General features: G+C 36.6%; 5 protein-coding genes across 9 annotated transcripts; 3 read left to right on the top strand and 2 right to left on the bottom strand.

Moving 5' to 3' along the window:
* Positions 1-57,837: 57,837 nt before the first annotated feature.
* Positions 57,838-93,046, bottom strand: adad1 (adenosine deaminase domain containing 1 (testis-specific)). 3 transcript variants are annotated; one of them, XM_026280291.1, is made up of 12 exons: positions 92,966-93,046; positions 92,293-92,444; positions 91,852-91,986; positions 91,599-91,766; positions 89,771-89,845; positions 89,478-89,603; positions 73,021-73,144; positions 72,325-72,495; positions 62,736-62,968; positions 62,430-62,664; positions 59,591-59,723; positions 57,838-58,278 (listed from the first exon to the last, which is right to left on the bottom strand). In XM_026280291.1, the coding sequence occupies exons 2-12, from the start codon at positions 92,435-92,437 to the stop codon at positions 58,165-58,167; spliced, it is 1,659 nt and encodes a 552-aa protein (XP_026136076.1). In that variant the 5' UTR covers positions 92,438-92,444; positions 92,966-93,046; the 3' UTR covers positions 57,838-58,164. The 3 variants fall into 3 exon arrangements, with proteins under 3 accessions (XP_026136076.1, XP_026136078.1, XP_026136077.1); XM_026280293.1 differs by having other exon boundaries at positions 91,599-91,763; XM_026280292.1 differs by lacking the exon at positions 92,966-93,046 and adding an exon at positions 92,855-92,950.
* A 3,991-nt stretch (positions 93,047-97,037) lies between these two features.
* On the top strand, positions 97,038-106,689 carry srp72 (signal recognition particle 72). The gene is made up of 18 exons (XM_026280290.1): positions 97,038-97,183; positions 97,679-97,799; positions 99,762-99,885; positions 99,987-100,130; positions 100,219-100,330; positions 101,052-101,083; positions 101,263-101,387; positions 102,303-102,360; positions 102,489-102,620; positions 102,702-102,830; positions 102,903-102,975; positions 103,059-103,123; positions 103,398-103,493; positions 103,574-103,755; positions 103,922-104,059; positions 104,813-104,850; positions 104,928-105,087; positions 105,971-106,689. Exons 1-18 carry the CDS (start codon positions 97,084-97,086, stop codon positions 106,137-106,139), a joined length of 1,998 nt encoding a protein of 665 aa, XP_026136075.1. The 5' UTR covers positions 97,038-97,083; the 3' UTR covers positions 106,140-106,689.
* Positions 106,690-109,333: 2,644 nt separating this feature from the next.
* Positions 109,334-113,155, top strand: arl9 (ADP-ribosylation factor-like 9). Its single transcript, XM_026280289.1, has 4 exons — positions 109,334-110,054; positions 110,630-110,798; positions 110,989-111,164; positions 112,466-113,155. Exons 1-4 carry the CDS (start codon positions 109,845-109,847, stop codon positions 112,640-112,642), a joined length of 732 nt encoding a protein of 243 aa, XP_026136074.1. The 5' UTR covers positions 109,334-109,844; the 3' UTR covers positions 112,643-113,155.
* Positions 113,156-113,187: 32 nt separating this feature from the next.
* Positions 113,188-121,457, top strand: spmap2l (sperm microtubule associated protein 2 like). Of its 3 annotated transcripts, none has more exons than XM_026280286.1 (8): positions 113,188-113,468; positions 113,569-113,599; positions 113,670-113,726; positions 113,932-114,060; positions 115,809-115,964; positions 116,794-116,935; positions 117,042-117,176; positions 120,349-121,457. In XM_026280286.1, the coding sequence occupies exons 1-8, from the start codon at positions 113,459-113,461 to the stop codon at positions 120,460-120,462; spliced, it is 774 nt and encodes a 257-aa protein (XP_026136071.1). In that variant the 5' UTR covers positions 113,188-113,458; the 3' UTR covers positions 120,463-121,457. The 3 variants fall into 3 exon arrangements, with proteins under 3 accessions (XP_026136071.1, XP_026136073.1, XP_026136072.1); XM_026280288.1 differs by having other exon boundaries at positions 117,042-117,204; XM_026280287.1 differs by having other exon boundaries at positions 115,842-115,964; positions 120,349-121,456.
* Positions 121,458-123,042: 1,585 nt separating this feature from the next.
* On the bottom strand, positions 123,043-129,291 carry hopx (HOP homeobox). Its single transcript, XM_026280285.1, has 2 exons — positions 128,906-129,291; positions 123,043-123,536 (listed from the first exon to the last, which is right to left on the bottom strand). Exons 1-2 carry the CDS (start codon positions 129,059-129,061, stop codon positions 123,459-123,461), a joined length of 234 nt encoding a protein of 77 aa, XP_026136070.1. The 5' UTR covers positions 129,062-129,291; the 3' UTR covers positions 123,043-123,458.
* Between the last annotated feature and the right edge of the window lie 11,239 nt (positions 129,292-140,530).

Below are 140,530 nucleotides of genomic sequence, written 5' to 3'. Positions count from 1 at the left end.
AAGTCAGTGGCCAAGTCAAAGTTCAGACTCTGTCATGACCTTAAACAGTCAATTTATGCTCAAAAACCCTCCAATGTGACTGAATTAAAACAATTCTGCAAAGAAGAGTGAGCTGAAATACCTCCACAGCAACATGGAAGACTCAACATTGCAAGTTATCGCAAAAGCATGACTGCAGTTGTTGCAGCAAAGTGTGGCACAAGCAGTTATTAGGCTTAGGAGGCTATTACTTTTTCACAGAGGCCCAGGCAGGTTTGGACAGCTTTTTTCCCTTAATAAATGAAATCATCATTTCAAAACTGCATTTTGTATTTACTCAGGTTATTTTTGTGTAATATTAAAATTCGTTTGATGATCTGAATCATTCAAGTGTGACAAAAATAAGCAAATAATAATAATAAAAACAGGAAGGGGGCAAAAACTTTTTCACAGCACGATAGATAGATAGATAGATAGATAGATAGATAGATAGATAGATAGACAGACTCAGTATTTAACTCTAAATGACATCAGTTACGTGTTAATAAAATATCATTAAAACACAATGTCAGTGAACTGATAGCACCTCAAACCACAGTCATCTGTTAAACGCTACTTTGTTAAATAAGTAAACTCACTAAACACTAATAGCATATCTCAGTTTTATGACTGTTTGTCACACGTCTAACAGCAGTGATTTTGAAATGTCATTTAAGTCAAATTTATTAGCTGCCTTCTTATTTTAGTCATATGTAAGAAAAAACTAAACAAGTTTCTACAGAAACATACATTGACATGTAACATGGGGATTTTCAGACAGCAATAGACAACTTGCATTCAAAACCAAATATTACACAAGAGTGGATTGTGATATTTGCATTTCAAGTCTAGGATGAAACAAAGGTCAAATCGAGAGTGAGTGTTAAACTGGGAAGCACCTCATTGCCATGCGTTGAATTTTTTTAACTTTCCCACAAATGCAGTAAAAAACTGACATTTTAAGAAGTCGTTAGAAAAAAGGTTTGTTAAAGTGATCATCCGCCCAATTAAATTCTGTCATAGTTTACTCCCCCTCAATTCATTCTAAACCTGTTTGCAATTATTTATTTCTTCTAAACGCAAAAGGAGTCTTGAAAAATACTGGTAACCAAACAGTTCCCATTGACTTCCATAGTATTTTTGTTCATGCAATGGAAGTAAACAGGAACCAAAACTGTTATATATAAATAAATCTACTTCTGTGTTCCAGAGAAGAAAGTCAGTCATACAGGTTTAAAATGACTTGAAGGTGAGTAAATGACCACAAGGTAACACTTTAGAATAAGGTTCCATTAGTTAATGTTAGTTAACTACTTTCGTTAACATGAACTATGCAAGAACAATCCTTATACAGCATTTATAAGTCTTAGTTCATGTTAATTTCAACATTTACTAATGCATTATTTAAATCAAAAGTTGTGCTTGTTAACATTAGTTAATGCACTGTGAATTACCATGAACTAACAATGAATAACTGTATTTTCATTAACTAACATTAACGAAGATGAATAAATACAGTAATAAATGTATTATTCATTGTTTGTTCGTGTTAATTAATACATTAACTAACATTAACTAATGGAACCTTATTCTAAAGTGTTACCGAGAATATATTTAGCTGAATTCATAAGGTGCAAATCGATCCGAAAATGTGAAATTAACCGTAAATGAACCCTAAAACCCATATAAGCCATGTGAGACAGATTTGCTGTAAAGTTTATGGTGTATATGTTGTTTGCATACATACTGGTGACCGTTCTCCCTCACAACAACAACATTTCATTATCATACTGTAGTAGCAGCCATGTCTATGATGCAAATTGTGCAGAACATGCAGTGTTTAATTTAAAGTCCCTAACCCTAAAAGCTAAGCAATGGTAAAAATTAAGCAAATACCTCCAATAATGCTATTTATTAAATAGTAAAATACAAATTCTGTAGGAGAGGGCGATCGGATGATTTTGCATCGTGATCTACCTTGTACCGTACTTTTCAAACAAACAAATGCAGCCATTTGTGTCTGTATGTAGCACAATATATCGACACATCTTTCAGTTGACAGGCCTTTTTAAAGTTATTAACATATTAGAGTTGTGTTGGGGGGCAATATAACGATGTGTCAGTTGGTACAGATTTTGGACTATCGCCTTTACTTCGCTTATGCATTCACGTCAGGTTGCTGTGGTCATGAAAAAATGCATTTTTAAGCATTTGCGGTTTAAAAACAAGTGATTTTAAGCCGTTGAAATGGATATATATGTGCACTCTTTCTGTGAAACTACTTCTGAGAATGGTCTAAGCCATTGGTCTCAAACTCAATTCCTGGAGGGCCACAGCTCTGCAGAGTTTAGCTACAACCAGCTCCAAATCACACCTGCATGGAAGTTTCTAGTAATCCTGAAGACCTTGATCAGCTGGACCAGGTGTGTTTGATTAGGGTTGAAGCAAAACTGTGCAGAGCTGTGGCCCTCCAGGAATTGAGTTTGAGACCAATGGTCTAAGCGGTAAGAGACATGGCTTTTTTTTCTGTGATATTGATGCTGATGTAAAGAATGATGAAATTTCTATGGTATCAAAAATGTTGATATCAAAAAAACCCTATTAAAAGAAAGAATTATTGTTATCGTGAAATAAATGTAGATTTTGGTTGTCCACCCGTGTATTAGAGTCATCTAGAAACACAGATGAATGAGAAAGCGGAGTGCATCATGGCTGATATTACAAGGGGTTGTTAAAAAACGTGAACGAGTACCAAATCTGGTAACGCCATACTGACAACTTCCTGTGCATGCGCTCCAAGACGCGCACAGAAAGTATATTTTGGGTTCGAATGCTTGTCTAAATGGTCAAATACAAAAATATGGCGAAAACGCTGCTCTGGTGAGTATTCACATAAACAGGCAGTTATTTCCTATGTGAAGGAAACAAGATGAGACAAAAGGATGTGCGTCGTATACGTTGGTCTTAAAGTGACAGCAGCCTGATAAACCTGCTGTTCTGCGTGTCATGATTATTACAAAATCAAAAAAAAGGGAAAAATCAGCTCTCAACAGAGTCATTTTGTATCTTTAATAAAAACAAAGAATATTTAATTAATACAGTGTTGTGTTGTACATTTGATTTGATTTCTGCTGTATTTCTTACCTGAATACTGTTAGATACCATACTTTAAAAAATAAAATAAAATAAAAATCACTATTTACTTTCTTTGTTTTTACTTATATTAGTTTCTAGTTTTAGATTTAATTTTAAGATTGTGGATCATGATCCTTCCTGAAAAAAATGTGGTGGTATTTTTGCTATTTTTCCCACTCCATTTTGTAGTTGTATATGCATTGTTATAATACATAAACCTTCACTGTATTTAGCAAGAACAGATGTCTATGGTGTGTCTGTTTAGACTGTAAATGTGTCTAAAGGCCTGTGAGAGCACAAACATTCGAGACCATCATACCACCAGTATGACTCAACCGCTGTGATAGAAAGGGATGATACGTTAATGAAATGACTGAACGCAAACCCGGATGACTAAGGCATCAGTAAAAGTGATTTTGCTCTTTTTATGTCTAAAAGTAAAAGCTGCAAAGACACACTGCACCATGCGACCCCTAATTCAGGCCGACGAATCTTCACAGCGACCAACTATAGTGAGATTTTCCAGAAGCCAAAAATAATTAAAAGTACATAAACAGGATTTTAGTCACAGATATTTTCCAGGCCCTCAAAGACGTTGGCGGATCTGCTTGCATCAGGGTGAAAGTTTGTTTACAAGTTTCAGACACTAAAAATTCTAAATGGAAAGTAGGAAATGGTAAAGCGATTTGCGTCAAGGTGTCAATTTCATCGCTGCCTCCGTATCCGAAGGTTGGATTGCGCGAGTGATGGGCGTTTGATAACAGGCCGGAATGTGTCCATCTGTAACCGTTTTAAGTTCCAAATAACCCACTTTTAACTCCTTATTGACAGATTAAATTGACAGATCTTCTCTTCAAAGTATATGAATCACAAACGAGAAAACGGCACCAGAAACTAGAACTATAATGGTGTCTCAAGAATGAATTTCTTCTCAAAATTTGTATGAATCATCTTAACTTTCAAACAAAACCTAGAAATCTATTCACACTCTGTACATTTCAAAAAAAGTACCAAATGTTTAAGAGACTGATACATGTTTTTTGTATAAGTTTTTGATGTACCTTGTTTAAATAAAGTACAAAACATGCAACTTTAAAAATGTATTACTAATTAATTTAAGTATTTAATTTGGGGAATTTGTACTTATTGGAGTACTACTCAAAACTAAATACATTACCTAGACAAAGAATCATATTTTGCACTTTACAATTTCACATGGACCTTCAACCTCACCTTTTATAAAAAAAAAAAAAAAGTGTAACCATGGTTAAATTGACGGTATTAAATGATTATACCATAGAGTCACTAAACAATCATATTTCTATGGTACATATGTCCAATTAACAGTTATCACCATTGTGTTTTTTTTGTAGTCATTCAATACCATGGTACGGCCACAGTACTTTGTTTATAACTACACTGACCCCATTTTTCCACCAAATTAACTGTTTAACTACCGAATAACCTTTAAAAACACAAGGCCAACTCTTCTCAGAAACCTCACAGCGCAGTGCAAGCGTACCCTGCATGATCTTATGCCCCGCTCGTATAGGAAAATTAGCTTTGAACTCACAAATAATACACCCACATATGGGCCTCTGGACAGAAAATTGTGTCTTGTTTCCTCTAAATCACTGCGTTTCCATAACAACGCTGTTTTCAGAAGCGGCGATCTGTTAACCCCTAAATGCCAGGGAAATGTCACCGTTTCAGATATGATGAATATAGTGTTAATTGAGTGTGAGACCCCTTTAGTTTTCAGTCAGACAGCAAACTGATCACACTGTAAAGAGCTCAGGCTCACGGCATCAACTGGTATGTAAACATGACTATTTTGTTGCTTTCTGCTCTTTGTTTTGGGATGTTGTTGGGTAGAAATAGCACAGATTGACTGCAAAAGGATGAGTCAGTCACTGAAATTGAGGTTTGAGCTGATCTGCTTCAGTTATACAGTAGCTAACTTTGAAAAGGCAGTTCATTCAGTGCCATGTAATTTATGTACTTTATATACAGTATGTGCTTGTGCATTTATATTTTGACTTCCTTAAAACTGTTTATTCAGTTCAGATGTTAACTTTAGTGAAAAGTGTGTGTGTTCTGAATACTGATGCACTGATGCTGTACCTGAGGTGTACAGCAAGGGCGTGACCTAGTCACTAAAGCATTTGAGACTCTGAAAGTGGAATAAACAGTACGCTATACCTGAGAGAAGGAACATCTACGTCACCTGTAGACACTAAACGCTTTTTTAAATCAACAGCAGCTTAGCTGGTCGGCCAGCTACATTATTGCATCATTGTTGATAACACTCTTGCTTATGAAAACAATATATTTCTATTAATTTGCATGATATCAAGCTAAAAAACTTTGTGATTTCTGAAAAGTATCAGTGTTTATGATTTAAGACATAAATATTCATGCTTATTAAATATTCACATTATTGTAACATAAAGTATTGCTTGTTCAAATCATAATTCATTTATTTAAATGAAATAATTAATTGGATTTAATTGCTTATATTCATATCCGAGCTTTTTTACTGCAATTTAGAAAAATAAATTTTCATTATTATACATTAATATATTTAATTAATTATATATATATATATATATATATATATATATATATATATATATATATATATATATATATATATATATATATACATAGTGAATAAGTTATTTTTTTAAGAACACATTTTTGTGTTTGTGATATTAAAGTAAGCAAGGAAATAAATAAAATATATTTAAATGTGTATTTATAAAAAAATAAATAGTGAATTGGTGTTTTTTAGGTAAACAGCATTCAAGTACACTGGGATGCCCTTTTGTGCGTATTATATTTCAGTAAGTAAATAAATAAATACATAAATAATATATATTCATTTTTTATTTAAATAGTGCATTTTTGGGGTAATAATTCGATTAAATGATGTACATTGCACTGAGATGCCATTTGTTCATGTGATAGTTCAGCAAGTAAACAAATAATATATATTTATTTTAACATAAATAGTGAATTTCTTTAAGTAATTATTCTAGCAAATTATGTAAGGTACACCATGATGCCCTTTTGTGCATGTGATATTTCAGTATAGTCAAGAGCAGTCGTGTTCTTTCTTCAAAAAGTCAAAACGCTGCTTTAAATATCATGACAACATATTTTTTACTTCAACATCATGGCACAAAAATGGTCAAAAAAAGAAGTAGGACACGAGCATCACACTCCATAGCAAAGCATAAACATACAGTGGCTCTATTCCCAGCGCACACACAGCCAGGTTGGCCGTCCCCCGCCCACATCGCCCTGTCTTCCTGTGCGCTTACCGTAATATCCGCAAAATCGACATGTCTCTCATTCTCAGTCTGAATAAGCCGGAAAACTGATTCACCTGTGTCCTCACACATGCCCCCAATATCAGCCGCTTTATTCCGCTGCTGCCTTCAGCTGGCTTCGGTCTGGATGCACTGAGGCACCAAAGGCTTGTTGTGTCTATTGCTCTACAGAGAGAGAAAGTGAAAAAGAGAAAAATTACAGTCAACTCTCAACCTACTCTCAAATGCAACTCTCGGCACACAGCGAGCTTCATGCTAATGTGTAAAAAAAAGGCCCTTGTACAGAACAGAAAATGCAATAATATGGTTCACGTGATGAACAAACTCTAAAGCAAGAAGCATATGGCCTATAATACTAACATAATAACCTGGAAACTGACTTAACACCCCTCAAATAACATCTAAACATTTTAAATCTCTACAGGTGATTTATGGTATTACAGAAAGTGTTAAGATGGTTATAAACATGATAAAGTTTAGTTAAAAAGTTAAAAATATCTTAAATTCATTTGTATTAGTTTGGATGCATTTTGGTCTCTATAGTCAGTCAGACTTTTCTTTTTTATGAAAAACATCTGCAATTGTATTACAAACAAGTGATCAAATATTTAAAATTAAGCATGTAGGGAACCAAATGACTTTTTGAGTTGCCTAATTGACAAAACTACTTGATGGAGCATTTTACTTTAGATAATATTAATTTCAGTTATCTACTGTAAGTTATGTTTTTCCAGTTATATTTAGTATAGTTGCATTTTTATACTTTCATACTGGTGATTTATGATTCTGTGCAATTATAAGTATTTTGTAACACTTTAGTTTAAGGACAAATTCTCACTATTAACTAGTTGCTTATTAGCATGCCTATTATTAATATATTGGCAGTTTATTAGAACTTATAGAGCACATATTCTGCATGACTGTATTCTACTGTGCTTCCCTAATCCTAAACTTAACATCTACCTTACTAACGATTAATAAGCAGCAAATTAGGAGTTTATTGAAGCACAAATCATAGCTAACGCTTTGTTATTAGCAAGAACTGGACTTTAAAATAAAGTGTGACCTAATATTTCAGGTTGTTTTATCCATTTATGCCTGTTTGAAAGTAAATAACATGTTAAATTGATTGTAGTTCCAACATGTCATTCCCTACAGCTGATTAACTTGGGTCTCATATACTAAACAATAACTTTATTTGTTTTTAGAATACTAATATTATTCATTGATTACAGTTCGTCTTTTCTTTTCTAATCACTGTTCTGATCATATGCCTTTAATGACACAGTGTGGTATGAATGATAAGTCAGCAAACAGACTGCTGTAGATCTCACAAACCTAAATGGTTCCCACTTTGCTTTGATTTGGACAATAATGGATTCTTCTCATTCCAGATTTTTGTGCATCCTTGGTTCCTTTCCTCATGTCTTACACTCTTAAAAAATGGTTCTTGAATGGTTCTTTGGAAGGGTGTATGGTTCCATGAAGAACCTTTCCATTGCACAAATGTACATAGTACCCATTTGTAAGAAAAAGTGGTGAGGACATTGAAGATCTTGATGAAGATGCTTATAACATATTGTGGAGTGGAATCTGGGCCGGGGCAGACAATAGATTCTTAGGCAATGTCCACACTAATACGGTTTTGTTTGAAAACTTTTTTTTTTTCTCTCCGTTTTGGCCTTCCGTCCACACTGATATGATGTTTTAAGTCAACGGACACTTAGCTTTTGGAAAACACTCTCCAAAGCAGATATATTTGAAAATGCCGTCTTTAATAAACAAATGGAGGCTTTTGAATACGATGATGCATTTTTAGTCATGTGATGCAATCATATGACCAATTCAGCCAAGATCATGAACGACATTGTACAGCAGTTGTTTTGGATGCTCTTTGTTTTGACAGCCTTGTTAAAAATGTATGTACAATTTGTACTTTATACTCCTGTGTTACTCGCAGCAACAACTCCACCTCACTGTCGGTCCATTTAAAAAACTCAATGCCTTTCCTCGACATTGGCGCAAAGTTTCAAAGAGCCGGAAAGTAATAAATGCCTATCGGAAATGACGCAGGTCGAAGCTTTACTCATGCGCACTAGGGCGATGTAAGTGTTTTCATACGTTTCAGTGTAGATTAGCAACTTTTGGAAAAGGTTTGAAAATGATAGTGTGGACGCGGAGCGTTTTTAGACGAAAACTCAGTTTTCAAATATATCCGGATTAGTGTAGACATAGCCTTTACAGTCCCCCCTCTGATGCTCTTGGCCCAAAAGAAGCATCACACTCACTCCCATTACACAGACTACACCTCCCTTCCAGTGGCGGTGAATCCTTGCCTAAGGTTGTCTCCTCTGGCCAAAAGAAGAATCTTACACGTCATTGGGTCATCACATCATGCTTCATCCAATTAGGGAACATTATCATAGGGACTTTTGGCATAGTGACATACAAAAAATGGGGGGTTAGGAGACAACAGACAACACAGTCTCTGTCTCTCTCTTTCTCTCTCTCTCTGTCTGTCTGTGCTTTTGTGTTTTCATTTTGTCACTTGCATTATGTCCATTCTCTCAGTGTGGCCATCCCTTATCCACATGTGTGCATTCAGTAGAGAATGTTCTGCATTCAATTATGCATATGTTTATCTCTTTCTGGTGTCATGTGCAGAGAGTCTGAATTTATGCATCTTTTATTTCTTGTTTTCCATCTCGTTGATAAGACTGTTGTCCACAAACTCTGAAAATGGTTTGATCTCTTAGTTTCTCTTTTCCATTGTCCATTCATTTTGTTGCAGTTTATGAAGTTCCATCAGGTCCATTCATGCCATTGTGGGTCTCAGGGTTTCTAGATCTTGTAGGTCTGGAAATCACTCGATTTCTGGTTCTGATGATCACTCTGTTCTTTAAGAAGCCCTTTCTTTTGTGGAAGTCCCTTTGGCTCCACTGGCACTGCTGGCGTTATTGAAGTCCTTTTCCTTCTTGGAAGTCCCCTGGCTCCACTGGTTTTCCTGTCCTTCTTGTCTATCAGATGACCATATCTTTCTCCAGGAGGGTACACATTTCAAACAAACATCTCAAAGCTTATACCTGAAATGAGATCAAAAAGAAGAGGTTGCCCCCCCCCTCCCCCCATTCCCACACAAAACTCTTTTCACATTCAAAACATCAAAGCTATAGAAATGTAATCAAAGAATGCAATTAAAGAATTTCTCAAAATTATATTAAAATATTAATGCCATGGAACACATTTCTCAGAAATTATAAAGAATCACCTCCGTTTTGATAGTCAATCTATTTTCCTAAAATATGATACTATCATAAAACAATTCCACCAAATCACATCACCATCTGCTTGTGACTGAGCTACAGTCGTGTTGTTCATGCAGTGCTGTGTATGGCAAGGTCTTACAACAGTTTCTAAACTGATTATTTTCTTAAACAAATCACAATGGTTCGTCCTTCTTTTGTTTGAAAAGTGACACTGTCATTCCTAACTTTCTTCAAACAGTGCCTTGTTATGTGTCCATCCTTTCCACATGCATGACAAACAAAGCTTTGATGAGGTCTCTTGTTGTCTTGACAATGTCTAGCAATGTGCCCAGCTTTTCCCCATGCATAACAGAGTAAAACCTTCTGAATTTATTCTCTAATTTATTTGGTCTCTGATGGAAACCATTAAATAATCTAGAACATTCTCTCCTGCCAAATGCAGCAACTGGATATCTAGATTCTGAAGCTTTCATTTGACTTCCTGCACTGAAATACTGTGTCATTTTGGAACATGGTGTATTTACATCTGCATGCATAGCAATGGCATCTACATATATGAACTACTTTGTGCAATTAATGTAGACTTAAACTTGAAGTTTTGTTTAGATGCATTTGGAAAACCACTGGAAAACCAACAGCTGAACATTTCCCACAACCTGGATGCAAATGCTAGAGGATGCTGCCCAATTTCGATTGTCACTTCAGTTATCTTTCTCAAGTTAACCAAATGAGTCCTAATATCTAATAATATCTCCTTGCACCTTTAATTTCTTATTGCACCTCGTAATGCTGTAAAACCTTCATAGTCTGGAAGAAGGAGGAGGGAACCGGCAAACATTCAAATAAAACTTTAACTACAAAATAATGGCACTGGCTATCCGTCGGCGGATGGCACGAGACTCTTTCGCCGCCTGGTGGACGGCGACGGCTCCTCCGGGTTCGGGCAGCCGGCAGGAGTCCCCCGTTCCCTGCTCCTCCCCATCATGGCGGATGGCAGCAGGCTCCAGCCTCCAGGCAAACGGTGGCGACTCCTCCGCTCCCTCACAGATGGCAGCTGTCCCTCAAACATCTCGCGGCCGGCAGCGAGCTCGTCCGTCCCCCCGGCAACTCACTCCATCCCACCACCTCGAGCGTCCACAGCGGAAGACTGCGATGGCACCGCGGATTCACCACAGCGGTGAGGGACCTTCGGCAGCCCGTCCCTTCCTTCCTCACAGGTTTCTTCACCAATTTAACGCTGTAAAAACCTTCATAGTCAGGGAAAGAAGGAGGCGGGAATCGGTAGACATTTAAATCAAACTTTGATTACATAAATAAACACAAAACAACCCCTCGCAGTTGACTTCCATGCACAAACAAAACCAAAACATAAAATAAAGCCCAGGCCTGGTCCTCTCTCGTCCTTCACTGTCGTAACTCATCTTTTATCCTTCTGGAGCTCCTCCGTGGGACTCGAGACCGGTGAGTGGTGCAGATGTCGCTCATTTCCAGTTACTCCACTGGCATCGACCCATTCCCACAGCTCTCGTCCCTGCCCAACTCGTCTTATTAAATAGTCTTCAGCAATTCAGTAGGCTTTATTCCTTCACTGAACATTATCTAGTTACTTTAAAATACCTGTTAATCTAATTATTCACAGCTTTGGAAGCAGATGAATAAAACAGCAACACTATGTCGGGCTTCTGAACTAAATTGTTCACTGCTTCAGACACACTCCATCAGGCCTTAAATGTCACTCCACTAAACTGTTAACAATGTAACACTGTCACAGCACGTTAGACAAAACCACACTGCTACAGGATTTAAACTTCTCAGAGTCACGGTGCATCAGACACACTACACTATTACATACAATGAAATAATTCTGTGATCACACTGTCGGGTCGATTCAGTTACTTTAGAATTTCATCAGAATTACCACAACAACTAACTCTGTTTCATTTACATTAGAAACTTACAACTCTGTTTCATTTACGTTAGAAACTTACAACTCTGTTTCAGTTACTTTAGAAACAATAGGTCTAATACAACTCTGCTACCACACTGCATCGGGCTGATTCAATTACTTTAAAATATTAACAGAATTATGACAGTTAATTTAGAAACAGCAATTCCAATACAACTCAGGTTCCACAGTGTGTCGGGATGATTAAGTTCCGTTAGAATCTTAAACAGAATTTGTACAGAATAGGCTTAAGAACTCTTCCTGTTAACTAAATTCTCTTCTGCACTTAATTTTATTTTCTAGATTTTTTTAACGAAGGGGTTCCCTGACAAAAAATAACAGATAAAAGGACCCACTTTTCATTAATGTACTTGCTTTTTTTGGAAATCCTTCGGTGGGTGGATCGCCAATGTAAGAAAAAGTGATGAGGACGTTGAAGATCTTGATGAATATGTTTATTGCAGCATAGCGGTGACAAAGTACATGTAGTACCTCGGGTTCAACGGAGCGTAAATGAAGTTGCTCCTGTCATTACAGCTGTGGTCTGTATGTTAACTAAGTTCTGACACCCCAAGTTCTGTCTGAGGTGTTCTCAGTGTCCCACAGCTGATCCCATTCTACAATTGGTCATCATTTGCTAAGGATGTGATCATCCCAAATGGTCTACAAACAACATAACTGTTGAATTTTGTTCTTCTCTATAATAATTAAACAATTTTGGGAAATGAGCATGATCAAACATATTGTAGAGTGGAATCTGAGTCGGATCAGACTATAGATTCTTACACCTTCAATACCTTGCAAATCAACATACAGTGTAAAGCTGTCATGCATGTTTCATCTATTATTTAACTGATTTTTAACTGTATGGTACACCTTATTTTGAGTGTAAAAAAAATTAGATGTATCTTAAATTTGAATTTAGACACATTTCTACAACATGTACATTTGAGCTTATGTAGCTATTTGTGTTCACATACCAATAATATGTGTATAAGCTTACATTTTAGGTCGAATAGAGTATTTATACAGTAAAATTGCATTAAATCCATTTGAAAAGTATTGTTGTAATGTACCTGTCAGATAAATTAAAATGTAGAAAAGGTGGGGTGAACATCCCAAGATATTTTACAATCTTGTAATATTTCTGTTTTTAAGACAGTCCTATTGTCTTTTTCATTTTTTATTTTTTTTAGTTATTACTAAATTAAACAAATTTACTGAAATTAGCTGAATATATAAAATGCCCCTAAGTGCCGTCTTGTGTTTAAGTTTGGTCATTTTACTATAATGGCAATGTACAGGTCCTTTCATGCCATAAATATATGAGCCTGATAAAAAAAAAATTCAGATGGCTTTTGCATATGAATTCTTCAAATATACATAACATTTAATATTTTGTGTGACTATGAGCATTTGATTGTGTGTTAAAATGCAGCAGGAATATTTAGAGTTTTTTATTTTTTTATTTTTAGAAACAAATCTTGCTTAAATTATGATCGTTCAGAAGTTATCAGCTTAATGGAATTCTCAGTTATGCGTCATTTAGACAAAAATGAGTCAACAGTTGTCAAGCAGTAAGAGTATAGAGCTATAGGATGAATGTGAATGTGATGAGAAATGTTTGTTTTCAGATTGGACCCTGTTTCTCTATTTATAATTTTTTGTGTTTCTGCTTTTACGTTTTCATCATTCTTTTCAAAGCAATGTATTATTGTAAAATACACAAATAAATGTAAAAAAAATGTTTTAATGAATATATCAATACATTTTAGTAAAACATCAGTGAAGCTAAAAAAAAGTATTTTATTTTGTATTTTTAGTTCTTTTTATGCTTTCATGTTTTCATAATTATTTTCAAAGCAAACTATGTACTGTTAAACAATGCACAAGTAAATAAAAAATAAATTTTAACAAATTATATATTTTAATAAATCATATAAGTGTAGTAAAACATTTATTTTGTTAAGTCAAGTCAAAATGTATTCCTATAGCACAAGTGGTTCCTAATCCTGGTCCTGGAGAACCCCCAACACAGCACATTTGACATGTCTCCCTATTCAAACACACCTGATTCAGCTCATTAGTGAAGACTCCAAGACCTCAAATGTGTGTGTCAGATAAGAGACACATTAAAAACGTGAAGTGTTAGGGGTTAGGACAAGGATTAGGAACCACTGCTATAGCACATTTAAAAGCAACATATTTGTGCCAGAGTGATGTACAATAAAACACAGTATATAAAAAGCATTAAAAGGTAAATAACTGGCTAGTGAAGAAGCAAATCTCTCATTTACAGGCAAACTAAAGTTTAAGAGCTGCAGCTGAAAAAGTCTGACCACCCATGGTTTTACAGCGACAACGTGGGACAGTTAAGAGAAACTGATTATTACTAGACACAATGCTATTTGAGGAGAGCAAGGAATCAGAAGGTCACTAATGTATATAGGTGCAAGACCAGATAAAGCCGACCACAATAAATGGAATGACAGTAGTCCCGGTGTGATGTTATTCAAGCATGGATTACAGTCTCCAAATCTTTATGAGGCAGTAACTGTTTCAGTTTAGCAATTGATCTCATATAGAAGCACTATACCACTTGTGCTAATTTGTTTCTCAAAGTTGAGTAACTAATCAAATATAACACCAATATTTTTTTTACATAAGGTTGAACAGTGGCAGTATGAGACCCTAAATGAAAAACAGATGAAGACCTAGAGTGGCTTAAAATTTGAATTTCGCTTTTGCTTTCATTTAATAGCAAAAAATATAAAAAAAAATTAAATGTCATAGAACACATCCAAAGACTCACAACAGTCAGTAATTGCTGGAAGATAGAACTGTGTATCATCAGTATAGCAGTAGTAGAGCTTATATTTCCTAAAAATGGCACCCAAGGGAAGCATTTAAAGTGAAAAGAGAAGAGAACCTAAAATGGACCCTTGGGGCACATCACATGTCAAAGGAGCTGATGAAGAAGAAAACTTTGCAATGCTCACTGAGAAGGTTCTGTCTTTGAGGTAAGAGGCCAACCATTGCAGAGTGATGCCCTGAATACCCACCACCCTTTCCAACCGATGTAGCAGAATACTAAGATCAATTGTATCGAATTCAGTGCTTAAATCCAACAAAACAAGAACTGCATATGAACCAGTATCGAGAACTTGCAAAAGGTCATTGCTAACCTTCAGCAATGCAATTTCCTGAAAAGTATCTAAAACATTGGACATACTGATATAAAAATTCAACTGACGATAAACAACTCTCTATCAAAATTTATATTAAAAAAATAGTTTTGATATAAAAGGCAACTTAGAAATAGTTCTGAAATGACTGAGGATATATAGATCAAGATGAGGTTTCGTGAGCAGCAGGTGAACCACAGTATGTTGAAAACTAGCTGGTACAACTCCATTTGCTAAAGAACTATTAATGATGGCTGTTACAGATGGACATAAGGTTACAAACACTTCCTTGAAAAGATGAGCTGAGATGACATCATACTCATAGTTGGAGGATTTAGCCTTAAAAACAATATCAGCTAGCTGTACAGAGGAAATTGGATGAAAATGAGTTTACAAATCTGCTGGTGAACAGCTCAATGGGGAATCATATGTTGATGGCTTAATAGAAGCCATGATATCTAATGCTTTATTATTATTCTTTTTTTTTATTATTATTCTCATAGGTTTCCCAAGGTTTATCAAGAGAAAGGGGCAGGTAAGAGATTTAGCACCAAATCAGTTGTCTTAAAAAGCATCTTCGGTTTGGAGAGGAATTTAGACTTAGCCTCTCTAACTTACATTTAAGCATACAATCTTACAATCTTACAAGTTTAAGCATAAAACTCATATGAGACTCTGAGTTTGTCTTCTTTCCATTTTTCCATAGTACAAAAATTAAACGAGCAAGCATCCATTCATTTCGCTGCCTTCTGCCTGGGATGGGCAGTATTTTATGTAGCCAACATGTATTCAAAATAAGTATTTGAAATAATAAATACTATTTTATTTTTGATAACCTCTGAATAAAACTCTAATGTAAATTGTATTTAAATGCATTTAAGTTTAGTGGGGGTTTTTTCCTTCACAATATAACATATTTTGTACCAGCCATCCTTTATCAGGCTCCTGATTTCCTGTTATAACTGCTGTTCAATCCTCTTAACCCAACTGTAATGTACACAAGCTGCAGCAGAAAAATGACTCAGACTAGCATTGGAGAGCCAATATTCTTTGTTTCTAGATAGAAATATGGAGTGTGGTTTGGGACCTGATTGGAAGAGGGTCAGTTCCAAAAGTGGGACATCTTTTAATAAGTTCTTGCTCTCCATATATATATATATATGTATGTTGAGACAGACTGGTCTTACAGCAAGGTGAATGTTCACCTGGTGCAACTGGCCCTTAGAAGAGCCTCATTCAATTCAGCTGCAGCACTAATGTTCAACCACAGGCCCAACATACTTCAGACTAAGTGCTTTTCATTCTTCATTTAGGAATAAAAATTAAATGAAAGCTGTAAAGAAAACAGCAGTTAAGAAAGCATTTAATCATAATGTGGTCATGTGGATATGTTTGCATGAGTTGTTGTGTATGTTAATTTTTTTATGAATACATTGTGAGGTTCACTTTTGAATAACAACTTCAGTTTCTATAATCCACTCTCTGGTGTTTATGTTTTTACTCATGGACATCTGATCTCGATAAATTGAACAGAAGAAATGAACCAGAGCACCAGACCTCAAATGTTCACACATTAGCAATAACTCAAATTAAATGTTTGATTAGTTAGGCTTACAGTATATATTTGTATCTTGCCTAAAATAATACTCTTTATCTGACTGATTTTATGATTAAAACTATTATTTGAAATGTAATCTTTTTGTGTTAAATTTAGCAGCAGGCTAAATGCCTTCGTGAATTTTTTGTACAAATGATTTATGATGTTTTCTTAAAAGCTGAATTTTCAGTTCAACGCTACTGGTAAACACTGCTGAAGGTTCCCAATAATCACATATGATCTCTGACACACACAACAGGAATAAGAAAAAGAATCATAAATATTAGTTTGGAATCGGAATTAAATGGAATCTGAACATGGAATCAAGTTGATAAAAACATTTCTGGAAGTAAGGTAAGTTGAGGATTTGATGGTTGATTCAACTTGCTCCAAAAACTAAAGTATAATAATTGCGTCAACTGTTCATTTCCATTAAATGACTGAGTTAGCTAGGATACTCCTCACCCTTCATCAAAACTGACCAGCAGTCAGCTAAGAGCTAATCTAACTATCAGTAATGATTTCACTAGCTAGTGTTGAGAAAAAAAACTATATTACAGTAATAATTGATATACATAAAATAATTAATATACATAAAATTATACATTATATATAATTTTACAAGCAATTTAACCAAGTGTAAAAGCACCCTTAAATTAGTCATAGCCACTATATATGCATATATGGTACTGTGTAGTGTATGTCAGTCATAAACATACAGTTCTTGTTCCTTAATTTATGTTCCTCAAAGACATTTAAACAAGAACTACATATTAACATGACATTCTTCCCTGATTTAGCAGCTTGTATCAGTCGAATCAGAACTGTTTGGTCGAGACTCGTTCAAGTGTGAGTCAATTTGTTTGTAACCAGCTGTTTTGTTTTGATTTTTCATTTTAATGCGACTGTAATCCACCTCAGTATCAGCATGTGTGAACCTCCTCCACAAAACAAACAAGATCTGCTTCTAGCCAGGAAGTTGGACAATCAGCTTAAAAGCCAAATTTCAGAAAAAGACCATAGACTAATGTAAAAGGAAGCTAGGTCTGACTAAAAGATTAGTTTCACCTGCAGGAATAAATGTGTTTTAGTGCAGTCTCTGATATTTAAATGATGTGGTTCACCGGCTTGTTTTAACAGAAAAACAGTGAGTAAGAATTCTGTTCAGAATTTTACTTAGTTTCATCTTATGATGGAAATATGACAACAGAAACTGACTCATAACTTGAAATATTCTGTCTATCTTAGCTGTAGGTTATCTTTGATCAACGTTAGGGTCTTTCCCCTCATTTAAGTAAAGATGCATGGTTTTTATGAAAATTCACACAGTTTTTGAGTTTTTGATATTCAGCTTTATGTGAGAATTCAAATAAAACATTGCAATGACTGCACGTCACATGTGTCAGATTTTGTGTTGCGGCCGTTTAAACTGTCAGAATATATAAAGGTACATTTTCCTTCAATGGAAATATTGAGTTTCCCTTTAAACGTAAACAATTTCTTGTTCTCAATTTCTTGCCTCAGACACTCATCGACTCAATTTCCACTGCATCTCTTTATTTTTGTATGCAAATATTGCATAAGAATCTGGGACTTTTGTGATGTTAGTCATCATAAATGGTTAAAGTAAAGAAAAAAAGTGAAAAATGGAAAATTGTTCATGTGTGTTTGATCTTGCAAAAACAAGAAAAAAAGATGAAAAAGGTCTATTGTATGTATGTAAAGTCTTAGTATGACTAACTAACATTTGACATGAAATACTTTAGGAGTTGTACTGCAGTCAGTCGTGATGCTCTAAAATTATTTTTAATAAAAAAGAAAATATGCATGCATCCTTCATGTTTAATATATTCTTAGCCACCCCTCCAACCACTTATATAGACAAACATAATTGAAAATATATCTATATGGAAAAACTGTCTGTCAATGTTTGTAAAACAGTTTCTAAAGGATTATATTTCCACACTTCTTGTAATATAATATCTAAATGTGGCATTTTTATTGTGTGAATCATTGCCAGTATTTTCTTGCGTTTTACACCATCAGCCACAGATATCACTGATCTGTATCATCTCTGCTCACATACAAACCAAAGTCAACATGAAACAAACAACATTCACAAGTCTTTCAATGGCATGTTTCCAAGTGAAGGTTTACAACGAAGAGAAAATAAATAAATGTATCATTCAGGAAACGATTGGATAGAGAAAGAACTTATGTGTATGTTAAAAGCAGCATTAATAAACATATAAATAGTACTGATTCAGATTTCATGTAGTTGTTCTTTTTCCAGGCCCGCACAGAATCTGCAGATTTCCACAGAATTGCAATGTCAGTCATTCATGAAATTCTACATATATTCTGACTTTTGAGTGTTTTTAAAGACATATTTCAGCTAATTCGGTTATGCTTGCAGCTGCCAAAAACATGTTGCACTCACTAAAATGTTTAACCCTACTGCATCATATTCAATACTCAAATAAAGCCTCTAAATGATCAACAACAACGTCCAAACTTTGCTGAAAGTTTGCTGTTGCACACATGCCTTATATGGACGTCGACCTTCAGCTTGAGCTTCACGTGTCTTTTGCTTTGAAATCTTCATTGATTTTTATAAAGTAAACATAAGAATAACTTTGATACTGTTTAGTAATATTTCAAGATAAACACTGCAGCTTGGCTTTACTTGATTATCCAGAAAAATCAGTGACTGTTTAATATGGCCATCAGGCTTTTGAGGAATGTGTGTTTGTTCATCTCTAAATAATTTTTGTAATACATTGAATTATAAGTTTTGATGATAATTTCAATACAGTAAATTTACAATCATAGTAAATACATATTATTGGGAAGTGACGACTGACATTTATATCATATTATAAGTACCTGGTATCTGTTATAAATATAACACGGATTTACATTACTTTTTGTCAATATTAATATCAGCTTCTGCACCAAACTGCATATTTTTGCTCAGTTTGAGCCTCTCTTAATACAATGTGGGATTTTTTTCATATTATATTATACTATATGAGCCATAAAAGCCTGCTGTATCAAATATGACTTGATAATCAAACTTTTTTTTAGATTTTCACTAAATGTAAAACAAATTATAATACAAAATAATAAATTCTGACTATTACTTCATTTGTCAGACTTAAATTCATTCAGAGATTCTGCATATTCCATCTGGCCCAATCACTGAAGCTCACACACTTTCTTTTTTTAGATGGATTTTCATCATCAGCCACAGAAAACACATTAATTGGAAGATGACATGTTGTCTTGATGTCATGATATCAGTTTCACCTCTAGACCCCCACCCAAACACCCACGCAGCCCACTTAAACCCATGCACTCATTGTGCTTTCCAGGTTGAGGGAAATCCATTCAGATCTAGACATGACTGGCAGAGGAAATTTTTGAATCATGAAATTTTCACCTAAGGCACAAACTGTCTTCCATGATCTCCGTAAAGGGAGGAATCCCCAGCGTGAACCTATCCTGTCCGGGGGTCACCAGGGCCTTCCCCCTATGGGTATGACAGCCGCCAACCTCTTCCCACCACTTCCTGTTCAGCATGGCCTAGGATTAGCTGGCAGTGGGGCTCGTTCACATGCCCGCTGTGATCTCATTTCCTGTTCTGTCGTGCTGAGCGATCGGGTCTTTCTAAGTGTGTCGTGACACTGTGGAATTAAAGCCACAAGCGGTGTTTTTTAGTATCGCTGAGATACTATTGTAGTTTCTATTAAAAGTTTTTATTTTTATGTTTTTGGTTTCCTTTTTACAGTTTAGTTGACTATTGTTTGTTGTGCGTTTTTCTGTCATTATTATTAATATATTAAATCAGTTTTTATTTGTATATTTTACATTGTCATTTAAATTTTAGTTTAAGTAATTAGTATTTTATTTGTCTATATAGTTCAATGGCATTTATCTCAGTTTTAGTTTTAGCCATTACGTTAAATTAAATCAAAATGGAAAAAAATGCTGTCTTGGCAACTAAAGAAATGTTTTTATATTTTATTCCAATGTATTTTTATGGTTTTAGTTTTAATAAACTATAATAACCCTGGCCACAAGCAGGTAACACACAGGTGCACTCTCTCTGTAAGCCATATATCTGATGTCATTTAATGCCCTGCAGGTTTAGGGTGCAAATATTTCAGTTCCAGGTCGATCTATTCTTATCTCAATAGAAGAAAAGTACATTAAACTTCCTGTTTTTGTCTATAATCAATATGGTTTGTGTGGGAAGCCACAAAGAAAAAAGCACCTTTTCATATCCACTTGCTTGATGATGCCGCACCTAAGTCACACACATGTTTCTGGTGCTGATTCAGAATGAGAAGAGGAACTGACAGCGTTTTGTAGTTTCCTGCCAAGTGTGCAGAAAGTCTGGGTCAGGTTCACATACACACACACACACACACACACACACAGAAACACACACACAGCATCCGTACACCCCCGCGCACGCGCCTCTCGATTACATCTTCGTCAACTGACTGTTGTGACGAGTGGCCAGTGGAAAAGAAAAACTAATTAGTCATTGTAGAAATTGAGTGTTCCAATCTCCACAAAGAAGCGATTTTCCAGCGTCCTCAAGGATTCTTATATAAGGTGATTGTCTACCTGTCGACAGTATGACGGACATCAATCCAAGTAGCTTTAGAGAAGTTAAAGAAGAAAACTTGCAGCTTAAACATGAAGGCGTCTGTGTGTTTTGTGTTTGCAGTGGTTTGTTGGATCGCAGCGCAGGCAGAGGAGTCGCCAATGATCCTCACGCTCAGTAAAGTTATGAATGAACTCAACAGGATCAACCATGGCATGGTAAGTTGGCTTCCAAAGATCTATGGATGGCTTTTTGTTTTATTTAATTTTTTTCACATTTTACGTAACATTGACCGATTTTTCAATCTGCTTTTTCTTCTGTTTTTTTAAAGGTAAAGGACAAAAGCACAAGTTTGAACTCACCCACCATCTACGATCTGAAGGTAAGAAGTGATTTTTATTCTCCGTTAAATTCAGCATTCACTGGATGCCATCGGCGGTCTAATACGACCACACAGTTAGGCTTGATTCATAGCGGTTTCTGCATGACTCAGTGATTCGGCCTGCCATAATATAAACACGTTTCTGTCATTATACAGCCCACCTTTCACAGAACAGGTTTCAGTTCAACACAATTGATTTTCAAACAAATGTGATTTGCAAAAAAACAAACGTGGGTTGATTCCATACAAATGACCTATGTTTCGCTGAATCCATCTATCAGTACAGAAATAACAATATTTAGTCATGCTTTTCTTGGCAAACACCCTCTCGTTTTGTAATTGCTCCCTTTTTTAGATTAAAAGTCATTTTGTGCAAGTAAGTCAGGAGAAAGTATGCTTCATTTAGGAGAAATATGATGAGTAATATGACAACAGCCGAAAGGGGATTGAGAGTAGAGCTGCTAAAACCGATTTGGCCTATTTCTCAGTTGCATACTTTTTCATATTATTATTACAAATATTGCATATTTGGGTAACGCATTAATGTGTCCTTGTCATACTTTACATGTGCATAACAATAAATGATGCATAATTGCATGCAAGTAACCCAAATCCTAACCATAGAGTAAGTACATGTAGTTAATTAATATAACACTGTACTTAAATGTGTAATAGCAATGTAACAAAGACACTTTAAAATAAAGTGTAAACCAATAATGGCTAAGTGACAGAAAAAGTGAGTTTCTGTACACTCTCGTCTCACATACGGAAAACGGTTTTTGTTTTTCTGTGTGGAAAGAAAGAGTTTCCTCAGTTTCTGTGAAAACTGCTTGAGCACAAGGGAAATTTAGAGTCAAGATGTATAGATTTCTGCATACAATAACAGACAGGAAGAGAAAGAGCTTGTGGCTGGGGAACCGAGAGCCTTTCATGCAGGGTTTGCACACTAAAAAAAAAAAAAACACAATCCAATGTGACTACAAACAAAACTCATATAGACAATTATGGCTATCAGGGAACATTCTCAGAATGTTCTGGCAAGGTTATGACCAAGCGTTCTTCCAGTGACGTCAACAGAATGTTCGTTGTGGATATTAAATGTTCATAGGATGTTAAAAAGCAAAATGTGTGCAAATTGCTAAAATGGAACATTAGTTAAAATTGTTTTTAAGAAACTGTCAATTTCAGTGGACATTCAGAATAAATGTTTTCTTAAATGTTCTCATAATTATATTTCAGTTTGCTGGGTTTCTGTTAACAGTCGGCTTTGTTTCTTTACACAGGACTGCTGTGTTGCACCTGCTCTGGAATGTTTTCGGTCCCAAGTGCTTAACCTAAAAGTAGACGAAGGCAAACTAAACCAGAGACTAAAGTTGTCACAGAAGATCATCTTCAATGAGCTCCGCAAATCATTCATTGTGAGTTGTGTGTTTATTTGGTTTATGGGCAGAGTGAACTGCATGTCAATGCATGCATGGTTTTAAATCTAAGAAATGAGAAATGCTAATTTATTTGTTCTTCATTTTTAACAGGTGAAAGGTGTGTCCAGTTGCAAACCTGAAGAGATACAGGTGAGAAACACAAACGCATAAAAAATAACTGCTGCAAATGTATTTGGTATAAACTGTAATAATGCTTTTGCATACAAATCTGACCTCGTGCAATGCTCTGTTTCAGACATCTCAGTGCAAATCATGTGACTCGTACAACAAGGTTGACAGCCAAACGTTCATGCAGAGTTTTCAAACTCTTCTGCAAAAGGTAAGTTCAATTCAATCCTTAATGTCTCTCTCACACACACACACACACACACACACATATCTATATATGTATGTATGTAAAGTTACATTTTGCAAAAAATATTTGAATATTTGCATCTTACGTGAGTTTATAAAGAATTACACTGAGTTATTAATTTGATTATTAATTTAACTGTTCATTGTAATGAAACAGATAAGAAGCCCTTTGTTAATGACCTACTTTTCTTTTTCTAGATCTATACCAGTCAAGTGTAGAGATGAAAGAATAAAGAGACTGTGTGTATAACACTACCTGACCAACCGACAGCAGAGAAGAGCTTCACACGCTACGCTGCTCCTGCTGTCCTATTTATTGATTATTTATTGAACGTTTTCTTGTTTGTTTTAAGTAGAGGATATGTTAAAGGAATGTCCATGTTTCTATGTACAGGGCAACAGCTTCTTTATGAAACAAGAGCTCCGTTATTAATTACATGTTTTTGTTTTGTTATACCGCCACCTTGTGGTAAGATTCCATCTTCACAACAGTCCTGTTCCTGGAAAGAGGGGTGGTTTCCCTGATGAAGATGAATCTTTATGCAACAACACAAGGGCTTTCGAGTAGATTTGTCACTTTATTAAGTATGCTAGGAATTTAATTATTAATCTTTGTCAGGAAAACCACTCATTCCAATGAAATGTTACCAATGTATCTTTAAAAAGCAGATACACTTATTATATGTCTCACAGTGAGATGCATGTTTTTGATGATATTTATTTGACATTAAAATATTTCTTTACATTTACTTCATGGCTGTGATGGTTATTTGAGGTGGACACTGTATTCTCTCTATTTCAAATCTGTTTAATGCTGAGAAGATGAGACAAAAACATCATGAATGGTGAAAGGGTTTTGTTGTCTATGTTAAAAAGGGGTCTTCGGATGCCCATTTTCCAAGTTGATATGAATCTTTACGATCTTAATGAAAAGCCTATAACATACTTTGGTTAATATTTCTCAATGGTAGTGTAAAACAATGCCCTTTTAACCATGTCAAAAACAGCTCTATTCACAGCATCCCGTTTCAGTGCATGTCCCTTTAAATGCTAATGAGCTCTTTTCACCTGCAGATGGAAGAGTCTGAATTACTTATTATTGGAGAAAGCATAATGGCTTACTTGGATCGTGTGTGCCTTAAAGGGTTGCATAACACACACAGTTTCACTCAATCTCATGTTAATCTTGAGTACCTGTAGAGTAGTATTGCATCACATATCTCCAAAAAGTCTTTAGTTTTATTATATTTATAAAAGAAAGATACAGCTGTACTGATACTCTCTGGAAAAAAACGAGCTCCTGGAGGCGTGCAGTGGGCGGAGCTAAAGAGTGACGAGCACTTGAGCCAAATGCCAAAAAACTGACATTTGATGCCGTTTCACGTGCAGTTCTCTGAATCCTTTATAGTTGGACCACTCCATCTTTCAATATCAAACGATGTACAAATTCAGCATCGAACTGGGCCTTGTTTAAAAAACGTTTGTCAATAAAACAAACTTGTGAAACTCTGTTGCCTCCCCATGAAAAACAAACTGTATCCACTGTTTACATAACGCTGGGTTCATTAGGAAGCTGAAAAAAGTTATCTTTCCCTTACAACCTAAAACTCACTTCTTTGGAGTGGAGACAATCTACCCGAGCAAGTCTTCCCGAGCAAGTCTTCCCGAGCAAACTGCCGGAAGAGTGCGCGTATAGCAGAGCACTGAGAGCAAAACAGACTTCACTGATCAGAGCGAGAGCATCGCGAAATGTCACAAAAGAAGTGTGTTTTTGGTTGCCAGGGCAAGACAACCCTGCACAGATTACCAAAAGAGAAACAGCATTAAGGGACCAGTGGATGGAGTTTATTTTTACAGAGCATCAACGGAGTTGTGCAAGTGTTTGTTCCCTGCATTTCGAAGATGCTTGTTTTACAAACAAGGTCCAGTTTGACGCCGGGTTTGCACATCGTTTATTTCTTAAGGATAATGCAGTCCCAACGAAAAAGTGTCACCATCGTGTGTTGGAACCGCAGGCGGTGAGTAAAACTGCTTCAAATATCTCTGTGTTGTTAACTTAACTATCGGCGCATAAGCAGATCAAGTAAACAACATGAGCTGTTGTCATTAAACTGCACTTTCCACATGTACAGCTTAAAAAAAAAAAAAAAAGACGACAAAGTGGAACTTAGTCATTTTCCAAAACCGCTAAGCAAATATATACAGTTTCAGTACATACCACATAGAGACGTTGTTGCTGATGCTGCTCTTGTTAAATTTCAGCCTCTGGATCTGTGTCACAGCCATAGACAGTAAAAGAAATGGACACAGCGACCCCATTGGAACTCAATTGAGACAAATGAAGCCCAGTTTTAGCGTTTTTTAGCACTTCCGTTTCTGACGAGCAGACTCAAACGAAGCTTGACGACGTCAGCAACCTGTCTGCCAGATGTAAATCTTCTAAGTGGCTGTGCGTGCAAACTGCCATCGTTAATCTTGCAGAGACGGCGAGCTTGAGCGGGGAGTTCTTTGTCGTGAGTGAGCAGGAGTAAGTATTCTGATTAATTATTTTGTATAGTATTTTAAAATGTAACGCCAGTACGCCATATTAAGTTAATTTCCTGCGAGCTTCTCCTCCTGTCAGTACGGTAATGCGACAGAGAGTCGAGTGGTTCTGACGCAATCGTTAGCCTATTTTTTACAAAAACTGTTTATACGGGGCCATAATGTAACATAGAAGGTAATGGAGCCCTTTATACATTGTTGTGTATCTTTAGAAATAAATAATGGACAAACGGAGTCTTTAAACACCTCAGATGTAAAGTTATTCGCTGTCAAAGTGACGCCAAAATGAATGGGAGTCAATGGGAATGCTAACGCAAGTGGAGTTCTGCTAAAAGATGGCAGCCCCCACCCGACTTCAACTTCCGGTCGAGTTCCTTGCCCCTTGGTCACAGCTTCCAGACGCTCTCAACGCAAAAGCCTACTGGCGCTGGTGATTCTTTAGCTCCGCCCACACGTCACGCCTCCAGCCACTCGTGTTTTTCCGGGAAAAATCGGTACAGACTGTCTTTCTCTTATGAATATAATAAAACTAAAGACTTTTTGGAGTTATGAAGGATGCAGTACTACTCTATAGGTACTCAAGATCAACAGGATATTGAGTGAAAACGAGCATTTCACCCCCCCTTTAAGTAACGACGTTATTTTTTTAGTAACAAGGTAATCTTACTAATTACTTTTCCCGTCGTTACAATGCCGTTAATGTTAGTGAATGTTAAATGCGGTGCGTTACTATGCATTGATTTAATAAACTATGCAATCTGAACGCACCCCTGGCTCACACAGCGAGTGAGGAGGTGGGTTAATGACGAGATAAGCGATTATGATTGGCTAAGGCAGAGTCATGTGTTTCATGGTAGCCAATCAGAGCCAGTGTTTTTACACACATACCGGCACACGCGGCTGCGCCAGCGGCGCCAAACACACACACACACACACACACACGCAACAGCTACACAGAGATTCACAGCAGCAGCAGAAATGGCGAGTCAGGAGCAATCCGATGAAAAGTTGGCATTTTCAAGGTGGAGATATAAGCACTACTTCAAATTCATAGTGGTCAAAGGCAAGAACGTGCATGTAATGTGTACATGTAATGTGTGGCACGCATCTACAAAGCTAGTGGCCCAAAACACTTCTTACAAAGATAATACTTGAAGTGCAGGATAAAACTCTTGCTGTCTGTTGACGTGCAATAAATATCGAAAGTTATGTACGAACACCTGTCTGTTCTACTCATTTCAACTAACTTGTGAAAACTGCAAAAAAAAGTAGTATACATATAGTAATTCAGTTACTAACTCAGTTACTTTTTGGAACAAGTAAGTTAGTGAGTAACTATAACTAATTACTTTTTTAAAGTAAAGTTCCCAACAGTGGGAATGAATGAGAAGTACCTTAAGCTGAATCCCAGCAGTTGCAAAAAATCAGTGACTTATATAAATAACTCTTTTTTTTTTTCATGCTAAATTCTTAAAATAGTTAAATCCAAAAGTATTATTTAGTGTAAAACATGTTCTAGCAGATAGGCTGCCGATTCATTAAAAGGGGTCAAATGACGTTGCTAAAAATAACATTATTTGGTGTATTTGGTGTAATACAATGCGTTTATGCGGTTTAAGATTAAAAACACCCATTATTTTCCACATAATGTACATTATTGTTGCTCCTCTATGCCCCACTTTTCTGAAACGTGTGGACTTTTACAAAGCTCATCGGTCTGAAAATCGAGGCGTGCTCTGATTGGCCAGCTATCCAGTGCACTGCCAACACACATTTCAGTTCGATGACACCTTTAAAGCTAAACCTGATCAGTTCCATTAAAGAGTTTTTTACAGACATAGAGTTATTATTATGGTTATTATTACATTCAAATTATTTATTTTATTTTAGGAAATACAAACTTTTAAACAAAGCTTTGTTGGTGATGGGTGTATCAAGAAAATACAAGATTTTATATACTGAGAAAACATTAATTCACTCATTCATTCATTAATTCAGTCGCTCTTTCAAACTTTTTTCTTTTTCTTTCTTTAACTGGATAATCTTTTTATTTAGATAATATTATCTGGAAAATAAAATGACAAATAAACATTTCTGCACTTATAATTAGTAATCATTATATTGCTGTAGTTGAACAATTATTAATATTTAAGAATTGAGACATTGCCCATTGATAAGCATTTCTAATACATTTAAAATACATTATTGCATACATTTAAAAAAAAAAAAAAAGTTTTTCAGGGTAAAAAAAATTTAAATGCAAACATTTCTGTACTCTTAGAAAAGTTCACTTATAATTATTATAATAATGTTTATTTAATTATTCTTTAACAATCATTTATATTTTAGGCTTGGATCATTTCCTAATAAGCACATCTAATAAAAAAAAAAATATATATATATATATATATATATATATATATATATATATTGCAAGCATTCAAGGATGATAGCAGTTGACAAAAATACATACATGCATAACCAGCCTGCATCCCAGTGTGCATACTATCCATCCTAAATTCTATGTGATATTAGTAATTGTCAATACTATGTATTCAGGGCAGATAGGGTGGATAGTATGCACATTGGGATGCAGGGCCAGTCAGGAAAAATGAAACGTGTACGTAGTTTAGATGAACAAAGGGCGCCCTCTACTGGAAAAAAAATGTCTCAGGCAACCCAGTAATTAGTTGTCTATGGTCTTACTGACTTTGCGTTCTAGCATAATGATTTACTTTTCCCCCATATAATGATATGTCTGTTACAGTCTGAAAAGTAATCTGTTATTTTAGTGAACTGCACATGGACTTTTCACTCTCGTGAAGTCAATTGATATCAATTTATACTCTGATTAAATCTCCATGTCAATAAATTCGTAGTTCTGGGGGTTTTAGCTTGTTTACTGTACACCTTGGCACATAGCAGCTTTTAGACATTGCTCTGTTTTTCTTTATTTATTTATTTTTGTTATAAGTCAGAAATAACAAGAAGGCAGCTCCCCACAATAGAAAGTAACTGGAGAGCGTTTTGGGTGAAATATCCCTTTAATGTCAAGGAGCACATGGCAGGCGTTAGAAGATGCTGCCATCTGGTGGTCATTAAGACCTCCTTTATTTAATGTCTCAAGATAGACATCAAGACATCAAGATAGGCAGACTGCGATAAAAGTTAAATTGTTGAACTGTATCATTTCTAAACATCTATGCACTTATAAACTACAGAACAGCCCATTGAGAAAATAACTAAAGCTTGATCACAGGAGCTGTTAAAACAGAGGAAAGAAATTTCACTTTTCTAAACCATTACTTCTGGAAACTGTCCAAATGTACAGCGATGTTAATCAGATCTTCAAAAAGTTCTTAAGACCCTTTTCAAACGTCAAAGAATCTGCTAAATACCCTACTTATTTTAATTTACTTATTTTCAGCATAAGTGCAGGAAAGACATTTGTAAATTGAATGTGTTGGGCTTCCGGTGTTACATGCTTCCAGCTATTTTTAGCTGTACAAAACAGCTTTTTTGCTGCTTGATATTTTAAGTGATGTTTATTACTGTATTTTCTTAATGACACTAGTTTGTAGCACAACAGGTTTCACCGTTTACTGCACTTTGTAGTTTGTTTTGGGATTTCCCTACAGCGGCTAATGAATGGGAAGTCATTCACATTCACAGAAAATGGTATATGGATTAAATGTGTCCTGTTAATGGTCCCTTTTGGCATCCCTTCTTAATATTTAGACTTACCTAGACTTAGAGTTTGCACAATTCTTCAGTCAACAATCAGTCCTCATCCCTCTTTAAAAGATGCCACCTATGTCCTGCTATTTGCAAATATGGATCAAGAGACCAAAGCTTTGGAAGGACAGTATGAGAGCATGGCAGAGGGCTAGAGAAAGAGGAGATGGCATTCATGGTGCAGGAGCCATATTACTGTAAAAAGAGAAAATACAGTTCAAATTTCAAATGAAATCAGGCAACAGTTATTGAGTGTGTAATCAATCATAGCTTGTCTTTCAGAGAAGCTGCGCAAAGGGTCCAACCCATTCTCAGTCAGAGCACAGTGGCATTTTACAGAATGCAAACAGGTAAGTCACAATGTTACTGTATACCACTGTGTATTTTAGCTTTACTGTATTGCCCTGTTGGCAGAACAAACTGTGTCTACAGTAATGCAGATGTTTCATGAATTCCTTTTATGTGTTTGTCATAATGTCAATTTTGACATTTTGTTCAGATTTGTTAATGTATTGCAATTACGTGCAACTGGAATAATTTGTTCTATGAATGTCCTTCTTTTTCTTAGAGAATAATGTGCTTGAAGCCGAAGGGGCACATCACAAATTAATTTATGTGGATGAAGCCAGCTTCAACCTGTGTGAAGTGAGGAGACACGGGAGGAACGTTTATTGGGCAGAGTGCCAGTCAGATGGGCGCCAATATCAGCATGTGTCCTGCCATCTCCAATAATGGTGTCCTTTGCCACATACAAACTGTCAGTTCAAAACAGAATGGCTCATCACATTTCTTAATGCACTAAATGAAAGACTGGTTCCACCCAAAGAGAGAGGTCTGTTGATGGATTTGCAATGCAGAGGTCTTCCCATTGCATTGCAACACTGCAAGGGAAAACATCCTATGTGAAGTTCTGAGTATTTCAACTCTTAGCTGTATTTTTCTGTCCATTGTATAATGATTGGTTGAAAAATATTTGACCATTAGGTGGAGTGTCTGGTGGAAATAATTGCTTTTGTTGCATATATTTATGTTTTCAGAGTGTTAAAGCATTTTGCACACAAAATGTGTCATTTGTGTTGACAGCCGTTGTGTTGACAGTTGTGAAAATTTGATTCCTGAGTGGAAAAAAAGTGTTTAGGGGGTGTTCTAAAGCCATTTCATGCATGTTGAGTTTTTTCAGCATATTTGCTGTTGTACAGTTGTTGTTAAAGCAATAAGGCTAGTTAATCAAGGAAAGTTTTATATATATTTTTTTTAAATCACTAAAAGAAGCATATGCAATATCAAAAACCACAAGTATGTTTTATTTTATTTTTCCTCTTTTATTTGAGTGATCTCTGAAGTCCAGTGCAGGTCGATATACAGGTGCTGGTCATATAATTAGAATGTCATCAAAAAGTTGATTTATTTCACTAATTCCATTCAAAAGGTGAAACTTTTTTTTTTTTTTGATGATTATAGCTGACAACAAAGGATCCCAAGAATCCCAAATTCAGTCTCTCAGAAAATTAGAAGATTGTGAAAAGGTTCAATATTGAAGACACCTGGTGCCACACTCTAATCAGCTAATTAACTCAAAACACCTGCAAAGCCTTTAAATGTTCTCTCAGTCTAGTTCTGTAGGCTACACAATCATGGGGAAGACTGCTGACTTGACTGTTGTCCAAAAGACGACCACTGACACCTTGCACAAGGAGGGCAAGACACAAAAGGTCATTGCAAAAGAGGCTGGCTGTTTACAGAGCTCTGTCCAAGCACATTAATAGAGAGGTGAAGGGAAGGAAAAGATGTGGTAGAAAAAAAGTGTACAAGCAATAGGGATAACCACACCCTGGAGTGGATTGTGAAACAAAACCCATTCAAAATTGTGGGGGAGATTCACAAAGAGTGGACTGCAGCTGGAGTCAGTGCTTCATGAACCACTATCCACAGACGTATGCAATAGATGGGTTTCAGCTGTCGCATTCCTGATGTCAAGCCACTCTTGAACAACAGACAACATCAGAAGTGTCTCGCTTCAAAAAGTACTGGACTGCTGCTGAGTGGTCCACAGTTAATGTTCTCTGATGAAAGTCAATGTTGCATTTCCTTTGGATATCAGGGTCCCAGAGTCTGGAGGAAGAGAGGAGAGGCACACAATCCACGTTGCTTGAGGTCCAGTGTAAAGTTTCCACAGTCAGTGATGGTTTGGGGTGCCATGTCATCTGCTGGTGTTGGTCCACTATGTTTTCTGAGGTCCAAGGTCAATGCAGCCATATACTAGGAAGTTTTAGAGAACTTCATGCTTCCTGCTGCTGACCAGCTTTATGGAGATGCAGATTTCATTTTCCAGCAGGACTAGGCTCCTGCACACAGTGCCAAAGCTACCAGTACCTGGTTTAAGGACTATGGTATCCCTGTTCTTATTTGGCCAGCAAACTCGCCTGAGAAAATCTATGGGCTTTTGGGAAGAGGAAGATGCGATACGCCAGACCAAACAATGCAGAACAATGGTCACAAGAACTAACATGTATATTTTAAGACACAGCTGTGTCCCAATTAATGCATTTAAAGACTTATATATTATAAATAATCATATAAGTAATTATTACAAACAATTTTGGTGTCTTTGGAAAGAAGACCCTTTGGGCTTTACTGTTACACTGAAGTGCCTTGAATTTTTTTTACCACACATAATATTTTTTATTTCATATACAAATACATTAAATCAGTCTTGGAGCAATCCAGAAAGTAATGGGTTGAAAGTCACATGTCTCATGAGTTTCTATTTCAAATATAAAGAAGATTACCATGAAAATTTCTGCAACAATTTTTCTGAGACTATGTCTAGTCCCCAACACATACCCCTCTCCCTCCATGTACTGTAATAATAAGCTGAAGTATTTGCCTGTACATGTCTGGGCAGCACCTGAACAAGTTCTGAACATGTTTGTTTGAGAATGTAAAGGACATTGTTTTGTTTTTTTATGTGACCCTGACCCTGATTCTCTCATATCTGTGCTCTGGTTCTGACTCATCTGCCACTGGGCTGACTTTGATCTGGTTATGCTGTTTTTTGTTGTTTACCTTCTGTGTGTTGTGAATATATTGCAGAATAATTTTTTTTTTAATTCGCTGCACCATTGGGGGAATTGGTGATCCTCTGCCCATCTTGACTTCTGAGAGAGACTGTCACTCTGAGAGGATCTTTTTATACCCAATCATGTTGCCAATTGACCTAATAAGTTGCAAATTGGTCCTCCAGCTGTTCCTTATATGTACATTTAACTTCTCCGGCCTCTTATTGCTCCCTGTCCCAACTTTTTTGGAATATGTAGCTCTCATGAAATCCAAAATGAGCCAATTTTTGGCATGACATTTCAAAATGTCTCACTTTCAACATTTGATATGTTATCTATATTCTGTTGTGAATAAAATATACGTTTATGAGATTTGTTAATTATTACATTCCTTTTCTACTCACAATTTGTACAGTGTCCCAACTGTTTTGGAATCGGCATTGTATTTCACAGAGAGGTAAAATAGTAAAATAAAAATAAAAATAAAAATATAAAAAAATATTTTTTTACATATGTGACCCTGGACCACAGAAGCAGTCATAAGGGTAAATTTGTCAAAACTGAGATGTATACATCATCTGAGAGCTGAATAAATAAGCTTTCTATTGATGTATTGTTAGGATCAGACAATATTTGGCCGAGATTGAACTATTTGAACATCTGGAATCTGAGGATTCAAAAAAATCAAAATACTGAGAAAATCTCCTTTCAAGTTTTACAAATAAAGTCCTTAGCAAAACATATTTTTAATCAAAGAGTTAAGTTTTAATACATTTATTGTAGGAAATTTACAAAATATCTTCATGGATCATCTTTACTTAATATCCTAATGCTTTTTGGCATAGAAGAAAAATCTATAATTTTGAGCCATACAATGTATTTCTGGCTATTGCTACAAATATACCCCAGTGACTTAAGCTCCAGGGTCACATATTGAGTTCAAGCTCAAAGCAGGACAAAAATGTAGTCAATACTAAGAGATTTCTAATTGTACATGATAACACTGTATGAAGAAATAGAATATCTTTTTCTCAGAAATATAATATTGCAGCAGGGTTCATCACAGCCTTATGCATATGTGCCTGAGCAGCTACCAACCCTTTCGGCACCCCATGTTAACCACACACCATCACCAACAATGCATGGATGAGACCAAGTTCATCGAGATTGTGAATGATTGGAAGAAAGTGGTCTGATCTGACAAATCAAGATTCCTAGTGCATGACATCGACAGCAGAGTAAAGATACACTGATTACCATAGAACCATGACACCTGGGTGTACTGTGTGGACACCGGCTGGTTATGCTGTGGACGATGTTTTCTTGGGACACTTTAAGCATCGTTCCTGACAGCTGTTGAACTTTGTTTTGGAACAAGTGCACCCATTCATAGCAACTATGTTCCTTGCCAGTGATGGCCATTACCTACAGGATAACACTGCCAGAATCATCAAGGAAAGGTTTGTGGAACATGATGGTAAAAGTAATAAAAGTTTGTATAAAGAAAAGAAGAGTTGCTGCTGTGCTTTTCTGGACTGTTTATGGTGTTTTTTTTTTTGTTTTTTTTTTGTGATTTTGGCGTTTGACCCTAAACTGGTAATGTAAGTGCTGGTAATATAATATCATAAAAATTTATCCAGTATGTTGTAGAAAGTAAATCATGAGAAAGCTACATATTTAAGTGACATTGAAACTAGTGAGAATGCATTAAACAGCACAAACAGTATAGTAAAGCAAACATCATGCATGCTTGAGCAAAGATGATAAAAAAAGTCCCCTCTGACTTTTGCTTACAATATAAGAGTTTTTTCCCCATTACCAGCTTTGCTAGCACCTGGAGATCAGGATTTTTTTTTTTTTTTTGCAATTTGCAATTTGCTATTGGCATTTAAAAAAAAAAAACTACAAATCAGTGAAAGAAGAGACACTTGTTTAATTGCACACTCATAAAATGTGGTTAGCCTCACCACTAAGTGTTAAAAGTATGACAGCTGCAAACAGCTTCTCTCAGCAGGTGTTAAAAAATGTGTTTTGTTGATTTAAACAACAGCCGTGTGTGATTTCCAACTGGGGGATTTCATATTTTCAGATGGCCACAAAAAAACCTTCTGCAATATATTCACAACACACAGAAGGTAAACAACCAACAAAAATCATAACCAGATCACAGTCTGTCCAGTGGCAGATGAGTCAGTACCAGAGCACAGGTATGAGAGAATCAGGGTCAGGGTCACATCAAACAAGAAAAAAAAAGTCCTCTACGTTCACAAACAAACATGTTCAGAGCTTGTCCAGGTGCTGCCTAGACATGTACAGGCAAATACTTCAGCTGCTGAAAGGTGAAATCAAAACTATGAAGGTTTTGCAATGACCTGATTAAAATGACATCAGCAGGTCCTTCCTGTTGCACAAGGACGCATGCTGGGTCACTGTTCATTAGAAATCTATAGAGAAGAATGACTCATTGTGACCATCTATCTGGTCACTTTTCCACTACAGGTGTGATTATTACATTAAACTGTAAAGGCCACATCAGGCTGATTTTACAACAATACGCCCACCATTAACTAACAACCAACTAACCAGTGATATCTCTCTTTGTCTATCTATCTACCTTTCTATCCATCAGTTCATCTATTTTCATGAGCTCCAGATGTCAATATTACACTTTATCAGTGGAGACAGCAAAACTGAGATGCCATCTGTACATTTGACTATCCAATTCCAATATTCTCATTCTTAAGGCCTTTTCACACTGAACATAAAATTTGGTATGAATGTTCGATGATGCTTTTGAATAGAATCAATAAATCCCTATGGGGCTGATAATGGGGATTAGGATGATACATTTTGTGTATATGTTTTTTACGCAGCTCATGGTATTTTTAACACAATAAGGGATGTTTATGACAAATGATAAGCAGGTGTAGCGTTCATTCATTTATAAAACATAAAAAGAGTGCATGTCTGCCTATTATAGAATCCAAATCAACTATAGATCACAATATTGTGAATTACTATGAATTAGCAGAAAGTGAAATCGTTTCATGCTCGATGTGAAAGCACCGTTCGTTGGCAAGTCGCCTCATTTTTTGGCATCGTGCTCAATGTGAAACAGCCTTTATACATTCAACAGTTAATAATTACTACCCAATTAGGGATCTTCTTCATCTGTTTTTAATAATAAAATTAATCATTTTTAATCCAGTCAATTAGTCTCACTCTCTCTCTATATATATATATAACATTTATTCATTGTAAACAATTGCACCATTAAGTGTTTGGTGAATGCTTTCTCCACCATGTACCACTTAGTATACTTTTGCTCAAATGAGATGCAGTATAATGTGCATGGCCTTCAAAGTATATCTATCTATCTATCTATCTATCTATCTATCTATGATCAAATCAGAGCTCCTTATCATTATTCATGTTCCAATCATCATTATGATTCAACACCCTTGTGAAACTAAGTGAAACTGATTTTTCCTCTTGCTCTGATCGTGCCATTTTTCCATAGTTCAGGTAGTTTGCACTGACGCAAGTGCGTGGGCTTTTGAGGAGAACTTTCATATAAATGAGTATTATCACTATTGCAGCCCACAGTGGTTATCATGATCATGCCTGACCCTTTAGGACCGAGCCCCTCACAAGCGGCGTTATTGTCTAAACCACTTCAGGATGTTATATCACATGGGAACTTCCTGCCAACCTAGTTATGACTAAAAAAAAAAAGAAACTGCCTTGCAACATGGTGACTATAATTATATGCACAATACATCAATTGACATTAATGAGCTATGCCTTCACTATATTTTGTCATTACAAAATGTAAAAACAAAACAAAAATAACATTCTTCATAATGTTCATATAAAGTGTTTATTAAATTACATTGATTGAAATGAAAATGGAGCTGAGAGAAGTACAGTACATTCAATGGACTATACTGTTGTTTAACAACACACCCATTGTTCAGCTGAGGAAATGTCTTTCCATAGACTTTAAGTAGATAAAACCTCCATAAAGCAGTTTTGACAAATTTAAATATGCCGTGATTCCTGTTTTTCCACCTGCAAAAATCAAGCAGTTCTTCTGGAATTGGATAGACGTTTCCACATGTTTCCAGACAGGAGATTGAAGGAGAATGTGCTGGTGAGTCACTCCATAAATCAGTGACAACAAAGGGTTCACATCAACTTTACAGCAACATTATACCCAAAACATTATGTTTTAAAGGGTTCATGTGATGCGATTTAAATGTTTCCTTTCTCTTTGGAGTGTTACAAGCTCTTGGTCCATAAAGAAGATCTGTAAAGTTGCAAACACTAAAGGCCCATTCACACCAAGCACAATAACTATAATGATTAAGATCTAGTTCTACAAATCATTCTCAGTATTAAAGAATAGCAGAGTCCACACTACAATTATAACGATAAAGGCACAGAGAAATGATTTTTTAACAGCTGATGAACGATACAAACACTGACAGCCAATCCATCCTGCTGGAGAATTTAAAGCGGCAGACACACGTACGCTTAGAATATACAGACGATATCGTTCCAGCCCAGGGTCATCACATGTGGTTACCCAGTTTCATTGTGAAGCGAAACTCTTTTGGCCTTCCAAAAGAGGACATGACTAAAAAATCAGTAGTTAAGTTGTAATCACAACAGTGTTACCAAACAGTTCAGCCCAAATATTCAGATGTTTTATGGAGGATGAGGACTGTTTCCTGAAAGAGAAGACTACAGTGCCAGCTGTTCTGACTCACAGTCTGTAAGTACGTTTACATATTTAAAGGGGGGGGGGGGTGAAATGCTATTTCATGCATAATGAGTTTTTTACACTGTTGAAGAGTTGGATTCCCATGCTAAACATGGACAAAGTTTCAAAAATTAAGTTGTACGTTTGAAGGAGTATTTTTCTTTCGGTTTGTCACAAGTTTTGGAAAGTTTTTTTCGAGTATGGGTCTGTGTGACGTTAGATGGAGCGGAAGTTCCTTTCACTGAGCACTGAGAGCAGAGACATTCACTGATCAGAGCTAGAGTGAAATGTCGCAAAAGAAGTGTGTTTTTGGTCGCCAGGGCAAGACAACCCTGCACAGATTAAAAAAAAAAAAAAAAAAACAGCATTAAGGGACCAGTGGATGGAGTTTATTTTTACAGAGCATCAACGGAGTTGTGCAAGTGTTTTTGTTTGTTCCCTGCATTTCGAAGATGCTTGTTTTACAAACAAGGCCCAGTTTGACGCCGGATTTGCACATCGTTTATTTCTTAAAGGGGGGGTGAAATGCTCGTTTTCACTCAATATTCTGTTAATCTTGAGTACCTATAGAGTAGTACTGCATCCTTCATAACTCCGAAAAGTCTTTATTTTTATTATATTTATAAGAGAAAGATAGTCTGTACCGATTTTTCCCGGAAAAACACGAGCGCCTAGAGGCGGAGCTAAAGAATCACGAGCGCGAGTAGGCTTTTGAGTTGAGAGCATGTGGAAGCTGTGACACAGATCCAGAGGCTGAAATTTAACAAGAGCAGCATCAGCAAAGGCGGTATGTATTGAAACTGTATATATTTGATTAGCAGTTTTGGAAAATGACTAAGTTCCACTTTATGTCGTCTTTTTTTTTTTGTTAAGCTGTACATGTGGAAACAGTTTGATGACAACATCGCATGTTGTTTACTTGATGTGCTTACGCGCTGATAGCTAAGTTAACACAGAGATATTTGAAGCAGTTTTACTCACCGCATGTGGTTCCAACACACAATCGTGACCCTTTTCCGTTGGGACTGCATTATCCTTAAGAAATAAACTATGTGCAATCCGAAATGCAGGGAACAAACAAAAACACTTGCACAACTCCGTTGATGCTCTGTAAAAATAAACTCCATCCACTGGTCCCTTAATGCTGTTTCTCTTTTGGTAATCTGTGCAGGGTTGTCTTGCCCTGGCAACCAAAAACACACTTCTTTTGTGACTTTTCGCGACGCTCTCGCTCTGATCAGGCTGTGCTCAGCCTCTCAGTGCTCTGCTATACGGGTGCGCGCGCTCTTCACTTAGGACCCATATAAGGAAATTCCGCTACATCTAACGTCACACAGAGCCATACTCGAAAAAACTTTCTGAAACTTGTGACAAGGTTTTTTTGGAACAAAAATACTCCTTCAAACGTACAACTTAATTTTTGAAACTTTGTCCATGTTTAGCATGGGAATCCAACTCTTTAACAGTGTAAAAAACTCAGTATGCATGAAATAGCATTTCACCCCCCCCTTTAAGGATGATGCAGTCCCAACGAAAAACGGTCACGATCGTGTGTTGGAACCGCAGGCGGTGAGTAAAACTGCTTCAAATATCTCTGTATTGTTAACTTAGCTATCGGCGCGTAAGCACATCAAGTAAACAACATGCGATGTTGTCATCAAACTGCACTTTCCACATGTACACTTAAAAAAAAAAAAAAGACGACATAAAGTGGAACTTAGTCATTTTCCAAAACCGCTAAGCAAATATATACAGTTTCAATACATACTACTTAGAGACGTCCTGTTGTAGTCGTTGCTGCCGCTGCTCTTGTTAAATTTCAGCCTCTGGATCTGATTGTGGATCATAAATATACGCTGAATCTGACTGTAAGCCATGGTTTGTTTTGGATGATGGTTTCTCCCTCACGGTAATGTCACAGCTTCCAAACGCTCTCAACGCAAAAGCCTACTGGCGCTCGTGATTCTTTAGCTCCGCCCACACGTCACGTCCCCAGCCGCTCGTGTTTTTCCGGGAAAAAAACAGTACAGACTATCTTTCTCTTATAAATATAATAAAACTAAAGACTTTTTGGAGTTATGAAGGATGCAGTACTACTCTATAGGTACTCAAGATTAACAGGATATTGAGTGAAAACAAGCATTTCACCCCTATAAACACGACCGGCTGGAGGCGTGACGTGTGGGCGGAGCTAAAGAATCACGAGTGCCAGTAGCTGTGACATTACCGTGAGGAAAAAAAACCATCATCCAAAACAAACCATGGCTAACAGACATATTCAGCCGTTTATTTATGATCCAAAATCAGATCCCGAGGCTGAAACTGAACGAGAGCAGCAGCAGCAATAACGACTCGCTCCGAGCGGGGCTCGAACCCGGGTCTCCGGCATGGGAGGCGGACGCACTAACAAAGAGGCAGAGATATTTTAAGCAGTTTTACTCACCACCTGCGGTTCCAACACACGATCGTGACCCTTTTTCATTGGGATGGCATCATCCTTAAGAAATAAACGATACGCAAATCTGTCGTCAAACTGGGCCTTGTTTGTAAAACAAGCATCTTCGAAATGCAGGGAACAAACAAAAACACTTGCACAACTCCGTTGATGCTCTGTAAAAATAAACTCCATCCACTGGTCCCTTAATGCTGTTTTTTTTTTGGTAATCTGTGCAGGGTTGTCTTGCCCTGGCAACCAAAAACACACTTCTTTTGTGACATTTCGCGACGCTCTCGCTCTGATCAGTGAATGTCTGTTGTGCTCTCAGTGCTCTATACGGGAGCGCGCGCTCTTCCGGCAGAAGTGCCTTAAGACCCATATAAGGAAATTCCGCTCCATCTAACGTCACACAGAGCCATACTCGAAAAAAACTTTACGAAACTTGTGACAAACCGGAAGAAAAATACTCCTTCAAACGTACAACTTAATTTTTGAAACTTTGTCCATGTTTAGCATGGGAATCCAACTCTTTAACCTGTTAACTGTCACTCACATTTTGTAACATGATTTTGATGTGCCATTTACATGGTAATGCTATGTCTGATTTTAAAATGGGTTTTAAAGGATGAATTTTGAGATCTTATGTTTTCAAGTGATATATAACTTCTGATGATTTCTAAAATGTGATAGAGAAAAAGGCAACGAGGAAGTCTTATTTTAAACAAAGGTCAAAGCTCCTTTTGTAATGTAGATTTCTGAGGGTGCACTCTTTTCATAAATTGATCTATTACTTTTCCTACATAATTTTTAACAAAAAATATTGGTATAATATAACGATATATAGTTTGTCAAGATTAGATTAAATTTGATTGTAATATAGTATAGTCAACGTAGGCGTCCCGTATACGGGACGGGGTGACATTTAACAGGTTAACAGTGTAAAAAACTCAGTATGCATGAAATAGCATTTCATCCCCCCTTTAACCTTAAACCACATAAACACATTTCATTACACCAAATACACAAAATAATGTTCTTTTTAGAAACATCTTATGGAACCTTTAAATTAGAGTGTAACCAAACTACACTAAGTATATATTTTATTAATTTTTTACATTTATTTTTATGCCAAACCACAAATTTATAGAAGAAATGATTAACTATCCATTTAACATGACATGAAGTGGGCAAGGTGCATTTAAAATGCGGTTTTTTTTTTTTTGTCATTTTAGGGAAAAAGTCAGTGGGATTCTGACGTAACAGAGTCATGATTGTTCAAGATAAACTCAGTCTCTACTCACACACATAAAGAGGGAACCCTGAGGTGCTGAAAGAAGCTTTTCCATGACAACATCGCCTTTAGAAGTGATGAACAAGCCAGTCCAAAGCACACACAAAGGGCTTTTCCCTGACGGCTTCCCTTCTCTCACACTTTCACTACAACACCCACACTCTCTAACCACCAAGGGACAGTCATTGTGTGTAGTGAAGCTTCCACTGAGCAACCCTTACTTTGTTTTAAAGAAAACCAATCGATATTTAAATCTCATTTAAAAAAAACCTGACCAATATTTAATTCTACATCAGAACATTAATTTATTGCCACTTTCAATCATATTAAGACACAAATAGCACACACACAACACTTCATTTTTAATTAAAAAAAAATAAAATTATTATATATATATATATATATATATATATATATATATATATATATATATATTATATTATATTATATATATATATATATATATATATACATACACACACACACACAATGAATACAGTAGTATTGTATATTGCAATTATATTTATTGTTTATACAATAAACAATGTAATGTCTATTTATGCTTATATTAGCCTACTGTATCATATTTCATGATAATTATAATCATATTTAAAGAAAACCAATCGATATTTAAATCTCATTTAAAAAAAACCTGACCAATATTTAATTCTACATCAGAACATTAATTTATTGCCACTTACAATATAATGTCTATTTATGCTTATATTAGCCTACTGTATCATATTTCAAGGACCTATAAATTATCAATATAATCAAAAAAACTATTCACAAGTTTCATGCCTTCAATCCTCTTAATAATAGTTCATACTTTAACGAGTAGTCTTTTGGCTATAATCTTTAATGACTTTTTTTAAGTAAATGTAAGATTAACTTTTAATAATAAAAAAGTTATTTTTTGTAATAATTCAAGATCATTTACTGGAGTGAAGCAGCTTGTTTTTTTTGTTTTTTAATTATCAATATATTATCAATATATATTTTTTTAATGTTAAAAATTAAGTTTGCATATCTGAATTTTTGTTGAGCATCTTATTTGATAGTTACCTATACATATACACACACCAGAAATATATCTGTGTTTTGTTGACCTAAAACTAAATTCAGTGATTAATGACTAAATTATTGAATTTTAATTTAAGAGTATACAGAATTGATTTTCTAAAACACTGCCCAAGTCTATAGATCACAGAATCTATATTGGTGAAACAAACTTGATTTATACCCTTAACCACATTCCCTGAGATACAAACATTTACAGTCATCAGTCAAGTTCATAAAATTGTAACATTTAAACATTTAAATCTGTGAAATACATTAACTGAAATCTGTGAAATGCATTAACTGAAATATGTGAAATACATTAACTTTTGAGTGTTTCCCCACTACAGGTGGCCATGAGGTTTTTAAATACTGCCTGTAAGAATGTATCCAGTCACCGGATCTAAACATTCATAACACCCTTTCAACTTGAAACCAAGAAATGAGATTTACACTTTCACTGCGTCTCCCCACAGCGTCTCAAATCAGTGTATCCCCCCTGATACAAACACCTTTTCAGGGTTTCCTTTAGAACAAACAGAACAGAGCTGACCCATCTTTAGATCTCTTATTAAAACAAAACTAACCTGTAAGGCATGAAGGCACATACAGATCTTTAAAAAAAAAAATTCTAATTTATTATTGAAGTAAATGATAAGAAGTGCATTTTGTGTTGATTTTGATGTTTCGTTTGGATAATTTTCCTTATAGAAGATCCAGCCACGACCCATTTTAAGATTTCTAACAGAGGGAGTCAGGTTTCTATTTTTTTATCTGTTGATATTTGATAGAATCAGTGACGATGATGTCGCAGACGTCCATGTTTAGAAAAATAGGCCCGAGACATTAAAGATGGAGCAGTTTAGAGGACATGCGGTACTTTTGATCTCTGTTTCCACCAAAAACATCCTAAATGTTTGCTGCCAAAATGCTCTGTTTAGTTTCATCTGACCACAGAAGCCGGTCTCATTTCAAATTCCAGTCGTGTCTGACAACTGAATATGCTGGAGTTTGTTTTTGGATAAGGGTGGATGATCTTTCTTGAAACCCCTCCTGAATAACGCAAATCTCAGCAATCCTCCAGCTGTGATCCTTGGAGAGTCCTGGGCCACTCAAACTCTCCTCCTTATGTGCATTAGGATAATATACTGTATGAAATGGGGATTTTCCATGCTTTAGCTGTTTTCTTACGGCCACTTATTCATTGTGATGGATGATTAAGAGATGGATGTTTATTTATAATCCTATGGAGCAGGACATCATGGCTGGACAATGTTCTGTTCATAATCACCCTGGTGTGCTAAAAAAAATGGAAATATGAATGGAAATAAACTTTAGAAATATTTACCTCATTAGAATTTCTAGGGGTGCCAGTAATTGTGGCCAACATGCATATGAGAAAACCTTTATCTTTTTCATTACGTGAGTCTACCCGAACAATTAATATGTTTTACTTCAATGAAAGGTTAGAATATTGGGATTTTTTTAAATGAATGATCAAACACAAAAAACAATGCAGATTTCTTTTCACAGCAACCACCCAGTTAAATTAAAATGTTTTCGAATGTAGCTTAACACTTTATATATATTTTAAGGCCACTTAAAAGCTTCAGTGTTAACCTTAAAAACTAATTTGCATGAATAACGATCTCGATCGACTGCTACCTAGCATGGAAAAATGATCAAACCGAATCAATCCCCAATGATTCATGCTAGGCAAAGGGGAAACCTACCCTCGTCTTACCAAGATTACATGAACATGAGGCTATTATAAAGCTTCCTAATCACATACAAAAGTGATTTTCAGGAAAATAATCAAATATACAACAAAATGTTATCTGACTTTTTGACCAAAAACTAAAATAATTTAGGTTGTGTGCGCAATGTGCGTAAATATCAGGATCTTCAAACTATGTAAATGGGGAAATCCAGTTTGTGTGCAAAATGTAGGCTGTTAGTAATAATGTTACAAGTACATTTTCCACGGCAGTTTTTTAAGGTAGTAGTTTGCTGCACCATACCACAGGCTATTACTAAATGGTGAAAAATGACACAATGACCTAATACTGTATATCAAGTGTAATTTCACTCTCTCTCGCTCTCTCTCTCTCTCGCTCTCAAAAAACAAAATAAAACCATATCACTTTTTGGACAACAATTAAGGTAATTCCGCAATATACTTAGAAATACTTTTAAGTATTAAGTTTAACACCACCGTTTCAATACGGAAATCATACAGAACTATACCATGACGTACCATCGCATGCTGTGGTCTCAACCCTTTTTTAAAAGGGTTTGCACTGTGCTGATTTGTTATGCAATAGAAAAGGAAATTATGTCACCATATCTCCTGTGGGAGACTTAATAAAGTAATCCATTAACTACATCTTTTTTCTCTAAATGTGTAAGTGTAGACATTAATAGGAAGGAACAGTCTGGAGATAATATCTGCAATCTTGACTCATGTACTTTTCAGATTAAATACATTTATCTTGATGTATAGTTTTCTGATAACCAGTGCTTTTACCTCTAGAGTTGTAAAAACATGTTTTCTGTAAAAAAAAAAATAATAATAATAAAATAAAAATTTAAAAACCTTATCAGGTTTGGATTGCATACTCACTTTTCAACAATGTGTTGTCCAACTGAGGAAGATTTTCTTGAGTAGTGATGTTTTTTTGCCTCAATTACTGAACACTGACTTGAATTGAAAATTTTCACAATGTTTTGTCAAAGTATTCTGTGATGCGATGCATGTATTTGACAAGAGGTCATACTACAGCACACCATTTCATCTGAAGCACCTTCAGGTTTGGGTTTCAATGTATTTACTCTGCTTCTTTGCCTAGAAAACCCTCAGAAACTATTACAAGAAATGGCAACACATTCAATTAAACATTACGTTTTGAAGAAGAAAGACTTAAATGGTATTTTCTCGTAAAACAATCTCTGAAAGATTTCTAGCATAGAAGCAGCTGAATTATCCATTTATATAATAACAAAGTTTGTTTCTTTAACAAATTACAAAAATTAACCACATTTTTAAATATTTATACATTTGTAAAATCTTTCTATACCATTAAAACAAGAATTTATATATTCTTGCACAGCTTTCATGTCACAGAACAGAACAACGTACAAAAAATAAACAAGCTTCCCAAAATATTCCACCAGTCTTTAGTCACACAAACTGCCCCAAAGTCACAACAATGTTTTTTACCATCCACAAAAAAAGCGTGTCTGATGTAAAGCCAGGATCCACTACACCTTGTTTAAAAAAAAAAAGACGACAAATCTGTCACCATAAACTGAAGATTTCAGCAGAGAGGATGACTTGCAATCTTTTGTCCAGCCTTACTTATTTAAATCAGAATATGTTGTGTCAGGAGCACCACACTCATTCGTCATGGTACTCTCATGAACGCGCACTGAAGTCTGACACAGAAGGGAAGAAATTGTTAAATAAAGTTGTTATTTTAGTTTTCTTGGTGCACAAAAAGTATTCTCGTAGCTTCATAAAATTACTGTTGAGCAAATGATTACACTGAACCACTTTTCACGTGGACTATTTTAATGATGTCCTTACTACCTTTCTGGGCCTTGAACATGATAGTTGTGTTGCTGTCTATGCAGGGTCAGAAAGTTTTCGGATTTCATCAAAAATATCTTCATTTGGTGTTCTGAAGATGAATGAAAGTCTTATAGGTTTTGGACAACATGAGGGTGAGTAATTAATGATAGAATTTTCATTTTTGGTTAACTATCCCTTTAAGTTAGGATAACTAATCACAGCGAACATTTTTACAATGTTGGAACTTATGGTTCGTTCCATGAAGAACCTTGAACATCAATGGAATCTTTCCATTTCAAAAAGGTATAAATATAGTGGGAAGAAATATAGTGGAAACGGGTATTTTCTTAAAAAACAAAAACAAAAAAAAAAGTTATTTTTTTAAGTGTTTACTGAAAAGTTCTTTAGAGAACCAAAAATGGTTCTTCTATGACACTGATGTACCCACTTTTGGAACCTTGTGAGACCCTTTTTTGAAATGGAAAGTTCTTTATGGAACTAGCAGTGCCAATGAAGAACCTTTATTTGGAAGAATGGTATACGCATTACTTTCAGCAACCCAAAAACAACAGACATATCTCCATCAATATGATGCTTTAAAGCGCCCACTGCTGTCAGAAAAATGACACACCATCATTTTCACACATGGAGTAAAATTATATCTATAAATACAAGTTATACAAGTTCTATATACAAGTTCTTTATAAAATAAACTAAGATTGCTTTAGTATTTCAATCTTTTTTTACATTTTCATTCATTATGTTTGTTGAAGTTCCTCTGTAATTATTTATAAGCACATTCTGAGTAAAAATTGTTTCAAATTTAAATCCAACACCAATTTCTTTCTGGCTTATAAAGTAGTAGTTTCTGAGGGATTTATATATAAATAAAAAAAGATGAAATCTTTTGAAACCAACACAAGCAATGACCCCGGTGGTGCCTATGATGTAATGTCAAACACATGTATTGCATCAGAAGTGACAGAATGGTAAAAAAAAAATTATTTTTATACAAAATTATGTACTATTTATTGGTGACTACGTTCCCACATTGAGTACATCAGATCAGCGTGAAACCTCAATGCACACACACACACACAAAGTCAGGGTGGAAGGACAGGGGGGTGGGGGCTAGATGAGGGAGAAGGGCAAAAAGAAAATCCCAACAGTCATCAAAAGGAAAAAAAAAAACTCCAGCAGTTGATTGCATTAGCTAATATCTGAAGTCCTCTGCCCACCCATTCATTTTTCCAAGTGCACCCAATAAATAGACAAGACGAGTTGGTGATAAGTCACTCACACAACTTTGAACTCAGGATAACCATCCAACAGGTGAAAGGACATCATGTTTGCTCTACACTGGATTTGTGCTTTGACACTGGCCATCTGCCTGAATGCCCAGCCTGTGAAAAGGGATGCTGACGAACTATTGGACATGATTTCAACTTTCAAAACATTTTTTCAAGACGATGATTGTGTGAGTATTAGGCCTATTTGCTTTAAAACAAGCGATATTACCCATCACAAGCTGTTTTAAAGTCATAAACTAACTTTATATGCATTTGTTTCCTTTTTTTAAAGGCAAAAAACATACGCTTACACTCCCCTTCTGACATCAAAAAGGTAAGTTTACTTTTTGAGCTTTGAGCACTTAACATCACTTTGTTTGCTAAAGAGAGACAGTAGATCACTCACACAGGAAGGAGGTTACTACGAGAAAGCCAAACCTCAAGCCAGCAGAGACAGCTCTCACAATAATTCTCTCTCACACACAAACACACTCACAGCAGAAGGGACACAGAGATGCTGCTTTAAAACAGACTTAATACAATCCTGTCTCTGTTTCTTTAAAGGAATGCAATTCTTCAGCTTGGAACTGTGTTTTCAACGGACTATCGGACCTTCAATCTAAATGCAATATTAATGAAGAAAGCTACATATTTGAATCCTATGACAGTGTCTTAACTGGACTGAACAGCACAAAGCCTACTGTAAGTAAAATTTTCTAACCTTACCTATTTCCTGTGTTTCATCTGATTGGCCTTAAGTGGCGATATAGAAGTTAATAATGAGATTAATTAGTGCTGAAAACTCTTAAAAAATAAAAGTTGACATCAATGATTCCATAAATAATTCCACAAAAACATTCATTATATATATATATATTAAAAAGGTTCTTAAATTGTTTCTAATAAATGTTCTTCATAATGAGAAAAAATGTTTGTTTGTTTAGTTTTTTTTTATAGTAATACTGCCATATAAAATGTGCCTAATTTTTTGTTTATATTTAGAGTTTGACATGTTTTTCCTTCTCTTTGCTGTCACTAGACTCCATCCCAGCCCATCCCAGACTGCAGATGTGAGAACTACAATAAAACTGATGTTGGACAGTTTCTATACAACCTGGAGGTTCTGGTGCAACGACTCGGCTCCGAGTAGAGACCACTGACCGACCCCCGATCATGTGAATCTGCTCGAGCACGGCAGGATGCTATTCTTGACAATATTCAGGAAACTAAAAAGCATACTGGTGAAATGTAACTAACATGTTTGTTTTTTTTAGTGTTTTTTTATTGTATTTATTTATGTGATGTTAAGTCATATCTTACTGGTTTACATCATTAATTTCATGTTTTAACATTGCACTGGTAGGAATGTACTATTGATATAGTTGCATCTGTAAATTCTATGAAGACCAACATGTTGCCAGTTCTCAAAGTTTTATTTAATTTTTTTAAAGAAAGAAATGCACTATTTTCAGAAGCTTTGCTGCTTATTTATTTATAAAAAGTATTTATTTGTTATTTATATGAATATCTGACATTTGAAGATAAATAAATGTGAATTGATTTCTTCTAAAAGTTTGAGATTTATTCATTGACGCATTCGTTTTGTGGGTTTAAAATGAAATAAGTGTACTTTCAAGGGGCCACAGGTGATGAACTGCATCTCTGCTACAGCTTTGGATGGAAATGCAACTGCTAACTTTGATCCTGACCTATATTTAAACCGTGGGACAGCGAACAGCGGAATTTTTAAGTTTCACTTTTTTGTGTGTTTGATATCTTCCATCGCTAAGGTGGACATGATATTGGGAAAGTCCCTAATCATATGCTTTTATGACAAGCAATGGGAAACAGGCCTGGAAAATAGATCCACCCATTTTTGACTCCTACATTTAATAGGTCAGCATGCATCACTCTTACCCACTTAAACCACACTGGGATGCTTAGCATTACAGTGAATTAGGGCTATTAGTTAAGGCACGTTCCTTCATGCAAATTTAGATCGTTTAATGTCATTGCGGTCATGCACATAAAAAAAAAAATTCCCTTAGAGACCAAATTTATGCCATTACTCACTCTCACCCCTGACAGCAGCATCTGTCCAGAGTAACATTAACTCTCCACATATACTGTATTTGCATTTCCTGAAACAGCGTCACCTGTGATGCAGCAAAAGGACAGCGTAAATGTAAGTTTAGGCTTTTAGCCATCAGTTTGTGTCTTTTTTTCTGTCAGCAGTGCACTGTACGGCTATAAATGAATTAATATATGCAAGTAAGACAAGACCAATCACAATTCAGAATGCAAATCAATTGGAACAATTTAGTTAACATTTAGTAAATACAGTGCCTTGTGAAAATAGTCATACCCCTTCATTTTTTTCACATTTTGTTATGTTGCTGCCTTATGTTAAACTACTTTTAATTACTAATTCCCCCACATCATTCTACACTCCATACACCATAATGGCAAAGCAAAAAAAAAAAAAAGGTTTTTAACATATTAGCAATAAAAGACTTAAATGATTCCTAAATGAAAACTTATCTGCATGGTACAGTTGAAATTTACATCTTCTAGATGTTACTGCACTTTGAGTGAATTTAACCTAAGGCAAATTCAATTGAATGGGTATGATTTGGAAAGACACATGTCTTAACAATACAGCTAATAATGCATATCAGAGCAAAAACCAAGCCCTGAGTTTCATATAACTGCCTGTAGAGCTCAGAAACAGGTTTGTGTCAAGCCACACATCTGGAGAAGAGTTCAAAAGCATTCTGCTTCACTGAAGGTTCACAGAAGCATTTAGAATTGGTTGACCTACATGCTCAAATGTGGAGATAATAGGAATCTACACAAGGACAATCATAGCAACACTCCACTGACCTGGGCTTCATGCCAGTGGGGCAAGATTTAATCATCTCTTCAGTGAAGACACATGAAAACACACTAAGAATTTGCCAAAAACAAACAAACAAAAACAAAAAAACCTAAAGGACCCCCAGAATGTGAAACAAGATTAACCGGTCTGGTGAACCTCAATTCTAAGCATCATGTTTGAAGGAAACCAGCTCCACTCATCACCTGCAGAGTACCATGCCAAAAGTAAAATGTGCTGGTAGCAACCTCATGCTGTGGGGCTGTTTTTCAGCGGCAGGGACTTAGCAATGGTAGGAGAAAAGCTTAAAGCACCAAAATATAGAGATAATGAAAAATTTAATTCCTTAATAAAACCCAGTCAAGAGCATTCAGAAGCTCAGCCTGGGGAAGGTTCAACTTCCAACAGGACAGTGACCTAACAACACAGCAAGAGTGGCTTACAGACAATTCTGTGAATGTCCTTGCATGGCCCAGCCACAGTCAGATTTTTATCCAAAAGCAACTTACAAATGAGGACCATAGAAGCAATCAAAATCAACAAAAGAGCAATGATATGCAAGTTCTATAACAAGTCTCAGTTAGCTTTTTAAATAATACAAAAAAAAACCACAACAAAAAAACAGATAGAATACAAAAAAATTAGAAAGCTAGTTTTTTTTTTTAGAAAACAAGCAGCAAATGAATAGAGTGCAAGTCTAAAGGGACAAGTGTTTTTTTTCGAAAGTAGAATTAGAATAGAGTGCTAGAGTTCAAATAAACATGGAACTCAGTTATATTTTATATGAAGACAATTCTGTTAATGTCAATGGGAGATTTTCAATCTTTATTTCTTTTAAGGTTTAAATAAAACAAAAAAATAAATGTATATATAAATAGTCAATGTGAGAACTTTATATTTATAAAGTAAAAATTTCTTACATCATTTACACAAAAAATGAATGAATAAGTAAAATGAACGAATGAATGAATGATCAATGGGAGAACAAACAAATAAATAACTATATTTCTTATAAAGTTTAAACAAAACGAATGAATGAATGAATGAATGAATGCTCAGTGAGATGTTCTAATATTTATCAAGTTTACATGGATCATAGATAGGTAAGGCTTAAAGTAAGATTGAAATTATCTCCAAAGATTGCATCGAGTTAGGCCTGGTCCCATATGGTGCATACAATCTAAATGATTGTCCTTTGATATCACTTTATATCTGTAAGTCTAGGAATATCATATATTATTCATAAAAAACAAGGCATTATTTAAATCTGCAGTACAAACGGTGCAGCACGTTTCAAAATGCAATTTTTAAGGTAAGTATTGAAATCCCTAACCCTGAGTATACTGTATGAGCAATAGTAGTAGCGATACTTGACATGACAAACACCACTAACATGACTGCTTTCCTTCCTAAAAGGTGTGAAGGGAAATGATTAAGCTGCACTTTGCAGCATTAAGGAACTGTTTCACCTCTATAAGGTGGCTGCGTAGGTCTCAGTCACCCCAAAAACCAAATGCACAACACATTGAGCACTAAACCACAGGGCAACTCGGTTCAATTATCTGCAGGTTTAAAAGTTGACTCAAGACTAACGCCCACCTTCCTCAATGGGAAATGGGATGAGGGGTGTGTGGGATAACAGGACAGGCCGCCAGCACAGCAAATAAGACAGGAAGGGAAAATAAATAAATAATTGGCCCACGTGCAAAAGATTATGTGGTTGAGCCCCTTAAACCATAAACTGATACTATCTGAGCTCCAACCAGCTGCATAAATGCTAACTAGCTGCTCAAATTACTGTCAGAGCTTGACATTAAGAACTTACATGTCGCATCCTTTAATAAAATGTTGATCTATATGACGATATTTCTCTGTGGAAAACACATGGATGAATTTAGAAAAATGCAGATCCACGGTATGTCTGGCTCCACAAATGTCAAAAAGCAACATAAAAATAATCCATATGTCTGTGAGTCATACATTCCAATAGACTGAGTTAACAAGCTTTCCGTCATTTGAGAGCAAGAAAGGGAATCTTCAAATCTGTATATCTACATGCAACCAAATAACCAGTTACTAATCAGATTGGCTCAACATGACTGAAAAGCCTTCATGCAAACACAATCGATACAAATTACATTTCGATTGGTTTGAAAAGTATGGTGCCCATAAGGTTATATGTTCGGTTCACTTAGTTTTAACTTGTGGGAATGTAAATGTCGTGGCCATGAGATAATTTTGTCGAGGTAACGACATCCTTGTGTTGAGGGAGCAACATTTTTATCGTGGCCATGAGTTCAATGCATCAACAAACCTGCTTTGTTTAGCTGCCATGTGTATTGTGTTCGAGCTCAGTCACGTTATTTTTTATCAACTATTTTTATCTTAAAAATCTATTTTATACACCATCATTTGTCGTTTCTATAACATGTGAACAAATCCTCTATTGTATTCTACAACAAAAGACAATCAGAGAGCCTTGTTATCACTAGTTTTATTTTGATTTCCTAGGTCCACTATGTAGCTTATAGCCCATTAGCATTGCCAGCGTGGACGTAGCAAACTCCGCTTGCATTGCTAATACTCTATTCATACACATTACCATTGCTTTACTTATTGTTACTTGCTTTAATTGGAGGCCGTGGAGAAGCAGATTCGCGACCTGGACATGCGCCGGGACACCACGGACCCTGGGTGCATCCACAACAGAGGACGCGAGCCAGGCCCCAGGCGACGACTTCTCCCCCTCCGGTCTTCAAGATCTCTTTCCGGAACCGCTTTGTTCCCTTCCGTGAGCCGGGACGCGACGCTGTGTTCATCGGAGACTCCATCGTCCGACATGTCTGTGGTACGATAGCCAAAGGTAAAGTGCACACTCATTGTTTCCCTGGTGCTCGTGTTCTCAATGTTTCTCCACAGATACAGTACTTGCGATCCTGAAGGCCGATGAGAGGCCCAGAGCGGTCGTGCTTCACGCCGGGGTTAACGACACCACTTTGCGGCAGACGAGGACGCTGAAGAGGGACTTCGGGAGCCTGAATGAGATGGTGTGCAGCATGACAACCGCGGCTACGATCATTGTGACAGGACCACTCCCCACATATTGACGAGGACACGAAAGGTTCAGTAGACTTTTTGCTTTAATGAATGGTTGTTGTCATGGCGTAAAGAACAGAAACTGCTATTTGTTAATAATTGGACTCTTTTCTGGGAGCGTCCTAGGCTGTTTCGCGCTGATGCTGTTTCGCGCCTTCACCCCAGCAGAGTCGGAGTGGAGCTGCTCTCTGACAATATCTCCAGGACACTTCACTCCATATGACTAATAAACCAATTCTCAAATATCTATTATGATTACTTTTGTTCTACCCGCATAAATAATAGAAGTACTTTCGCTGTCCAATCTATTAAGACTGTTACTGTTCCCTGAATAGTGAGGTTAAAATATACATTTAATGTAGGACCTAGAAAAAAATCATGATTAAACCAGAAAATTTTAAATAAATGAACAAAAACTATTTTTAAAGTTTGGGATAATAAACAATTAGATCACTCACACCCAAAGCAGTTATTTTGATGTACTCTGTTTGACTGAAACCTGGCTAAAACCAAGTTATTATATTGGATCTAAATGAGTCTACTCCACCAAACTACTGCTATAAGCATGAGCCCCGTCAGACTGGTCATTGCGGAAGTGTTGCAACAATATATAGTGATATTTTCAATGTTACTCAGAAAACAGGATACAGGTTTAACTCATTCGAAATACTTCTGCTTGATGTTACACTGTCAGATATGCAAAAAATAACCTAATGTATCTCTTGCTCTGGCTACTGTATATAGAACAACAGGGCCTCTTACCAAATTCTTAAAAGAATTTGCAGATTTCCTCTCAGACCTTTTGGTTTCTCATCTGAGATTTTAATATTCATGTTGATAATAGAAATGATGCATTAGGACTTGCGTTTACTGACCTAATAAACTCTAAAAGTATTATTAAACTCTAAAAGTATTATTAAGCGGTTAAAGTATAAACTAAATGTATTATTATTACATTAACTTATTAGGGCTATATTTGTATATTTATTGTTATTGTTGTTATTGTTGTATATGCTTATTTCCCCTTTCAATTTGTGTATCGCTTTACCTAGTTAAAATTTTGTATAATTATGCCAGCATTTGCTAGCCTACCATATATTTGACTATGACTGTATTTATGCCCATGTGTGATGATAAATGAATGTGTTGTGTTTTCATTTACAAATGAAACTACGTGAATGATTAATTCCTCAATGAATTACTATAGTATTTATAATTATGGTCTATAAAGTAGCCAAAATAAAATGAAATGTATGTTAAATTTAAACTGCATTCCAGCTAAAATTACAGTCAGCAACATCAAAGCTTTATCTAGCATTTAAAGTAGGGTATTATTTAAAAAAAGTTTTTTTAGAACATTAAGTAAAGAGAAGTAAAATTAATATAAACTAATATAAAAATACTGGGCTGTTACGTATGTAACATTTATTCAAGATTATGACTATCACACGTAACACAGCCAAGTAGCCAAGGCCTATGGTTAATATAATAATTTAATAATGTAATAATTTCAGCAAAAAATAATAATTTCTTAATTAAAAATAAAATATTAATGTATCCATCTCTGATAATCTCAGGTTGCTATGGTCACACGTTTGTTTACGTATTAATTGCCCGGCCACAAGAAAATATGTCGTTCCCTGAATATAAACATATACAATACAACATATTATCACATTCGCAGGAGGTATTATGTTGAGGCAACCACAAAACTAAGTGAACCGGACATGTCACCTTACAGGCACCATAGTAAAGGATAGTATAGGACTGAAAAAAACAAAACAAAACAAAAAAAAAATATGCATGAATACTTGAATACGAGTCTTTTCTCAGTGAGAGTCAACCTTCCACACGTCTGTTTACATACATTCACTTTTAACATACATCTAACAAGTTGGTTGGTGGAAGAGACCGAATATTTCATCCAGCTACTTAAAAGCTCTTCTGCCATCATTTCATCATGAAAAACAACTTTCAGAATTCGAAACCAGACTGGATTCATTCAGAACCACCGGAAATTAAACACAGCTGTAACCATATCTTGAACAATACGAAACCAAAATTTCCATTGAAAAATGAAATTTCAGGGGAAAAGTCAAATATTTTGCAAAAGGGCCGGTAGTCTAACATTTCTACCACAAAATGGTTATATTTTAAATATTAGGCTTTGACACTTCCATCGTCCCTCAATCTATTTTAACTAACTTATTATAAAATTATAAAATAAAATGACAATTTATAAAATTTGAGCACTCTTCCTTCCACAACTATCCTGCCTACTTTGATTTGATTGGCTAACTCAATCATTTTGACTCTGACGAGCACTGTTAGGCCGCTAGACCGAATATTTTTGTCATCCTAACTACAAACAGTAAAACTCAAATATTTGAGGGGACTTTTGGCCATTTCCAATTATTTGGGGGAACTTCCAGTAACAACAACAACAACAAAAAATATTCTTATGAAGATGTCCAGTTATAAACAGGCAATCTTAAAGTAGCCTACTCCGTTATATTTTAATCAACATTTAATTATATTATAGTTGATGTTTGTGAAAGCTTTGTGTTCTTGTGCCTCCAGCAGCCATCAGGACTTCATTGACCAGGATCCAAAGTGCATAGTTTCGAATCTGAACACATTGTTCCATGTCTAACAACTGTGCAACTGCCATTAGGTTTGGTTTCTCCCATTCTCTCTCTCTCTCTCTCTCTCTCTCTCTCTCTCTCTCTCTCTCTCTCTTTTTCAAATAATCAGTTTCCTCTTTCTTATACCCAACCTCCCTGTGCAATGTGCACTGTACCCTTGACCTTTGACTCCATACCAAACTGGAATTATTTTACATTGGTTTCACTATTTTAATCGCAATTTTTACTGCAATATATGACTGTGCCAGAAATGAATACATTCCTATGGAAATAAATGACACACAACATGAATTGACACGTAAACTGAACACAAACCAAGTTCAAGTCTTAACAGCACAGACATCCTCCATGTTTACATCAAAACTGGCATGCATTTTTAACAGTCTCTGCAGCAAGACAACATGCAAACATGCACAACGGACCTGCACATTTGTTCCAAAGACAGAGAAAAAAAAGTATACCTTCAGTTTAACGAATATACAAAGAGCATTAATCCAAAACATCTGAATACAGGAATTTTTCATCAGAAGACTTTAGATTCTGCATACTGTACAAAGTACAAACCTTCTCCATTCTTCAAAATGCTGTCTTGTCATTAAGATGTGCAGCATAACCCAATTAATTGAAAACATGGTCCTCAAATGAGACCCACTAACATAAACACATATTCAAAGCGACTGGATGCAGTTACACTTTTGACAGGAAGCCCCTGAGGTTTCCTGTGTTTAGTGTGAACAGGGCACTTGATTATCTGATGTGTACCTCCAAACGCCCAGCAACAAACACACTGTGAAGTGGTTTAAGGCACTTAAAGTGACACATAAAGAGCTAAAAAGCAGCAAACAAAAGCACCAGAATTATTCTTGCAGTGTTACTTTTGTATCATTGATATATTAGGCTATAATAGTTTTGATTAATATTTTAAATTGGATTCTATTTTTTTTTTTTTAATGTGTAATTCAATGTTAATTATTATTATTTATATAATTTTATATTTAGTTTTAGTAATTTTCTGTTAGATTTAACCACATTTCTACGAGACTGATTTAACCACTGTTAGTTGTTCTAGTTCGTTTTCCTGCCGTTTATGAAAAGTATCTATCCCGTTTCCTCATTATGTCATCAGTACTTGACGGGCAAGATTCATAACAGCCATTTTGGATAGTGATGGGTCGTTCGCGAATGAGCCGACTCTAAGAGCCGGCTCTTGTAGGTGAACGACGGGAGCTGGCTCGCATATCTGAAGAGCCGACTCTATTTAAAAAAAATATATATAGCCTATAGAAATTAAATCATTATGTAATAATGAAATAATGGATGCACTTTATTGTATTTAAAATAATCGACTAATTCAAAGAACAAAAAATATATATTTAGACTGTCTGATCAGCCTCACATTCTGTTCCTGTCAATCATACACAAGGTTTCAACCAATTATACGGCATGAGGGAGGGGCCAAGCCATCACACACAGTCTCAAACTCAGAGGAGAGGAGAGGAAAAACAAAAAAAAAGCAGGAAAATGAGTCGGAAGCACAGCCGCATTTGGAATCGTTGTAATGATCATAAGCCCCTCGAAAGTAAGGCAGCTTGCATTTCTGAATGCAAATCTCTCATAAAATAAAAATATGAACAGCATTGTGTGTGTGTGTGTGTTCATGCTAGTTATACAATACATAACTAGTGAGATAGTTCATGCTGACTATATAACATGCCAAAAAAGAGGGACCAGTTTAATACTTTGTTATTTATTTTTCTTTAATATGGGTTCTATTATGTTGTTCAGATTCAGATTATTTGTTTTGTAATGTTGTTTCTATACATTCAAAAGTTTTAATTTAAATGCAAATGTTTAATAGTATTCTTTTTTCATAACAAATCAATGCATTTTTAAAGAAATTGTGAGTATGATTTAATTGAATAATTTAATTAGAATAGTTTTCACACCAATCATAGTAAAAACATTATTGTTTTTTAAAGAGCCGTTTGTGAGCCAAAAGAGCCGGCTCTTTTCAGTGAGCCGAGTCAAATGATCCGTCTCACAAAAAAGAGCCGACATGCCCATCATTAATTTTGGACAAAGTCAACAAAATACAATGAAATCGTTTATAATCAAGAAAAAAAAAAATCACGGAAAAGTTTATTCATTCATAATATGACTCATTCAGTATCAGAGTTCAGACAGTAAAGAAAACGAATGACCAAAAGAAACTCTTTTATTTTAATTTGCCTTGGAAACAAAACAGAACACACCCTTTTGTTTTTAATTTGACAATATGGTCTGTCTTGAACTGGTTTTATTTTATATCTTTGCACTTGTGTAAAGAAACTACAAATCTGGTTTTCTTTCCCCAGTCCACAAACATATGTACATCTGTTGTCTGTAAGTGCCTCACTTTTTGCCATTGAGAAACAACACAACTGAACAAAACAAACATGCAAACCAAAATGTAATTCAGCATGCAATTTCAACAGAAAAAACTAAACATGTCATTGGAGTGGCTCATGGTATCCATAGGTGGTTCTCACATGGAGAAATGGTCACTGATCGGCGGTTTCTCCACCCACTGGCCATAGCCCTTCCTCCCCAGGTAGGACTTCAGAACACTCTTTGCTTCCTGGTATGGCTTTGCCATCATCTTGGCGTTCAATAAAAAATGAGATGGTCAATATTAAATGTCCAATCCAAATATGAACTGAAAAACTAGCAGCAGCTGCAGCAGAAATTAAGGCTACGTCCACACGAAGCCAGAGCTTTCCCTATCCAATCTTTTTCCCCCCTCATCTCAAGAAATATCTGCGTCCACACAAAGCTAACACAAAATGTAGTAGTATACATGCCAGACCAGTCGCTGTAATTCTGCCAAAAGAGATACACTAAAAATGGAGAAGACTTGGACTATGAGCATAAACCTTGCGTGCTGTAAACAAACGAACATGGAACAATACATTGATTAATCTGTGTTAATGTTAGTTAATAAAAATACAATCGTTTAGATTTTGTTCATGTTTTGGTTCGTGAGGTAGCGGTGTCTGATTAGGGGCGAGACATGGGCTGTAGATGTCATAATTTCAGAAAATATACAGACTGGATGTCTACACGAAAAAGCAAGGGCGGTGTTTTCAGATTTATCCACTCTTGGAACCGGTTAAAAAAAAATATCACTGTCCCAAAATGCTGGCTCCGTGTGGATGAAATGCCTATACAATACAAAATGTATGCGTATAGAGCGAAACGCATCTCCGTGTGACGGGGGCCTAAGATTTCTTCTTTTACAACTGACAAAATTTTGAACTTTTTTTTTTAATAATTGTGAACCATTGTTTCCATGGTGTTCCTAGGGTGTTCTAGGTTCTAATATTGTTATAAAGATATTTTGAGTTGGCTAGCATGTTGTCAGCTTTATCATAACGTAGGAATCCATGACTGATCAAAATACAACTGGAACTGTGTTATGGCTTAGTGTGATTATCAAATCGCAAAGACTGTAATTGAATTAAATAAATACACGTGTTTCATGTTTCTGAGTGAAGTGTGGCACTGTGTTCATTTACACACAAGTAGTATAACGACAAAATAAAATCTTGATAGTTTAACGTTTGACAATGGGATTGACAGACATAAATAATAGTACTGTAAATTTTACCGTTATGCTGTACAATAAAAAAAATTGATAATAAAATATTAAAATACTAATATACTAATGTTTTCATATGCAAAAGAATATTTCCATGTCAAATTCTGCTTTATTTATCCTGATATTTTTTCTCACTTTTGACGCAGGATAAAATCCATGCTATTAAGGATCAAATGAAATTGTACATGCTTTTTATAAATTAGCTCCCTGAAAATGATTGACACATCTTAAATTGCGATTTTTTTGCGAGCAAAAACACATTGCCCCAAATCATGTAGCCCTTCCTGAATGCAAATAAGGCCAAATGCCTTACCTTGGCCTCCCTGTAGGTCACAGCGGTGAGCAGCTCCTCTCTCTGGGCCTCTTTAGCTACCAAATTAAACCGACTCAACATCGCTGCTTTGCAAAGTCGGCTAGCCAAGGCTGGACTGCTCTTAAATGGAGAACTGAAACAAACACACAAAAATTAGGCTGAAGACATGCCAAGCTTATTAATAAGACATGGCTATCCAACTTATCCTGAAGAAAATTATATAAACACAACCCTTTTGTTTTTGCCCCCATTTTTCATGAGCTGAACTCAAAGATCTAATACTTTTTCTATGTACACAAAAGGCCTATTTCCCTCAAATATTGTTCACAAATCTGTCTAAATTCGTATTAGTGAGCACTTCTCCTTTGCCGAGGTAATCCATTCACCTCACAGGTGTGGCATTTCAAGATGGTTCCGAAAACCTGTCAGTATCTAGTGTGATCACTATTTGCCTCATGCAGTGCAACACATCTCCTTCACAAAGAGTTGATCAGGTTGTTAATTGTGGCCTGTCTAAGGCACACCTGTGCAATAATCATGTTGTCTAATCAGCATCTTAATATGCCACATCTGTGAGGTGGATGGATTATCTCGGCAAATGAGAAGTGCTCACTAACACAGATTTAGACAGATTTGTTAAGGGGGGGGGTGAAATGCTATTTCATGCATACTGAGTTTTTTACACTGTTAAAGGGGGGGTGAAATGCTATTTCATGCATACGGAGTTTTTTACACTGTTAAAGAGTTGGATTCCCATGCTAAACATGGACAAAGTTTAAAAAATTAAGTTGTACGTTTGAAGGAGTATTTCTGTTCCAAAAATACTCCTTCCGTTTTGGCCCAAGTTTCGGAAAGTTTTTTTCGAGTATGGCTCTGTGTGACGTTAGATGGAGCGGAATTTCCTTATATGGGTCCTAAGGGCACTTGTCCCTGAAGAGCGCGCGCTCCCGTATAGCAGAGCAGAGCAGAGACATTCACTGATCAGAGCGAGAGACCGAAATGTCACAAAAGAAGTGTGTTTTTGGTTGCCAGGGCAAGAAAACCCTGCACAGATTACCAAAAAAAAAAAAAAACAGCATTAAGGGACCAGTGGATGGAGTTTATTTTTAGAGAGCATCAACGGAGTTGTGCAAGTGTTTTTGTTTGTTCCCTGCATTTCGAAGATGCTTGTTTTACAAACAAGGCCCAGTTTGACGCCGGATTTGCACATCGTTTATTTCTTAAGGATGATGCAGTCCCAACGAAAAAGTGTCACGATCTTGTGTTGGAACCGCAGGCGGTGAGTAAAACTGCTTCAAATATCTGTGTTGTTAACTTAACTATCGGCGCGTAAGCACATCAAAAACATGCGATATTGGCATCAAACTGCACTTTCCACATGTACACCTTCAAAGAAAAAAAAAATATTTTCCAAAACCGCTAAGCAAATATATACAGTTTCATTACATACCATATAGAGACGTTCTGTTGTAGTCGTTGCTGCTGCTGCTCTTGTTCAATTTCAGCCTCGGGATCTGATTCTCGATAAATATACGCTGAATCTGACTGTTAGCCATGGTTTATTTTGGATGATGTTTTTTTCCTCACGGTAATGTCACAGCTTCCAGGCGCTCTCAACTTCAAAAGCCTACTCGCGCTCATGATTCTTTAGCTCCGCCCACACATCACGCCTCCAGCCACTCGTGTTTTTCCAAAAAAAAAAAAAAAATGGTACAAACTATCTTTCTCTTATAAATATAATAAAACTAAAGACTTTTTGGAGATATGAAGGATGCAGTACTACTCTATAGGTACTCAATATTAACAGGAGATTGAGTAAAAATGAGCATTTCACCCAACCCCCCCCCCCCCTAACAATATTTGAGAGAAATAGGCCTTTTGTGTACATAGAAATAATCTTCGGTCTTTGAGTTCAGCTCATGAAAAAAAGGGGCAAAAACAAAAGTGTTGCATTTATAATTTTGTTCAGTGTAGTTTTTGTAACTTGAATGGGCAAAGCTTCCAGTGTCATTCACTTTTCATTCAGTTATTTAATCTATAAAAAAAAACAGCTTGTTATTCTGCTTGATATTGTAACTGGTTTTGTAATCATAATATTTTTAAGAATTAGTTCACCTAAAAATAAGATTTTCTGAAATTGTACCTTCAGACCATCCAAGTTTTAGTTGGTTTCTTCACCAAAACAGATTTGGAAAAATTTGAGCATGACATCATTTGCTCACCAATGCTCCTCTGCAGTGAATGAATGCCGTCAGAATAAGTCCAAACAGCTGATAAACACATCACAATCCAAAAACTATACACACCCCTTGACAATGAATGTTCTTTGAAGATAAAAGCAGCATGTTTAAGAAATTAATCCATCATTAAGACATTTTTACTTCAAAGCACCGTTTCCAGCTAAAATACGAGTCACAGAACAAGTCATCTTGTCTGAATCAGGAGAGAAATATGCACAGATCAAGCATCATTTTTTGTTTAAAATCAAGTTTAAAATTAAAGCACTCACTTTGATGGATTTCTTTCTTAAAAACATGCAGCTTTTCACTTCATAAGATGTTAATTGATAGACTGGAGTCTTGTGGATTATTGTGATGTTTTTATCAGCTGTTTGGACTCTCATTTTGATGGCACCCATTCACAGTCTTAAATCTACCCAAATCTGTTCCAATGTAGAAACAAACCACATTTTTGATGGCCTGATGATAAGTACATTTCCAGCAAATTTCCATTTCAGGTATTTACCTACAGACGCTAATGAATCAGATGTCTTGCACACTAACATAAAATAGCTTTTTTCCTTGTTGCATAATGAAGTCAATAAACATATAACACTCACTCTTCAGTAGACTTCCCATCTAGAGCATTGACTACCTCCACCAAAAGGTCTCCATGGCTCCAGTTAAGGCTGAGGGATTTCTGGGAAGGGTGCGCATCCGGAGGCACAGCTGAGGACACCAAGCTGATGTGTGGCCGGTAGACACAGTAGTACAAAGGAAGCGCTGAGGTGATGCCATCCACACGCTGGTTCACTGCCATCTCCATACCGCGAGTATCGCTGCAGCTCCCATCGCCTGAGCAAAACAAGTACAAAATGCATTAACAGCAACTAAACTGATCATCACTGGGCTTTACTCCAACTCACCAATGAAGATGCTGCTCACATAGACCGGCTCAATGAAGTGGCTCAGTAGCGCCCCCTGGAAGCCTAACACCTGCCACTGCATGATCTTATCTGTGGCCGACATACTGACCACATGTGAGCCCATCTGCTCATACGAGCTGGAGAACTTGGAAAAAACCTTCCCTTCCACCACCGCATGAAGGCCGATCTGATAATTCACCTCCCACGCAGAGATGGACAGAGGATTGAGGCGGCTAGAGAACAAAGATGACAACTGTCATTTATCTTCAGAAAATCAGATTTGTAATTCAAGAAACCTTATTTTGTCTTTTGCTTGAAAAGTATGTTCATGCCATACTTCTTCAATATAAAGGCCACAATGCATGCATGCACAAAGGCATATAAATAAAAGCACAATCATTTATGTCAGACTTTAACCATATAAAGCCTACTATATCATATTTGATACAGTAAATGGCTCTAAATGATCAATATGATCAAAACTTCTGTCTTCTGAATGATGATTTGTTCTCTTTTAGCAAGTACATGGCATTTAGCATAATGGTACAAACATCCATCTTCAGCTGCTAGTTAATGTGTTTCTCGGCTGTGAAATGTTTACAGGTTTTTCTTCAATAAATGTAATAACTTTTATATTGTTAGTAATATTTCAAGACTGAAGCAGCTTAGCTTTACTTGATTATCCATATGTTATTATTATGATTTTTAAATCATGATAATCAGGTTTCTGAGGAACATTTATTTGTTTCAAACGATTCAGTTCGATTTGGTGAACTGGTTCAAAAGAACTGGTTAAATCTAATGATTCATTCGCTAACCGGATATCACTACACTGCAGTGAACGCACATGCTGAATATTTTTATTAGTTTTGGACCAAAATGTATTTTCAATGCTTCAACAAATTCTAACTGACCCTCTGATGTCACATGGACTACTTTGAAGATGTTTTTATTACATTTCTGGATATGGACAGTATACCGTACATACATTTTCAATGGAGGGACTGAGAGCTCTCGGACTAAATCTAAAATATCTTAAACTGTGTTCCGAAGATAAACAGAGGTCTTACTAGTTTGGAACGACATGAGGTTGAGTCATTAATGACATCATTTTCATTTTTCGGTGAAAAAACACTTTAATATCGTGTTGTTACCTGAATGATCCACACTGTGTTTTTTTGTTTAGTGATTAGGGGTGTAACGGTTCACAAAATTCACGGTTCGGTTCGATACGATACACTGATGTCACGGTTCGGTTCGGTACGATTCGGTACGTTTTAGACACAGCAAAAATTAAAAACATCTCAACTTTTCAGAATCCCGCAAGCGCACCACGGGTCATTTGACAAGAACTAACCAATCAGCTTCATCCTTTCCCGTAACAACGTTGAAAGCTCAGCTAAGATGAAGGAACAGCTGATCATAGTTGTATATGGATTGCAATTTTGAAATAAATTTAGTAGCAGAGCTTGCCTACTGCAAGCGATTTTTAGAGCTGCAAATCCATTTATCCTTTGCTGAAATTTCCGCGTCTTCATGGAGAGAGCACGTCATGGTTGCTTAGCAAAGACAGACGCCTCATGAGCGCTTCTGCCCGAAAGGAGGAGAAAGACGCGCCTAGCGTTTTCCAAGCGTTTTTAGGCGCGATATGTGAACGGCCCCTAAGGCGCTCGCTCACTCAGCACGCGCTGAAGGCTTGTTGCAAAATGTCTAATGCATTTAACAGACCAGAAATAGAAGATCCTCCAATAACCAACAGGTTTGGTGTTTGGGTGCACTTCGGATTCCCTGTAAGCTATAGTGGTGATGATAGAATGAATGGTAAATAGTAAGGTCTCATATCCGCGGCTATAACGTAAGTGTAGCTTACCAATCGCTGCGGTGATGTCTTTTACCCTGTTTGAATCTGTTGGAAATGTCTGTATAAATGCTGCAGGGATAGTTTGTTGCGTGTATGTTTCTCCTTTTTTTCGTCTTTTCCCAGATACTAACACACTAAGGTGATGTCGGCGTAAATGAGTTGACATGTTTTAAGTATTCCCACTGGTGTTTTTTTTTTTTTTCCCGCTGGTGTACCCTATTGTCATGTAGCAGATGCGACCATTGTTTTTTTTATCCACCACTCTCTTGCCATCACCATTATAGCTTACAGGGAATCCAAAGTGCACCCAAACACCAGACCTGTTGGTTATTGGAGGATCTTCTATTTCTGGTCTGTTAAACGCATTGGCCACCGCGTACCGTGCATGAACTGCTCGCTCACTCAGCGCGTGAGCGAGCGCCTGACTGAGTAGCCTAACATAAACATATAAGTTGGTGTTTTTTTCTTCTTCGGGGGTGTCAGGGGTGTTGCCTGTTACGTCGTTTGGGTTATTGGGCTACGTTATTGAACGCATATCATTATACTCTCACTTTCTTTTCATTTTTTATATATATATATATATATATATATATATATATATATATAATTAATTAGTCCAATGAACGGCTCAATACGAATACGCGTATCGTTACACCCCTATTAGTGATAGCTGTTCATGAGTCTCTTGTTTGCCCTAAGAGCCAATGGTGAAAACTTCTGAACAGAACAGAGATGTATACATTTTTCTTATTTTGCATTTCATATGTTTTTATTTAGTACTGCCCTTCAGAGGCTACAGAAGTTAGATACATGTTTCTCAGAAGACAAAGGGCCAGTTTTACTAAACGGGGCAAACAAGCGCAAGAGCGCAGTTCCATAACAGCGCCAAAGGCCATGGAAATTCTGGAGATTCTGGAGATTTACTAACAACACGCAAATTAAATAACACAGACGTGACATCTCATATTTACATATTGACCACGTTTGTGTAGTCGTGAATAAACAAAACAAAAAAATAAACCACAGTTCATTTAAAAAAAAACGGAGGCCAGAAAATTATGATGTGAGGATTTAAGAGATTTGGTATTGCGTGACTCCTAGTTGAGGTTTCAAAGTTACTTTTAATTTCCTGATGCAAATTAAAAATAACATGGCTTGGCAAGCAATAAGTTCTGATAATGTGTTCTGGTATTCTCTTCGATACAGAGTTCTATATTTCTTTGCGGCCTGGTGAAAAACCAATTGGAAAAACTAACAGAATGCATAGTCGACATAAAATAACTGCTAAATTCTGAGGTGTTAATTACAGGACCTAAAAACCCTAGGTGTGCTATTTGATAGCAATCTTTCCTTACAAAGCCACATTTCTAGCATTTGTAAAACTTCATCTTTCTATCTCAAAAAAATATATAAATTATGACCTATGCTCTCAATGTCAAATGCAGAAATGTTAATCCATGTGTTCATGACGTCAAGGTTAGATTATTGTAATGCTTTATTGGGTGTTTGTTGTGCACGCTTAATAAACAAATTCCAGCTGGTCCAAAATGCAGCATCTCTTCTTACTATAACCAGGAAGTAAGACCATATTATCCCGGTCCTGTCAACACTGCACTGGCTCCCTATCAAACATCGTATAGATACCTAACATTTTTCGGGAGGCAGACACACAAATCTAGATGAAAGACCCATCTCTTTAACCTGGTTTACACATAACACACTAATACACTTCTAATATCCAAATTCGTTAAAGGATTTTTAGGATGCATTAATTAGGTCAACCAGAACCGGGAACACTTCCCAAAACACCCAATGTACTTGCTAAATCATTAGAAGAATGGCATCTACGCTAATATTAGTCTGTTTCTCTCTTATTCCGAAGTCACCGTAGCCTACAGATCCAGTCTGTATCCAGACCAGATGGTGGATCGGAACCAAGAAAGAACCTCTACAGCCCTGAAAAAGTGTTAATTTTTGCAGGCATTTTTTAATTTAGTCTTAGTCTTGAGACAAAAATTAAAAGTCTCACATTTTAGTCACTTGAGTCTTTTATAGTTTTAGTCGACGAAAAGTCATTGCATTTTTGTCAACTTTTAGTCATTACTTTTAGTCAATAGTTTAAGTCAATAGTTTTAGCAAAACTGTAGTTACCAAAATTTAGGTCAGCGGGGCCCCGGTGAAGGTTGTACCAGTGGGCCCTGTTTGAAATTGTTTAATTTGTATGTTCGTTTATTTTTATTTATTTGTTTACACAATGTTTAAGTTTTTTTCAAGTGTGTAGGTGTCAAGGTACAGAAACCAAATAATTAAATGTAAAATAGCCCTGGATAGTCTTCAATGTAAAAATGAAATATACAATCAAACCTACATTTATTCAGACACCTTCAACATTTCTCACATTATTACAGTTTTGCTATATATATAAAAAATTATATCTGGTGTCTGAATAATTTTTGGTTTGAATGTTAAAACTACAAAGTAATTCAGTCAAGAGAAGTGAGTGATTTATTTATTATAAGTGTTGGAAACAGTTCTGCTGTCTAATATATTTGATGAATAAAAGGTTAAAAAGAACTGCATTTATTCAAAAAAAAAAAAATTCTAATAATATATTTTCTTTACTATCACTTTATCAATTTAACACATTCTTGCTGAATAAAATTATTGATTTCATTTAAAAAAAAAAGAAATAAAAAAATTACTGACCCCAAATTACTGACCAGTAGTGTATATTGTTATTACAAATATACACTATGTAAAATGTGTATATTGTTATTATATGTGATAATGAATAAATCCTAAAAATTCAGCTTTGCATCATAGAAATAAATGATAATTTAAAGTATAATAAATTTAAAAACAATTATTTTAAATTGTAATAATATATCACAATATTAAATTTTTTTCTGTATTTTTGATCAAATAAATGCAGGCTTGATGAACAGAAGAAACTTCTTTCAAAAACATTTAAAACAGTAATGTTTCCAAACTTTTGGTCTGTACTGTATATTATATATATACACACTCACCTAAAGGATTATTAGGAACACCATACTAATACTGTGTTTGACCCCCTTTCACCTTTAGAACTGCCTTAATTCTACATGGCATTGATTCAACAAGGTGCTGAAAGCATTCTTTAGAAATTTTGGCCCATATTGATAGGATCGCATCTTGCAGTTGATGGAGATTTGTGGGATGCACATCCAGGGCATGAAGCCCCCGTTCCACCACATCCCAAAGATGCTCTATGGGGTTGAGATCTGGTGGCTGTGGGGGCCATTTTAGTACAGTGAACTCATTGTCATGTTCAAGAAACCAATTTGAAATGATTCGAACTTTGTGACATGGTGCATTATCTGACCTCAAGCAGCAACAAGGCATTTTCGCCAACACAGGACTACCGCATACTGGATGTTTTTCCCTTTTCACACCATTCTTCATAAACCCTAGAAATGGTTGTGCGTGAAAATCCCAGTAACTGAACAGATACTCAGACCGGGCCCCGTCTGGCACCAACAACCATGCCACGCTCAAAATTGCTTAAATCACCTTTCTTTACCATTCTGACATTCAGTTTGGAGTTCAGGAGATTGTCTTGACCAGGACCACACCCCTAAATGCATTGAAGCAACTGCCATGTGATTGGTTGATTAAATAATTGCATTAATGAGAAATTGAACAGGTGTTCCTAATAATCCTTTTGGTGAGTGTATTTATTCAAAGAAGCACAATTAGACAAATACAATAGACATACAAATTAAACAAATTTTTTAGATACAGTAGGTTTTACTTAACATGTATACATTTAACATATTTTTTGGGTAATATTAATGACAGATAGGGGTTTAATTTGGAATACTGTTCTTTTAAGATGGAAGGCATATATATATATATATATATATATATATATATATATATATATATATATATATATATATATATATATATATATATATATATATATATGTACTTTAACACTCACTATTCTAATTCTATTATTTAAAAATTTTGTATTCTATTTCCTTTTCATTTATTATGCAATTTTATGTGTGTGCGTGTCTGTGTGTGTGTGTACGTGTAAAGATCTCTAACACTAGCTTGCTCTATTCTTTTTTTTATTCTCTCCGTTTTCTTTTTATTTATTATATTATTTTAAATCCCATGCTACGTGTACTGTGTTAACCTAACTGAGACTTGTTATAGCACTTATATATCATTGCTCTTTTTGTTGTTTTTGATTGCTTCCACTGTCCTCATCTGTAAGTCGCTTTGGATAAAAGCGTCTGATACATTAATAAATATAAATGGTAAATGTATGAAATACAGACACACGTTCAGTTTTCACACACCTGTTCACGTTCACTTAATCAATAACCTAATATATTTACGTGAGATACTCTACACGATAAACATTTGGACTGTTGTGTGTGTATTTGAGCGCTGAGAACTGATGGCACACTGTATATGATAACTGAGGAAGTGGAGCGTGCGTGGGCGAGAGAGAACACTTATATCAGCGCGATTTCGCCTAACCCCCATACATTAACTTTAACCCCTTTCTAGGCACGTCCTTTTTTGTCATGGAGACAGAAATGACATACCCAAAATAAAAAGGTTTCTGCTCATGATTCTTTCTGACTAGATACATATTCAACATATGTTCACAAAGCTGACACTTTAAAGGTTAATGTTCAGGAATCAGAATCACTCAGACTGTTATGATAATAGAGATATATAAGCTCAAACATAAAAACAAAAATAAAAATATTAAAAACATATTTTTTAAATGTATTTAAAAATGTGTTAATGTAAGATATGAGTTTAGAAATAGAGTGTAGCTAAAGCCACAAGTCTTTCAAAACTTCATTAGAAATTTCATAATCTAATCTGTAAAACTGTGAATTTTATGAAATATTTTCTAAGGCCATGTCATGTGTGTTTTTTAGAGAAGGCAAATCAGACTGATTTATGGCCCTTGTCATCCCTGTAAGATCTCACATGTAAACTCTTCTGTGTATTTTGTATGTGTGTTGGCTTTGCAAAACTACCCGATTCGTTGCATTGTTCTCACCAAACGAGTCTTTCACACCTCTGCCAGGTATGACACATTATCCGCATTATTCTTTTATCATTATTCTTTTGTTTTTATTCCACCTTTATTAGCCTTGATTGTGGTTTTTCAGGCTTTACAAAGCAACAAAGCAGCGATCTCACTTCAGTCTCTCTTTGCATTTAGCCCTTATTTATCAAAAGTCTTACTATAAAAATACAACAAAACATTTTCTTATGAGCTTATGTGAATTATTGAGACAAAAATGCATTATGAAGAAGAAAAGCACCTGCTATTAGTAGCATCGGAGCTAACGTTAGCATCAAGCTACATCAGACAATTTATGAAATTATTAGTACACTTTTACTCAAAACTCACTTTAAACCCCGATCGAGTGTTTATAATAACTTCCTTTAGCGATCAGGGGTGGAATTTGGTCGTTTACTGTTGTAAAAATATGTTATTTGTAGCCTTTTTCATCGCTGCACAAGTTAGCATTTCCGATGTACATTTTCGATTTTTTTTATAAAAACGCCCCAGATCTCAAGAAATTCTCATACCAAGCTTTACTATCGTAATCGCGGGTTTATTATTTGGATATTTTGTGTGTACAGAGGTGTTTCAGTGTTGTTTTGGCCAGATAACTACCAGGAAGTGTACAGGAAGCATGTGACACGATCTGACGCTGTCCAGATATGACACTCTAAGATTGACGTTGGGAAGGCCCAATCAGAGTCTGAGTCACACACAGCACGAGCTGTGACCACTGCACGCACACACAGATCGCTGGGAGAGGCTGTTTATCATCAGATCGCGTAAAACCGTGGAAAATGAATAGAAATGACGATTCTGTCTGAAGAAATATGAAGTAAAGATTTATTATTTTGCACTCCTGACATAAATCACTAAATATCTGTCACTGCAACAATGTTTTATCAAAATATTGGTCAAATATCGAAGCTAGAGTCTTTAAACTTTCAATTGATGCACAGTTTGTCCAGATGAAGTAAGACAGTGATGTTTAATGTGCTGTGAAAGTGAAACAATAATAAACTGGGGCCGTCGGTGATGTTTGCACGTAAAGGGGTTAAAGGTCCCATTCTCCATGATCTCATCTTTTAAACTTTAGTTAGTGTGTAATGTTGTTGTTAGAGTATAAATAATATCTGTAAAATTCTTAAGCTCAAAGTTCAATGCCAAGCGAGATATTTTATTTAACAGAATTCGTCTACAAAAAACAACCTGTTTGGACTACATCCCTCTAATTCCTGCAGTAATTACGTCACTAAAACCATTTTTTGACTAACCTCTGCCCACAGGAATACACAAAAAAGGGGGCGTGGTCTTGTTGGAAGGGTTGTTTATGGACCACAACCGGTAAGTGTATTTTTAATTTAAGTTGGTGCGTTATAACAGTTTCTGTAACTTATTACACAAAGGGCAATGCTGTTTAGCTTTGTTAATTAGATGGTAGGGCAGTACAGAAAAATCTAAATTAAATGCGATTTTCATGCGCATCTCGTCAGTATAAACACTCCTGTGATTATAAGTACAACTCCAGCACGTGTGTTCAGATCAGGATTGCCAGGTTTTCAAAACAAATCCTGCCCACTTGTTTCTCAAAACTAGACCAATCGCGTTTCCATGAGGGTTACGTGCGCTCAGCTGGTGTCGAATCACAACACAGAAACCGCTGGCACAATCAGAACTCGTTACGTATTTCTGAAGGAGGGACTTCATAGAACAAGGAAGTCATCAGCCCGTTTTTATGACAGTGAAAACAGCGGTATACAGATTGAATTGTGTGAAAAATACTGTGTTTCTTTACGCGTGAAACATCAACACATGTTATATTGCACACTGTAAAAACAATCAAAGCTTCAAAAAAAGCACGAAAAATGGGACCTTTAAGTTAATCGACAACGAATTGTGACTCCTGGGAAAAACAGGACATCTGGTCACCTCATCCCTACCCCTTCGGGTGCTGAGGCCATTGTTTCAGATCACTAGTTCACGTTTTATAGGCCTATCCATTCACTGCAGCTGCTATACTGACCAGATGCAAACAGCCCTTATCCGATCACAATCCAATGACAGGGACGCACATTTTAAAAGACAATAGCCTATAGGATGCATTTTGAATGTCCGGTAGACCTCAAATAACATTATAGTCCAGTCTCATCTAGTTAAAGAAAATGCGGCATCAATTTTGTCACACTACATTATTTTTAGCTCGTCAACGTCTCATCTTAGTCACAGAAAAATTTTTCGTTAACGAATATTTTTCATCACCATCTTCGTTAACGAAATTTACAATGCCATGAAAGACAGCGGAGACCAGGACAACTAGAGCCCAAGATACAGGACCCCTGTAAAGACCTTGTCTAACAATAACTAACAATATGTAAACATCTTTGTGTGAAATCTCTTATTCAGGTCAGTACTAAATAAAAAATAACATGCATTTTGTATGATCCCTCTTACTTTTGGTAAAATAATTCTGAACCTCAACTAAATATCACCCTACTAACACATTATTAGAGATATAGAGTGAAAACTGATATTTATATAATTTTACGTAAGTATCCGCTACAGTGTTATAAAGATCTCATTGATGTACAATACAATCAGAATTGTCTCTTAATGTATCAGATATGTAACTTAAGTGTACGTACAGTTGAGACGGTATCTGCGCTGCTCCTTTGGGCAGTTGGCTCAGGTAGAGGTGTAACGTGAAGTGATTTTTGAGGCTGAGGAGTTTCGTGGTCTGGTCCTGTTGAAAGACTGACTTTTCCTCCAGAGCACTATTCTTACTGAAGAACAGCAACAGGTTCCTGTACAGAAACCTATGGCACATTTAAAACAAATTTAAATTCCACTGTGAATAAATATTGTGAAATATTATTGCAAATTTAAAATAATGGTTTTCTATGCGAATATATGTTAAAATGTAATTTATTCTTGTGATAAAAGCAGAATTGTCAGCATCATTATTCCAGTCTTCAGTATCATATGATCCTTCAAAAATCATTCTAATATGCTAGTTTGTTGCTCAGGAAACATGTCTTATGATTATGTTAAAATATTTATTTAGAAAACGTGATGCATTCTTTGATTCTTTGATTAATAGAAAGTTCAAATGAACTGCATTTATTTGAAATGGAAATCAAACGTTGGTCCTTCACCAGCCAGTCGAACACATCTACTTTCAAGAAATGTTTTTAGAACATGAGAAACACCAAATTCAGTCAAGTTTGTCCAAACCTTTGATGGCAGTTTTAACAAAGTACAAACCACAGTCCAAAATACTTTAAAAATAGATATTCATGGGAATTGTAGCTGGAACACTTGCAACTAAAAATCCCGCTTACCTCATTAATGATCTCCGCGCGGTTACTGCTGCATGTGAGTCATGCAGGATTCTTCCTGTGGGTGCAGGACTGGATTTGGTATTCGAACTGCCTGTGCCAAGAGCAACAACCTCACATCCAGCAGCTGCAGATGAAACAAAGGGCACTAGGGATTAGATCAAATGAGTGAACACTAGCTAATGGATAGTCCATCAGCAAGTTGTGCTTGTAAATTTTTGGCTGTTATACACTAAAGTTTAATAATTAGTTAAAGGTCTAGTTCACCCAAAAATGAAAATTTGTGGTTTATTTGCTTACCCAAAGGGCATCCAAGATGTAGGTGTTGTTTCTTCAGTAGAGCACAAACAGAGATTTTTAAAACAAAACTTTGCAGTCTGTCAGTCTTACAATGGAGGTGAATGGGAATCACGGCTAAAACATACAATAAACAAACAACAAAAAAACCTGTACAAACAAAACCATTGACACTCAAATTGACCACTGACACTCTATCTACAATCTCAATAAGGAGTGTCAATGGTCCACTTGAGAGAAAGTGGCATTAACGCACTTATAAGTCTGCGACTCGCCGTAAATCAAGAAAAAGAAGATGCATCATGTGCAGGCTTGTGTTGTGAGGAGGCGCTCATTCAGTTCGGACAGTTAAGGCATTGCAGTGCATGAGAGGTTACAAAAAAACCTATTTGAATACTGTTCAGTTTCTTGCAAAGACCTAGCATTTTGTGTCTTTACACATCATTGTATCGTCAAGAGCGGCAGGGTTTAATTTGCTTTTGTTTGTGTATTTTTTTTTTATTATTGTATGTTTTAGACATGATTTCCATTCACATCCATTATATGACTGACAGACTGCAATGGTTTGTTTCAAAAATCTGTTTGTGTTCTACTGAAGAAACAAAGTCACCTACATCTTGGATGCCCTGGGGGAAGGCAGATAAACATTTTTGGGTGACGTATCCCTTTATTGGTCACCAAGAGATTTAAAATACTCGGTATACTCACATCATATAAAATCATGGAATTTCTTGGTAACAAGAAAATATTTCAAATGCCAAAATTCCATTCTAACATAAGTATTATGAAGAGTGTAAAGTAAATGACAATGCTTGAAAAAAGTCAAATATTGTAATTGTTTTATCTATCACTAATGTTTCATTTACTGTTTTTGACAGCATTGTAAAATATATTTATTTTTTAAATAAATTGTGTCTTTATTCAAAATAAAGGTTTTCTATTTAAATTTCTATTTCAATTATAACTTATTTATTTCCTGTGGTGGTGGAATTATTTTGGTAAGAGTTATAAGCAACAACAGAATCTACATTATACTTGAAAAATATACATGTGCTGGTCATATAATTAGAATATCATCAAAAAGTTGATTTCACTAACTCCGTTCAAAAAGTGAAACTTTTATATTATATACATTCATTACACACATACTGATATATTTCAAATGTTTATTACTTTTAATTTCGATGATTATAACTGACAACTAAGGAAAATCCCAAATTCAGTATCTCAGAAAACTAGAATATTACTTAAGGCCAATACAAAGAAAGGATTTTTAGAAATCTCACCCAACTGAAAAGTATGAACATGAAATGTATAAACATGTACAGCACTCAATACTTAGTTGGGGCTCCTTTTGCCTGAATTACTGCAGCAATGCGGCGTGGCATGGAGTCGATCAGTCTGTGGCACTGCTCAGGTGTTATGAGAGCCCAGGTTGCTCTGATAGTGGCCTTCAGCTCTTCTGCATTGTTTGGTCTGGCATATCACATCTTCCTCTTCACAATACCCCATAGATTTTCTATGGGGTTATGGTCAGGCAAGTTTGCTGGCCAATTAAGTACAGGGATACCATGGTCCTTAAACCAGGTACTGGTAGCTTTGGCACTGTGTGCAGGTGCCAAGTCCTGTTGGAAAATCTGCATCTCCATAAAGCTGGTCAGCAGCAGGAAGCATGAAGTTCTCTAAAACTTCCTGGTATATGGCTGCATTGACCTTGGACCTCAGAAAACTCAGTGGACCAACAGCAGCAGATGACATGGCACCCCAAACCATCACTGACTGTGGAAACTCTACACTGGACCTCAAGCAACATGGATTGTGTGCCTCTCCTCTCTTCCTCCAGACTCTGGGACCCTGATTTCCAAAGGAAATGTTAAACTTACTTTCATCAGAGAACATAACTTTGGAGCACTCAGCAGCAGTCCAGTCCTTTTGTTCTTTAGCCCAGGCGAGATGCTTCTGATGCTGTCTGTTGTTCGAGAGTGGCTTGACATCAGGAATGTGACAGCTGAAACCTATGTCTTGCATACGTCTGTGCGTAGTGGTTCTTGAAGCACTGACTCCAGCTGCAGTCCACTCTTTGTGAATCTCCACCACATTATTTAATTGGTTTTGTTTCACAATCCTCTCCAGGGTGTGGTTATCCCTATCGCTTGTTTGAGGTCCTCTGTGTTAGATGTCTGTCCTGATTCTCATGTTCCTGCCCTTGCTTGTCTCTTGTTCAGTCGTCTCTGGATTGTTCTTCTCTCACACGGATTATCTTCACCTCTCACAGATCTACCACCACCGTCATCTCTACCAGCGCGCTCAACCCACCTACTCACCAGTTTGTGCTGCCATCGAGGTCCCTGCGTCACTCTCCAACCTTCATCCATCTCATCTCCTTACAATAAACTGTCAACTTGCATTTGCCTCCTGTCTTCCATACTAAACCGTTACAGAACGATCTGACCATTATGGAGGCAGCGAGTAGTCATCATTCCACCCTCGAGAGTTTCTCAGCGCCAGTGTTCGGAGGATGGACTCCCAGGAGAGGAGTCTTAACGACACTGGTCGCACGGTTCAAGCCTTGGTGACGCAGGTGTCCGAGCTCACTCAACGGTTCCAGCTACTACGAGCTCCAACTGCGCCGCCCACACCGCCTGTTCTCCCAGTACCATCGGAGACCCGCTCCCAGCCGGAACCATGTCTCCCGATCCCGGAGACGTACTCGGGTGAGCCCAACTCTGTAGAGCATTTCTAACCCGCTGTGACATGCACTTTTCCCTACAGCCCAGAACCTTTGCTAATGAAAGGGCCAAGGTGGCCTTTGTGCTGACTCTACTCTCTGGGAGGGCGGCATTATGGGAGACAGCGGTGTGGGAGAACCAGGATCCATGCTGCGCCTCATTTCAGGCACTCTACGCCGAGGTGAGACGGGTCTTTGATCGGGCCGTCGCAGTACGGGAGGCGGCCAGGAGGCTGGCGGAGTTACGCCAGCACGAGAGATCCGTCTCGGACTATTCAATCGAGTTCCGGACCCTGGCGGTGGAGTGTCATTGGAATGAGGAGGTGCAGTGGGACATGTTCCTGCATGGGCTGGCTGACCGCGTCCAGAAGGACTTCAATGGACTTCTTGAACTGGCCTTGTGGGTCGACGCACGTCTGACACGGATGGAGAGGAGGAGCTTACCCAGCACCACATCCAGGGGACCGTCAGACGTGTGATTCAGCGGCGGGGATGTGGCCAGCCCCTCCTACGATCACAAGCCCATGCAGGTAGGGCGAGCTCGGCTTTCCCGGGAGGAGAAGGAGAGGCAGAGGTCCCTTGGCCTGTGCTTCTACTGCGGGGGAGCCGGACATCAAGCTTACACCTGTCCGGTAAAAGGGCCAAGCCCGGTAGTACGTATGGGGCTACTATCGGGTGGGATCTCCGCCAAGAAGACCTCATCATCATCATCTACGCTCCTCCCGGTAAGACTGAGGTGGTCAGCACAGACCCACCACTGTCAAGCACTACTGGACTCAGGGGCAGAGGGTAATTTCATGGACAGCACACTGGCACACAAGCTCCACATTCCCCTCAGACCCCTTCCGCACCACAGCACGGTTTACGCCCTCAATGGACAGCAACTCCTTACCATCTCATACATCACTGAAGACATCACTCTCATCACATCTTGCAATCACTCTGAGACTATTTCCTTTCACATCCTTGACTCTCCCCTGGCACCCATTGTCCTTGGGCACCCATGGCTCTTCCTCCATAACCCCAAAATAGACTGGTCCTCAAATTCCATTCTGTCCTGGTGTAAAAAGTGTCATGAGTCTTGTTTAGTGTCTGCCTGTCCATCTGTGTCTATGTCTGTGTTACAGGAGGCAGTGGATTTGTCTAACGTGCACGCAGAGTACCTCCATCTGAAAGAAGTGTTCAGTAATTCTCGTGCTGCTTCTCTTCCTCCACATCGTCCCTACGACTGTGCCATAGATTTATTGTCAGGTAAGTCTCCGCCTAAAGGCAAATTATATTCACTTTCTGTTCCGGAAAAGGACGCTATGGAGAAATATATTTCTGATTCTCTAGCTTCCAAGTTCATCCGCCCTTCCTCTTCTCCTGCGGGGGCGGGGTTCTTTTTTGTGGGAAAGAAGGACGGATCACTGCAACCTTGTATTGATTACCGGGGACTGAACAACATCACGGTAAAGAATACTTATCCTTTGCCGTTGATGTCTTCGGCCTTCGAGAGGTTGCAGGGAGCGTCAATTTTCACAAAACTTACGCAATGCTTATTATTTGGTTCGGATCAGGGAGGGGATGAATGGAAACCGCTTTTAACACCCCCAGAGGGCACTTTGAATATTTGGTTATGCCCTTCGGGCTTTCTAACTCCCCAGCGGTCTTCCAGGCACTCGTCAACGACGTGCTGCGAGATATGATTGATCAGTTCATTTATGTCTACCTGGACGACATATTGATTTTTTCTTCTTCTCTCCTGGAACATGTGCAGCACGTTAAACGAGTGCTTCAGAGATTGCTAGAGAATGGGCTTTTTGTCAAGGCGGAGAAATGCACAGTCAATTCCATTTCTGGGGTATATCGTGTTGACTGAGGGAATACACATGGATCCCGAGAAAGTTAAGGCTGTGGTAGAGTGGCAAGTCCAGTTTCCTGTAAGGCCCTACAGAGGTTTCTGGGGTTTGCTAACTTCTACCGGCATTTTATTCACAACTTCAGCCAATTAGCCGCATCTCTGACCGCCTTGACCACCCCCAAGACTGCGTTCAGGTGGTCAAACACAGTTGAGCCTGTGTTTGCCAAACTGAAGAGCTGCTTCATTTCAGCCCCTATTTTGATTACCCCTGACCCTACACGTCAGTTTGTGGTGGAGGTCGATGCGTCGGAGGTGGGGGTAGGAGTGGTGTTATCACAATGTTCTCCCTTAGACGACAAGGTCCTTGTGCATATTTTTCATATCATTTATCTCCTGCCGAACGGAATTACGATATTGGTAACCGAGAATTGTTGGCAGTTAAGATGGCATTGGAGGAATGGCGACACTGGTTAGAAGGATCGGGGGTTCCTTTTATAGTATGGACTGATGACAAGAATTTAGAGTACATTAGCACCGCCAAAAGGTTGAACTCCAGGCAGGCTCGATGGGCACTTTTTTTCGGACGTTTTGACTTTACTATCTCGTACCGCCCGGGTTCCAAAAATATCAAACCCGATTCTTTGTCACGTATTTTTGACCATTCCGAACGCCCGTCCAATCCAGAGTGTATTCTTCCTGAGACATTAGTGGTCTCCACTCTCACATGGGAGATCGAATCGAAGGTCAGAACGGCCTTAGAAGGGGTAACGCCTCCGCCCGGGTGCCCACCAAACTGCTTATTTGTGCCGGAGGGATTAAGGTCTAACGTTATCCAGTGGGGACATTGCTCTAATGTAGCTTGCCATCCAGGGGTTAACCGCACTAGATTTTTTTTCAACTTGCATTTGCCTCCTGTCTTCCATACTAAACTGTTACACGAATATCATAAAAAATATTTTTGGATGACTCGTAACCGCGGGCAACCGCCGGCGACCGAAGGCACCCATTCATTTTGGATCAACCCGCACATCACTGACCCACATGCAGATTTCCCTTGTTCTGTTAACAAAACCAGATGCGCGGGCTCAGATCATAGACTGTATAAGGATCAGATATATGCTGCCTTACAATGTGTCTCCTCTCGCTCAACCTGTGTCCTGTGCACTCACAACTCTCTCTGTGCTCATGCGCAAGATATTAAATATTTTCGCACCTTTCTATTTATAACCTTTTCTGTTCTCATCTTTTTACAGCGTGCAGGGTGAACGTTCTGTTCCATTAACATGGACTCTTAAAAAAAAGGCTACGCATCACAGACAGAGTGTGTGAACCTGGAGTTAGGCATATGCCCAGTCTGCTCTGTTCTCGTGTTCCACTTGGGTGCGCTGCATCCTGATTGGTTCAGATAACATACTGCGGGAGGTCAGGGCCACGGAAAATGACGCAATAAAGCGATTTAGAAATCACGCACACTTAAAACTGTATTTTATTTTGATTAATCGCACTGCCCTATATACAAGGTTCAGTTTTTGAATGGAATTTGTGAAATAAATCTACTTTTTGATGATATTCTAATTATATGACCAACACCTGTATATTTTTTGCAAAGGCTTAAAGTGACTGTTTTCCTCAACACCAAAGCTTAATTTATTTGACAAAAAAAAAAATGTAAAAGAATATTGTTGTGAAATATTACAATTTAAAACACCTAATTTATATTTCTGTGGAGGCAATGCTGAATTTCAGCACAAAGTCCTTTTTATTTATTTTTTATTAAAGTACCAAAAAGAGCCCTGTTTAAAACTGAAAAATTATGGAAAGTGTTTTGCTAATACCTAACATTTGTTTTCTTCATCTTGCCACTTTTAAACAAACAAAAGCCATTCAGGGTAATCTAAACTCATTGGCAATGTCTCACAATTCACTTCCTTTTACTGTAAATGTTTTCAGAAACAAGCTTTCCAACCAGCCTAAGACCTCTCATTACCTTCCTTGGCTATTTAGCTTGTCTAAAATTACACAGCAGGATGCACACATCCTGTGGATGTTACCTATATCGCTAAGAATCCTCCAACTTCCAATATTTCCTGTGTTTCAGTTTATCTGGTTTAGCTTCATAATTGCATCAAGCTGAAGAAAAAAGAAAGGCTCAAAGGAAATCATATAATGACTTCCTATTGTGGCATATATCTATATTTGGTTCAACATTATTTAACGTCTCACTGTCTGTACAGTTTCGCTGTGGAAATTCCAACCTACTGTCATAACTAAGTGCTCCCATGATATTATATATACAAGAAAAAGTTAACATTTGTCTATTACATTGCATATGAGCAATAGAAGTCTCTAATAAAGTAAAAAAATATCCGCAATGCTCTGCAGGAAGTTTGATTTTCCAAAACGTATTTGGGCAAGCAATTGAGTATGAACAAGGCAAGATCATTCTTCACACACTTGCCCTTGTCATGCTACAGTCTGTCCCAATGACCTCCCCATGCCTGACATATTTTCATTCATTGTTGTCTGAATTCTCTACACATCCTGTCTAGCAGGGTTCTCACAGCTACTGATCAAAGGAAAATCCATGGCTTTTTCATTTGTTGATGATTTGTGAATAAGGATTACTATGATAAGCAAAGATTTGCATTCGGATGCCACATACTAATCCCTGGAATTAATTAAATTTAACATTAATACTTACGGCCCTACAGTATCATACACCCGGCGCAATGTGATGCAAGGCGCAGCGCAAGTGTGTTTGCTAGTTTCAGTCCAGCACCGTTCGCATTTTCCCGTCCAGCGCCACGTCGTTTAATTAGTAAATACATTTGCGGTAATTTTTGTGCCCAAAGAGTGCTGGTCTAAAAAAGAGGTGTGTTCAGGCGCATTGCTGGGGCAATGCTATTTTAAGGAGCTGAAAATAGACTGCACCATAGACCAGCTCAAACCTGGTCTAAAGTCTGGCGCAATGTTTTTTCTTTGTTAGTTAAAGAGCATGCATGCTGCTTATTAAACACAGGGACGCACAGCAGCACACAAACATGCCAAATATAAAAAATTAAAGGATTGCAATGCATAAGATTTGTTTTGTAGGCTATATATATATATATATATATATATATATATATATATATATATATATATATATATATATATATAAATATGCCTACATGTCATAATGGATAATCATCGCATGTATCAGAATTAGGCTATTTGCTCGCACACAAACAGCTCGGTTTCATCTCGGAGAAGCGTTCTGTCTTTGCGCTTGCCAAATTCCGCCGTGTAAATAGCAAAGCCGTCATGGCACGTGCACAACTGGCTCTTAAAGGGAATGGAAGTTGAGACTCTGATTGGTTTATTGCAAGTTACACCCAAAAAACACCCATTACTCATTAAAAGAATAGGGACAACCCGTTTAGACCATGCACCTGGGCTCACCAATCGTTTTTTCCATCATTAAAATAGCAAAAGTGGATATGGACACGCCCTGAGTGCACCTGCGCCGTTCACTAAAGTGCACTTTGCATTTAGATCATTAAAATAGGGCCCTTAGTTTCTGCAGGTTTTATGAAAGTAAAATTAAGACTTTTTAAGACAGAGCAAAAAAATAAATAAATAAACTGAATGGAATGCAATATGTTAATATGTTTACTTACTTAGCTGTATTAGCAACACTTCAGAGAAAGTTTCCATGACTTACATTTTTGTACAAAATGTAAACACCTAATGTTTCCAAACACTAGAATATGTAAATAACTTTCGCTGCACCTTCTGCTCACACTGCAAGTGATGCTCTTCCTCTGTATTTTTGTTCTTGTTTTCCAGTAGAAATATCTAAAGATTCTAAATCAAGGAACATTTACTTAAAAAGCAAAATGACAGATAGAGTAGTCTTGTTTTATGAGAAACTGATCAAAACGAAGTGATTTTATAATTAAAACAAGAACAAATATCTCCCAATTTACATAAAAATCGATTTAATTTAAAAGGCAAAACAAGCTGTTGTTTCCCAATGACAGATATTCGTTCTTATTTTAAGCACTAACATATTTAATTCTGTTTTATTTATCAGAAAACAAAACGTCATTCTAATTTTACATCTCAAGCCAATATATCTTTAAGGAAGTTTAGATATTTGTACAAGTCAAAATACTGAGAAAGACATAAGATGAATTATGTGTATGTCTATGAGTGTGTGTGTGTTTGTTTGTGTGTGTGTTTGTGTGTGTGTGTGTGTGTGTGTGTGTGTGTGTGTGTGTGTGTGAAGGATGGAACAAAACCATCCTGGAGCCATAACGGCAAAATTATATACAGATAATAGTCTTTTAAATAAACATTTAATTATAAAACAAATGTTTGTTTGTTTTTTGGCCAGATTAGCCTACATTTTCTTAATAGCATAAACACAGGCATCACTGTTTTCATCACTGCAACTTCCCGATCTGGAGAATGCACAAATGAAACCAGTGTGTCTGTCTTCCTGATGAAAAAATGCATTTTAAACACGTTCATATTTAAGAGAATGTAGTTTATGTATTAATATAAATAATAAAATGTATTTTTTATCACCCAACCCATGGATTATCCGCAGCAACCGCAGATATTACTGCCAACTACACATCACTTACATGTATAGGTGTAAAACATTTCAATATCATGGAAAAGTTCTTTATTTTTTGTAATTTAATTAAAAAAAGCAAACGTTCTTATATTCTAGATTCATTTGTTTTATTTATGATAGTTTATGACTTACAGCTTAGGAAAAATAAAAAATTCAGTATCTCAAAATAATGTGAATATTTTCTCAAAGATGAATCTAAAAAGGATTTACAAAACAAATTTTCAAGATCACCAAAGCAGGTTTAATAATGAACTCAATACTTGGTTGGGGCTCCTTTTGTATGAATTACTGCTTCAGTGTGGCGTAGCATGGAGGGATTCAGCTTGTGGCACTGCTGAGTCGTTATTGAAGCCCAGGTTGCTCTGATAGTGGCCTTCAGCTCATCTGCGTTGTTTGTCAGATGTTACTTAACTTCCTCTTCACAATACCCCATAGATTCTCTGTGAGGTTCAGGTCAGGTGAGTTGGCTGGCCAATCAAGCACAGTAATATCATGGTCAGCAGAGCACTTGGAAGTGGTTTTGGCACTGTGGGCAGGTCCTGCAAGTCCTGCTGGAAAAGTAAATTAGCATCTCCATAAAGTTTGTCAGCAGATGGAAGCATGAAGCCAGCATAAAGGACTAAAATCTCCTGGAATTTGGGTGCATTGACTTTGGACTTGATAAAACACGATGAACCAACACCAGTAGATGTCACAGCACCCAAATCATCACTGACTTCAGAAACTTCACACTGGACTTTGGATTCTGCGCCTCTCCAGTCTTCCTCCAGACCTTGATTTCTAAATGAAATGCTAAATTTACTTTCATCTGATAAGAGGACTGTGGACCAGTGAGCAACAGTTTCTGTTTCTGGTGAAATGCCTTTGACATTTTTTTCTGGTTCAGAAGTGGCTTGGTTCTAGGATTGTGACAGCTGTAGCTCTTTTCCTGAAGACGTCCGAGTGTGTTGACTCTTGATGCACTGACTCCGACTTCAGTCCACTCCTTGTGAAGCTCTCCAAAGTTCTTGAATCTGCTTTTCCTGACAATCTTTCCAAGGCTGTGGTCATCCCTGTTGCTTGTCCACCTTTTCCTACCACACTTTAACCTCAATCAACTTTCTATGAATATATTTTGATACAGCACTCTGTGAACAGCAGCCCTTTCAGCAATGAACTTCTGTGGCTTACCCTCCTTGTGCAGGGTGTTGATGATTGTCTTCTGGACAACTGTCAGTAGTCTTTCCCATAATTGTGATCACATATTCTAAACTAGCCCAAGAGGTACCTAGTATTTATACTCAAAATAAAATATTTCAATATTTTGAGAACCATCAGGAAAAAAAAAAAGTTTAAATATTTCAGTTTGTGTGCAGTGAATCTAGAATATAAGAAAGTTTTTTTTATTAATTTACAAATAAAGAACTTTTCCATGATATTTAAATTTTTTTAAATGCACCTGTATATGTGTATATATATATATATATATATATATATATATATATATATATATAAATAAATATATATATTTATTCTATTTTTAAACTGTCTTAAATTCCTTTTAAGTCAATTTTTAAATCATTTTCAAGTTCTTAAATTGCTTGTTTTATTTTTGTGATTATTTTTCTTCATGGCTTTTTTTTTTTTACTTTCTTTTTGAATTACCATTGAGTACGAAATGTGCTATATAAATAAACTTGCCTTGCCTTGAATGCTAATGCATGCTTTATAGTTTTAAATATTTAGTTATTTTTGTTATACTAAATTATGACCACTTTTTTAAAACAAAATTTTAATACCGTGATAATACTGTATACCGTGATAAAAGCATGATCAATTAAGAGATCTGGTTATTTTAAACTCTGTTTTTATGTCGATATACACATTTACATTAAATACTCCACTCAAGAACAGTTTGACCTAAAAATATCAAAATGTGAAACAAAGATACCTACATCTTGGATGCCCTTGAGGTAAACTAAAACATAACAAAATTTAATTTCAAAGTGAACTATCCCTTTAAGGGTGCTTTCACACCTTCCATATTTATTTCAGTTGAATCGTGAACCAGAGTTTGTGTCCCGCTTTGGTGCGGTTCGTTTGGGCAAGTGTGAAAGCACCAATCGCACTTGGGTGCGCACCAAAGGTGGACCAAACAAGCGTACCGAGACCTGCTTGAAGAGGTGGTCTCGCTACGCTTTCAAACGAACTCTGGAGAGGTTCGTTTGTGGTGAGAACGTGATCCGACCTCGAAGAGACCCAACTGCAAAAAGTACTGATCATTTTTGAACGCCCTTACATGCAAAATTTTTGTTGCACTTACGACAACCAGCGTTGTCTTCATCAACTCTAGTGAAGTATAACCACACTTTGGAACGTTTTACTGTCTCTGCCATCGTCACTCTTTGTATTAAGTGGGAGTTTTCGTACTGTAAGGGGCCGTTCACATATGGCGTCTAAAAACGTGTGGAAAACGCTAGGCACGCCACTTTCTGATTTTTTTCCCCAAAGCCTGTGGTGTGTGTGACTGACGGACAGCCTCCGCGGTGCGCATGAGAGATCTCGCAGATCTCACAGACAAACGTCTTAATATGATCACACATTAGAAATGTTTGGTGAGATAAAATGTGCACGATTACATTATTAAAATACATAGTACATGACCGAAAGCAGAACCGATAGCGTCAGATCTTACTGATACTACGATCTTTCATAATTTAGCCCTGGGGCCAGTTTAATACCGGGTTTCGGTACCCATCCCTAGTGAGGAGGTGCGGAGCCTCATAGAAATTTGGTCAGATGACCATGAGCATGTCAGAGTTAAGAAGAATTAATGCACGCCTCTGCTTGAAGTTACGGGCGATGCCCGCTCGCCATTTGCAGTGCATTAGAACGTTGTTTTCAAACCGCATCCACACTTCATTATATAAATGAATTGTTTACATATTGTGGTGTATACAAACAATATAATATATAATGGCCAGGGACAAAATCAGCCCGTGCAGTTATTTTGGAATTTTCCCGCACGTAAATTCTGACCAATCGAAAAGCAGTTTAGGAAATACGTCATGGCCAATGAGTGATGTGGATGTTGTCATGTGACTGCATTTTGGTTCGTTTCAACTGGTTCGGACCAAAGCAATCAGTGTGGTGTGAAAAGGAACCAAAAAAGCTGAAAAATGCTACAATGTATAATTGTTTGCCCTTGGTTCGGACCAAATTAACCGAACTACAGGTGTGAAAGCACCCTAAATCTTTTGCAGTTCATGCAGTTCTTTTCCACCTATTTTCCACATTTATGACCAAGTAAGCATTTTGCTGTTCAATGGTCATGTCTTAACTTTGCAATTTCTGTATTGCATTAGTTTTGAATATTTCTCAATTTAATCATATTTGACTTTTCAGTCTGAGATAAACCTCTTTTTTGCTCATTTTATCAGTAAAAGAAAACATGTTTAATAATTCTGCACACCTGAATATAAGGAGTTTTTCACTTCCAGCCTTCATGGGCAATTGTATATCACTTATAAATGATTAAATACAAAATTAAAAGTAGTAATTTTTCCAAAAGTGATTTGGAATGGGTTAAATGTACGTAGAAAAAAAAATATCAGAATATCAACGATATATATTAATAATAATGCAAGTGGTGTATGCACAATATTTTGCACCTTAAAGAGCCACACAGATGGGAAATCAAAAATTACCTGTATTACAGTGTATGATGTAGCTGTCCATCTGTGTAAACAATGTGCAAAGTAATTGAACCAAAAAGTACACGATTTATAAAGTTATTGGCTTCTAAAGTAAGGAGTCGACTCTGAATCGCTGAAACGAGTCGTTATAGATTTCAAATCTTTTGCCCATCTCTATGTACGTCACTAGGAACACTTTGCATAATAATCTCCGCCTACCGTCTTGGGAGAAACTGACCTCTGACCTGCCCCACCCCCCACTCAGATGCTCTGTTTGGTGTGATAGCATCATGTCGAGGAGACAGTGTGTTTTTAATTGTAGAGCAAGTTAGTTTTATTTTCACTGCCAAAGAATGAAGATCAGAAAAACCAATGGCTAAAATTCATTTTTACCACAATACTAGAGCAGTACAACAAATCCCTTTTGTTGTGTTCACAACATTTCACTGATGACTGCTTTTCTAATCTCGGTGAGTACGAGGCGGGATTTTCAAAGCGTTTGGCCATAAAAGAGGGTTAATTACCAGCTTTATTTAGACCAACGAGCATCTCCGAATCACAACGCGAAGTATGATTATGAAGTTATGTGTCTGTTTTCTCCCGAGCGTCTTATCAGTATGTGTGCTGTCTGCAGTCTTTATCGGCGCTGATCGTCATGTACAAACACGTCATTAAAATGAAGTGTAACTCCGTGAATACTCAACGAAGAGACATGAGAGAGATATCTAGAGAAAGCTTGACATGTCTACTTTAAAACTAAACAAATGCTGCCGGAAACAGATATTCTGTTCCACACAGAAGAAAAAGCAGCGAGACTGTTCAAGTTTTTTATTTTACTGTTTGCTTCGCGATGAGAATAAGACATAATTCACCCCAAACAGATGCTAACACATAGTTTACCGTGGAGGTGTGTGCGGAACAACCAATCAAACCTGACTATGTTAGTTGACCAATCAGAACACAGTATGCTACCGAAAGGTGGGGTTTAAGGAAACTGAATCTTTTGAACAGCTTCACGCGAACCGTTTGGGGATCTCTGAGAATTGAGGTAATTTTAAAATGATATTTTGACAAAATGACAATGTTTTTTAACCTTGGATGGATTTAAACCTAATGTACAGGACTTATAAACAGTGATAGGAAGCTTAGAATTTTCATCAGTTTCAATCAACCTTTGTTCACAAAGCTGACACTTTAAAGTTTACTGTTCAGGAATCAGAATCACTCAGACTGTTATGATAATAGAGATATATAAGCTCAAAAACAAAAATAAAAATATTAAAAGCATATGTTTTAAATGTATTTTAAAAAATGTTGATGTAGGAAATGAGTTTGAAAACACAGTGTAGCTAAGGCCACAAGTCTTCCAAGACTTCATAAAAAATTTCATAATCGAATCTGTAAAACTGTGAATTTTATGAAATATTTGAAATATGTTTTTAGAGAAGGCTAATCAGATTGATTTATGGCCCTTGTCATCCCTGTAAGATCTCACATGTAAACTCTCCTGTGTATTTTGTATGTGTGTTGGCTTTGTAAAACTCCCCATTCATGATTCTATTGTTCTCACCAAACGAGTCTTTCACACCTCCGCCAGGTATGACACATTATCCGCATTTTTCTTTTATCATTATTCTTTTGTTTTTATTCCACCTTTATTAACCTTTATTGTTGTTTTTCAGGCTTTACAAAGACACAAAGCAGCGATCTCACTTCAGACTCTCTTTGCATTTAGCCCTTATTTATCAAAAGTCTTACTATAAAATTAGAACAAAACATTTTCTTACGACCTTGACGTGAATTATTGAGACAAAAATGCATTATGAAGAAGAAAAGCACCTGCTATTAGTAGCATTGGAGCTAACGTTAGCATCAAGCTACATCAGACAATTTATGAAATTATTAGTATACTTTTACTCAAAACTCACTTTAAACCCCGATCGAGTGTTTATAATAACTTCCTTTAGCGATCAGGGGTGGAATTTGGTCATTTACTGTTGTAAAAATATGCTATTTGTAGCCTTTTTCATCGCTGCACAAGTTAGCATTTCCGATGTACATTTTTGATTTTTTTTATAAAAACGCCCCAGATCTCAAGAAAGTCTCATACCAAGCTTTACTATCGTAATCGCGGGTTTATTATTCGGATATTTCGTGTGTACAGAGGTGTTTCGGTGTTGTTTTGGCCAGATAACTACCAGGAAGTGTGCAGGAAGCATGTGACACGATGTTGCGGTGTCCAGATATGACACTCTAAGATTGACATTGGGAAGGCCCAATCGGAGTCTGAGTCACACACAGCACGAGCTGACAACATAGCAAACACATACACAGATCGCTGGGAGAGGCTGTTTATCATCTGATCGCGTAAATCCGTGGAAAATGAATAGAAATGAGGATTCTGTCTGAAGAAATATGAAGTAAACATCAGTAAATATATCCATATATCTCCGCAGATATGCATCTTTGGTCTATAAATCCTTATTGACGCTGTTCAGTGAGTCTATGTGAACACAAATAAACCGCGGCTGACGTGACTGAATATGAGTGAGTGGTTAATTTCTATTCAAAATGTGGCATAATACGGATGTATTATTTTGCACTCCTGACATAAATTACTAAATATCTGTCACTGCAACCATGTTTTATCAAAATATTGGTCCAATATCGAAGCTAGAGTCTTTAAACTTTCAATTGATGCACAGTTTGTCCAGATGAAGTAAGACAGTGATGTTTAATGTGCTGTGAAAGTGAAACAATAATAAACTGGGGCCGTCGGCGATGTTTGCACGTAAAGGGGTTAATATTTAAATTAAATTAAAATTAAAATCCAAAAGCGACTTACAGGGCATTCAGGCTATACATTTTTACATATCGTGTGTTCCCGGGGAATCGAACCCCCAACCTTGTGCTTGATACGGCAATGCTCTACCAAGTGATCTACAGGAACACTATTTAAATTTTTATATTTAAAACAAATAATAAAATCACTATGAATCAACATAAAGGTAGAACCACAAATAATACTACCATGTTGAATTAATAATTTTTAAAAGTACTTTTTTTCCATTATAGCAATAAGAATTTATTTGTTATACTGATTTTGGAGTAAACAGGAGCTTAAATATGTATTTGACCTATTTTTTGAGGTTCACCCGAAAGCTCTAACGTTGCAAATTCTGTGCAGGATAGATAATTAAGTGACAAAGAACACCTTAAATGTCACATGACATATGAATACTAATACCACAGTAAAAAAAAAATGTGGTCTGACATCCTGTACGTCTGACTTACGTGACAGCATGACAAATGCAGCTACTGTTCCGCCACAGCCAGAGAATTCTGGGTAACTGTCCATTAGCTTGGTGAACATCTCCCTCACCACAACAGGTACCTGATCCTTAATGGGATTCTTTCTTTCTGCATTAAACCAGCCAGAATGGAATTGTTAGTCACGTTCGCAAATATTTCCAAATCCGACATTATTATTTGCTCTGAAGTATATTATGGCTAAAACATTTGCGCTTTGAATATAGTTGTTCTTAATTGGGCTATTAAACACATCCAGACTTGAAAAACGAATTTACCAATTACAGCTCTTCCAGAATGGACTTCTGTTATTGTTGAGTCCTTCTCTCTTACTGGCAGAGGAGGAGGTCCTTCTGGAAAATAAAAAAATGTAAAAAGCAAAATACAAAAGTAAAGTGAATGTGAGTAAGACTTGCAGTTTTGTGGTCCAAAGCAATGCATGGGTATTGCTGAGATATTCTAAAAGGTTTTACTGTAGATGATTCCATTGGCACAAGTCCAATCAAGATCAAGCAGTGCAGGACTTGTGCACTCAAATGGTTTGCACTCTAAGTTTAACTAATAGGGTTAAAGGTTTGTTAAAATCAAAAAGTACAATTTAAAATGCAAGTAATAAAATGTTTGCTGGCTTTATGCAATTGCAATAGTACAAGACTAAAAAGATGCAATAAATAAGATTGCAGCACCACCTCAATGTGTGAATGTGTTGTTGTTGTTGTTTTTGCATTTTAAATAAATGCTGCACCCCGACCTCAAACAGGAAAAAGCTTCACCACAGTTTCACTGACTGTGGGTCTGTTTCGATGGGAGGGAGAACAGTGAGGATGCTCTCTTTCATCTGGGGAAACTTTCACATTTCATTTCGAAGTTTGCATATTTACGCTAAAAATGGAACGGCTGACTAACTGCTTGCATTGATTCTATGGAAAGAAAGCTTACAAAACAGACCAATAATGAACATACAATACAGTAGCAATCCAGGGTTAAACCACATCGCTGAAGTCAGGTGTTTCACCTTTTGTTTTATTAAAAACAATATAAATATCTCATCATTGGCAACTGATAATGGTCAAAATTATGTTCAGAATCAATTTAATATATATATATATATATATATATATAATATATAGATTTTTTATAAATAAGATATGATTTTATTTTTACATGTTTTTGTAAGAGGCCTCTTCTGCTGTTTAAGGCTTCATTTATTTGATAAAAAAATTCAGTGAAAACTGTGATATTATGAAATATTATTAAAAGTTAATACAACTGTTTTCTATTACAATATATTTACGATATATCTTACAATGTCATTTATTGCTGTAATCAAAGCTGAATTTTCAGCATCATTACTCCAGTCTTCTATGTCACATGATCTTTCAAAAATCATTCTAATATGCTTATTTGCTGCTCAAGAAACATTTCTGATTATCAATATTGATAATAATTCATGTTTTTGGGGAAACTGTGACACTTTTTTTTTAGGATAAACTGATGAATGAAAAGTTGAATTAAAACACCCTTTAAAATCTGATAACCATGTAAAAGCATTTACCTTTGCTAAATTTAATATAGGTTTTCTGAAAAATTAACTTCTTTTTTTTTTTATTGACTACAAAGTAGTATGCATATATAGTAAGTGACTAAAATAAGTGTGTGCGTGTTTATTATATATATTAAATTTATTAAATTTAAATGTATGCATTTAGCAGACGGTTTTATCCAAAGCGACTTACAGTGCATTCAGGCTATCAATTTTTACCTATCGTTTGTTCCCGGGGAATCACCCCCAAACATGTGCTTGATAAGGCAATGCTCTACCAATTGAGCTACAGGAACACACACACACACACACACACACACACACATATATATATATATATATATATACATATATACATATATACATAAATACACACACACACACATTCATTCATTCATTCAATCATTATTTTTTCATGAATAATATATTGTGCACTTCTGAATTTGAATGAAGCTTTTATCTGACTTGCACCATGCTCAAATTTAATCAGTTCTATCAGAATAATATGAATTTCAGTTTTCTATCTGGTAGTAAGAGGCCTACAATTATCATTAGATCATTACCAGAAACATCTGAAGGAATCCCATCATTTTCTAGACTTGAAATGAGCTCTTCAAGGGCCAGTTCAGCTGCTTTGGCCCTGGCTTCTTTCTTTGTGATGCCCATTCCCGTCTTATAATGGACTCCATCAATCACAGCACAGAATGCAAAGTAAAACCCCGTAACTCCTACTGCGCAGACACAAAGGAAACAAAACTTGAATGCATGAATGAACTGGACAATGCATTACTTAAAATCAGGAGGGATATCACTTACCAGTGGTAACAGTCTCTTTCATATCCAGTTGAAACTGCAGAACCTGAGAAAGCTGGTACAACGCAGACACTGGGTGCGTATCTCCTCGCTTATATCTGTCAATATGTTCACGGGGAAGGGTTTTCGGTTTGGAATCTGCAAGGAGACAAAATACAGTGGTGCTTGATTTGTTGTGCAGTTTTCCAAATAAAAACATGTCTTGGCCTAAATTACTATCATTTTCGTCTGAGGCCACCAATTCCGCTAACACTTCACTCTTACAGATTTTATGCAAGTAAAATAAGATGCAAATGTCATTTCATGTCAACTCCAAAACACATTCAGTGTGTAATTTTTTGTACTCAATGGCCTTCTTCGGAATTTTAGTCCTAAAAAGCAACTGTCAGTCTGTGGAAATTAAAAAAGTTAGACTAAAACAAAAATAAAGCCTTCACGCTTAACTGATTTTGGTGGAGGATGGTTGTCCAGGAAGACATTTGTTGTTGTTGATGTCACTTAAGTCTGAGAAAGGTGGACGGGATGAAATGTTTGTCCAGTGGTTGTGGGCCATGCTGGACCCTCTCGAGGATGAACCCCTCATCATCATCTAACAGCTTTAGAAACAGAAATATAACACAATTAAGTTAGATAGCAATTATTAGAAAGAAAAATAAACGTATACAGGCAGTGTTTACAGGAAAATTCACATCACATATCGTGTAAATGGTGTAATATACGGCTGTAATTCCTGATGGTTTTAAGAATGTATTGACGCCGCCGCGTTTTTAGAACGCTGATAATTAAACATAAAAGAAGAGCGCGTGACTCTCCAGTTCTAACGACGGTTAAATCGAATGTTTTAATTACCAAACTCGCATAAAAGGAATTTAGTCATATAAAGTTAAACACAGTAATGGCATGTGACAAGTTAGTGCGATTCTTCGTCTTCTAGAGTCTTCGATTAAGTCGCTAGTCATGCTAGCACAACTAATATAGCTGAACTATGCAATGAAAACAAACTTGCATTGATCCTCCTTTTGTATAACGGGTCACTAAAACGCTATATTTTAACATTTTATCTTCAAACAAGCTTAAGCACATGCTAATTCATATGCACACACGCCCAAGCACTTACCCTGAACTATTCACTAACAAGTCACAACACAACTGACTCTGGCGCGCGCGCGCACACACACACACACACACACACACACACACACACACACACACACACACACACACACACACACACACACACACACACACACTTGACAGTACTAGATAGATAGATAGATAGATAGATAGATAGATAGATAGATAGATAGATAGATAGATAGATAGATAGATAGATAGATAGATAGAGATTTAACGTTGAGATTAAATTTTATTTGCATTCTATTTTACTTGCACAATGTTATACAGTAAGTGAAATGTTAGAGGAACTGGTGACCTCAGTTGAAAATGAAATAAAAACTCATTTTAGAAGTCACATCAGTTAGAAAAATAGATTTATCTTTTTCACAAGTGAGATACTACTGGAAACTGCTGGAAGATGTTTCTTATACACAATAATTTTCTTGTAAAAGCTCAACCACAAAAATCTTTTTTTCCATTAGAGACACCCCAGTACCACGACCCGTGACTAAAAGTGAAAGCGATGGACTGTGAAGGTCACCAGGGAGTAGCATTAAAACCGGTTGAGCGTTTAGGGACTACAAAGGGGTTTTTAAACAGTTACTCATGAAAACAGAGTTTTCCAGAGATGTATATGACTCAATACTTTGTGTGTGTGTGTGTGTGTGTGCAACAGGAAAGCTATAGGCCTGTTTTTCATGCTCTAAAAATAGAAGACTTTCATTAACCCCAAAAAAAAAAAATTTGCTGTGTTGACATCAAACAAGGAGAAGACAAACTTTGCCTGAGCAACATACTTAGATTTACTTTTTCCTTACTTCAGAGGGTATTACAGTGTAATCGGTTGCCAAAACAAACTCAGATTTTTTTTTTTTTTTTTTTATTTATATTAGGCCATATCTGTTTTATTTATTTGACATTCCTCCAGTCAGTGACAGCTAAAAAAGCTCAAATCTGAAATGATGCTGATTTATTTAAATATTTTTTGGTTATTTCAAAATTCTTCTTTACTCATTTGTGTCATAGTTTTGATGTCTAATCTAGGTGTTATCTATTTTATCCTGTTTTTTATTATTATTTATTTATGCACATTGTTTCATTTTATGAAATTATGTTTTGTTTTTTTGAAAATGGGCAAGCAACAGATGTAGACACTTTTAGCCCATTGCAGAGTTCATTTTCAGTGTTTATTTTAATGCACAAATGAGCAGTGAATCCCAGTATTATTTCATTTTTATCAGCTCAGTGGAAACATCTGTGGTGGTGTTTTTTTTTTTTTTTTTTTTCTTGACGGTGGAGTCCTATGGTGAGCAAAAGAGAAAGACATCCTACTTCAGAGCCCACACACTAATATTGATGCCTGGAAATACCTCTATCAGAAAGTGACGCCACTGATATCATTCCTCTAACCTCTGTTTCCATACAGACAGAATCCTTAATCTGGTCTCAGGGTTTTTTTTATCCTTAATTATTTAGCTAATTTGCAGAGTCTAGATGCTCAGGGATTTGTGTGCAATGGCATACATGCAAAGTGCAGTGTAGGTGTTGGTTTGACACACTGGTTCATGGCTTACTCAGTGGTACAGAAGCAACTTTGTTGGATAGGTTGCAGATATTATCTTTAATCTAAATGTATAAATATTATGTAGGAGTACTTATTCCAGTTATTCAACCGTCACTGACGAGCTAGATGATGAGATGTTTCAGACATTTCATCTTTAATGGCCAACATTACAATTAGTGGAGATCAAACCAACAAGACTTTTTCTTTCATACCCAAGCCAGTTAAACATCGTTATGCTTTGAAGTTGAAACAGTTTCTTGGTATTTTCTTTTTTAACAAGTCGACATGAGCACTAACGCCGGAAGACAGAAAAACATGTCATGGTCAAGACTCTGGAAAAGGGCCCAGACTGAAGATTTACTGCTTTGACTGAATCATCTGAACACCTGTGTAATAAGCAGAACTGCCAGCAATGACTAACTGAAATCTAACCTTTGATTATATATATCAAGATGATCTGTTTTATTATGGGCTGAGTGTAGATTATAAACTAGAGAGCTGTGTAATGTAATGTATTGGACATTTATTTAAAAATGCATAAGCACAGTATTAATAAAATTAAGAATTTAGAAGTATTTGACATATACCTGTATGGCACACTATGTGTTTTAAATGATCCATTATCACTCCCATTAGAGAAAATAATGTCCTTCAGTAAAACAACTAATTTCAAGACTAGCTGTAATGAACGAAGTCAGAGGTCCATTTAAAGAAAAGTCTGTTGAGTTGGTGGCCATATTTGCAATGCCTTCAACTATTTTAAAAGGGAAATCTTAAAAACTGCTTGCCATATTCATGTTTAAATATTATATTTCAAATCGGCAACAAATTGGCTGACATCAACTGCCCCGTTCATTTTTCTCAAATAACTTTAAAAAGCTTAGGCTGTATTTTAGGCTTATATTTTCATGGCAACCACAGCTTATAACAAAGGGGGACGCAATTCCATTGCGTGTATTACTTTCTGACATTTTAGTATCGCGATTTCATCATCTTGCTTCACTGAAGTCTTTGATTAAGTCTAAATAAAGTGACAGTTGTGCTCTCATGACAAACTTCCAAGTGAAAATGTGAACTGATTTTAATTGCCCTCTTGTGGTGCAAATTGTTAAAACAAGAGGTATGCCAACAATTTCTATATATGAGCATTTTAGGGAGAACTGTTTTAAATGATATAAGAGAGAATATAAGGGGTTCAATGCAGTTATGAATAAGTTCATGGAGCACCCGAAGAAATCAATACATTAAATAAATCAATTGTCAGTATATCAAGAACTGGTGCCAAATGATGGCTTTCTAGAAAAGGCTTAATGGAAAACCAATGTAGAGCTGCAGCAGAAATGTAGATTTAACTGATATCTCTAAGCAGAGAGAGCTAAAATGTTTGGTGATTACATAATGACCTACTTAACCTGACCACAAAAATACAGCGTTAGAATCTGACAAGTCAGTTTCTCATATCAGGTCGCTGATCTTTTGCAGATATGATGAAAGATCACTAGAAATACATCTCTGTGTTTTAACCATAATCTTAAAGTAATTCAAGTCACATTCATTGGGGGAATCTATAGACTGCAAGTGGATTTTACATGCATTAAAGCATGCTTTTTAAAGTGCATTAGTTACTATAATGTAGTTTAATGTATTTATTGGATTTATCAGTTGTTTCTATTATATTTTAGCAGTTGTATGTGTTTCTTTTTTATTTAAATTTTTTTGGTTTCATTTTAGCATCCTCTCAGTGACATGGCCTTGACCTGTAATATACGCCTCTGCTTTAGTAAAAATATGCAAGTCTTTCTTCCTGGACCAGCATTAATTCCTAGTGTGCAAACAATATGAGGATGCTATGATTCACATCCCATGCTGAAACTTAAATGAGCCTCAGCTGTGCTCAATTTATTCTGTATCCGTTAAGACTTTATTTACGACTGAAACATATAAAAAGTAATTTTTTATGTCCTCAGATAGGGTTCCGTTCACATAGGCAAGAATAGAAGTTGTTTAACTTTTTCGGTGTTTATCAGGATGTGTGTAAAAAAAGAAGAAGAAAAAAAAGAAACACTCTACAGGCTGAAAAGGGGCCAATAAAATGATTCGAATCATTGAAAAGAAAAAAAAAACTACCTCTAAGTTTTTATTTACTAGGTAGTGTAGTGTAGTGTAGTGTGGGTGCCAGGTAGTGTAGTACTCATACTTCAACTTTTGTAATAGTTATAAAATTCGAATTATTACCTTTTCACTATAATTAAATTTATGTTCCATAGACTGTAGAAAAACAGGTATGTTCACATCCTTTTAAATCACATTTGGTAATTAAACTCAGCAAGGATAATGATGTGAAAAAAATAAAAAATAAATAAATAAATAAATAAATAAAAATAAAAAAGTCCAAAATAATGTTAAAGTTTAATGTATTATGGGACATTTCTTTCAAACTGAGCTTTTATCCTGTCCTGTGTTTACGCTTTAAATCGCGGACTTTTATTGTGTATTTGAAGTACTGTGGGACTTTTATTCTGCCCCGGTCCGTTGTTCCGCTCATATGGCTAAAGATGGCGAGCGCATCGGGCCCCGTTTCTGCTCTCTGGACCGAGATTAACCGCTGCGGACAGAACGGCGACTTTGTTAGAGCCCTGAAAGCTGTCAACAAAAGTAATATGAAAACATCTTAATCATATCTTTGTCCAGATTTCTCTTACTGTAGATAAAAACACTGTTTAGCTCCATGTCTCCCGTAGCGTGCGTCTAACCTGCCGTTAGCCAATGTCGGTTTTCTATATAAATGTAATATTTTATTGAGTCAACTGAGATGTTTATTTTAATAATACAACTATTGAGAAGCTCTTAAAGAGTGTGATGACAGTCTTCAAGACTTTCAGGTGTTTTGAAGGGTCTGTTCTTAGTGATTACGTGTCCTAAGGGGTTGGATTAAATGTAAACATGCTTTCAAATGCCTTCATCTTACATTTAACTTTAAAGATGTACAAGTACTAGTTTTTAAATATATACTTGATACTATCATTTTATTGTGTATGTATTGGTTTTTTTTTTTTTTTTGCAGTGATAATTGTATGTATATCAATGTAAAAATCGTTATTTGAGGTTTCACAATGATGTATCTATTTCTTTCTTTCTCCCTGTTTGCAGTTCTTCATGAAAATAAAGATGATGTGACTGCCCTGCGATGTAAAATCGTCTGTCTGATCCAGAATGGAGGTTTTAAAGAAGCCCTGAATGTCATGAACACTCACACTAAATCCCTGACCAGGTGAGATGGTCTAAAACACGTAGAGAGAAAAACAAGTCACTAGAAATAGCTTTCTACCCAGACACCTTTTAACATACTGTTATCTTCATTCTTTAGCTCTGTGTACAATAATCTTAATCACCTCACACACTAATCAGTGCTATCTGTATACATTTCTGAGGCCCCTTAATGATCGACATTATCTTTGCTGAAAAATTAAGCCAATTATAATGCCTTCTGTTATCAAATTGATCGTTTTTGTTTAAAAAAAAAGCCTTTTAAGCATGTGCTTCATGTGTCTTTTTGCTGTGAAATATTTACTGATTTGCATGAAGTGAATGTAAGAATAACTTTCATATTATTAGTAATATTTACTGTTACTGGAAGCAACTTGGGTTTACTTGATTGTCCGTAAATAATTTTTTTATTACATATGAACAAAAGGCTTTTGAGGAATGTTTATTTGTTCATCTCTCAATCTGTATGTTTTGATCATCAAACTAAGCATTTAAATATAATCTTACATATTGTTAGAGATGACTGATATTTATTTTGTTTTATGTATCTTGTATACAGTTGTAAAGATCGGATTTATTTACGTTACAGTCAGAATTTCATCTTATGTTTTGCCCATATAAACATCAGAATCTGTACCAAATTGCATATGTTGGCTCAAATTGGCACTCTGAATAAAATTATTTTATTATGAACTATCCTACATATTCTCACTGTATCAAGCTGTATGAGCATTAATATTTTAATGTATCATAAGATACACAACACAAAAACTTTTTTTGGATCAAGACAGTCGTTTGGACTTATCGGTAGTTGACCAGAAGAGACTTGGCTGACCAATATTTTATTAGTTGCATAAAAATACGAAAACAAAACATTCACAGGCTAAGGCATGCAGTTCGTGATGGACAGATCGTTAACTGCTGGTCTTTGGTAATACAATACATCAGGCAGGACAGCCAAATGTTTGCCTGTCATTCATCGAACTTAAATATGGCTTATCATCTAAAAATATGTAAATACTAGCAATTTTACATGGCTGCTCAATCTAATGTTAACGTAGGAAAGATGTTTGATATTGTGTCTGTGTGGAGTGTGGAAGCTGAACAGTAGCTCACTGCAGGACAGATGGAGGCACTCCTTGCTCTTAAAATAGAGTAATTTTTGCTCATACAGATAAGAGGAATACATCTTTCAAATCTGTAAAGACTTTAAACTTTGTTTGTGTGCACTCACAAATACTGTGCTTTTGTAAAATAATAAAAGCAACATAGTGCACTTTCTGCCATCTCTGTGAACTTGAGCGTGTAACGCTGTGTATGTCTTTGCCTTACAGACATTAAAAATATATTTATAGAGAGTGAAATATCTTTCAAATGAACCAGTTCAAATGGAAAAAACAAATATTCTCAGATTATGTAATCTGTATGAAACAAGGTGCATGCTCCTGAGATGAGTCAGTTTCGCCAACGTCATCACTGACAAACAGAAAACAAAGAATTGTTAAAATGTTAATGCAGTTTCATTAATGTTTTTCACTGACACATTCACAATCATTACTTCTGCCATGCGCTGTGGCAAACTTTCTGTGTACTTGTGCGTTTAGACTATGCAGGCAATTAAAGGCTCATTATAATGATTTAAATGCTTTATTAATAAGCTACTAATCGACCAGAAAAATCCTTAGTCGAGGGCAGCCCTAGTGTAAAGTTTTGTCTTAAGTTAAAAAAAGTTACATTAAAAACAATGTATTATTGCACATTACTTTATTCTAATGAACACAAAAGACATTTGGCTGGTTCATATGTGTTGAAATCAGGTTTGTTCAGTATACAGTGCAGTTTATATATACAGTAACATTTACATTAGCATGCTTCTAGGAGTTGCTGAATTTGGTGGAGGTTTCTGTCCTTTTCTGCATCCTTTTTCAATGTAATAAAAATTATTCATTGTATTTTGTGTCTTTAGTGACATGATCGGGTTCGAGAAGGCCTACTGTGAATACCGTCTGAACAGGGTGGACCACGCTTTGAAAACTATCCAGGGGATCCCAGAGCAGACAGACAAAATCAAGGAGCTCTACGGCCAAGTGGTGAGAGTCGTGTAGTTTGTGTCAGCATTTGCTGTTTATCAGTGTTCAAGAGGTTTGCTTTTCATGTCCGAATGCACAAGTCGATGCAGTTGTGTGTGTAGTTGTACAGACTGGAGCGGTATGACGAGTGTCTGGCCGTTTATAAAGACATGATCAGAAACACTCAGGACGATTATGAAGAGGAGAGGAAGACGAATCTGTCGGCTGTATTAGCGGCTCAGAGCACCTGGGAGAACACGTCTGCGGTGAGGAACGCACATCATCTGTGGAAATGTGTTGTTTTGCTTTAAGTGGTTGTGTCTTACCTTTCTTTCATCTTTGGTTTGTATTCAGGAGGATCTGGGTTTACCGGAGAGCTCATATGAGCTGTGCTACAACGCTGCCTGCTGCCTGATTGGTCAAGGGCAGCTCACCCAGGCCATGCAGAAACTGCAGAAGGCTGAAGGTCAGAGGTCATTCCTTTATTGTAGAGTTATACCAGAGATTGCAAACTATGGGTTTGTATCATTGGAGAAAGCTAATAGTCAACACAGATCATATGCATCATTACTCATATAAATACTTGATATGCATGCTCCAAAAATATATATTCAAATAGAAAACAGGCATTTCAAATAGTACCGGTAGTAATATTTCGCAATATTATAAAATAATTGTGGTTAAATATGCATTGGAAAAATGCCTTCTTGATGAAGTCCATCTCTCTATAACATCCAGAGATCAGAGGGGTCTTCTTACGAAGTGTGTTTTAAATTAACATGCTTCTCACATCCTGTGGGAGTGTGCTGAACTGCTGGGAAGTCATGTTGTGCAATCCAAACCAGGCAGATTATTTACTGTCAGAAAAACCTCAAATAGGCATTTTCAGTTTTAGGTTTGGCTCATAAAATCTGTGGGTGGTAAAGTGCTTCCTTGTTTTGTTTCTGTTTATGAATGAAAGTTAGCGTTAAATCTCTCCTGCAACTGTGTGTAATAACGAGGTTCTATCACACTAGTCACGGATCACTAATGCTGTGCCAGCTTTGATAAAATTAGCTCTGCGAGACACCTACACAGTTTCGCTTTGAGTCTCGGCAGCTTTTAAGAATAACGTGAGTTGGCTGAGAAAAACATGAATGAGTCAATCAGTTTGTGATTTATTTATTTGTTCTCTTTGTGTTTTCCAGAGTTGTGTAGGAAGTCTTTGGCTGAGGATTCTGTGAGTAATTAATCTATATTTGTGATCTGATGTGCTTGCAACACTTACATGCTTTCATTATTGGGTTTTGCTAACTTAAGCATTACATGCACCACCTTAATAGGGATTTCAATCAATACCTCAAATAATGCGGAGCTATTATTTGATTGATTTGTTGCCATACATTGTGAATCATTTAGGATGTGACGGAGGAGGATGTTGAAGCTGAACTGGCCATCATTCACTCTCAGATGGCTTATGTGATGCAGCTACAGGGCAGAACCGAAGACGCCCTTCAACTCTACAATCAAGTCATTAAACTCAAGTGTGTGTTACAGACTGCACATTTAAAATACTCAACAGGGGTCCTAATGGAAATGTACTCTAAATTTGGAGAAATGTAGCATTACATCACTTGCTCATCAATGGATCTTCTGCAGTGAATGGGTGCCGTCAGAACGAGAGCCCAAACAGCTGATAAAAACATCATGATAATCCACATGACTTCAGTCCATCAATTAATTTAGACGTTTGTGAGAAACAAATCCATCATTAAGGGGTTTTTCACTTCAGACCATTACCTCCAACTAAAAGAGATTTCTATCCATATTATTGCTTTCCGCAGAAAAAAAGTCAGGAGTGGATTATGTACAGATCAAGAAACGTTTTTTGCCATTCTTTGGACTTATAATAATAAGTTTGAAGTTAGATGCTTCTTAATGATGGATTTGTTTCTTTGAAACACACAGCTTTTCTCTTCACAAGACATAAACTGATAAACTGGAGTTATGTGATTTTATCGTGGTGTTTTTATCAGCTGTTTGGACTCTCATTCTGACGGCACCCATCCACTGCAGAGGACCCATTAATGAGCAAGTGATGAAATTTCTAAAAAATGTGTTGCTAGGAAGAAACCAAGTCATCTACATCTTGAATGATCTTGAAACATTTTTGAGTAAACCATTTATTTAATAATCCAGCAAATAAATGCATGCTCATGTGATTAAAATGGGAAAAAAGTGCAGAAAATATTTATATAAAAATGTATTTAGTCTGTCTTTTAAGTAGTATCTTGTAATTCTAGTTTTTATTTATATCACTATCATTTAATTCTATTCTAATCATTTATTTATCTTGCTGCTTTGAATCACATTGGATTTAAGAACATTTCTTCTGATTGATATGTTAAGGTTGCCAGATTAGACTCACAGTGAGTTTGTGTGTTTGTCTTTGCGTCCAGGCCGACTGATGTTGGTCTGCTGGCTGTGACTGCCAATAACATCATCACCATTAACAAGGTAAATAATATAAAGCAAAACTCTCTCATATCCTTCTTCGCATGCCTGAAGGGCAGATCTTGTCAGCTGAATGTTAATTGAGACCCTCAGCTTGTTTGTAAGCGCTGTTTTTATCTGTGCTCTTCCAGGACCAAAACGTGTTTGACTCTAAGAAGAAGGTGAAACTGACCAGTGCTGAAGGGGTTGAGCACAAACTGGCCAAAAAACAGCTGCAGGCCATTGAGATCAACAAAGCCCTGTTGGCTATGTACACTAACCAGGTTTGTTTCGAACAGTATATGCTTTCTCCATGATTGTTTCTGATGGATGTGACCTCTGACTTCTCGACTGTTGCCCCTTAGGCCGATCAGTGCAATAAGATGTTGGCAAGCTTGCAGACCCAGAATCCAGGGCACCCAAGACCGGTTCTGATCAAGGTGGCTCAGCTATGCCGAGAAAAACAGCATAACAAAGCCATAGAGCTCTTACAGGTACTTTGTCCTACTGACTCTTTCATTTCTGCTATCTGTGGTTTTCTGTAATCGTTTCCGTCTCCCCTACAGCGGTTCTCGGATCAACACCCTGAAAGCGCTTCTGGAATCAAACTCACCATGGCACAGCTGTATGTGACGCAAGGTACGGATACAAACCAAACACACAGAGAGCACACTGAACCTACAAGGATATTTGAAATCTAATCGATGTGTACAATCTAACAGGTCATGTGACCAAAGCCTGTGACATCCTGAAGTCCATAGACGAGATGAAGTATAAACCAGGAATGGTGAGATTTAATTTCCTTGTGCTTATTTTTGAAGGGACTTACGAAGGCTGTAAGTGAATTAAGATTTAAAAAAAGTTATAATATTTTTAGTTAATATAAACTATGTAGTGAAGTCAAAATATGAGTGTTTAAGGAAATCATTAAATGCATTCTTTGCTATATTTATTTGTGAATATTATTATAATTATTATTTATTTTAATTTTTATGTTATTGATGTTTTGGCAGTCCTTTGGCTCTATATATTTTTAAATGTTATCCTGTGTTTTTGAGTAGCTTTCTGCCCTGGTCACGATGTACACGCATGAAGAGGACATTGACAGTGCGATTGACGTCTTCACTCAAGCGATCCAGTACTATCAGTCAGAGCAGGTAAACCAGAGCCGTGGAGCTTCAGCCACACTTTATTAGCTCAGAACTGCAGAATTATATTTTAATCTACCTGCTCTCAGCCGGGGTCTGCGATCCACCTCTCTCTGGTGCGGGAGGCTGCCAACTACAAGCTGAAACACGGCCGGAAGAAAGAGGCCACCAGTGATCTGGAGCAGCTGTGGAAACAAAACACGAATGACGTCCACACGCTGGCCCAGCTCATCTCTGCATACTCACTCGTGGATCAAGACAAGGCCAAAGCGTATCCTCAAACATGCCGGTTTTGTACAGTAACACCACTCAGATCTCAGCAGGAAGGTTTCCTTCTACTTGACTGTACATTTACTTTGCTTTTCAGAAGGACTCAAATGCTGTATGTTATTGCACTATATATTCTCGTGTTTTCCTGAGTGCTTGGTTTTATTCAGTCTGAGTAAGCATCTGCCTTCCCCGGACACCATGTCCTTCAATGTGGACGTTGATGAACTGGAGAACTCGCACGGAGCCACGTATATCAGGAAGAAAGCTGCTAAAGTCGTGGGCGAAAGCCAGCCTAAAGAACAGGGGTAACGCACACCTTCATTTTGAAACTAATTTACATTTGAGACAGAATCCAGTCCATCTGAACACATCAGTGCAGTAAACCTGGTGCTGTTTGTGTCCATAATAATCACAAATATGCAAGCAGGGATTTCCAAACAAGGGTTGCATTTTGGGAAAACAATGGGTGTTCGATTAAGTTTACAGAATTTCCAACAAGTCTAGATAGAAGTTATAAGCGTTTAACCAGTATTCTTGAATAAAAAAAGGATCTGAACATTTGAAAGTGAAGAATTTAAAACATACATTTTTGTATTTTAACCTGCAGTGTAAAAAAATATATTTATAATTAGACTTATAATTATTAATATTTATTTTATTTTAACAGGACAGTTGTAATTAGTATATTTCTATATTAATTTGTAAAATTAGTTAAAATCTAAAAAACTTGAAAGATTAAATAGATAAAAAATAAAATAAACACACACACACACACACACACATATATATATATATATATATATATATATATATATAATAATTCTAATGAAAAAAGCAAAATAAAACACTATTGTTTGTACACTTTAATAATTAAATGAATTGAATTATTAAAATATTACATTCAAATCTCAAGGGGGCTTTAAGTTAATATATTATGTCTAAGGGGATTGGCTCACAAAAATGTCTGGTCTACATGAAAGCACTTGATATTTCTAGCCGGTATTTACAGTTCTTTTGCTCTCTTGTTCATTTAACACATTGATCTTTTTTTATTTCAGTCCAGGGGATGTTAAAAAGAAGAAGAAAAAGAAGAAAGGTATGTCTGCTGCTGTTCTTCTAGTATTTCATTAGCACTGGCAAAGAATACAAAGTTGTTCATATTTTTGTACTCAGGTAAACTGCCCAAGAACTACGACCCCAAATCGACCCCTGACCCGGAGCGCTGGCTGCCGATGCGAGAGCGGTCGTACTACCGTGGCAAGAAGAAGGGCAAGAAGAAGGAGCAGGTCGGCCGCGGCACACAGGGAGCGACATCTGGAGCATGTGCCGAGCTGTAAGTGTGCATACTGCTTTTAATGCAGCTTATACTACTGCATGCCAGGGTTGTTTTAGGAGCATCTTTTTGTTTTCATTAATTTAAAAAAAAAAAAACTTTTAATTCAATTTCAGTAGAAGTTTTAGTCATTTTGTTGTTTTAAATTGAGGTTTTACTTTACATCTGTAAAGTTATCAGCAATTTTTGTTTTATTTTCATACATTAGTAACTCAACTACATTTAAATGAGATGTTGATTTAGCCACTAGGTGAAATAAGGGTCATTTTACATTTAAGTACTGAATATTAATAATCATTATCATGTATTTACTAGTTTAGGCTAAGTTGGATGTAATTATGCATAAATTACTGTTATTAATAAAGAAAGAACATGTAAGGTGTAACAAGAACATTGCAAAATACTCTTTATCTCAAGTAACACAAATGATGAACTGTGACCCTGCTGAATGCACACAGCACCAATGCAATACAACACATCAGTACAGTAAGTTTGCTGATGTTTGTGACTATAATAATCACAAATAACAATCAAGGTTTTCCAAACAAGGGTTGCATTTTGCACATTGTGCATTTGATTAACTTTACTTAAAGATTTGCACAATTTCCAACATGACTGGATAGACGTTAACAGCGTTTCACCAGTATTTTTGCACAAACAAGGCCTTGAAACTTTTAAAGTGAAGAATTTAAGACAAATATTAGTATTTTAACCTGCAATGTAAATTTTTAAAATATATATATATATATATATATATATATATATATATATATATATATATATATATATATATAGCCTATATATATAAATAGCCCTATATTATTTTTTTTTTACAAATGAACTGGAAGCAACATTAGAAATACGTTTGGTGTGTGTTTTTCAGTGACGCCAGTAAAGTAGCCAGCAGTCCGCCCACCTCCCCTCGTCCCGGCTCAGGAACAGGCACCGCCACGAGCACCGCGCTTCCCCCGCGACAACAGAAACCTGCTGCGGCCGGAGCCACTCGCAAGAAGGCTCCGCAGAAGAAGAAAGGAGGGAAGGGAGGATGGTAGATAGAGAGAGGGAGGCGAAACGATTTTATCTAATATTTGGTTTGCTTTGTTTTGAAACTCTGAGAAACATTTGTAATAATAAAGATGCCACCTGCTCCAGTGTCCTGGAGGATGAAATGCAAACGTTTTAGTCATTCAATTCTGAAGGATGAGGAAAAGGAATGTGATTTTTGTGGTGTCGTTTGGATGAATTGGGAATCCGTTGTCAGTGCATTTTTATTTTTTTACCATCCAATCCACATGCATTACTATCTATGTTAAAGAGTCTGTGGCATTTCTCCTTTGCTCTTTTTTTTTTTTTTTTTATATTAGCTTTTTTTGCCCCCACCCCCCATATGTTCTGGACCTGGATGATTTCTCTGTCTTTTGTCACTGCTTGGTTCATGAATGCTTAATAAAGCAAGTGGCTGTTCATGCAAAGCTGAGATATTTATTTTTTAAATCCAGTGCTCAAACTCTGATTATAATTTTGAACAAACTCTCCTCAGAAACAGATCTCCAGTGTTATGTCTTAATAAAGAGATTCCTGGAAAAAGCAATGAACTCTGAATGTAAATGTGTGCATGTTTATTTAGATAAAGCCTAATTTTCATTTTTAAACCATTTCACTAAACGTAATATAATGCAATTGTAAAACAGTAGATTTATTACTTGCAGAAACCACAGTTAGTTCTACTTGCTTTATCTGTCTTTGTAATTTTAAATACTGGTGGATTTTTTTTTTTTTTTTAAGATTTGGAAAATTTTTGTGAAAATAAATGCACTGTAAAGCTCAAATCTTGATGGGATTTTTTTTATTTTAGATGTCATGTCAGAAAAGTCAGAAAGACCTTTATTACCAAGTATGATCACACGCACAAGGAATCTAACTTAAGACTGGAGCTCCCAGTGCAGAAGAAAGTACAGACAAAGTGCAACATACATAACGCAGTAGAAATGGAATATAACACTAATAAGGAAATCTAATAAAAATAAATAAATAATGCACTATCTACAGATGTAGAAGTGTGAAAAAATTTGCAGATACAGGTGCATCTCGGTAAATTAAAATGTTGTGGAAAAGTTCATTTATTTAATTATTCCTATAAAATTGTGAAACTCGTGTATTAAATAAATTCAATGCACACAGACTGAAGTAGTTTTAAGTCTTTGGTTCTTTTAATTGTGATGATTTTGGCTCCCATTTCACAAAAACCCACCAATTCACGATTTCAACAAATTAGAATATGGTGACAATCAGCTAATCAACTCAAAACACCTGTTTGGTTCACTAGGCTACACAATCATGGGGAAGACTGCTGATCCGACAGTTGTCCAGAAGACAATCATTGACACCCTTCACAAAGAGGGTAAGCCACAAACATTCGTTGCCAAAGAAGCTGGCTGTTCACAGAGTGCTGTATCCAAGCATGTTAATAGAGAGTTGAGCGGAAGGGAAAAGTGTGGAAGAAAAAGATACACAACCAACAGAGGACTGTCAAACAAAATCAATTCAAGAATTTGAGTGAACTTTACAAGGAATTGACTGAGGCTGGGGTCAAGGCATCAAGAGCCACCACACACAGACGTGTCAAGGAATTTGGATACAGTTGTCGTATTCCTCTTGTTAAGCCACTCCTAAGGTGTCTTACCTGGGCTAAGGTGAAGAAGAACTGGACTGTTGCCATTCGTCCAAAGTCCTCTTTTCAAATGAGAACATGCTTTGTATTTCATTTGGAAACCAAGGTCCTAGAGTCTGAATGAAGGCTTGAGAAGCTCATAGCCCAAGTTGCTTGAAGTCCAGTGTTAAGTTTCCACAGTCTGTGATGATTTGGGGTCAGTGTTATCTGCTGGTGTTGGTCCATTGTTGTTATTTTGAAACCAAAGTCACTGCACCCATTTACCAAGAAATCTTGGAGCACTTCATGCTTCCTTCTGCTGACCAGCTTTTTGAAGATGCTGATTTCTTTTTCCAGCAGGATTTGGCACCTGTCCACACTGCCAAAAGCACCAAAAGTTGGTTAAATGACCGTGGTGTTGGTGTGCTTGACTGGTCAGCAAACTCACCAGACCTGAACCCCAGAGAGAATCTATGGAGTATTGTCAAGAGGAAGATGAGAAACAAGAGACCAAAAAATGCAGCTAAATGAGCTGAAGGCCACTGTCAAAGAAACCTGGGCTTCCATCCCACCTCAGCAGTGCCACAAACTGATCGCCTCCATGCCACACTGAATTGAGGAAGTAATTAGAGCAAAATGAGCCCCTACCAAGTATTGAATGTACAGTAAATGAACATTCTTTCCAGAAGGCCAACAATTCAGTAAAAATGTTTTTTATTGGTCTTATGAATTATTCTAATTTGTTGAGATAGTGAATTGGTGGGTTTTTGTTAAATATGAGCCAAAATCATCACAAGAACCAAAGACTTAAACTACTTCAGTCTGTGTGCATTGACTTTATTTAATACAAGGTTTCACAATTTGAATTGAATTACTGAAATAAATTACCTTTTCCACAACATTTTAATTTATTCAGATGCACCTGTATGTGAACCTGGAGCACAAAACCATATGTAGCACAGGTATATTATTGCAAGAGCCAACAATACATTGCACGGGTCAAAATTATACTTTCATGGCAAAAAATAGTAGCATATTAAGATAATGTTCCATGAAGATATTTTGTAAATTTCCTACTGTAAATATATCAAAACTTAATTCTTGATTAGTAATATGCATTGCTAATGACTTAATTTGGAAAAATGTAACAGTGATTTTCTCAATATTCAGATTTTTTTTGCACCCTCTGATTCCAGATTTTCAAATAATTGTATCTCAGTCAAATATTGTCTGATCCTAATAAACCATACATCAATGGAAACTTTCAGATGATGTATAAATCTCAGTTTCAAATAGACCCTTATGACTAGTTCTGTGGTCCAGGGTCACAAATGCTGATTTACATTTAATGTAGAAATTCTATGTATAAATATGCCATTTATGATGTGATTATTTATGGACGTTTGAATTGTTCAGGATGAAGATAAAAAATGCTACGTCTGCGGGGGAAAAAAGAAAATTTTTATTCAGTACTATCGTCATTGTAGTCCTTTTTCATACAGAAATACGACAAAGTTAGGTATACTTTTAGTTTGTTGACTTTCTCTCACAGGTGATTGTGTATTTGTAGATGATATGTTTCTCCAGCAGGAGGCGCTGTGTGTGTCTGAGGCGAGCGCCCTCTGCTGGACCTGTCGTGAGTTACTTCAATCAAACATGTCACCGACGAGTGTGTGCCTTTAATTTAAAAAGACTGGCTCTCGGCGGCAAGTTAGTTTATCTCAGGAGATTACTTGAGCTTCAACTCCCGCTGGTTTAGATGAAGATCAAAATCTCTCGCGATCTGTTGTGATTACCTCACATCTCACGAGACCGCCGCTTTTGTTGTTGATCTCCAGGAAACGCAGAAGCTCGGGTAACACCTTTTCCGTTTTGGCGGAAAGACGTGAAATACATTTAGAGTTTTTATAAATCTGCAGGAGTAATCCGTTTTTCGCTCGCGTTATTTCCACTCGTCGTAAATATCGACCTCTGGAGTTTATAATCCACTTGTGGCTCCGCACCGAGGCTCGTGTGTGTCGGATCGCGTCCGGTGGCATGTAAAAAAAGTATCTCATTTGTTTATATTTAGCTTTCTTTGCTTTGGAGGCACGAAGTGAGCGTGAGTATGCCCGGTGCGCGCGAGATCGGGTTGGTGGGCGCCGCGCTCGCGCTCACGGGAGGAGTCGCGTGCGCTGTTTGCTATCTGATGAGTAGTAAAACACAAAAACCCCAGAAAACAGTCACAGAGGAGCTGAATGAGGACGGGAGCAGGAGAGAGCACGTGCATAAATCAACCAAGACCGAAACTGCACTAAAACCGCCCAAAATATCAGAGGTTTGTGGGTTAAGATCATAGACTGTAAAAACAGGTTTTGATCTAGTTTTATCCTCTTGGACATTATTTTATACCATTGTTTCTGTTGCACTCGAGGCCTCAATGCAATACGTTGTGCCATAATTAAGATAATTTCATTTTACAGTGACGTGTTTTGAAATGTCATTAATAAATATTATTATGATATTGTATAGTCTATCCATAGTCTATTAACAGGTGCTTAATAGACTATGCATATCTATATCCTATTAAGTAGTTAATTTATATACATTATCACAATATGAAATGCTAAAACTGCACGCTTTGTAAAAACATACCTGTAAATTTATCTAAACAATACATTTTTATATAGAATATTTAATATATATAGAAAACACTCGCAAAATAAATTCGCATGCAGTGTCTGCACTGTCGAGCATGGTGTGTAGATTAAATGAACTGCTTTTAGTTTATTGTGAGGACTGTAGTTGAATCCGTCTCGTTCTGTGTGTCAGTGTGACATGAAGCAGCTTTACTCTCCCATCAAGCTGTGATTTCAGTAAAGTGATGTCATGTTTGTTCTGTGTGTTGTGCAGCCCAAGACAGGAGGTACTCAGGTGCTGGTTTTGGGGCTGGACGGAGCAGGAAAGACTAGCTTACTGCACTGTTTTGCCACGGGCAGCCTGGAACAAGACGTGTCCCCCACTCAGGGCTTCAACGCCATCTCCATCAACAAGGAAGAGCTTCAGATCGAGTTCTTAGAGAGTAAATACAGCTCATTTACACACACATACTATAATTACTGTAGATCAAACAGCAACATGGTGCTTGCAACACCAAATTCATATAGTAGGTTTATTTTTGTTTTAAGTAAATCAATTGAAGGTTTTCATTAACACTATTCAAAAGGAGTATAGTGTGTAATTGTGTCTTTCGTGCTTCCTCTGTCCTGCAGTTGGAGGTATGGAGAATCTGCGTGATTACTGGCGGATGTATCTGTGTAAAGCGCGTGTGCTGGTGTTCGTGGTGGACTCGTCTGATCTCGAGCGATTCCCTCTGGCTAAACGTCTCCTGCACCAGCTCCTATCGGCTGACCCCTGCCTGCCTCTAGTGCTGCTCGCCAACAAGCAGGTGAGAGAGCGCTCGGTAATCTTCTCTCAGCACGATCCGTCTGAGAGAGTGCGTGCCAGGACCATCTGGACGCTCAGACGTGAGGTTAAGGTGCTGAGGCAGTGCGGCTTTTCCTGTTGACGCACCGAATGTTCTTGCAAACACATCTGGTGTGGCAGAAGGGCCTTAAAGTCAACCTGAAATCAAACTGGCGCAGGCATAGTTCCTGGTTATATTTGCTGGGATCCTGCAAGTGGACAATCATTCTAATAGGGTACATAATGCAAAAGTGTGCATTATGAAGGTCTGTTTTTGCAAAGTGAATGACATATCGCACACCCCTGTCCCTGGGGCCTGTACCATGAAGCAGGATTAGCCGGCTAGCCAGGAAAGATTCACTATAGTTTGCACCAATCCTGGGTTTAAGGTGCCATGAAAGTGACTTGGCTTTTAGCTGTGTTTGTTGCCATAGTAACTTACACTCCATGGCTAACCTGCTCTCAAACTGAAATCAGACCAATCAGATGTGAGCAAAGTCACACATGCCTGACACAAATAGTCCCTCCCCAGGTTTCTCTTGCTCCAAATTAAAGATCGCTAGTGCAAAAAAGTAAAAATTGTCTTGGTTTAATGAGAAATGCTTAGTTATTTTGTGATTTTATATAATTGTTATATGATTTATATATTATAAATCCATAACACACAAGCACTATTAGTTTAACAGTTATTATAAATCATTTATATAAAATGAATATTAATATATACAGATCAAATGTAATATAAATAAGCTGTAGAATCAATAGATAACACTATTTTGAAAATGACTACTTGTGATCTGACATGTTCAAGTCTCTATCGCTATATATTTTCAACTATATAAACTAATTTAGCTACTTTCGCTTGTGACTGCACTAATAGAGCAAGATGATTTATTTTATATGTCCTCTTTCATGTTTCATATGCCATTTCAATTAGTCATATTCTTCGTTTTCTGAACAGAAAATAAGTTTTAGATTTGAATCTTTGCTGGGTCTCTCACGAGAAGTAAATCAAACTTGCTTTCTGTTGGCCACTGATGTCACACATTCATCAAAGCCTGAGTTTACAAAAGAAAGTTGATCAGCATCATGATTCAAACAAAACTGGATTGGAGTGGTTTGGTTTTGTCAACTCAAAACTAATCCTGTAACTCTGAATTTGTTTAACCACCATCATGGTACAGGCCCCTAGTCTTCATTAGTGCATGTTTTTCTGTTATTGGAAACATGGTCCTCTCTCTCTCTCTCTCTCTCTCTCTCTCTCTCTCTCTCTCTCTCATGCAGGACGTCCCCGGGGCCCGTGGGATCACGGATCTTTACGAGGCGCTGGATTTGGGCAATGTTGGCGATGGGCACCGGCTCAGTGTGATTGGTACTCAGGTGAAGAAGGGAAAGTCTGAGGCCAACGCTGGTGTGCAAGACGCTCGTGACCTCATCATAGAGATGATGTCAGATTATTGACCACCAACTGTGTGTCCTAAAATAGTTTCCTTTGGTCACAATTATTTAGGGCTTTACAGTCACCAAAGAGTCTTCAAACCAAAATGACAACTAAACCGCCTGTGTTTGTAGTAGAAGAGAGTCTAGTGACACTAAAAATTTAAAGATCGCTTAAACTGAGGATGAAAATTGAGCATTTTGAAAAAGATGCCAAAGATAATCGTGGTTTTCAGTGCATCGCTGCTGCTGTTGTGATTGTAGATTATGGGATGTTTGAATATCAGTGAACTGATATGAAAGAATGTGTGTTTGTGCTGTTTTTGCTAGAGGATAAGATGCTTAAATTGGTTTATAATGTAACTTGCTGACTTGTCAGTAAGAAGAGTCTTTAATCAAAATGTCTGTGTATAATTTTTTAACTTGAAATTTCTGTCTTAAAATATGTCTTCTGTCTTTAAATGCCAGAAATCAAGTGAAGATTGAATAAAATTGGAGTGGGACTTTTGATAACCATTAAATATTAATTTAAATGACTGAATGTGTTTGTCTTTTTTTTTTTTTTTTTTTTTTGAAACAAAAACCCTGTAATGTTACTTTTTTAGCATCAGTGACATCATTTTTAGAATCTTTAGAATTGCGGGAATCATATTTCCTGTTTTGTTTATGATGTCATGGTCTGTTAGTTCAGGCTGATTTCAGCTCTTCTGTGATGACCCAGCAGGACCATGTGACTTCGGTTGTCACAGTGACAGCTTCCATAGCAACAGGCGGTCTCTATTGTGACATTCAGTAAGCTTTTAGTTTCCCAGGGTTCCTTTGGGTCTGTACCTGGACAGAATGGACTCGGGTACAGTTTGCATTTAAAACAAGCCTAAATATGGTCTTGTGTAATTTTTATTGAAAAATAGGTTCATGTGAATTTTCTGTTTGTTTTCTATTTCTGAAAGAGTCTGGATTAAGGTCATCCCATTTGGATAGGTATGTATATCAGAAAGAAAGAAGTATATCTTTCATTACACTGATAAACTGAAAACATGTTTGCTTTTAGGATTTCGTATCTAGCTCAACCAAAGAAGTCGAAGACCATTTGGGCCACAACACCTTGGTAATGTTTTATTTATTTATTTTTTGCTTGTACTTTAACTTGATTATATACAGTATAACTATATTGTCAACCATGAGTACAAATATACCTGAGGCTGAGGCTTATGCTTTTCAGCACTACTCAAATATCCAGAAAAAACTTAAACCAGCTATTTGATCCCTTGAACCAGCTGACTTCTCAGTTGTGCTTGTGTTGTGGGATTCAGGATCCTGACATGGGGAAACCAGGAATCGATACGACCGCTGTCCCGCTCAGCACTGCAAGCCATTCCGAGCCCCAGAATAAAGGCTCTGGCCCAGCCTAAGAAAGACTTCTGCCTCCAGATCCAGCTCAGGTAGCTAAACAGCACATCAGTAAATGTCTTAAATCTTCCTTTTTATTCAGTCATGTAGTTTATGTATATGTACTGTACTGTTCAAACATAAGTGTTAAGATATTTTGTAATGTAGGAAATTATTTTGGACAGTTGATGGGGGGGGGGGGGGGGGGCTTTACAGTTGAGACGGGGTGCTAATAAAATAATTAAATTGTGTAGGTAAAGAATGCCTAAACCACATGTGCAGTACAGTATCTAAACATCATGCCGTTTCAGTCTAGCATTGTTTATATAAAAACATGCCACACCACTGTTAAATGCATAAACACATTTCCTGCATATATTGAATTTTATTTAATTTTCCCTTAAAAATATACATTTGCATGGCCACATAATTTACTCATCCTGAAGTTGGTGAACAAAAGTTGATGGTCCCATTGACTTTTCCATTGTGGAAGTCATTGGGGACTTTTTGTTTGGTTACCAATATTCTTCAAAATAAATGATTTTGAGTTCAGCAGAAAGAAGAAACTCATACAGGTTTGGAATAACACGAGGGTGAGCAAATGAAGAATTTTCAGTTTTGGTTGAACTATCGAGTGAGTATTTAGTGTGCAGTTATTAGAAATGATTTGTTTGCATAATGTGTGTGTACTATGTATATTTGTACATAAAATTACACACACGTACAGTATATATTTTTTAACATAACATTTTTCTTGAATATATACACATGTAGGCCTGCCCCAATAATCAATATATCGTCTTATCGCACAATATGGGTCTCATTCATTTTTGGTGACACAATATATCGCCTATTATATTTACTTAAAAATTAAAGTCATCATGTTTTTTGCATTGCAAAGTTATCGTGACGGGCGTAATAAATATGCACAGTACAAACATTATGTAAACTTATTTTGGATGTGATTAATCGCGATTAATCGATTTAATTTTACAGCGCTATACAATATTACAGTTTTTATGTATCTGTATTTCATCAAATAATTGCAACCTTGGTAAACCTAAGAGACTTATTTCAAAAACATTACATAATCTTACAAACCCCAGTTATTTTATGCTACTATATGATGTCAGTTGTGTGAGCTCAGGTTTAGCTGTTTCAGCTTAAACGGAAGGAACATTAATAATGAATGAGTTGAGGTCAGCATTCAGAATCAAGCTTGTGACGTCTGCTAGTTTGCCCTATACTTTTTTGAGGAAATGAGAAGGCAATCCATAATTCCTTGCCGTTCATTTTTGAAGGCGTTGGTTCTTGCAAGTATACAGGTCATATTTTACACCATAGATCAGAATTTGATCAAATATGCTCTAAAAATAATCAGGTTATTCATTTCTCAGCTGCATTTATCAAGAAACACTGATTTCCTTCTTAACCCAACAAATTCCTGATTCATATTACGAGGAAAACTGCATTTAAATTCTCACTTCCTCTGCCCAGCTGCCCCTTTTCCACCCAGTAGCCCGGCTGAAGTCCTCTGAATGAGCAGGTTGTGTCTGAAGCCAGAGAGTTTTTATGAGATAATGGATAAAATAAATTTGGTTCTCCGAGTCCAGCTGGCAAGAGTGTTTCTAGCCCCGTTCTCCACCAGAGAGCATAGGAATCACTCTTATAAAAGATCATGAAGAGAAATATGGGTGTGATTAGCATAAACACTCTCCAAATCCTAGTTTCACTTGTTCCTAGCAAGCATCCTGTAACACTCGTCCCATTGTCTTGGTTGAAAAGGTTATTTTTTTCTCAGATGTCAGACATTCCCTCTGCAATCTTCCTGCAGGAAAGAGGAAGAGGAGGAGAGATGGATGAAGATCTCCCGCCCTTCCTCTCATGCAGTGCAGTACGAGAACCTTGTCCGTCTTTCAACTCCCAAAACCCGAGGAAGAAGTGCCCAGGAAGTGAAGTAAGAGGTCAAACGAGACCCGGACACATTCATGAGATCTTTCCAGAACTAAAATTAGCTCCTGCTGAGGAGGAAGCCAAAAATTCAACATCTGTTTTTCCAGTAGCGCTCTGTCTGTGTGTGTGTGTGTGTGTGTGAGAGAGAGAGCGAGAGAGAGAGAGAGAGAGAGAGAGAAAGAGAGACAGAGAGACGATGCTGTCAGACAATAGACCACTGTCTGGTGTGTAACCTCTGGCAAGTCTTGTGTTTGACCACAGAGGTCTTTTGAAAATCTTAAACCACAATCTCAGATCTGGGCCCAATTTCATCTCCAAGCTGTTTTACAGACTAACATATTGAGTCAGTTTTGTTGGTGTATAATTGTGTTTGTGAAGACTTCACGTCTCTTATATTTTGCGATAATTCTGTGGTATTGAATTAACCATTCAATACCGCTGAACCATTTTTTTGTAACCTGTGGATTTCTGTTACATAATATCTTGAGAACATATGCACTGGGAGCTTGAAGAAAGCTTTGATTCTTGTCAAGCAAACCCATAAGATGATTTTTGAACGTCTTGGTATACAGTAGATAAGAAAATGTGAGTTATCAGCAATCCAGTATTCAGTGTCACATTGTCCTTCAGAAAGTGTTCTAATATGCTGATTTGCTGCTCAAGAAACATTTTTGCTGCTTAATATTTTTATGGAAACTGGGATACATTTTCTACAGGATTCTACGAGGAATAGAAAGTCCAAAAGAACAGCATTCATTTGCAACAATAAATGCCATTACTGTCATTTTAGATAAATTTTAATGCATCCTTGAAGTATTAATTTCTTTCTGTAGTTCTCCTCACTCATTGTTATGTGAGCATGACTGTCCCATCTGGCATGTGAGTCCTAGTTTAAGGGACACTGTCGTTTCGCCCCGAATCCTCCAGATGTCCATCCCCAAAACCCACCACCCCGACTTCACCAGCAACAGACAGGTCTGAATTTACAGGAGCAACATCGCTTTTAAACCGAGAACTGGTGCTTGATTCTTTGTGAGGCCGAGTTTTACCATTCACATTGACTTTGTGTGTTTGTGTGCAGAATGTGCAGACATTCATCTCATATGCAGCTCAAACAGCTAAGATGACGTCTAGACTGGAGCAGCTCTCACTCCCCAAACTAAGAAAGAACAGACACTTCTATGACCCCGGACAACCAGAGAGTCCTATCCGAACTGTAAGAGACACACTGTGCTTAACCTCAGGTTACTGCCATTCCTATCCCCACTTTTAACCCAGGTTAAAGGAACATTTCACATTTATAATTAAAACGGGTTTAGAACCGCTTTTAACCCAGATTATGAATGCAGGATCAGCATCGCAATTCCTATAGTAACTCCACATTGCAGTGCCAAAAAATGCAGTGTTATGTTACGGCTAGATGCTTTAGCAACAACAGCCAATCGAGTGCCACATATTAACATGCTTTAGACCGTCATGGAAATCTGTGCACTGTATGAACAGTCGTTTCAGTTTTTGAGGAGAAAAATGTCTAGTGCTGACGGAAAATGCATCTTGTGGAGTGAAAAAAAGTTTTATTTTTACACACATACAGGTGCATCTCAAATTAGAATGTTGTGAAAAAGTACATTTATTTCAGTAATTCAACTCAAATTGTGAAACTCGTGTATTAAATAAATTCAGTGCACACAGACTGAAGTAGATTAAGTCTTTGGTTCTTTTAATTGTGATGATTTTGGCTCACATTTAACAAACTCACCAATTCACGATTTCAACAAAATAAAATACTTCATAAGACCAATAAAAAGAAAAATTTGTCAATTGTTGGCCTTCTGGAAAGTATGTTCATTTACTTTACATGTACTCAATACTTGGTAGGGGCTCATTTTGCTCTAATTACTTCCTCAATTCAGTGTGGCATGGAGGTGATCAGTTTGTGGCACTGCTGAGGTGGGATGGAAGCCCATGTTTCTTTGGCAGTGACCTTCAGCTCATCTGCTTTGTTTGGTCTCTTGTTTCTCATTTTCCTCTTGACAATACTCCATAGATTCTCTCTGGGGTTCAGGTCTTGTGAGTTTGCTGACCAGTCAAGCACACTAACACCACGGTCATTTAACCAACTTTTGGTGCTTTTGGCAGTGTGGACAGGTGCCAAATCCTGCTGGAAAATGAAATCAGCGTCTTCAAAAAGCTGGTCAGCAAAAGGAAGCATGAAGTGCTCCAAGATTTCTTGGTAAATGGGTGCAGTGACTTTGGTTTTCAAAAAACACAATGGACCAACACCAGCAGATGACACTGACCCCAAATTATCACAGATTGTTAACACTGGACGTCAAGCAACTTGGGCTATGAGCTTCTTCACCCTTCCTCCAGACTCCGGGACCTTCGTTTCCAAATTAAATACAACACTTGCTCTCATCTGAAAAGAGGACTTTGGATCAGTGGGTAACAGTTCAGTTCTTCTTCTCTTTAGCCCAGGTAAGATGCCTCTGACATTTTCTGTGGTTCAGGAGTGGCTTAACAAGAGGAATACGACAACTGTAGCCAAATTCCTTATCACGTCTGTATGCCTTGACCCCAGCCTCGGTCCATTCCTTGTGAAGTTCACTCAAATGAATCAACTTTGCTTGACAGTCCTCATAAGGCTGTGGTTCTCTCTGTTGGTTGTGCATCTTTTTCTTCCACACGTTTTCCTTCCACTCAGCTTTCTGTTAACATGCTTGGATACAGCACTCTGTGAACAGCCAGCTTCTTTGGCAATGAAGGTTTGTGGCTTACCCTCCTTGTGAAGGTGTAAATGATTGTCTTTTCCATGATTCTGTAGCCTAGAGAACCAAACTGAGATACCATTTTGAAGGCTGAGGAACCTTTGCAGCTGTTTTGAGTTGATTAGCTGATTGGCATGTCACCATATTCTAATTTGTGGAGATAGTGAATTGGTGGGTTTTTGTTAAATGGGAGCCAAAATCATCACAATTAAAAGAACCAAAGACTTAAACTACTTCAGTCTGTGTGCACTGTATTTATTTAATACACGAGTTTCACAATTTTAGTTGAATTGCTGAAATAAATGAACTTTTCCACAACGTTCTAATTTATTGACATGCACCTGTAGCCCAAAAAGTCAATCCAGGAAAAACGTAATACTGTATATAATAGCAGAATCTTAATATGAGAATGCTCAGTACTAGAGACCTGAGGTCGTGTGCTGCATTCGTACAATCAGTCACATTGATAGTGCAAAAATAAAACCAAGATAGCCCTTGATTCATTTTATCCGGATTTTAGAATGACCCAGGGTTAACTAGTTTAACTGAGTGTGAAAAGCACTGTAGAAAAATGTACTGTATATGTATAAATTGTAAATTAAACAAATATTGTTTACAAGAATTACTGTAAACTATACTGATTGACCAACCAGAATTAAGTATTTCAGGTCCTGTTTACACCTGATATTGAAGGGTTAGTTCACCCAAAAATCTAAATTATGTCATTTATTACTCACCCTTATATTGTTCCATACCCATAAGACCTTCGTCCATCTTCAGAACACAAATTAAGCATCACACATGCATTTCGGTACTTTCATGAATGCACATCAAAAACGGACATGGCAGAGAAGAAACTGTTGAATAATGTTGTTTTCTTTGCACACAAAAAGTATTCTTGTAGATTCATATAATTATGGTTGAACCACTGATGTCACACAGACTTATTTTATTGGTGTGAAAGTTTATCCCTGTCAGACCTGAGACTCAAAGCCACAACCTTCAGGTTACAAGTCCAACTCTCCATCCATTAGGCCACAACTGTCCTTACTATGTTTCTATGCCTTGAAAGTGTCCATTACATTGCGATCTACGCAGCATCAGAGCGCTGTCGAATTTCATTAGAATGATCTTAAAATTGTCTTCCGAAGATCAACAAGTCTTATTTTTGGAATAAGACGAGGGTGACTAATTAATGACAGAATTTTCATCAAGATTCATTTCTGTCAATCAGATCACAAGTGGACAATGCTAAATACGGGGTCTTAAACATTTTGAGCTTTTCCACATTTTGACCACTTCCAGAGATCAAAAACGGATTCAACCGAATTGCTTTCATGGTGTAGATGCTCACGTGCTTGAATGGGTTCAAACAGCCACCAAATACAGTCTCATCTCTGCTTAATCTAATTGTTAAACTATTTAAAAAGCACAATGTTTTCTTACCAGTCCTGGTTCTAACACAAACCCACAGCATTTGGTGTAGCTTTGCGAGTATCAATGAAGAAATAAAAGCTGCTGTTGGTCACTCTTTCTGTTATTTTGGTTGGTAGTAGGACATCAAATCTGTCTGGATTTCCAATTGTGGGTTGATTCAGCCTTCTTTGGCTCCTCTTTCAGGTGTCTAGAGGAGCAAGAATCGCCACAGCGAGTGCCCGAATCCAAGCTTTATCCACTCCTAAAGCCCTCTCTAAAGATTACATCCCACCCAGAGAAGCAACATGGCAGCCCTGAGAAAACAAGACCGACCACAAAGCTGTGGTTTCCAGCACATCCATCATCTGCAGTTATTGTATTTTGTCACTTTCTCACACCTTCCTTTTCCTATCAGGAGCTTGTTGATTGGTTGAGCTCTCTTTGCTTTCGCTCTGGTTTTCTAATCAGTCTCAGATTTTGACTCTGGACTACTTTTGACTGAAACGTAAGTACTACATTATTCTTAGCCTGCTGCCAAACCCGCCTGGCTCCTCAAACAGGACTGTGTGTTTTACGCCTGTAGTGTTTCCAGATTGACTCTTTTTGGATTTGTGTCTAGCTGCCGCTTTCTGTGAGAAAATGCTGCAAGAGTATCTATCAGCATCTGGTTTGAACATCGGTGTAAGTTTTCGTGCCTGGACTTTCATTCTATACATTCACCTAGATTACACTTCTGTACTAGAATCATGATAGAATCATAAAATAAATTAATGAAATCAAATAAAAATGTGTACATTGGCAATTATTTCAATAGTTACACTGTATTTGCTGTACAAAAAAAAAAAAAAAAATAATATATGCCTTGTTGTGATCAAGTTTAATTAAATAATTGAAAATGAGTTACCAGTAACTTAAAAACGGTTACATTTCTGCATGTGTTTTGGACTCTGTACTGTTGCTAATGTCACTGCAGGAGCCAATTGGACCCCAGATCAATCCAGTTTTCCTTCTCTCCATCATTTCCTGCTGTTTTCTCAAAGTCTTTCCTATTCCCATGATCCTCCTCTAACTCTTTCTCTCTGACCCATGGGTGACAGATTCCACTGGAGTCTGTTGAGTTGTCTTGGTAACACACAATGTCCCGGCTCTCCATCAGCCATTCAGATTCAGTGAACAGATCTAGTTCCTCTCACTATATTAACTCATCAAACAGAACAGATTTAGTGGTGAAAGGCTTGTGTGTGTAAATAACATTGATAAAACGGGGGAGGTATTCCAACATATATGTGACCCTGCACCACAAAACCAGTCATAAGGGTAATTTTTTTCAACATTGAGATTTATACATATAATATTATACGAATAAGCTTTCCATTGATTTATGGTTTGTTAGGTTCTGACAATATTTGGCTGAGAAACAACATTTTGAAGATCTGGAATCTGAGGGTGCAAAAAAATCTAAATATTGAGAAAATTGCATTTAAAGTTGTCCACATGAAGTCCTTAGCAATGCATATTATTTTACGGTAGGAAATTAACAAAATATCTCCATGGAACATGATCTTTACTTAATATCCTAGTGATTTATGGCATGAAAGAAAAATTGATAATTGTGACCCGTATATTGTATTTTTGTCTATTGCTACAAATATACCAGTGCTACTCAAGACTGGTTTTGTGCTCCAGGGTCACATCATGTTTAAAATAATAAAACTAAATATTGTGGTTCTGCCTTGTTGTTAGCAACCCAAGTGTTTTTAAGGTGTTGCAAAGATTTATTAACAAGAGACCTTTAATTACAGCCTCAAACAGAGACCAAAAGCAACAAACCTGTGGATTATTGTGATGTTTTATCAGCTGTTTGAACTCTCATTCTGACGGCACCCATTCACTGCAGATGATCCACTGGTGAGCAAGTTATGTAATACTACACTTTTACAAATCTGCTCCCAAAAATAAACAAACTCATCTACTGTACACCTTGGAAGACCTGAGGGAAGATGTGGAAGGAATACTAAAAATAAATAATTGATAATACGTTAATAAATGACGTAGATGAAACGAGTCAAGAGAACCAGTTGGTGAGGTACACTAATCTACTGCAAGAGCTTTAAAGCATCTGTAAACTGGCACAGCTGAAACCAGTGAACGCAGTGTTCTGATTGGTGTAGGAGGGGGCGGAGACAAGTGCAATCAACCAATGATAATGTGATCCAGTAGCTCATGACCCTGTTACCCTGTTTGTTTCACTCATATTGATTTTTTAATTTATTTTTTATTTACCAAAATTTCTTAGAATGCATAAAAGTTTCATATTTTTATCAGGTTTTAGCTGTATTAATTAACATCTTCCAGGGTATGCCAGGAAACTTGCTGCAGTGTGTTTGTGGTCAGCTTAGCATCTACACTGCAGTCATATGAACATGTTTGTTTTTCCGTTGAGGGTGTGCGATGTTTTTCATGCCCCACTGCTCAAACACACACACACACACACACACACTACTGCAGTCTGCCAACCATTTATAAACTGCTTCATCAGTCCATCCTTTGCTTACTTGGATGTGTTTAAGGATTTGAATATTTTATGAAATGCTGCCATCAGCGTTTGCGTTTGCCTGAGGCATCGCTCTCCTTTCACTGTTTTTACACATGGACTCTGTTGTTTAGTCCACTCTTCCACCATCCTTGTCATCAGGATTTAATTTTAAAACCACCTTTGCTCTCTTTAACACGTTTCAGTTGGAGTCCAGGTTTTCAGATACATTCAGAACAAGCTTCCTAAGAAAATGTACTGCTCAGATGTTGCTCTTTCATAGATCATGAAGCTTAATTTGACATTTTAGGCATTTAGAGACAAATGTGAGATTTACTGTGAAAAACTGAGATGATAAAGATCATTTTTTTCTGTTCTTTTATTTTAGGTTCATAAATTAAGCCATAGGTAAAGTGTAACTTTCTCTGCTTTTCTATCTTTCTCAACTCCAAGATGATTCTCCCAATGAGAAAGCAAACAAGCTTTTAATACTAATCACTCAACACATAAAATCAAACCCTAAAAATACAGATGTAATATTTTATATATAGATGCTTACATTTAGTTTATTTACTTACATTTAATAGTTAAGGCAATAAAAATAGGCTATATAGCATACATTTTTGCTAAAGATTACAACTTAGATAAAATAAAATAAAAAATAAGGCCCATATCAGACTTCAGAATGACAAACATCTTCAAATAAGAAAAGAAAGACAGTGAGATGGTCTGGTGAACAATCACTGGAGCAACGAGAGAAAAACAACACGAAGATCTTCCATCAGTCCTTCACTGATCCCAGTTCAGCAGGGAGACCCTCTGCTTTCCTCCACTGAGCGTTTCGCATCCTGAACCATTTCTACAGGAGAGAGAGAGAAAGAGAGAGATTAGGCTGATTGTAAATCAGGAGATATCACTTTAGCTGAATTTTTATATTTTCTGAAAACTGGAAACTACATGGAATAAATTCAATTTCTGAATGCTGTGTTTATATATTAGCACAATTATTATTTTTTTAAATAGTCAGATTGACTGACTGTTTACATTGTTTCAGGTCCACAGATCTACATTTATTTCAGACCAAGCTCAATCAGATTAACTGAGGGGCTTTCATGAAGGCTTTTCAGTCCGATTAGGCCATCAATCTGATTGTAAATGGTTTATTTGAATACATGCAAATGTAGCTAATGTTATCCATCTCAGCACAAGTTGTGAAACATTTGACTTATGAAACAGAGTAAATATTTCACTTTTACACACACACACACACACACTGATCTTAAAGTATCCTAAATTAGCTGATTTTCAAAGAAACAGCCAGTTGCACAACAGCTCTGAGGTACAATGATCTTTAACACTAGCATTGCAACACATTTACAAAACTGTTTATAAAAAGCTCTGTGTAAAATCCCCTTCTTCGGTAGGGAAACCATATATAGCTGCTTTTTTCTGATTTCCAAATTACATAAAATGTCCTGTTGTTTTCATACTTGCTAAAGGACTGTAACCTAAGACATTTTAGACAATTAAGAGGCGCAGTCATGCTATTTTTGGAAATATTTTGTTTGTTCACCTAAAAAACGCAAACATTCCACTAGTTTTCAGCAGAAGAACAGCTAACACTGTGTGAACAGCAGAAATCAGGGAGCGCCGCTCGTCTTCACCTCACAGGTTTCAGTGCAGCATGTGTAGCGTTTGACTCTGACTCTTTAGATCAGAGTATCCACCCATCATCACTAACCCTTCAGAGTCTGTTTACTAGTCAACACAATGAGCAGGCATGACCGGTTTATAGAGAGAGAACGAGAGCTGTACACCTGTTCCTCATACCGCACCCTTTGCGTTTAAGTTTTCTTAGCATTAAAATAATGCAAAGTGGTGATATCATTTCCCCCAGAGCCAGGACAGGGTTTGTTATTCAAACCAATTTTCCCAGGCTCATAATTTGCCTATGAAATACGGCATACATAGACGAGGCACTGCACTTAGCTCTCATGGTGACATTTTCATGACAGTGTTGCACATTTATAGTCTTGAGAAAAGTCATATAGTGCTATTGTGGGTCTTGAAAAGTTTCAATTCACGCTTCCACAAATTAAGGCCTTAAATAGTGTTAAATCAAAGCTGAAATCAGAGTCATGGCATATATCTAAACATACTTCAATTAAGATGCAAAAAGAAAATAAGAAGTCTCCGTTTTCTGAATGAATTCCTAAGATTAAATGAATATCTGGCAAAGATGTATGAAATCTTGCTTTCACATTGAATTAAAGGGTTAGTTCACCCAAAAATGAAAATTAGCCTGTGTTTTACTTTCAGATGAATCCAGTTGAAGTTATATCAAAAATTGTCCTGGTCCCTCCAACCCTTTCAATGGGGGTAAGCCGGTGCTTTTTGTCAACAGTCCAGAAGATGTGAAATAAAGTGCGCACATCCATAATAAAACATCCCTTACATGTTCTTGTAGGATAAATAACCATATTTACACTTTTTTTCTAATTTCTGCTGAATGTCGTACGCTGAAGCCGTTCAGGCGCAACTCTGAGATATTCAGGAGCAAACGGAATCAAAGCCAGAACAGCTTCAGCAAAACGACAGTCAGCAGAAGTGAGCAAAAAAGTGTTAATTACGTTATTACGGATTCGCTACAGGGGGCCATACACTGTTGGGAACGTTACTTTAAAAAGTAATTAGTTATAGTTACTCACTACTTGTTCCAAAAAGTAACTGAGTTAGTAACTGAATTACTCTATAATAAAAGTAACTCGTTACCAGGGAAAGTAACTATTTGCGTTACTGTACGAAAAAAAAAAAAAAGTTGCTATATGTCAGATAATTTTTTTTTTTTTTCAGTTTTCACAAGTCAGTTGAAATGAGTAGAACAAACAGGTGTTCGTACATAACTTTCGATATTTATTGCACATCAACAGACAGCAAGAGTCTTATCCTGCACTTCAAGTATTATCTTTGTAAGAAGTGTTTTGGGCCACTAGCTTTATAGATGCGTGTCACACATTACATGTACACATTACATGCACGTTCTTGCCTTTGACCACAATGAATTTGAAGTAGTGCTTATATCTCCACCTTGAAAATGCCAACTTTTCATCGGATTGCTCCTGACTCGCCATTTCTGCTGAGAATCTCTGTGTAGCTGTTGCGTGTGTGTATGTGTGCGTGTTTGTGTGTGTGTGTTTGGCGCCGCGTGTGCCGGCATGTGTGTAAAAACACTGGCTCTGATTGGCTACCATGAAACACATGACTCTGCCTTAGCCAATCACAACCGCTTATCTCGTCATTAACCCACCTGCTCACTCGCTGTGTGAGCCAGGGGTGCGTTTCGGATTGCATAGTTTATTAAATCAATGCATAGTAACGCACCACATTTAACGTTCAGTAACGTTAATGGCGTTGTAACGACGGGAAAAGTAATTAGTTAGATTACCCCGTTACTGAAAAAATAACGTTGTTACCTAACGCCGTTCTTTTAAACGCCGTTATTCCAAACACTGGGGCCATATGAGGCACATTTTATTATGGATGTGCGCACTTTATTTCACATCTTTTGAACTGTTGACAAAAAGCACCTGCTTACCCCCCACTGAAAGACTTGGAATAGCCAGGACAATTTTTTTATATAACTCTGAATGGATTCGTCTGAAAGAAGAAAGTCATGTAGTAAAACACTAACCCTTTAAGTTGATATTTCTAATACAATTGGCAGATATTTGTTCTTGTTTAATCTTAAACTCAGTTTATTTAGATCAATTTCAAGTCATTTTGCTTCTCAAGTAAATGTGTCTTGATTTAAGAATCTTTATACTGTACATTTGAATGAGAAAACAATGCAAAATACCTGAGGATAAACGTCACAATTTGGCAGTGTGACCAGGAGGTGGTTTGAAGTAGAGCAATTCAAGCCATAAGCTATTTCTTTGTGCTGCTTATCCTTGTTTCGGAAACCATTAAAGGTTGTTTTAAGGATACACTGATGCATAGAACGTTCAAAAGAACAGCTTTTTCTTGAAACAAAAATATTTTGTACCATTAAAAATGTCTTTACTGACACTTTTAATCAATTTAATGCATCCTTTCTGAATAAAAGTAATACTTTCTAGGGATGCACGATAATATCGGCACAATATCGGTATCGGCCGATAAAAGCTTAAAATGACCATTATCGGTATCGGCCGATATGAATATTTCTGCCGATGAGCCAAACCGATATTCTCCAAGTGAAATAATTGACCTGTTTTTCAGATGTGAATGTCTGTCTACATTTGTAAAATAATAAATTTATGGTAGAATCAGTACAGAAGAGATACATGGATTTCTCTTCAGTAAAATTAAAGTTTAAATATATCAGTATATATTTGTATATATATCGATATCGGTATCGACATCGGCCAAAATTATTTTGAAAATATCGGCATATCGAATATCGGCCAAAATCCAATATCGTGCATCCCTAATACTTTCTTTCCAAAAACCCTCTAAATCTTTAACGTTATATGGTATATTCAGTATTACTTGTGCATGAGTGAATACATTAAAGCACACTGTACACACACCCCTAAAATGGTGAATTGCTAAGCCTGTTCTATTGTGTAGGATGATTTATCACAAAGGCTTTCACATTTTGTATAAATGCACTTGGTTTTACACAATCATAGTGACAGAAACCGACCAGCCTCAAGAAGGAATGTGTTTCCAGTCAAATTCTGGCACTGGAAGTGTTGCTAACAAGCTCTGAAGTATCTATTAGATATTGTAAGTAGACGCATTACAGCATTACTCACTGCCCCATTACATCATGACTCCTGTGTGGGTTTTTTATTTGAATGAGTGTGTTTAGAAATTAGACACAATGTGTTTGAACATGTAGCCCATATCCGTAAGAGGGAAGGCGCGTCCGGAGGCACTCTGGGTCGTCTATTGTGCTCCAATGCTCTGTTTATGGTCAGTGTCAGTTCTCCATTCACAATCCTTTGGTTTTTAACGCTGTCAGTGTGTTATTTTGAGCTGGTGACAGCAAAACAGGAATGAAGACAATGCATGAGAGAAGCTTGCACCATGGGTAATGTGGCTTAGTGGTAAAAGATCTCACGTGTTCACTGAAAAGTTGTAAGCTGACACCCCAGAAGAGTTTATCTTTGTGTAATTAAGAGTTTTATCCTCCAGAGGGACTCGATCTGTATAAGTTAAGTCACTTTGAGCAAGGAGAAACACCTCTCTGGAAGCATTACTTTAACATTTATTGCTGTCATTAACTTTCCCTGATTAAATAAAGTCAGGCAGGTCGTTATGCAATAAAGACTCATAAACCATATGTCATAGCCTACTACCATGTTGACTGAACCTAAATGTACACTGGTATTACCATATTTATGGACACGCACCATAGTATTAGTATTATTTTTTTTACATTTGGAACTACATTGACATGTAAATGCCATGGTACAATCCCAGCTAACAAAAATATGTATTCTATATGCCCACATATTATCAAATTTATTATTATTAACTATTAATTATTGTTGTTTTTAGAACGTTCAAAACATACCGTTTTTTTAATGTTCTAAAACTGTTTTTTTTTATTGGTTATGTTAATATCAAAGGAAACATTGAGGGAATGTTCAGTTTTATCATTTTGCAAACAATCTAAACTTGTAGGCTAGTGAATAGGAGCCTAAGGTTTAAAAAAGACTGGTGTCAAAAATGCTTCAGAAAACTTTGAACGACATATAATGTTTTTGTGCAAACATTTTGAAAAATAACTATAATACAAAAATTAAAATTATTGTTCATAACTTTGAAATAACATAGTCAAAACGTCATTAGACAAAGTTCAAGGAATGTTGTATTGCAATTCGATATCATACAGCTAACGTTAGTCATTTTTGACAGGTGCGTTTTACATTATTATTATTAGTATTAATAATAAAAAAAAACTTTTTTGTAGAAATGTTTGTATTAAGACAATTATGCCTAAATTAATATACACAAAGAATAATAATAATAATTAATAGTTTTTAAATATATAGATTTTGTGCGCTAAAAACGACAAAACAAAACGCGAGCGCTCCCATTCGACCAATCAGAAAGACGCGGTAATATTGCAACTCTCCCAATCAGCCAATCAAAGTGACGCGTCTTCCAAACGTTCTGGGTTGTGCGTCGCGTCGCTCGATAGCGCTGTAAATAATGAGGATCTCTTGAGAAACTCACCGCTGTGTCCACTTCGCTGAGTCCACACTCCGCTGCGATCAGCATCAGTGTAGTATCGTCGGGGTGTTTGCTGACCTTCGTGAAATTCTCCTCCAGAACTTTAACCTGATCCTCCTCTAAATGCATCTCGAACATCGCGTCTCCACTCGCGCTCATGTTTCAACTCCGTACAGAAAAACGGACTGGAAACTAAAATCACAGTTCGACTGATGGCAGCCTCAGCGTCCCATGCAAATAAAGTCCAAAGTGTGGAAAGAAGCGGCAGCCTCCACGAGGAAACGCTGTGGGAAAGGGGAAGCACACGCAGTGTGAGATGCGCGGTGTTGAGTGAGTGCTGTACCTGATAATGGCCAAACTCAATCTGCTCTCAGCGCTGGGCTTTCACTGCGTTATGTAATGCCCTCTGGGTGACGTCACAGCGGGGCTGAAAAGTGACAGACCTTTGAAAGTACATCAATAATGAGATCATGCAGTGCTTACCTCATAAATCATGTCCTAGCCATTTTACCATGAAAAAAAAAAAAAAAAAAAAAAACATATTTTATGCCATTAATACCCTTTCCAAACTTTTCTCATGACAAAAATATAACAATAATAATTATATTTATTAATATATTAATAAATAATAATAACAACATATATGATTAATAATAATGTTTTTTATTATTATCAAAAACATGTTGGACATATTACGGTTAAAAAAATGTAAAGAGATTTTTAAAGAGATGAATATTAGTATGAATAATAATAATTTTATTAATTGTATATAATATAATCATTTAACAAAACATTTATCATTATTATTATTATAGATTTAATTTTTAAATATATTCACATTTATTAAATAAATGAATATATGATATTTGTTGTATTTTAGTAGTGTTTTTTTTTTTTTTTTTTTGCTTGCTCACATGAAATGTGAAACTAATACAGTCTGTCCAGCAGTTGTCAGCAAGTTGATACAGTTCTTTTTTTGAGTTTTACTGATTATCTCTCCAATCAGGTAACTTCAGGGAAGCTCACCCTCCGGATGTTGTCACAGGTCTGTCTGCTGTTTCTCCATCAGTTTACAGCACATGACTGTGAAGCATCAGAAGAATGCTGAGTGGTCAGTTCTCTGGAAGAGAAACACCAGTCTGTCATGTCCTGAAAACACACGTCTGCTGCAGAGGAGCCTGCGGAGAGGAGATGCTACATAACCCCTATATAGTAAGCATACACACATACACACACCCTCATCCTGTGAAGCTGCATTCTTTCAGCAGTTATAACTGGAGTTTTTTTTTTTTTTAAAGAGTAGATAAAAAATATGTCAGGTTTTTCAGTGCGGCTTTAATGATGATTTGTGATATAATTTGATCTGCTTCGGTCAGATTCACCAGCCCTGGTTAATGAAACTGACAGTGTGACACAAGACTCTTGCCACTTGCAGGTCACTAGTGGAACTACAATAACATATACTTTTATAGCGTTTATTCATATTTTAAAATAGCTTTTATTATGATACTTTCGTCTTTTTTTAGTTTAAGTTTTAGAAATGTTATTTTTTTCTATTCATTTTTATTGCAGTTTTAATTTTACATATTTTAGTACTTTTTTTCTTTTAGTGTCAGTTTTATTTGTCTCATTGAGACTTATAGATAGATAGATAGATAGATGTTTTAGATCTTGCTATACTTGTTTTCTATAAAACAATAGTATATTTATGCTTAAACTGATACATGTAAATGGAAGCTAAAGACACTTGTGCAAAGTGGGTCAGGAAACCGATGCTCGTCTTTCACTTTTGAGCCGGAACATAACAGAATCAATACAAACGACTCAAAATACTGTCTTTTATTTCTTTGGCATTAGATGCCTGCCCTTTTGGCGTCATCTCTACACCTCCTTTAACCCCTAAGTGTTTTTCTATACCCCGAGGAGAGGGTGTTGGGACTGAATGACTCAGTTTTGTTTTCTGAAGCTCTTTGAAAAGGTTTGGGTAACAGTGTCCATACTTGCTCCTGTGATCCCGTCTCTAACCTGGAGGGCTGTTTTCCGCTCATGCTCTGAGATGTGCGGAAATGCCCTGTAATATATAATGAGAGGTTTTCATCAGTCAGAATGCTGTTAAAGTGATACTGTGTCTCAGAATACTGTCGGAGGAACACAGGCAGATGCAGAAGGCCACGTGTTTGTTAACAGTATTAATGTGTTGACTGTACTGTACAAGGGTGGAGAGGTGAGTGTTTGCACAGGGAGGAGATGAGGTGTGGACCTCCAGGATGAATCTTTGGCAACATGAGTTAAAGAGAAGGTGATTTTAATCAGGTGTGTTTATGAATGCTTATACTGTAGTTAGTCAGCAGGATGGAGGAGAAGAGCACATACTCAGCATATGATTCCACACCCGATCCTGTAAACTGCAAACAATCAGACACAATATAGTGGAAATATTCAGTTGAATCTAATACCGTGATGTTAATGTGTGCCTCAAATAAATCATGACATAATGGATTTGTCAGGTTGATTTATCAGCCAATATTTGGTCAGTTGTAATATTTCCATTAGTCAGTAGTAATGGATTTCGAGTAAATAGAGAGTAAAATTATTTATTTGTAAAATATGTTTTAGAAATTATAATTCAGATGTGTAATTTATTTCATAAATATTTATAAATACAATAAATATATTATAAATATAGTAATATTTTATCATGCATTTAATTGTATTATTTGCATCGGCAAATAATAATGCACATTTTTGGCTTTTGAGTAATTATTAGGGCCGGGACTTTAACGCGTTAATTGAGATTAATTAATTACACAAAAAATAACGCGTTAACTAAGATTAATTAATTACAGGAAAAAAAATTCCCGCATTTTTAATAACTTATTTTTGCACCGCGGAACGTTTCTCACTGGATGAGTTTCAGTGGACCGATTATACTGAAGCACCAACTAGCGTTCGCATATCACTGCAGCACATCGAGCCTCAAGTATCACCTCAACGCAAAACATATAGCAGCTAGCGTGGACTTTACACTTTATGTTGAACTATGTATTATTCTTTATTGAACTCTTTATTGTTTTGGCCAAGGTTATTGAGAGTTGGAATTAGTATGTTATGGCCTCTGAAGCAACAGAGAGATGTTTTCTAATAGTCAGTGTTTCCAATGTTCTGAATTTAATTGACAGTATTGTGTTTTACTTAAAAAACACTTTACAGAAGGCTCCAGCACCTATAAGCTTCCTGAATTTCTGAAATGTACTATTTCTAAATTGTTTCTAAATATGCTATTGCTACACTTCATGGTAAAAATTGCACTGGTCTGCTAGACTTGGTTGAACAAAGATAAACAATATTTTGTTGCTTAAGCTTATGTATTCAGTCATTATTCAATGGTATACTATAAATCCATGTGAAAAAAAATTACTTCTCACTGTTCTCAGGTCAAATATTTATATGCAAATTAAAATGCGATTAATTTCGATTAATTAATTACAAAGCCTCTAATTAATTAGATAAATTTTTTTAATCGAGTCCCGGCCCTAGTAATTATAGAATATATTTTATAAATATGTATTAATTCTAATGAATTACTGAAATGATCAATTTAATTTATAATGTATAACAAAATATCTATAAATTAACTGCACACTAAATAAATGATAATGCTTAGGTATATACATTAAAAAATCTATAAATAAATCAAATGCAATGTATCACTTAATTTATAAATACCTACTGTACAATAATGTTTATGCATAGAAATTATAAATATATACCGTAATATGAGTATTCTTTATGTTTTTTCCCGATTGTCTTGGCAATTGAGAAAAACTGTAAGAATTTTTAAGATAATTTTTAAACCCTGGCCTGTATTATAACCAGACAGTGTTAACATTTTTAAGTTCATTTTAGCATTTTCATCAAATACTGAGAAGAAATGAGCTTCCATTGCTCCGTCCTTTCCCTCATTTTATTATTTCTTGATGTATAGACAGGATTCCTGTTGTGCCTATTAAACCTTAGCCCCAGTTTTAATAAATGTGCCACAGAGCACTGAATGGCTGAAATCCCAGTCCATTTTAGTCCCTGAACAGATCTGGGCACAAACGAAGTCTGGACACATGTAAACAACACAACTACCAGATCCAACTGCTTTAATGGGAAACTGGTGCTTGACATACTGGTAGAAAAATCCAGTAAAGAGCGGACAGCGACAGACGGACAGCAGACGTGTAGAGCGAACGGCACATGGATGTTACATAAGCACACACTCCTCCCTCAGATCCACTCAACATCTGGAACTCAAACAGAAGCGACCCGAGGAAAATCAGACTTCAGAAACTGGAGAAAGAGACACATGGCACACTGTCGATCACTCTTTGCTGACACACTGATAACAGGAAGTAACTACAGGCTAAATGTGAGGTAAATGGATTTAATAGATGCAGTGTGTGTGTGTCTTATTGTGCAGACTGAAGGCATCAGGATATTATAACATCTAAACAGAGTCTGACATAGGCTACATTACTGTTTCTGTTAATGTGAGTGTGTAGTTTATGGAGAAAGGACAGACTTTATGTGAGTTAGGTTAAAGTCCTGGTTCATTTTCATAGGATCTTGAGTGAAAACAGATCCAGTATCTGCAGAGCTCTATGAAAAGCTCGGCACAGCTCCATACGGTTACAATCGCATTCTCAACACTGAACACATGCTTGAGCCTTCACTTTTATTTTTTGATTAGGTTGAATTCCACTACCAGTAAGACTACTTTTGAGTTTAGTTGAACACATTTTACCTTGCTTAAATCCATTCTGCAAAATCCAGCACAGAAAAAAAAATAACAATAATAAGTTAAAAAGCTGAACACATTCCTGACCTTTCACATGGCTATTAATATATCAGGCAGTTTGTATTTTGCTCTGAATAAAACAGTTGTACTTTGTTTAGTTTAAAACACTTTACAATGTTTACATTTGTACCAGAAGATTCCACAGATTTTCCCCAAAGACGACACAGAAAATGCATGTATATGTGAAAAGAATTGTAGTGATATAAACCAAACAATAAAATAAAGTGAAATAAAATAGAAATTAAGGGGTTTTGAAACCTTGAGGGTAAATGGAGGAAATTTCTTTAAATCCTTTCCACAAAATTCCACAGATTTCCCCCAAAACCAGCACAGAAAATGCATGCATGTATTAAAGAATGTACATTTATTATAATTAATTTAATGATATAACATTATAAAATAAAATAAGATGTAAAATAAAAAAATTGAAACCTTAAGGATGCAAAATTAAGTTGTTAAGTGAGAACAAATATAAAAATCCTAATAATCACTTCTCTTTTCTTTTTGGCTGATCACTCATTAAAACCCTCTTTATCTTTTCTATTCAGCCATTTTTTTCTATGGGACAGCAATTTTTGTTTTGGTCTTTGTCCTGATTGACATTCAGTGCGTAAATAAACATGCATGTGTATGCGTGTGTACACAGGTGTGTCTGTCTGTGTGTACACAAGAAATGACCACATTAAAAGCTCCAATATATCCAGAACTCTGCAGCTAGGTTCTCAGTTTTTCAAAGAAATCTTCTCACATTACTCCCATCCTCCACAGACTTCATTGGATACTGGTCTACTGTTAATTCCACGCCACAGGTTAGCATCGTTTGGTGGATGAGTGTTTTGTATCTCTGCATGCCCCCACACTCTGAAATCCTATTCCCAAACACATTTGTGATCTTTCTTCATTACAGTATTTTAAGACCCACCTTAAACCATTTCTTTTACTTTCTTGTTTCTCTGATCTCTGACTGCATGATCTGATTCATGCCATTGATTTCATGTTTATCTGTAAGTACTGTTTTTAATGCTTTTTTTTAAGTCTCTCATGCTCACAAGGTTGTATTTATTTGTCAAAATATGCTGAAATTTTATAACAATTTACAATCATTACTTTTTATGTGAATATATGTTAAAATGTAATTTATTCCTCTGATCAAAGCTGAATTATCAGCATCATTACTCCACTCTTCAGTGTCACATGATCCTTCAGAAATCATTCTAATATGCTTTCTGATAACCTTTGATACATTTATGCATCCTCTGAATAAAAGTGTTAATTTATCTCTTACATGTTATTCTAAAGAGATTAAGTAAAGACTGTAAGCAGATTCCACTGTGGATCAGATGACGATTGTAAATAAAGCCACTGACATTTGTGTGTATTTTTTTTAAGGAGGCAGGGCCCATGTTTACTGGCCCCTTAAGATGTAATCTGCCTATTGTGAGGAATACCGCACTCTCCCCCGTTTCCTGTCAAACAATACATATTGTGCTCAGACAGGAAATGCCACCATGTTTTTCTGTGGGTAGTGATACATTTAACGCATATAAAACCCATCTATGTTTGCGTGTATACAAACAACAGTATGATAACAGTAACAAAAATGATAACAGTAACAAAATGATGCAAAATGTTCCCCTGAATAATTTCAGAGATCTAAGTGCATGTCATGCTGTATCCAAAGCACAGCCTGAAGACAAAGAGATGAGAAACATGCTTGGATCACGTAAAGGGAAAGTGTGGTCATCTATCTGGGCTGGAGGAATGACATCATTCCCAAGAATTATCAAAGAGTTCTGTAGTGGAAAAGAGACGCTGCCAACAGCAGAAGTGCGTGTGTGTGTGTGTGTGTGTGTGTGTGTCAGGAGGGCAGCGGGTGAAGCCTGTCCCCTTCAAAATGACCACTTGTTTACAAATACATTGTGTGGTTATGAGCCTTGAACGTCATGCTCCATCACTAAACAAGCCCTCAGAAAGTCCCATAGGTGTGTCTAACTGAAAAAAGACCCTCTGTGCCATGAAAGTCACACATTACAGTGTAATATGTGTGTTCAATCTCGGCAGGGGAGGAAACGTGTTCCCATCTACACCGGCCAACTGTGAACCTCTTGTGTGCATTAATGAACAATTCACGATTCATCAAACCCATGATCCTAAAAGTCAGTTTAAGCCCAAAGTACACTTCAGTTTTGTTAAAAATGCTTAGCATGTGTGTACAAATAAATATATGATGCATCCAATTCATGAACGGAACCACAAAGTCGTGAGCACAAGTGGAAAACTCGGAACTGTCTTTAAGATATATGTGACCTTGGAGCACAAAACCAGTCTTAAGTCGCTGGGGTATAGTTTAAGCAATAGCCAAAAAAACAGTGTATGGGTCAAAATGATCGATTTTCCTTTTATGCCAAAAACCATAGGGATATTAAGTAAAGATCATGTTCCATGAAGGTATTTTGTAAATTTCCTACCTTAAATATATCAAAACGTAATTTCTCAGATTCCAGATTTTAAAATAGTTGTGTCTTGGCCAAATATTATCAGATCCTAATAAACCATACATCAGTGGAAAGTTTATTCATCCAGCTTTAAGATGATGTTTAAATCTCAATTTCAAAAAATAGACACTTAAAGGGTTAGTTCACCCAATAATAAAAAAATTATGTCATTAATAGCTTACCATCATGTCGTTCCAAACCCGTAACACCTCCTTTTATCTTCAGAAAACAGTTTAAGATATTTTATATTTAGTACGAGAGCTCTCAGTCCCTCCATTGAAGCTGTGTGAACGGTATACTATCCATGTCCAGAAAGGTAAGAAAAACATCATCAAAGTAGTCCATGTGACATCAGAGGGTCAGTTAGAATTTGTTGAAGCATCAAAAATACATTTTGGTCCAAAAATAGCAAAAACTACGACTTTATTCAGTATTGTCTTCTCTTCCGTGTCTGTTGTGAGAGAGTTCAAAACAAAGCAGTTGGTCTCATCCGGTTCGCGAACGAATCACTCGATGTAACCGGATCTTCTTGAACCAGTTCACCAAATTGAACTGAATCGTTTAAAACGGTTTGCGTCTCCAATACGCATTAATCCACAAATGACTTAAGCTGTTAACTTTTTTAATGTGGCTGACACTTCCTCTGAGTTAAAACAAACCAATATCCCGGAGTAATTCAAGTACTCAAACAGTACACTGACTTTACTGCTGTGAACAGAGAACTGAAGATGAACACAGAGACGAGCCAGATAAAGATTGAACAAAAGATTGACTCATTCATGAGTCAAGAACCCTTTCTGTCAGACGTGTCCGATTCGTGAACCGAGGAGCTGATGATACTGCGCAAGTGTGATTCAGCGTGAAGCAGACCGCAAAAGAACCGGTGAACCGTTTTCTTCAATCAGTTTATTGAATCGAACTGTCCGAAAGAACCGATGCAACCGATCGAAAACTGATGCAACCGGTTCTTGACTCAAGAACGAGTCAATCTTTTGTTCGTTATCTGACTCGGTGTTCATCTTCATTTCTCTCTTCACATCAGTTCAGTCAGTGTACTGTTTGAGTACATGAATTACTCCGGGATGTTGGTTTGTTTGAACTCAGAGGGAGTGTCAGCCACATTAAAAAAAGTCTACAGCTTAAGTAATTTGCGTATTAATGCTTATTGGAGACGTGAAGCGTTTTAAACGATTCAGTTCGATTTGGTGAACTGGTTCAAGAAGATGCGGTTACATCGAATGATTCGTTCGCAAACCGGATATCACTACACTGCAGAGTTTTAAACTCTCTCACAACAGACACGGAAGAGAAGACAATGATGAATACAGTCATAGTTTTTGCTATTTTTGGACCAAAATGTATTTTCGATGCTTCAAAAAATTCTAACTGACCCTCTGATGTCACATGGACTACTTTGATGATGTTTTTCTTACCTTTCTGGACATGGACAGTTTACTGTGCACACCGCTTCAATGGAGGGACTGAGAGCTCTCGGACTAAATCTAAAATATCTTAAACTGTGTTCTGAAGATGAACGGAAGTCTCACGGGTTTGGAACGACATGAGGGTGAGCTATTAATGACATAATTTTTATTATTGGGTAAACTAACCCTTTAAAGGGATACTCCACCGTGTTTTCATATTAAACTATGTTTTTCCCTTACCTAAGATGAGTTGATACATACCTCTCTCGTCTCAGTGCGTGCACTCAATCGCTTTGGTGCGTGGTGACACTTTGAAAGCACTTAGCTTAGCCCATTCATTCAATATGGGCCATCAGAGAAGCTACCAAACACCTCCACGTTTTCCCTATTTAAATACAGTTACTCACGTAGTGTAACTCGACCTAGGACGGTAACACAAAACAAAACGTTGCGCTTTTCTAAGTGTGTAAAATGGACAACTATATTGTGTGGAGGAATACCATGGCAAGTGCTTGTAAGCACTTCGTCTTGGCACAGGATAATATCTTCACTCGTGAAAAATCCTCTCACCGGCCCCTGCTCCCTCTAGTGAAGATATTACTTAACATACTTGGCTGAATGTCACTTCCACGATTCATTAATCTCGACAGCTGTACTAGTAAAAGTATTTGACAGGAGTTCCACATGTAATACAAATTTCGAAGAGACTTGGGTCTCTGCAGAGCAAAAGTGGGTGTTTATCACCTTGTGGGTGTTTTCAAACTGCTGGGTGTTTCTAAATCATGCAATCAAAATTATCCCCCCAACCCAACCCCACCCCTAAACCTAACATCACTATGACGTCAGCCAATCAGGTATCATGGTCTAAAAACCAGGCGGCAAGGAAGGCGACCGGAAGTTGAAGTCGGCTGCGTGCTGCCATCTTGTAGCAGAACTTCACTTGCGTTAGCATTCCCATTGACTCCCATTCAAAGTGGCGTCACTTTGACAGCGAATAACTTTACATCTGAGGCGTTTAAAGACTCCGTTTGTCCATTATTTATTTCTAAAGATACACAACAATGTATAAAGGGCTCCATTGCCTTCTATGTTACATTATGGCCCCGTAGAAACAGTTTTTGTAAAAAAAATAGGCTAACGATTGCGTCATAACCACTCGACTCTCTGTCGCATTACCGTACAGACAGGAGGAGAAGCTCGCAGGCAATTAACTTAATATGGCGTACTGGCGTTACATTTTAAAATACTATACAAAATAATTAATCAGAATACTTACTCCTGCTCACTCACGACAAAGAACTCCCCGCTCAAGCTCGCCGTCTCTGCAAGATTAACGATGGCAGTTTGCACGCACAGCTACTAGAAGATTTACATCTGTCAGACAGGTTGCTGACGTCGTCAAGCTTCGTTTGAGTCTGCGCGTCAGAAACGGAAGTGCTAAAAAACGCTAAAAATGGGCTTCACTTGTCTCAATTGAGTTCCAATGGGGTCGCTGTGTCCATTTTCTTTTACTGTCTATGGTAGAGACCTACAGCATTGATTTTGAATGCAAAGAAGTCAAAGTCAGCCAATCACAACAGTTGTCATTTACTCTGAGTCTCACACAGCAGACACGCCCCTTCAAACAGAGCATTCAAGCCAGAGGACTTAAATCAGGATATAAAAATGCCTTTTATTTCAAAATTTTAAATGTAAAAATCTTACTAACAATATGAGTACACCTCAGGAAACAAAATAAGCCACATCATGGGACCTTTAAATTCGGTTGATGATAGAATTTGTCATGTGCACAGTTTGCATACTTTTCTCATGGAAAAAATCCTAAGTAGGCTTATATGTTGAGCTGTACATAAAAAGATGACAAAATAGACATTCCCCCAATATTTCCACCATCTGCATGAGAACAATAATTGTTTTCAGACACTGCAACTGTGAAATCCATGGACTGTGGTAACACTCTATGGCAATTTTCGATCTTAATGACGCGCAGCGTGAGAGAGCGCTTAATGGTGCATTACTCAAGACTGCACCAGTGGACCCTAATCTCACTCTTTAACATAAACTCAATTGATGGCCTTCACAGGACACTGTTACATGGGAGCTATAATGCTAGATCTTTACTTAAAAAAAAAAAAAAAAAGGAAACTTAATGTTATGTTGCTAGGGTTTTTTTTTTTTTTTTTTTTTACTTACCCTCCTCAGGTTTGTGTTATATTCTGAACTCAAGGCCCATTCTCACTCAGAAAGATAACTATAACGATAAATAGAAAGATATAACTTAGTTAAAAATAGGCCTATCTATACATTTAAAAAGTCCAAACCAATCTTTTTTTTCCCAGCTTAGACAGCCAATCGGAATCCAGCAAACTTTAAAGAGCGCGAAAATTTAAAACGGTAAAGAACTGCAGAGCGCGCTTATGGAACAATTTGAGGAATCATCAATCATGAACATTCTGAGCCAACGAGGACCAGAATTACTTCGATGTTCTCGGGGGAGCATGGAAGGATATATTTTTAGTGTTTGTTGTGGTTAATCACGGGCTGATTCACGGGAAAAACAAAGAAGAACGATCATGCGCTCACTTTCCTCCTCAATAGTGCTTTATATTCCTCTCTTCATAGACGCTTTTAAGAACAGGAAACATGAAAAGTGTTTTGCTTTCCCTCGCCTTGATTATGATCAGTAACAATTACAGTCATTCACACACTCTCGGGGAAATCCCAGTTAATCGTCTCATTTAGATATTTAAACAAAAATATTGGCGAGATTACAGAAGAAATTGCTTCCATTTTTTGAGTAAAAAAAACTACTAAAAGCTTCTGAATTTATATTATTGTAACCAAGTTCAAGTACTAAATTAAAACT

This window comes from Carassius auratus, chromosome 14 (genome assembly GCF_003368295.1).
Source record: "Carassius auratus strain Wakin chromosome 14, ASM336829v1, whole genome shotgun sequence".
Classification (NCBI taxonomy): domain Eukaryota; kingdom Metazoa; phylum Chordata; class Actinopteri; order Cypriniformes; family Cyprinidae; genus Carassius; species Carassius auratus.
The sequence above is the reverse complement of the archived record's forward strand: the minus strand, read 5'-3'. Positions and strand labels throughout refer to the sequence as shown.

What these genes read in the sequence shown, in the direction of transcription:
- hopx (XM_026280285.1), bottom strand. Translation starts at nt 129,061, where the DNA reads ATGAGCGCGAGTGGAGACGCGATGTTCGAGATGCATTTAGAGGAGGAT. An exon ending in TCAGCGAAGTGGACACAGCG is followed by an intron (nt 123,537 to 128,905) that starts GTGAGTTTCTCA and finishes TCTCTCCTGTAG; the next exon opens with AAATGGTTCAGGATGCGAAA.
- spmap2l (XM_026280286.1), top strand. An exon ending in AGGTCATCCCATTTGGATAG is followed by an intron (nt 113,600 to 113,669) that starts GTATGTATATCA and finishes GTTTGCTTTTAG; the next exon opens with GATTTCGTATCTAGCTCAAC. An exon ending in TGCCTCCAGATCCAGCTCAG is followed by an intron (nt 114,061 to 115,808) that starts GTAGCTAAACAG and finishes TTTTTTTCTCAG; the next exon opens with ATGTCAGACATTCCCTCTGC.
- arl9 (XM_026280289.1), top strand. Translation starts at nt 109,845, where the DNA reads ATGCCCGGTGCGCGCGAGATCGGGTTGGTGGGCGCCGCGCTCGCGCTC. An exon ending in AACCGCCCAAAATATCAGAG is followed by an intron (nt 110,055 to 110,629) that starts GTTTGTGGGTTA and finishes TGTGTTGTGCAG; the next exon opens with CCCAAGACAGGAGGTACTCA. An exon ending in TGCTGCTCGCCAACAAGCAG is followed by an intron (nt 111,165 to 112,465) that starts GTGAGAGAGCGC and finishes TCTCTCATGCAG; the next exon opens with GACGTCCCCGGGGCCCGTGG.
- srp72 (XM_026280290.1), top strand. Translation starts at nt 97,084, where the DNA reads ATGGCGAGCGCATCGGGCCCCGTTTCTGCTCTCTGGACCGAGATTAAC. An exon ending in CCTGAAAGCTGTCAACAAAA is followed by an intron (nt 97,184 to 97,678) that starts GTAATATGAAAA and finishes CCCTGTTTGCAG; the next exon opens with TTCTTCATGAAAATAAAGAT. An exon ending in AGGAGCTCTACGGCCAAGTG is followed by an intron (nt 99,886 to 99,986) that starts GTGAGAGTCGTG and finishes TTGTGTGTGTAG; the next exon opens with TTGTACAGACTGGAGCGGTA.
- adad1 (XM_026280291.1), bottom strand. Translation starts at nt 92,437, where the DNA reads ATGATGATGAGGGGTTCATCCTCGAGAGGGTCCAGCATGGCCCACAAC. An exon ending in GAAAGAGACTGTTACCACTG is followed by an intron (nt 91,767 to 91,851) that starts GTAAGTGATATC and finishes GTGTCTGCGCAG; the next exon opens with TAGGAGTTACGGGGTTTTAC. An exon ending in GCGCAGATACCGTCTCAACT is followed by an intron (nt 62,969 to 72,324) that starts GTACGTACACTT and finishes TTTGTTCTCTAG; the next exon opens with CCGCCTCAATCCTCTGTCCA.